The sequence below is a fragment of the Strigops habroptila genome, chromosome 1 (assembly GCF_004027225.2).
Source record: "Strigops habroptila isolate Jane chromosome 1, bStrHab1.2.pri, whole genome shotgun sequence".
In the NCBI taxonomy this organism is placed as follows: Eukaryota; Metazoa; Chordata; class Aves; order Psittaciformes; family Psittacidae; genus Strigops; species Strigops habroptila.
In genome coordinates, this window is record NC_044277.2 from 142,364,775 (window position 1) to 142,507,230 (window position 142,456).

General features: G+C 45.3%; 5 protein-coding genes across 10 annotated transcripts; 3 read left to right on the forward strand and 2 right to left on the reverse strand.

Moving 5' to 3' along the window:
- Window positions 1-6,475: 6,475 nt before the first annotated feature.
- Window positions 6,476-28,661, forward strand: TGM4 (transglutaminase 4). Its single transcript, XM_030485469.1, has 14 exons — window positions 6,476-6,534; window positions 17,779-18,044; window positions 18,156-18,262; window positions 18,590-18,719; window positions 19,727-19,845; window positions 21,243-21,350; window positions 21,833-22,007; window positions 22,742-22,880; window positions 23,123-23,226; window positions 24,090-24,341; window positions 25,484-25,831; window positions 26,825-26,994; window positions 27,354-27,490; window positions 28,318-28,661. The coding sequence occupies exons 1-14, from the start codon at window positions 6,476-6,478 to the stop codon at window positions 28,457-28,459; spliced, it is 2,256 nt and encodes a 751-aa protein (XP_030341329.1). The 3' UTR covers window positions 28,460-28,661.
- A 3,576-nt stretch (window positions 28,662-32,237) lies between these two features.
- ZDHHC3 (zinc finger DHHC-type palmitoyltransferase 3) lies at window positions 32,238-67,009 on the reverse strand. 5 transcript variants are annotated; one of them, XM_030475851.1, is made up of 7 exons: window positions 66,951-67,009; window positions 52,872-53,201; window positions 49,722-49,846; window positions 46,452-46,548; window positions 44,510-44,591; window positions 42,398-42,528; window positions 32,238-33,132 (listed from the first exon to the last, which is right to left on the reverse strand). In XM_030475851.1, the coding sequence occupies exons 2-7, from the start codon at window positions 53,175-53,177 to the stop codon at window positions 32,890-32,892; spliced, it is 984 nt and encodes a 327-aa protein (XP_030331711.1). In that variant the 5' UTR covers window positions 53,178-53,201; window positions 66,951-67,009; the 3' UTR covers window positions 32,238-32,889. The 5 variants fall into 5 exon arrangements, with proteins under 5 accessions (XP_030331711.1, XP_030331721.1, XP_030331704.1 ...); XM_030475861.1 differs by lacking the exon at window positions 66,951-67,009 and adding an exon at window positions 65,673-65,683; XM_030475844.1 differs by lacking the exon at window positions 66,951-67,009 and adding an exon at window positions 65,104-65,656.
- EXOSC7 (exosome component 7) lies at window positions 66,443-89,556 on the forward strand. The gene is made up of 8 exons (XM_030475882.1): window positions 66,443-67,350; window positions 68,586-68,687; window positions 69,355-69,449; window positions 74,691-74,856; window positions 79,362-79,432; window positions 84,043-84,166; window positions 85,124-85,279; window positions 88,942-89,556. Exons 1-8 carry the CDS (start codon window positions 67,294-67,296, stop codon window positions 89,044-89,046), a joined length of 876 nt encoding a protein of 291 aa, XP_030331742.1. The 5' UTR covers window positions 66,443-67,293; the 3' UTR covers window positions 89,047-89,556.
- Window positions 89,557-93,835: 4,279 nt separating this feature from the next.
- Window positions 93,836-105,811, forward strand: CLEC3B (C-type lectin domain family 3 member B). 2 transcript variants are annotated; one of them, XM_030475898.1, is made up of 3 exons: window positions 93,836-94,020; window positions 102,214-102,312; window positions 103,915-105,811. In XM_030475898.1, exons 1-3 carry the CDS (start codon window positions 93,858-93,860, stop codon window positions 104,313-104,315), a joined length of 663 nt encoding a protein of 220 aa, XP_030331758.1. In that variant the 5' UTR covers window positions 93,836-93,857; the 3' UTR covers window positions 104,316-105,811. The 2 variants fall into 2 exon arrangements, with proteins under 2 accessions (XP_030331758.1, XP_030331767.1); XM_030475907.1 differs by lacking the exon at window positions 93,836-94,020 and adding an exon at window positions 98,122-98,574.
- Window positions 105,812-112,680: 6,869 nt separating this feature from the next.
- Window positions 112,681-138,423, reverse strand: CDCP1 (CUB domain containing protein 1). The gene is made up of 9 exons (XM_030487312.1): window positions 138,254-138,423; window positions 125,873-126,076; window positions 124,196-124,549; window positions 122,511-122,879; window positions 119,872-120,099; window positions 118,752-119,132; window positions 117,740-118,105; window positions 116,427-116,508; window positions 112,681-115,216 (listed from the first exon to the last, which is right to left on the reverse strand). Exons 1-9 carry the CDS (start codon window positions 138,327-138,329, stop codon window positions 114,769-114,771), a joined length of 2,508 nt encoding a protein of 835 aa, XP_030343172.1. The 5' UTR covers window positions 138,330-138,423; the 3' UTR covers window positions 112,681-114,768.
- Between the last annotated feature and the right edge of the window lie 4,033 nt (window positions 138,424-142,456).

Genomic DNA, 142,456 nt, shown 5'->3' on the forward strand with positions numbered 1-142,456 from the left:
AGAGAAGCTGCATATGTGATGGGGAAGAGGGCAGAGTGCTTTAAGTACCTTTCCTCCTTACCAGCATGGGTCTTTGCACCTGGGAGCTCTTTGGGTAGCAGCAGTGATAGAGTGGGATATGTCTCTTCTCCCAAGGGACAAGTGGCAGGACAAGAGAAAACAGCCTCAAGCTGCACCAGGGGAGGTTTAGACTTGAGGAACAATTCCTTCCCCAGAGGGTGCTCAGGCATTGGAACAGGCTGCCCAGGGCAGTGCTGGAGTCACCGTCCCTGCAAGTGTTCACACAGGCTGTAGACGAGGCCTTCAGTGACATGGGTTAGTGATGGCCTTGGCAGTGCTGGGCAACAGTTGGACTTGATGATCTTAAAGGTCTTTTCCAACCCAGTTGATTCTATGTCTGGCTGCCTGGGAAGCTGAGACTTGATGTGGTGAGCCACCATCCCTCACAGGTCTGCAGGATGACAACCAGGAACTGTGCATTTCTAAGTACGTCAAGTCTCCTTAGACCTTTGTATATGATGGAGAAATAATGAAGGCTGCAAGCCTGATTTGTTCGCCCTTGTTATTAACTCTTAGCTGGCAGAAGCTGTGGTGCCTTCATGTGAACAGCAGGAAAATAATCCAGACTCTCTACTCTCTGGTTAATTTGGCTATTGCTCCTCCTCCTAACAAACCTTTTGGAAAGTTTTTTAACATGGACTTTCTCAACACTGGTATTTCTTTATTACAGTCATTGTCAGAGATCAGGGTCTCGGAGATGTTTGCACATGTGCAGGAAGCATTGGCAGTGGTTTACTTTGTGATGCTCACTTTTAAGGTGGAAGAACATACTCTAGGGCTGTAAATTCACTGTCGTAAATACTTGAAGGTGGGAATGGAATCGAGTTTTCCTCTAAGTCCTCTGAAGGAAAAGATTGCCAAGCAAGTGTTGTTTTTGGCAGAATCTCTCTTCTCTATGTACACAGGGTTTGAGCACATCTGCTGGTGTGGCTTGTTAGCAACAGGGCTGCAAGGAAGGCTGCAATTGCTGTATAGCTATGTGGTGTGCTTCATGTGTTCAGTGTGGTCATCCAAAATGCAGCTGAAGGTGATCTCAAGAAGGGGTGACAGCATTTCCAAATGAAAACAGTGTCCTATGCTCAGTGGCTGGATTTTGATATTTACAGATGTTTTAGAACATACACCAAAACCCAAGTGATGTGAGACTGATGAGCTGTGTTTGAAGAGTCAGCTATTCAAATGTAGTAGATCTTGTGAGGTGGTTGAAGATCATGGCCAGCCGTAAAACCCTGATGCACCAGGGCAGAAGGGGGGTTATCCTTAAGCAGGAACCACAGTAGTGGAGTTTTTGCACATTTGAGCCAAGGTCTTTTTAAAGAAGAGCCTTGGGCGCGTATTTCCACTCAAGTTCCAGACACTTTTGTCTGCACATCTCTCAGGTGTTGGCTGTAATGAACCTTTCCTGCACGTTCCCCTCATTCTGAAACACAACCCTAATTTCTCACCACCTTGTTCAGCCTGGAGAAGAGAAGCTGCGTGGAGACCTCAGAGCAGCTTCCAGTGTCTGAAGGGGGCTACAAGGATGCTGGAGAGGGACTCTTCGTCAGGGACTGTAGCGATAGGACAAGGGGTGATGGGTTCAAACTGAAACGGGAAGTTCAGGTTAGATCTTAGGCTGAAGTTCTTCCCTGTGAGGGTGCTGAGGTGCTGGCACAGGGTGCCCAGAGAAGCTGTGGCTGCCCATCCCTGGCAGTGTTCAAGGCCAGGTTGGACACAGGGGCTTGGAGCAAGCTGGTCTAGTGTGAGGTGTCCCTGTCCATGGCAGGGGCTTGGAACTGGATGATCTTAAGGTCCTTTCCAACCCAAACCATTCTATGGTTCTATGATTTTCCTCAAGCAGGGCTTTACCCTGTCACACTTCGAGCAGTACAAGAGGAACACTGTTCAGTACAGGTTAATAGCAAAGCTCACAATGTTACTCATAAAGATTTAAGTATTCTTGGATTAATGGTGGGAAACATTTGAAATATCTGTTGCATAAACAAGGTCCAAGAGTATTATACTCTAAGGTAAATAATACCTTGGATACCTTTACAAGGAACAAAGCCAAATGAAATGAGAGTTGCAGTTGAACCTTAAAGCTTAGTTTGATTAGATAAGGAACTATACATAAAACCTGAGAAATGTCCCTGTTGTCATTGACAAGGGGCAACTGAAACTTGGAGGATTTATACATCTTGGTCACAGGGGATATCAATATAGCTTGAAGGATGATATGTTTGCCTGGGTGTTAAGTAGTAGAAGTAGATGCAATCAATAAGATCAGTGGATTGCTCTGCCAAGCTTGGTATATTTGCAGTTTTCAAGGCATTTGATTCAGTGCCCTGCGTTGACCCTTCAGAGACCTTAAATACTGATCTCATTGCAAGGGTGTCACCCACTTAATTCCACTAAAATATTGCAAGCGGTAGGGTGTTTCTGAAGAAGGAAGTTGTTTGTGGTGACTCAACACACCAGAAGTGTAATGCCATGGCTCTGACCTTGGCTGGCACAGAGAAAACATGAAGTTATGAGCAAATGAACTAATCGTGATGTGTTCATGGTACCAGAGCTCCTTTTTACTCCATTTTCTCAGAGAAAAATCTGGGGTGAGCTCAAGTCAGTTGTAAATGCCTTCCCAGGAGAGCCACGAGTTTGCCTCTAAAAAACCCATCATATTTGAAAGGAAAGGGTTGCAAGAAAACAACATTTCTGAAAATGTGGTCCTGAGGAAGGAACAAAGTATTTTAGACTGTAAAGCTTCAGGCGGAAGATGGTTGTTGGGTTAGGTGTTTCCATGCCCGTTCTGAGATAAGGCTGCTTGTAGATACTTTAACACCCAAAAGAAGTTTAGTGACTTGCCTCTAGAATCTGAAATGGGGTCTTGGTCCATGGGAAGGGTGGAGGGCATGTTCACATGGGCTGGCAGGGGCAGTCAGTCCTGGTGATGTCCTCAGGGCCCTGATGTAGTCAATGGCTGTACCCGGGGTGTTTTTTCCAGTGCTGGACCCCACCTGCTGGTTCAGAAGGGGTGTTGGGAATGGTTACCAAGTAGGCGCATACAAGGAGAGGCTGAGGGATGTGGACTTGTTGGAGATGGAGAGGCTCAGGCTAACGTGATAGCAGTCCGGAAAGGAGGTTATAGTGAGGTGGGGTCAGTCTCTGCTCCCAAGGAACAAGTGACAGGACAAGAGGAAACGGCCTCAAGCTGCACCAGGGGAGGTTTAGACTGGAGCTGAGGAACAATTCCTTCCCCAGAGGGTGCTCAGGCATTGGAACAGGCTGCCCAGGGCAGTGCTGGAGTCACCGTCCCTGCAAGTGTTCACACCCCATGTAGACGAGGCCCTCAGTGCCATGGGTTAGTGGTGGCCTTGGCAGTGCTGGGCAACGGTTGGACTGGATGAGCTTAAAGGTCTTTTCCAACCTGGTTGATTCTATGATTCTATGTGCTTGGAGAGGATTTACAACAAAGCCAAACTCCACTCCATAGAAACAGCCAGTATAAGAAGTAACAGGCACAGGTTATGTCTTGGGAGTTTCAAGCTGGCCACCAAGGAAAAGAATAGCACCAGGAGGTTAGCTGCCCAGAGAGGCAGCAGAGCCCCCCATGGAGGTTTTCAAGGCTCAGCTAGAGAAGACCAAAACTGACCCAACCCAGTGTTGGTGACCATCACAGCTGGGCAGGAGGTTGAACAGATTTCATGGGCAGCACCACCTATAACTGAAAACAGTTTGCCCTTTTCCCTCCAGGTTTGATAATTCCCATTAAATGCTGCTGTGCCACAGAATGGATGTTCCTCCTTGAAGCACCATACACACTTAGGTCACCAGAGGCTTGTTGGCTAACTGCAGAAATCATACCAAACACTAATATACGCATTTGTAGCCTGAAAACAAATGCACTGGTATCAAAGGAGAAGAACCCCACCATACTCAGCTGCTGATAGTGAACTGTGTTTCATGAGGGTGCTGAGGCGCTGGCACAGGTTGCCCAGAGGAGCTGTGGCTGCCCCATCCCTGGCAGTGTTCAAGGCCAGGTTGGACACAGGGGCTTGGAGCAACCTGGTCTAGTGTGAAGTGTTCCTGCCCATGTTCCAGGGGTTGGAACTGGATGAGCTTTAAGGTCCCTTCTAACCCAAACCAGCCTGGGATTCTATGGTTCTACAAACTGATTTGGCCATTTGAACCTTTGCTGGTTGAGGAGGTTAACATAGACCAGCTGCAGCACTGACCAAAGCACCAGGAAACCTGGACCTTGCAGCACTCCATCCCATAGCTGCACGCAGCACTGAAGTAACCCATGTCCAGTAGCAGCACTTGGTATACACAGGACTCTTTTTGGCCTGCTGAGCAAACAACCAGCCACTCTGTTCACTCTCCAAGGCCACTTTTTGGCTCCTGACTGTTCAATAACCCTCTTACCTGTTTCAATTTCCCCTCAGGGTTTAAGGAAGAGTGGTTGTGAATGGCTGTACTAATTGCCAAGACTTCCTAAGCAGCTCCTGAGGCTACTGCATGCCCTTGGAGTCCTGAGGGCTTGCTGATGCTGGGATAGTGCCAGTGGAGCTCCTGGGTTGGGCCTTTTGCTCGCCATTTGCTGGAGGGAGATGATGCACACCCTGCTCAACCCTGCACGGGTCTTGCATGGTGCTGAAGGCTCCACTGCATGCTGCAGGGATAAAGCCACAACAACGGAAACAAGTGGGAGGGAAGGGTAGTAGTAGTAAGTGGGGTGGGGTAGATGGTGCCAGCACTTTTGGGAAGAGCATGATTTGAACTTGTCGCTTAACCTCGTTTGGCTCGGAGGTCACTATGAGCTGGGATTGGGGCTTGGCCATGGGAGCAGCTCATGTCCTCCCCTGACGCAGCGAGCGTAGACTCATAGAATAGTTTGGGTGGAGAAGGACCGTAACATCATATAGCTCCAACCCCCTGCCATCTCTGCCTTTGCAGTGAGAGTTAAGAGTCAAACAACACTGCCTGGCACCTGACCTGCTCTCCGTACACGTGCAGGGCCTGAACATCAGCCAGGGCTTTGAACCTAATGGTTTTCAGTAAGTTAAAGCAACACTTAGGGAGAAAGGAGCACTGCCTCAGGGAAGGATGAGGCATTACACATGCCACATCTGCGGCTGCCAAGCACTGTTTCCTCATCCAGAGAGCAGGTATGTTGAATGACTCTTCAGGACACTCCCGAGTTAGGCAGCTCACAAGCATGGCTCTGCTGGGAACCAGTGCTGCACAAAAATGCTTCCTACAACTACCCAAAAAAGAGGATGGAGCCAGGAAGTGGCTGGTCTCTTCTCTCAAGGAACAAGTGATAAGACAAGAGGAAATGGCCTCAAACTGCACCAGGGCAGGTTTAGAGTGAAGATGAGGAACAATTCCTTCCCCAGAGGGTGCTCAGGCATTGGAACAGGCTGCCCAGGGCAGTGCTGGAGTCACCGTCCCTGCAAGTGTTCACACAGCGTGTAGACGAGGCCCTCAGTGCCATGGCTTAGTGGTGGCCCTGGCAGTGCTGGGCAACAGTTGGACTGGATGAGCTTAAAGGTCTTTTCCAACCTGGCTGGTGCTATGATTCTGTGAAACACTGGTGGGCATGGAGCTGTCATGCTGCCCATCAAGGTGAGAGCATCTTGTGGACAATGGCCTCGATGCTGCCAAGAGGGGTGAGCAGGTCTATGCTGGCTTGGTTGCTTTTCATAGAATCCCAGACTGGTTTGTGTTGGAAAGGACCTTAAAGCTCATCCAGTTCCAACCCCCTGCCATGGGCAGGGACACCTACCACTAGACCAGGTTGCTCCAAGCCCCATCCAACCTGGCCTTGAACAGTTGGGGAATACCCCTTGAACACTTGAATACCAGGGATGGGGCAGCCACAGCTTCTCTGGGCACCCTGTGCCAGCGCCTCAGCACCCTCACAGGGAAGAACTTCTGCCTCAGATCTAATCTGAACTTCCCCTGTTTCAGTCTGAATCCATCACCCCTTGTCCTGTCCCTACCGGCCTTTGTCCAAAGTCTCTCTCCAGGTTTCTTGTAGCCCCTTCAGGTACTGGGAGCTGCTCTAACGTCTCCCCAGAGCCTTTTCTTCCCCAGGCTGAACAACCCCAGCTCTCTCAGCCCCCACGGATCCCTGCCCTCAGTTGGTCCCACCATACCAAGGAGACTACCAACCTACTGATGTGACATCCACATGTCCAGGGGTGGGCCGCCAAAGCCTTTGCACCCACTGTACCTTGGGTCTGGTCCCATATAGCGCAATGGCCGGATCCCCAGTGCTGTGTGGGACCAGCTCCTTCCTGCAAATCCTCCTGGTTCTCCCCACCACAGAGTCATTTCAGCCATGCTCTGGATGCTGGGATGTAACAAGGCATAGTCTGACCTGTTGTCTGTAAGCTGTGTGTATGTGTATGAACATGCAGACCCCCATGGGCAGATGGGTGAAGCTGTTGTACCACGCCTGCAGAACGAAGTCTTGCTGGAAGACACTGGCATGTGAGTTTCTGTTTTCTCACTTAGACATGTGCAACCAGACACATATCCTGTAGGTGGGAAAGTATTCTGTCAGTATTTTCCTTGTTCTTGGGGGCTGCTTTTTAATACATGGATAAACTGTTTTATCCCTGATTCAATATTTGCGCTATTGATTTCCTTGCCCTTACCATTTAGTTTTTTGCAGCTCTCTTCTGCTTTATTTTTCCTTGTACCTTTTCATATTGTTTGCTTTAGGTGTAGTCTATAGATATGTGTTCATGCTGCAGTCAGTGTGGTCAGACTTGCACACTCCAAGCTAGTTCATGGGTCAGTAGCAGGAGGGTGGATACAGCCCTGGAGTAACTGCACCCACTGGACCCTTTCCAAGCACACACTGCAGGCTATGGGATTGCACAGCGGGGAGAAGGTCCTTCTCCCCACCTTAGGTCTCTCAGAGGGGTAGGAGACTTCACACACAAGGGTGTGAAGAGTGAGTTAGCAGACTGGGACCATTCAGTGTAGAAAGGAGATGGTGGTGGTTTGTAATGGGAGCTGAGGAGACCATGAGATGCATGGAGGAAATTAAGCTGGCATAGCTGTTGGCTGCTTCAAAGCTAGAGGAGCTTCCTCCTCCGCACAGTGTGTCATTGAGCTGGGGCACTCCTGCCCGCAGGAAGCAGCAGAAGTTGTGTCTTGTTCGGGTTCAAAAAGGGAGCAATTGTATTTAAAAACCAAAGCTAATAACTGGAAGAAGTGACACAATGGAGATCTCTTTTTCGTCATTTCTTGCATGAAATTTGCTGAAAAGCAGAAGTACCTTATCCTGAGTCATAGAATCATAGAATAGTTCAGAAGGGACCTTCAAAGCTTGTCTAGTCCATCTCCCCTGCAATGAGCAGGGACATCTTCAACTAGATCAGTGTAGTCCAATACCTAACATTATCCTCTCAGCACTGAAACATGCTTATTTTGGTGTTTCCAGTGCCATAGTTGTACCAAAGTTGAGGGTCATAGTATCTGCTGATAGAATCCCAAGTTCAACCTCTACACATAGTTGCTCCCTACATTTAGACTGATTTTCCAATTTTTCCTCTTTTACCTCAGCCAGCAAGGGGGAAGGAATCTTGAAAAATAACCAGAAAAGATATTTTAACATTATAGTATTTTGGCTTACTGTTAAAAAGTGGTTAAAACCACTTTTTCCAAGGTAGTCTGGTCTAAAACCTCAATTTCCTCTGATGGCCAAAGGACTTCTCTTTCAGTGCTACACTAGAGTGTTTTGCCTGAGTAGCCATAAGCCTGCATGTGGTGTTTGTGTAGTTATGGTCTCTGTTTTTTCTCCATCTTTGCCTTCTTTGGGAGCAGACTGCCTGGGTGGCACTGGGTTGGGCACAGATTGATCCGGTATTCATTCCTTCTGGAGGTAAATGCCCAAATCTAGTCACCTAGATCCTTAACTTCAGATCCAAATCCCCTCTTTCAAGGTTCATTGAGAAGGAGACAATGGAATTTCCGTAATAATTTTGTTGGCATCAATCACGTCTCTGGTATTTGCTTGTGAGAAACTCATTACCAGGTTTTGGTCAGACGACACGGAATCAGTTAAGATCTGGGCTTGGCCATCTTGCACCAACCCCTGACGTCCAACTGCCTGCCACAAGTTGGCTCACGTAAGATTAGAAGAGAATCTGCCTGCTGGTAACATGGGATGCCCTCAGGGTGTAGCTGACGGGCTACTGTCATGGCCCATGGTTGGTGAACATGGGTGAGAAGTGATCGAATCAACTCTCCTTTCAGAGTAACAACAGCACGAGCATGTCAGGATCATTACGTGGATGAGATGTGTCTCACTACTAGGAAATTCCTAATGACTGAGATGCAAGCCTTGTTGGAGCAAGTCCAGAGGAGGCCACGAGGATGATCAGGGGCTGGAGCACCTCCTGTATGAAGACAGGCTGAGAACATTGGGGTTGTTCAGCCTGGAGAAGAGAAGCTGCGTGGAGACCTCAGAGCAGCTTCCAGTGTCTGAAGTGGGCTACAAGGCTGCTGGAGAGGGACTCTGCATCAGGGACTGTAGCGATAGGACAAGGGGTAATGGGTTCAGACTGAAACAGGGGAAGTTCAGGTTAGATCTAAGGCAGAAGTTCTTCCCTGTGAGGGTGTTGAGGCGCTGGCACAGGGTGCCCAGAGAAGCTGTGGCTGCCCCATCCCTGGCAGTGTTCAAGGCCAGGTTGGACACAGGGGCTTGGAGCAACCTGCTCTAATGTGAAGTGTTCCTGCCCATGGCAGGGGTTGGAACTGGATGAGCTTTGAGGTCCTTTCCAACCCAAACCAGTCTGGGATTCTGTGATTCTAAGCCTAAAGAAATGGGGAGGGGAGGACCATCATAGTACCTCAAATAAGGTCCAGCTCAAAAGAGAGGGACCAGATCCTCAGCTGTTCTCCATCTGTGTGGATTTTTGTTCTTTTTATGCCCTCAAGACTCCTCATCACTTATCATTTCCCAGGCTGTGACTCAGGAAGGACTTAACACATACTGGATGGGGGACACAGTCCTGCTGTGGTCAGTGGAAGGCACCTTCTTGCCGTGGTACCCCTAAGGATCCATTCATGGGCTGTATGCATGTATGTTGGCAGATGCACCTCAGCGCAACTCCATGGGGATGCTGAAAGGATGAGTTCACCTTTCCAGAATGCCAAAAAGGAAACCTGTGGCGCTTTTGATCTGTGTTTTACTTTGACTGTAAACTCTGACTGGACAAAGGGAAAAAAAGACAAAACAGAAGCAACCTGACACCCCAGATGGTGATAAAACATGTAGGTCCATACATGGCTATTATAAAAGGCAACTTCTGCATGACTAGACATGGGATTGCAAGTGAATAGAAACATAAAGCTAAGGATTGGATTACAATTAGTGTGCTTCCTACCTGGCATTGATACCTGTGGTCATGCTCTGGTAGTTTGACTTGTTCTTGTCATTTTTGATACACAGACTAAACAAAACCTGAGACAAAGGGCAAGCTTGTAAACAGGGGAGCAGCCACTGCGGAATCCTGATCTTATTTGTGTTTTAATACCAGCTAATGAGGTGACTTACCTTGCAGCAAATAGGTACAGATAAGGCTGATAGCCTCTGGTGTTTGATTTTGCAAGCTTGGAAGTGAGTTGCTAAAGTTACTGGTAATAGGCTGGAGATTTCTTGTGAAAAAGTTATCGTCTCCTGCTTGTGTTAATTGCAATAATATACTTTTACGAGACAGATGGAAGTGATTAACTGTTGTAACTGGGGGAAAAAATGCAAAAGGGCTGCTATTTCTCATAGCTTCACCAAGGAGGAGGAAACAAAGCCATGCTGCTGAACTACAGCCAGCCACTCTGACCAGCAAAGACGGAAAGAGATTTGCCTGTAGGAAGGACAGGCTGAGAACATGAAGCGAGCTGAAACCGTGGCTTTGAAAGATGTCCCTGCAGTTTCAGTTGATATCCTTTTTCTCAGACCTTGCCAACAACTGCCTTGGAGGGTATTACAGTTCAATGGCCTTTCTTGGCAGGGCAAGCTTGTACGAGCCAGGGGAGGAATCTCATGTAGGAGCATTGTACCATATGCCAAGTTTAATGCTGTTGCATTGAGATGCTACCAGTGTGTAGAAGAAGATAATGGGAGCAGGCAAGACCAGCAGCTGCACAAAGTGAAAGGAGAACTGAAAACTAGATGCTGTCCACTGGCATAACCCAAGAAGTCTTGTAGACGGTGAAAAGGTCAATCACTTTCCAAAATGGAGTAAGTTCATGGCAGGGCAGAACGCACATGCATTGCACTTCTACAATCTTTCTTCGAACTCTGAAGTTCAGATTGAGGGTCAGAACATACACGCTGTTGAAATCAGCCTTTTGCAATACCCTATAGTACTGGAAATGGGACTGTCCCAGGTGAATACATGCCCTGGCTACACCACTGACCCTCCAGCACACACCTAACAAAATGATCCCAGGAGCGAAGTGTTACCAACATTAACCAGTTCCTGTTTGCAGAAATCTGTAGGTTTTGCTGTAGGGCTACTGTGTCAACACTATTTAAGCTGCCTCCAACCAAGCATGGAATCATACAGAGAGATATATATATAAAACAGGTTGAGACTGGGTTAGAAAGCTACTGTCGGTGTTGAGATGAAGTGGATTACACTGTTGCTGCAATTAAGTGGAATTCAGTAATACACATCATAAACATTCGGATTACATGTACTACTGGTTATGTTATTGTACTGACATTCCACATATACTTTACCTCATCCCAAGCGGTTTCTAAACGAAACTCTTTCACCTTGCAGGAGGAAAGAAATGCAGAGTAAAAGCAATGCTGAAAGGTGAATTGGGGTTGTAGTGGGTATTTGCAATAGTGAAATATGTAATCGCCAGCACATTGCCTGGTGCTGAATGGTGAGTGATGCTCTGTCGCCTGAGAAGGCAGGTGGTTCAGATGTTCGTGGAGATGTCCAGTGAGATTATATCTGTGTACTGAACCCTGGGTGCCCTGTGATGCGCTAGTCATGCTCTCAAGTAAGGACACCCAACATACACCCAACGTACGCCCTCCAGCAAGCACTGACATGCTCCAAGGGTGGGATGTGCTAACTCAGCACCCAGCTTGCACTGACATCACGGCATCAAATGAAACAGTCGAAGTAAATACCTGAATTGATGGAGAAATGTCGGTGCCTTTGAAGGCTTCCACAGTGATAGGATCTTGTTTACGGAGATCCTCTGATGTGTGAGCCTCACAGACTGATCCTACCTTGGTGGACCAGACTGATGGTCTGCTGCCATGGAGGGAGGCGTCAGGGGACTGAGGCTGCTCCCGTGGCTGAGACACGTCTACACTTTTGTGTATTTGGGGTATTCGTATCTCTCTCTAGTCACTGTGCCCAGGTAGCTGTTGGCCTGTGTGCCACCAGCTCTCCCCTCCGTGGGCTAGACTCATCTCTCCATCATCCGTAACCCTGAGGACCATGGTGGCAGTGGGGCATGTGGAGTACAGCCACCTCCTGGGCAGAGACCTTTGGTGCAGCTGTCAGCAAAGAGCAGCCAGGAAACCGCTCCTGATCCACTGCATTTCTTGCTCCTCCTGGATATGGCCTGTTTCTGCTCTTTCCCACCCAGTGGGCAATCTGCCTTGGTGTCTGTTTGACCTCAGGAGGAGATGGTCAATGCCAGGATCCTTGGGCTTTCCAACTGACACATGTAAACACGGGCCTTCCAGTGTCTGAAGGAGGCTACAAGGATGCTGGAGAGGGACTCTTCATCAGGGACTGTAGCGATAGGACAAGGGGTGATGGGTTCAATCTGAAACAGGGGAAGTTCAGGTTAGATCTAAGGAAGAAGTTCTTCCCTGTGAGGGTGCTGAGGCGCTGGCACAGGGTGCCCAGAGAAGCTGTGGCTGCCCATCCCTGGCAGTGTTCAAGGCCAGGTTGGATGGGGCTTGGAGCAAGCTGGTCTAGTGGAAGGTGTCCCTGCCCATGGCAGGGGGTTGGAACTGAATGATCTTAAGGTCCTTTCCAACACAAACCATTCTATGATTTTAGCCCACAGCTTTAAGTGTTTCTGTCCCAAATGCAATGAAAAAAGTCTCATTATCTTCAAATAAAAATAGACTGGTCCTAATGGGGAACTCTCTTTTTCTATAGATTAAGTGTTTGTGCGCTGCCTTGTAAAGTTAGCCCTTGTGTTGCAGCCCCAGTAACCTGTATGTTGGAGCATAGGCGCATTCTTGTTAGTCATCTAGCCCATGATTTTACCATTTGTCAGGGAAGGGTCTGTCCACTTGTCATCTGATTGTGCAAATCCACCTTCCATGTGAGTCGGGATTTAGGTTTCGCTGTTTTCCAGGCTCTGACTATGTGCAGAGGGAGTTGCAGTCATGGTTTTTTTTCCACAGGCACTTCCTTTCTCTAAACACCTCCCCTTGGCAGTGGCCCTACTGACACCTCAGAGCAAGACACTGATAAAAGGGCAGCCTGCCTTCCTCCTCTATGCTCAGAAGCAAGTGGCAGAGGCTACTCAGGAGCTTGGGAGCTGCATCGTGGGCATCTCGGGTCGGAACGCTGACAGGAACCATGAGCAATAACGCTGGTGAGTTTTACTGCTCCATACTATAGCCTGTGTTAGATGTGCAGTTCGGCAGGTCCCCAGCGGGCAGTTCCAGTGGAGGTGGAGAGTTCTCACCCCGCTGACTGCCATGGCTGACACTATGGGGGAAGGTATTTCAGTACCACCGCTGCTCGGCGGGGTTAGGTTTGCTGTAGCTGTGCAAGTTCTGATTTTAGAATCATGGAATCAATTAGGTTGGAAAAGAGCTTTACATTCTGTCAGATCAGTAAGCCAACTGTAAAATGCAACTCACTTTTTATCAACATCTGGTTCTATCAGTGATAATGGGAAAGAAATGCAGCATTTTTAAACTTGTCCAGTTTCAAGGTGAAAGGAATTCCTTTTTTTCAGGCTACTTAATTGTGGAGATTATTACTCTTTAGTGATGGCTGATACCATCTGACAGATGTTTTAGAGTAATTGGAAAGGGAATTTGTTTGGATGTGAGCTCTGTCCCATGGCTGTCCTGCCTGGCCTATTGTCAGCAGATCCTGCACCTACCTGGAAAGGTGCCTGAATCACTCCTACAGCACTGCAGAGCCACCACCACTGGTTGTGCTCCTGCAGCCAGACCCAGGATGCCCAAAACCCCAGATTTGGGGAGCCAGGAGCAGGTGTCCACACTCCCCACATCAGTAGGGGAGTGGTGTCCTGACACTGCTCCCATCCACTCCAGTTCATACCTTAGTACTCTGGGTGTGGATGAGCTAAAGTTTCCCGGCAGTCTTGGACAGCAGCATCTCTGGGATGTCATCTCACATCACTGGGATTTGTGAGAGTGATTGCCTGGAGGTTGGGCAAGAATGGGGAGTAAATGCAAGTGTCCAGATTTTGCTCTCTCTTGCAAAACTACAGTTCTCCCACTTCCATCCTGTCCTCCCTTATTCCCACTGAATCCAGCTATAAATGCTCTGCTCCTCATTAATACACCTTTTTAAACCACATCACTTCATCCTCATGGAAAAAAGGCCCCAGGTCCTTACCAATGCAAAGTCCTCATGTCCCCGTTTTTGTCCTGGGTGATCGCTTTGGTCGCTCTAAGCTCTGAACATCTTCCCAGGCAGACAGCAATGCGATGGGGCCAGCAGGTTAGTGTAGAAAGGAGCTCCATAAGTGATAAATCATGGAATGAGGAAATAAAAATAAAAACACTACCTTGAAATTTCTTCTTAAAGAAAGGAAAAAAAATTATCTGAGAATGTTTGAGGTTTGGGTTTGCTTCTGGCTTGCCCTAGGAGTGAGAGCAGCCTCTTGCAACGTGAGCCTCTATACCAAGAACAGGCGTGTTCTCAGCGTGCTCCAGGCAGGAGGCAGGGCGGGAAGCTATAAGTGGCACACAGGGCACTTGGATGCAGCCCATCCCATCGGATCACCGGGTACCACGTGTGTGTTTGCACGGGAATCAGTGCAGTGCTAATGGACAGGTCTTTGGCACCGCACTCTGTGCTCTCACGGCATAGAATCATAGAATAGAATCATGGGATCAGCCAGGTTGGAAAAGACCTTTAAGATCAAGTCCAACCATTACCCCAGGGCTGCCAGCCCACCACTAAACCATTGAATCATAGAATGGTTAGGATTGGAAGGGACCTTAACGTGCCTTGTGTTCTAAGGTTCCAAGGCAGCTGTTTGTGTTTTTAATCTATGCATCCTCAACATTGGTAATGCCCAGAAACAGGGGATAGAAATGCAGTCCCTAAGTCAGGAAATGCTGTAAGGACAGATTCCCCAGAGCCCTTTCCCACAGCCATCCTATGCATTCAGCTCCCACATACCTCCATAGCCCTCTCCCATCACCAGAGCTGTTTTTGGTAGCTTCTCACCCCAGCAGCAGTATTTCCAGATGGAACCAGGTTGAGCAGCTTTGGTGGCTGGAGATTTGTTAATGCTGAGGAAGAGGCACTTCCCTTTCATCCTTCTCAAGAAGGTTAAGCAATTATTTCAGTTGAAGTTTTTTGACATAAACACAGATACACACACACACACACACCCCCCTCCATTGCACAAAACATCAGCCCGAGGTTGGCATCTGGCAGGCAGCAAGCAAGCAAAAAGCACTCAGAAATTAAATCACTTAAAAGGTGATGGCCAATTTTCAGTCTGTATTTGCTGTACCACTGATAACTGTTAAGTAATTAAGATAAATATGGTTTATAGTTACTAAGAAGGAATATATGGAGGTAGTAATCTGGTGAGAGTCCATCGTTTCTGTTTACTCAAGGCTGCTGCCTTCCAGGTCTCCGTGGGACACATGCCACTGATTTCAGCCTGCCCCATCTCTCATGCCACAGCAGCTACCAGCAGATTTCAGCCTTCTCAATGGATGGCTTTTGTTGGTTTCAGCCTAGCAGGGTTGCCTGATACCGTGCGAATCTGTCGTGACATTAGCTGAATTAATCCCTTCCACCATTATGCCTTTGACTTGCTAATTTATAAGTTAACGTAAGTGTTTTTGAATTTCCTGACTCTCCCAGATCTTCATCTGAATCACTTCTGAGCCAATTGCTTTTGAGGTATTGTTACTCCCTACTGTTTACACGGAATTTATCCTTTAAGGGTATTTAATGAGCAGGTACGAGACAGGTTAGACACTCCCAAAGAAATACAGTTCAGCCACGTTCCAGCATGCTCCGGCTTTCCCTGTCACACCTCCCAGGGCAGCCTCCCAAAGCCTGAGGCAGTGCCTGCAAATCCCATCTTCATTGAAAGCTGAGGGCTTTCTCTTTGCTTCTGTGTAGCACCAGGTTATGCCTCTCGGAGGCCCGCTCCTGTGCCACAGCCCTGAGCCATGAGCTGCTGGGCATGAGGTGTTGAGGCTTTTCCCAGCCCCGCTCCCATCCAGACCATCCAGTTCCAACCCCCTGCCACAGGCAGGAGCACATTCCACTAGAGCAGGTTGCTCCAAGCCCCTGTGTCCAACCTGGCCTTGAACACTGCCAAGGATGGGGCAGCCACAGCTTCTCTGGGCACCCAGTGCCAGCGCCTCAGCACCCTCACAGGGAAGAGCTTCTGCCTAAGAGCTCATCTCAATCTCCCCTCTGGCAGGTTAAAGCCCTTCCCCTTGTCCTGTCCCTACAGGCCCTTGTCCAAAGCCCCTCTCCAGGTTTCTTGTAGCCCCTTTAGGCACTGGGAGCTGCTCTAGGGTCTCCCAGGGCCTTCTCTTCTCCAGGTTGAACAAGCCCAGCTCTCTCAGCCTGTCTCCATAGGAGAGGTGCTCCATGCACCATACCGTACTATCCATATCATACCATACTATATTTTATAGTGCTCTGCCCCCCACAGTTAGCATCCCCCAGGCAGGTAGCATTTTCCTGCACACTGGCTCCCAGCCTCAGACCCTCCTTTGGTTACTTGGGTTGTAGGAGAAACCAAGTTGCAAAGATTCATGTATTCAGACTTCCATAAGAGGTTGGTCAATGACTGTTGTAATATTATTTGGGACTAATTTTTGAGGTGGAAATGTAAAAAAATCAGCTTCAGTGTCTTGAAGACACCCATTTTCCAGGCCTTTGGCATCCTGAGACAGTGGGGATCTCAGCAGTTGGGAGGAGCTGAATTTTGGAACATTGAGTTTACTCCCAGCTTGACTCTGTGCTGTGTTTTGTAAGGAGCAATTAAAGCTACTGTTAACTATTATTTGACAATCATGAATAATACGTTTGGTGCTAATATGAGGCTAATCTTTGACCAGAGGGGATTACACTGAGATTAAAGTCCCAGCGGTGAGGTTTAATTTTTAAGGTGCCCTGCGCTAGCTGGGGGCTGCTTGGGAGCATCACCTCTGAATGCGCATTGGCAAGCAGTGCTTTCTCCACCTGTCTCTAGTACTACTACCACTACTACTACTACTACTACTTGTTTTAGTATCTGCATAATAACAAAGAACCATTTGTAACACTCAGAGAGCCGATGCTCCATGCGTTCAGCACAGCACAGAGGTGCAGTAAACAGCAAACAGCAAACAGAAGTTGTTGTCACAGCCTTGGCTTTGACAGGGTGCCACCAGCAAAGCAGCTGAGTAGATGAAGGAGAGAGCTCAGGGACGTGGCAGGACCACAGACACTGCCCATGGAGATGTTGTGGTGGTCAGGACCTTTGGTGGGCTCCCATGTGAGATGCTGGGGGGATGCAGCTGCAGTGATGGGGTGCAGATGTGCTTTCCACCTCTGCTTTTGAGGGAGAAGCAAGACTTTGACAGAAGCAAGTATCACATCAAAACTTGCTGTCAAGCATCGTGCTGTCCTACGGAGCTGGCTGCTGGCAGTGTGCAAGGGTAGGCAGTGGGTCAGCAGACGTGGGCTGCCAAACTGGTAAGATCTCATCTCTGAGGAAGCATTTCCAGGGAGCACAGTGAGCAGCTGCCTGTGCACAGAAGTGCTGGGATGCCTGGCTGGATGCTTGGCTGTGGCAAGGGCGGAGATCCTCAGGATGCCTCCACCTCCCTCAGGTTACTCTTTCCCCACTTGCCCAAGGCCAGTGCAGAGGTCAGGCATGCCTCAATCTGGGCGGATTGCGCCAGCACGCTCACCACTGCCTGCTTCTGTAACCTGTCCCAGCAACACAACTGTCTCTGTAACTCTATATACATATATGAAGTAGTTGTGTTATGTTATGTTATGTTAAGTTATGTTATGTTATATGTTATGTTATCAATTATATTATACAAAATGATATGATCATAAGAGAATCATGGAATCATAGAATGGTTTGAGTTGGAAAGGATCTTAATTGTTATCTAGTTCTACCCCCGCCTGCCATGGACAGGGACACCTTCCACTAGGCCAGGCTGCTCAAAGCCTTTTATTATAATGTTGTATTACATTATATTACATCATATTATATTACATTATATTATATTACATTTACATTACATTACGTTTACATTTCATTATGTCATGTCATATCATATCACATTATATCCTATCACATTAGTACAGTGTAGCGTAGCGTGGTGTAGTGTAGATATAGTGTAGTATAGTACACTGTAGCATAGTACAGTACAGCATAGCATCTGATACTCTACTCTTTTTACATATATATGTATATATATAAACAGTTGTACTATTTAAGTGTCACTGGACACTTAGATGTTTTGGCGACTCGTGGGGCTCCATTAAGAAGAAGAAAACTGTCTTTGCTGTTCAACTTACCATCAATCTCTTTTCTTTCCTTTACTCTCTCCCTTCCTGCTGAATGTTTTCCAGGGAGCGATCTGAAGATCGCTGGGATTGACTTTCTCAAGAGCCAGAACTGCCGCCTGCACCACACGGACGCATACAACATCAGTAACCTGGTGGTGCGGCGCGGGCAGGCCTTCCAGCTGCAGCTCACCTTCAGCAGGGACCTGCAGGCTGCCGACAAACTCTCGCTGCGCTTCAGCATCGGTGAGTGCGTCCCTCCTCCATGGCCATCAGGAGATGCTCTCCTGGCAGCCACTGTCCGGTCACTGCAGACCCATGCAACCCTCCTGCATCCCGTGCTGGGTTTGTTTGCAGGTGAAAACCCAATGAGAAGCAGGGGCACCCTGATGTCACTGAACCCGAGGCGGGAGGACGATCTCAGCAGGTGGCAAATCTCCATCATCAAGAGCAGCGGCAAAGAGGTAGAGCCCATGGGAAGCATTTCCGCACGGAAGCAGCAATGCCAAGCCTGTTGGGAGCCACAGAGCTAATCCTCTTCCTCCCCCTGTCCTGCTTTCCCTTAGCCCTATCATTTTGGGTGGACAGCAGCCTTGCCCTGTTTAATCCTGTTTAATCCATTGCTCCCACACTGCACACGCAGGATGCACCCATCCCATCCTTCCCCTCTCTCCTTGCCCGGATGCCCTTTGCTGCCAGCTTTGCCACTTGCGCTGATCCTGCAGGAGCATGCTTGTGCTTGTGGCTGTGATGGAGGGTCCATTATGCTGTCTTTTTTGTTGCCTCCCCAGTGCCTACTGACTGTCACCAGCTCACCCACGGCTCCAGTGGGAAAATACACCCTGAATGTGAAGACTGGAACTAACACTTACAAGCCTGAAAATGGTGAAGTCTACCTCTTGTTCAATCCTTGGTGTGAAGGTGAGTAGTCCTGCAACCACGGGTGATAATCACCGCTCCTCGGGGAGCTTTTCCTCACATTTTTCCTGCTCTCTTTCCCAAATATGTTCCTTTTTCCCTATAAAACACCGCAAGCAGCATCCTTATTGAGCTAGCGGGAAGCTGGGTGATAGCAATGAGCCAGCTCCTCACTGGGGAGTCCTCGGTGCTGGATTAAGGGACATCTCTCTGTCACCTCTGTTTGCACTTCTGTGTCACCCCTCTCTCTTTCCCTGGGTCAGCACTAAGGTAAACTGAGATCCTTTGAGCCTGGAGAAGAGAAGGCTCCTTAAGGGGAGACCTTAGAGCAGCTCCAGTGCCTAAAGGGGCTGCAAGAAACCTGGAGAGGGGCTTTGGACAAGGGCCTGTAGGGACAGGACAAGAGGGAATGGCTTGAACCTCCCAGAGGAGAGATTGAGATGAGCTCTTAGGCAGAAGTTCTTCCCTGTGAGGGTGCTGAGGCGCTGGCACAGGGTGCCCAGAGAAGCTGTGGCTGCCCCATCCCTGGCAGTGTTCAAGGCCAGGTTGGACACAGGGGCTTGGAGCAACCTGCTCTAGTGTGAGGTGTCCCTGCCTGTGGCTGGGGGTTGGAACTGGATGAGCTTTAAGGTCACTTCAACCCAAACCAGTCTGAGATTCTATGGTTATATGACTGGATTGGATTAAAATCCAGATAAAAAAGTAATGGGTCAAAAAAGTGTGTTATTGGTTGGCATCAGTCCCCAAGATCTCTGCTGTCATCCTAGTCCACTAAACTGTTTGGAAGCTCTTTGCTAAAGTAAGACATTGGTCACATAGCAATAGACAGACAGGAGTAAATTAAAGGTTAGTCTTAGAGGAAATTTTTCCATTATAGGAAAAAGAAATGCGAGTGCTGCATGGTCATCATTTGGTATGAAAGTTACAGACCACCAGCTCTTCCAGTTTAGCTTTCCAAGGGAAACTTTGTGTGTGCAAACCACCTAATATTGAGGGTTCTTTTGCTCCAGATGATGCTGTCTTCCTGGCTGATGAGGCACAGAGAAAGGAGTATGTGCTCAATGACACAGGCTACATCTATGTTGGGTCTGCGGACAGCATTTACAATAGACCCTGGAATTTCGGGCAGGTAAAGCAGCACTTGTCGGTGTTATTTCCCTTATTTCTCTATCTATCTCATCTCCCTTAGGCATTTAGTACAATGAATCAGAGCTATAAACAGTTTAAGCCCATGAGTAGCTCAAAGTGCTTGAATAACCCTGCCAGCTTCACCTGCTTGGAGTAACCTGCGTGCTTCAGTGTTGTCCCCATCCACAGCTGGAGAACGGGGTTCAATGGCATGTTAATAGTCAGATCCCAAAACCCCTGGCAAAGGATGTGCAAACTGGGGACAGAGCATTTCTGGTTGAAAAGATTCCCAGAAGGAGTCCTCCCCTCTCTCATGCAGCACAGGAGCTGTCAGTAACCAGCTCATGGGACATGGAGAGGGGAAACAAACCTGATTATTTACCTGTTGCGTCATGATTGGGAAAAAAAAGGGGGAAAAGCAGTGGCAGAGGTTGTCATCGTTCAAGTGGTGCCTTCCCAGACCTCGAGGAGAGCTGTTGGATGCAGGACACAAGCATCCAGCCCTCCCAGGAAGGGTGTTCCTCACGCTGCCTCTGAGATAACTCCATTGAGTACAATGACAAACGCATGCGGGTAGAGATAAGAGATGCCAGAGCAGGTTTATTTGCACCCCATAGAAAGCACACAGGCACCCAAACAGAGCATCCTACACTCTATCCACACAGAATTCCCACCAAACAACTTTGGGATCTGTTTGTTTGAGGTTTCTTTATTTATTTTTAATTATTTTATATTATTTGTTTTATAAGTCTGTGATTTCAAGCTGCAGGATACAGAGAGCCCAGCAAAAGTGCTCACACTGATGCCTTTCCCACAAAGGGCCAAAGGGCATTGGCACAGTGCAGCTCCTATCCTAATATTTATTCTGCTGTTAAGCAATGGGAATTGATATTGATATTCTGCCAAGCTTCATTGGATCAGATGTTTGACATCCCTATGAATTGGACCCCAGGGAGCTTTATCAGCAATTGCTAATTAAGAATCTTTTGCTATAATAATCTGCATTTATGTGTCTTTTTCTCCCCTCCCCAGGGTTCATTTTTTACCTGTGTCAACAGACTGAATATCTGTAGTGCTCTTAAACTTTTATTACTCTTGTGAGTAATTCACAGGGCTGCAGGGAGATGACATTGGTGACACAGGACTACTCACAGGAGTAAAGATTGCTGGGTCAGGTTCCAACTGTGTTTGCAATACACGTGAGGCTTTTGTCTTCTTGGGGCTAGGAGGGTCATTTAAGCCCTTCTTTGGAGAGAGCACCTTTTGGAAGCCCTGTAGGCTTGAAAATTCCATATCATAAAGGAAGTTTAGAAGTTAGAACTAGTCTGACAGTCTCCTCCAAGTACTTGGGTCAACTTAGAGCAGCATATAAACGTCTCCACTTTCTCTCCAAAACAGTTTGAGGAATTCGTCTTGGACGCCTGCATGTATCTGCTGGACAAAAGCAAGCTCAAGCTGAGCAATAGAAGAGATCCTCTGTTTGTGTCCAGAGCCATGTCTGCTTTGGTACGCCTCTCTTGGAGAAGTGCTTTGCCCCTCCAGCTTTCCCTCCTACTTCTCCTACTGCTCTTCTTTCCCTGGGGCCTTGAACACCATTTCAGGACACATCTCAGATGGGTTCCTTTGGGAAACTGCAATGAAAAAGCCATTTTGGGTGGAGGGAAGAGGCGAGTGATATACAGCATCTCCCCATCTCCACAGCTTGCTGCTGCCCCAGTGGTTGTCCTTCCTCAGGGAGGGCCAACACAAAGGTTGTGTTTTGGGGGGTTACTGCTTTCTGCGGTGGGACCCTTCTTGGAGCCCGAGGGTTTCAGACACAAGACACAGAGTGCATTTTGGCTTCCCTGAGCAGTGGTGCCACCTCTCTCTAGATAATCCGGGTGGAGGGTTTTCAACCAGCCTTGCTGGGTGCCTCAGGGCTGTGGAGCAGGGACCCTGGGTTTAAGCCTCATTGAGCATCATTCTCCTTTGCATTTGTGTGGCCACAGGTTAATGCCAACGATGACAACGGTGTCCTGCTGGGGAACTGGTCAGGGAATTACAGCAATGGGACGTCCCCTATGGATTGGATCGGGAGCGTCTCTATTTTGCAGAACTATTACAAAACGAAGCAGCCGGTCCTTTATGGTCAATGTTGGGTCTTTGCAGGAGTCCTCACTACAGGTAAATGTTGAACTGTCTCCCTTGTCTAGTTACCGTGCTAATAAGCCAAATTTCTCTGCCTCTGAGCACTAGGGGTGCAAGAGTCATCATAGAATCACAGATTGGTTTGGGTTGGAAAGAACCTTAAGATCATCTAGTTCCAACCCCTGCCATGGGCAGGGACACCTCACACTAGAGCAGATTGCTCCAAGCCCCTGTGTCCAACCTGGCCTTGAACACTGCCAGGGATGGGGCAGCCACAGCTTCTCTGGGCACCCTGTGCCAGCACCTCAGCACCCTCACACAGGGAAGAACTTCCTAATGTCCATTCTTCCTAATGTTCCTAAAGTAAGGCTGAGGGAGCCAGGACTGAGCAGAAGAGAAGATTCAGGGGGTCTTACCCATGTATATAAATACCCAACAGGAGGGAGTGGGGCAAACAGAGCAAGGCTCTTCTCAGTGATGCCCAGTGGCAAGACCAGAGGTGATGAGCACAACCTGAAACACAGGAGGTTCTGTCTGAACATAGGAAAAAAGGGTTTTTTCCACAGTGAGGGTGACCAAGCACTGGCACAGGTTGCCCGGGGAGGTGGTGGAGTCTCCATCCTTGGAGATATTCAAGAGCCATCTGCACATGGACCTGGGCAACCAGCTCTAGAGGACTCTGGTTGGGCAGAGAGGTTGGAAGAGGTGATCCCCAGAGGCACACAACAACCTGAGTGATTTGGTGACCCTGTGTTTTGTCTGCGCTGCAGTGATGCGCTGCTTGGGGATCCCGTCCCGCTGCGTGAGTAACTTCAACTCAGCACACGATACGGAGGAGAACCTGAGAGTGGACATTTACCTGAATGAATTGGGAGAAAAGCTGAATGGGATATCCCTCGACTCTGTCTGGTACTGCCAAAGGGGGCTAATGCTTCCTACCCCCAAATGCCATCCCACAGCACCTCATTTCCCAGCCCCTTTGGGAATTTCCCTACTGCTTTGGGGTTGCTGCCTGGGAGAGGGAGAGAAAGCCTGGGGTTTCACAGGGTTACACACAAATCCCCATTAAACCTGCCCTTACTTAAGGATTAAGGGAGAAGATTGTGGTTCTTCCAGCTCACTCCTTTTCTTTCCAACCCAAATGTATGCAGGAACTTCCACGTGTGGAACGATGTCTGGATGAAGCGGACAGACCTGCCAGCGGGGTTTGATGGCTGGCAGGCAATCGACTCAACCCCTCAGGAGCAAAGTCAAGGTAAGATTTGCCTAGAAAGACTCTTCAGCAACTCCCAAGGGAGGCAGGGACATGAAAATTGTGGTCCCCAGTCAGCAAAGCATGTGCTCCCCATGCACATCTTCATGTACTTGGGCAGCAACATCCTAAAGCTGGAGGTCCCCCTCCTCTTGTCTCAGCCTGGCACAGGAGGAACAGCATCTCAGTAGGCAGAAAACCGACCTTGTAGGAAGCTGTGGAGAATGTAGGAGCTGTAGGAGAATGTTATTTCAGAGGTTAGAGCACACACACTCTGAGCTAACAGAGGGTAGCTGGAAAATCAGAGCTAATTTCTTTTTCCACCATCCTCTGATAGGTGAAGTTGAGGACTCAAAGCGATCTGTAGTAGGAGGTGACACAGCTTTCCCCACTAAAAATGCTTTCTGTGGAGCTTTCCTGTGGAAGTAATGAGTTAGTTCATTGCTAAATGAAAGGGGTCACTGCCAAAATTGGTGACTATCCTCCCTGCACAGATACAGGGAATTTGGAAGTGTGCAAGAAAACATGAATCCTCAAGGTTGTGCAGAAAGTGGGACATTGCCAGATCAAACACAAGCGGCTAGACTTGGGTGACTCATTGCCAAGCCATGACTTTCAAACCTTAAACTTATTCAAGTGGGGGGAAACACATAAAAGCTCTTACCAGACCTTGGTCGCCTATAAAAAAAGCCCAAACAGCTATGGGATACATGGGGGCTTTTGGAGTTCATGGCTGAATTGGAGGAGTATTTACTGCTAAGAGCCATGGCCACAGATTCCTTCTTGAGTGGGTCTGAGGGTTGGAACAAAAACTGGAGGCTTTGCTCATATTTGGAAAAGTAAGTGTTGTTGAATGCACTTTCTAGGTATTTTCCAGTGTGGTCCCTGCCCGCTGAAGGCTATCCGAGAAGGGGATGTGTATCTGCCCTTCGACAGCAAGTTTGTGTATGCAGAAGTTAATGCTGACAAAGTCTACTGGGTGGTCAAGAAGGTGGGCAGCAAGGATAAGTACATCAGGATTGGCACAGAGACACAGGGCATTGGCGTGAACATCAGCACAAAAGCCGTGGGGCAGGACGAGCGGGAAGACATCACCCAGCAGTACAAGTTCCCTGAAGGTAACTGCCCCATCATTTAAAATAGAGTCATAGAATCAACCGGGTGGGAAAAGACCTTCAAGATCATCCAGTCCAACCGTTCCCCAGCACTGCCAAGGCCACCACTAATCCATGTCACTGAGGGCCTCGTCTACACACTGTGTGAACACTTGCAGGGACGGTGACTCCAGCACTGCCCTGGGCAGCCTGTTCCAATGCCTGAGCACCCTCTGGGGAAGGAATTGTTCCTCAACTCCAGTCTAAAGCTCCCATATAGTGCCAAAGAGCTGACCTCTGGCATTTCTCCAGAAAAAACCACAGGGGCAGCTGCAATGGCAAGCCCTCTGTATAAGACCTGGAGAGAGGCAGCATTGCTCCTGAGTATCTTCATGCCTGCAGTGAACCTATAGGGAAGCTTGCAGGCAGTGAAAGAAATGGGCTGAGTAACCAACCTAGTGGCTGGAATCACTGTTGCTTCATTTCTTCATTCTTCTTCTTCTTGTCTTTCCATTCCCTAGTCCATACTGGAAACAAAAAATCCCACATTCCCTCCCCTTGGTTCTCAGATCCAGCCATGTTGGGCTAGACTGTTAAACCCTTCCTAGTGAGGAGCAGAAAAATCTTAGGCTGAAAAATTTAAGAGCATCCATCCTCTAGAAGTCTCCTTTAGGACACTCTTCCATTCCAAAATACTACAGTTATATCTGGTGGTAGCATAAACCAAGACAGTCCCCTGAGCTGGAGATGCCTTGACATCCTGCCTGCTCAGCAGCAGAAGCATAAATAAAGGGAAGGTGGTTCTGGGTTAGGAGACTGAGGTATAGAATCCCAGCATGGTTTGTGTTGGAAAGGACCTTAAGATCATCCAGTTCCAACCCCCTGCCATGGGCAGCGACACCTCACACTAGAGCAGGTTGCTCCGAGCCCCTGTGTCCAACCTGGTCTTGAGCACTGCCAGGGATGGGGCAGCCACAGCTTCTCTGGGCACCCTGGGCCAGCGCCTCTGCACCCTCACAAGGAAGAACTTCTTCCTTAGATCTAACCTGAACTTCCCCTGTTTCAGTCTGAATCCATCACTCCTTGTCCTATTGCTACAGTCCCTGATGAAAAGTCCCTCTTCGGCATCCAAACATAGCTGTTACTCATCTCTTTTCTTCATCCAGGCTCCAAAGAGGAGAGGAAATCCATGCAGAAAGCTTCCTCCTTCATCAGCCCTTCAGGAATTGTACCTCGTGCACGCTTCGCTTCGACTTTGCCCATGGGTCATGAGGACCTCAAGCCTATGGTCCAGCAAGAGACAGTCTCCAAGTCTGGGCTCCAGCTTGAGATAACCAGTAAAGATGCTCTGTATCCTGGCAATCCCTTTGAACTGGCCATCACCGTGAAGACCTCAACTCCCGGGAGCTGGACCATCAATCTCGCTAGCTCCTGCCAGCTGCAGTCCTATACTGGGAAGGTTGAGGCCAGCCTTGGACATGTCAAGGAGACTGTCAAGCTTGAAGGCAAATCTGGTAGGCACAGAAAGCTTGCTGTGTTCTATGGACTCTTTACTGTGGCAGGCTGGGGTTTCACTTGAGCTAGTTCATAATAGCTTCACTATAGGTTGGTGCATGGCTCTGTATGGCACAAGGAGCAGAAATTGCCACCTAGTTCTCCTGTTACTGCATTTAGGAGCCTCAGGTATAGCCTGGGATCCCATCATAGTAGGGACCAAACCACCAAGGTCCTGTCCCTGCTGCAGCTTCAACGCGATGGTTAGAAATACATCAGTGTGAGTGGGGTGTGCTGGAGCATCTACATCCCATTCTCACTGTGTGAGCATCAAAGATGCCACCAAGGCTTTGGGTGCATGTGTATGCATCAGATCCCTCACAGGATTTAGATGGCTGGAAAATTCAGCTTGTTCTTGTTCTTGTGCTTGCCACTCTAACATTGATGAGCTGGTGGTGATGCTGCTGAGTGTTACTGTCTGAATCCTTCGCCCAAGAGAACGTCAAACTCCTGGCTGATCCCAAGGGCTCTTTGCTGTTCCTTGCATGTGGATCTTTGAGTGACCTGTGTTGCATTCCTGACCCCTAGCAACGTGACTGAGATTTGCTAAACAGGAGACTAATGAGTGAGAATAATTAACAGCACTTGGTCATTCCAAGTGTGAGTCACTCATAAAAAGAAGTCTTTGCTGCTGCTGGTTGCTGAGTTTTCTCACACATACATAGGACAAGGAGTAATGGGTTTAAACTTAAACAGGGGAGATTTAGAATCATAGAATCAACTAGGTTGGAAAAGACTTTTAAGATCAAGTCCAACCATTACCCTAGGACTAGTGTGAGGCATCCCTGCCCATGGCAGGGGGTTGGAACTGGATGATCTTAAGATCCCTTCCAACCCAAACCAGCCTGTGATTCTATAAATACATCTCATTCCACACCTGCCACCGGAGCTGACTTTGCCACCCAATCCCTGGGCGTGTGATGAAGAACTGAGTTGTGTTTTCTCCTCTGCAGAGGTGCAGGTCCCTCTGAAAATTGCAGCTGACACATACATGAAGACACTGGCGTCGGTGGAAGATGAAGTGCTCATCCTCATCACTGCCCTTGCCGAGGTCCAAGGGACAGATGACAAACTCACCAAGGAGATGACGATGAGCTTTGAGTACCCCCCCATCACTGTCCAGGTGAGGCAGAATCCCAGAACCATTAGGGTTGGGAGGGATCTCTGGAGATCACTCAGGGTCCAACCCCCTACCAGGGCAGGTTACACAGGAATGTGTCCAGGTGGGTTTGGAATGTCTCCAGAGAGGAGCAGCCAGCAGCCAGGCTCCTCAGGGATGAGGGGTAAAGCTGGGCTCACTGTAACACCATGGTGATGTTAACATTCCCAGAGAACATGGTGCCTTGGGAGGGTAGAAAGGATATGGGAGATAGATAGTCCCCCACCATGCTGGTGGTGAGGAGCAATCCTACATCAGCTCCAGCATCCTTATCACCCCTCTCATCCCTCGTATTTGGGGTTGTTTCTTACCTCCTCTGCCAGATGCCAGAAACAGCCAAACTGAACAAGGAGTTCACCTGTGCCTTCATCTTCAAGAACAAGCTGAACGTGCCCTTGGACAACTGCAAGCTGCTGGTGGAGGGCTTGGGCATATTTAAGATGTCAACGTTTGATCAGGGGTAAGGAGATGAGCCCAGTATGAAATGAGCATGGCAGGACTCTGTTTCTTCTTTTTTAACTTCCTTCGAAGAAACAGTTGGGGGATTTGGAGTAACCAGCCCCTTTGCAACCTGCATTTGAATCTGTACCACATTTGGGTCCAGCAAAAAGACCCACACAGAGGTTGATGTGCTCAGAGCATTCGGGCATAACAGGACCCACCCTGTGTTCCTGCTGTGATGCTGAGTGCTGCCCGGCCACTGTGAACGCAGCTGCTTCCTTCAGAAGCCCTAAATTAGGTCTCTGGGAGGCCTGGGAAAGATCCCCAGGATCACTGGGACCACCAGCCAGCACCACTGTGCTGAGACCCTCTTGCTGCACATTGATGATGGGAGAAGGGAAACAGCCACCCTGAACACAGGCAGCGGCTGGTTCTTTAAGTGAAATGATTTGAAAGCAGCAAACAAGAACCATTAACTCATAGAATCACAGAATCCCAGACTGGTTTGGGTTGGAAGGGACCTCAAGATCATCCAGTTCCAATCCCCTGCCATGGGCAGCGACACCTCACACTAGAGCAGGTTGCTCCAAGCCCCTGTGTCCAACCTGGCCTTGAACACTGCCAGGGATGGGGCAGCCACAGCTTCTCTGGGCACCCTGTGCCAGCGCCTCAGCACCCTCACAGGGAAGAACTTCTGCCTTAGATCTAACCTGAACTTCCCCTGTTCCAGTTTGAACCCATCACCCCTTGTCCTATCGCTACAGTCCCTGATGAAGAGTCCCTCTCCAGCATCCTTGTAGCCCCCTTCAGACATGTTGGGACTACTTTTTTTTCCTTTGTCCTTAGGGATGTGAAGCCTGGCAGGATCATTAAGTCTGAAATAATCTGCACTCCAACCAGACTAGGAGAGAAGAAAATAGTAGCCAAGCTGACCTCGAACCAGATCAAAGGGATCTCCACAGAAAAGGCCATCACCATTGTCCAGTAGGATGGGTGCCTCGGTGGGGTGGCCTCACTAAAGGTCTTTTCTAACCGAGTTGCGTGTGTCAGACACTTCCTGCCTCCTTCCTTGCTGGATAGTACTCTCAAAGTAAAAAGCAAAACTCCCATGAAGTGAAGGGAACTAAACTGATTGAAAGGGCACAGTTGTGTTGATTGCAGTTGTGATTCAATAAAGATGTTAAAATCGATGGTGTGATTGGGTTGTATGGTTCCCACCTCAGGCCAGGGATTGGAGCTCATGGCGGTGCCAGCTTCAGCCATGGGGAGTACAAGCCCAGGGGTGTTCTGCAGCCAGTTGGCTGTGGTCCTACATGGGAGGCCACCAGGGACCTCACTGCACCATGGGCAGCTCAAGGATGCTTTAAGCAAATCCCTCCTGTGTGATTCCCTCTAGCTCCCAGCTGGGCATGCACTGGCATGCACCTTTTTTGGCTTTAGTTAACAAAAAGAGCAAACCTGGCACAGTCTCCCCAGACACCATTTCTCATTTATCCTCTTCCTGTCCCACCCAATTCTTTTGGGGGGTTTGGAGCATTTTTTGGAATCAGTACAATCTGCAGCAGCATCAGCAGTACTTCCGTAGAAATGTGTCATCAGGGAACCACAGAGTGAACCAGGCTGGGAAAGACCTTTAAGCTCATTCAGTCCAACCGTTGCCCAGCACTGCCAAGGCCACCACTAACTCATGTCACTGAGGGCCTTGTCTACACGGGGTGTGAACACTTGCAGGGATGGTCAATCATTTTATGTGCCAGCTCTTAAAAAGGGAGGAGGAAAAGAAAAAGGAGGAGGAAAAAGGCAAAAGAAGGGGTTTGACCCTCCCTTGTGTTTCAAAGATTTGGGAAGCCCCTGGAGGAGCTCCCAGGTAGCTGTTGGGCCCAAGAAGGGGGTCAGGCTGCCTCAGCCCCTCTGCCCATGGCATCCTGGGTCCCTGCAAGGCCACCTCCTGTGGTGGCATGCTGAGGAGTGGTGCAGGGTCCATGTGTGTGGTGCCTGTGTGAAAGGGAAGAGCAGGAGGTCCTTGGCAGTTGAAGTATTAGATCTTTAATCAGTACAAGATCGACCAGAGGCATAAAAAGAAGTTACAAACAGCAAAATATCTGTATTTTCAAGAGATGTAAATTCTTTTCTTGCATAGAACACCTCTGTAGAAGACACCACATAAAAAGTACAAGGTCTGCCACGACCTTGTCCATCACCTATTAACATCTCACACCAGAACAGCGATGGGCTCTCCAGCAGATGATGTCGCACTGAGCAGTGTGAGGAGCATCATCCTCTCCGGCTCCCCACGCTGGTGGCACCACCAGCATGATCTCGAGGAGCACCTTCCCCAGGGCCCATTGAGCTGGCCGGAACCACAGCAGCATGGCCTGGAGGTGAAGGCACGATTAACCAAGGGGCAAGGAGTGCATGGAGGGAAGGACAATGGTGGGGTTGGTTTCAATGTCATGAATACCACTTTTGGTCTCAAGCTACCAGGTAGTCATTAAAGAAGATTTACGCTAGAGCTGGGGATAAAACAGGTTCTTCCAGCTTGTGAAGACTTTGGCAATTTCCAATGGTTGCCACTATACCGAGACAGAGGAGAGGCACGAAGGGGTAACAGGGACTTGGTGAGGGAGAAAGAAGAGGGGGACAAGGGAGACTGACAGCCAAGAGGCACCAGAAGAACTGACTTGGTGGATGTAAGAAGTCACTCCCCCAGGTCTGGGGGGGCACCAGCGCCAGGGCTGCCCATGGATCTGCAATAAGGCACAGGGACGTCTCCATCTCATACTATAACTATGATGTTGGAAGAAGGGAAAAAGCTCTTGTGGCTTTCACCCTCCTCTTCACACTGCTTTTCTGAGCTATTAAAAAACCAAACCCAGAAATGCCAGCACCTGAGGAACAACATGAGAGGTGGGAAACAGAAGTGAAGGATGCCTGTTCTCCTGATGAGGTGCAGCAGGTTCGAAAGTGGAGGAGGAAATATGCCGCCTCCATCCATGTCTACCCAAAGCCACGTAAGTGGGATCTACATCCTGAGAAGCATCACCAAAACATGCACTCCAGCAAGACTAGGAGAGAAGGGAACAGTAGCCAAGCTGACCTTGAACCAGATCAAAGGGATCTCCACAGAGAAGGCCATCACCATCATCAAGCTGATGTCCCCATGCACCTGCCTCAAGGTGATCTTCAGCCATTCCCCAGTTTCTCTCCCCAGGACCCTGAGGCACCATTCCCACTGGAGACATGGCACTGGAGGCAGGGATGTTAACTGGATGCAAAGCCAGAATTAGAAAACATGAGCTAAAAAGGACACTCTTCCTTTTCCTCCTTCAACAGCCTTATTGCTTTGTGTAGGAAATCCCTTAAAGATCTAGGTCCTTGATGTCTCTTTCCTGTGAGATGCTGACAAGGAGGAATGTAGGCTAGTGCAGAAGTAGGAAAGCTTCTTCCCTCACTATCACGCTGCTGCACAGGGCAAAGACATCCAAGACCTCATGTCCAAACAGGAGAGGACACCTCAGTTCCCCCCCGATGCAGTGTTTCCCTTTATAAAGATTTTTATAAATACACAGTCCCTAATGTCTATTTTTCATTGACAAAGAGGAGACATTCAGAGAGGACAGGGAATGGCATGACTGGAAACACCCCCTGGGTTTCAGCCAAGCTGTGCTCCTAACAGTCACGGCATCCTGCTTGTTCCCAGTCCCTTTGCTAGAAGAAGGGATTGCTGTGGCAGAGGACAAGTCCAGGAATGAACCTCATCCCTGCACAGTAGCCCTGAGTGTTGTAGAACCACAGAATGGTTTGGGTTGGAAAGGACCTTAACATCATCCAGTTCCGACCCCCTGCCATGGGCAGGGACACCTCACACTAGACCATGTCACCCAAGGCTCTGCCCAACCTGTCCATTAATACATTTTAAGACGCTTTTTTGGAAAGGGAGAAAGGGGTTAGAAAAAAACTTGCACAAATTCCATTTGGTGTAGCTTCTGTAAGTAGTAAGACCTTCATACAGGTACCAAGCTTTCCCCCCCCCAAACTCCTTTCTCTTTGTTTCAAAAGGAAGAATTATCTTTGGTCCATGTTCCAGGGGAGGGGGAGATGGATGTCCTGTGGGGGGAAAACCAGGATCGCATTTCTAATATCCTGCAAAATGTACTGACAATCATGCTAAGGGAGACAGCAAACTAAGAGAGAAGAACAGTCTCAATTAAAGCTGCATTGACGTCTGGAGCACGCCAAGTGTTTGTAGCAGATCTGAATGCAGAGGCTGGTGCCACCTCTGCATGATTCTGCTGCAAATATCGCCACCTTCCTTGAGCAATACATGTTTCCTCCATGGGTTCACCAACGTTCACCAGGAGCTGGCTGCAAAATTAGTGTAAGGAAACCCTGCTGGCAAGTACCAACAGGACAAGGTTAAACCCCCATGAGGTTAAGAGATGATATTCAGTCTCAACTAACTAGCTACCAAGAAAAGAAACAAATTAAATTACACAAGTCAAATGGAGAGAGCCAGTACCTCCAGCAGCAGGATGCCCACGTCTCCCTCTTTTCTTTGACCACAGAAATAGTCCTGGTGCTTGGCCTAGACCATGTGCCTGCGTTCTGGACTGCAGTTTGGACAGGCAGCTCCCATTCCACATGTCCTATGTGCTAATGAACTGCAGCCCTGGGGTGGAAGCTTCCCCCCACCAGCAGCTTGATAATCCAGCCAATATTTGCCCACTCTTTGCTGCATGGGCCATGGGCAAACATTCCTGCTTGCCTGGACCACCACCACTGCTCAGGCAAGCACCACCAACCAGCCTTAGGCAGCCCACGAGCACAAAGGGTTAGAATTTACCCCTGGAGATATTCCAGAGCCCAAAGGAACTACACGCAGGGAGAGGTCACCCATCTCCTGCAACCATAACCCCATATCCCACCTCTGCTAAGACCTGAGCACCAGCAGTTTTCATAATCCAGTGGCAGCATCCATGGGATGACCTAAAAAGGATGTGTTTGTCAGGAAAACCTTTGGAGCTGGGCTAATCTGGCCACTGAGAATCTGGCTAATCTGGCTAATCTCTGGCTAATCTGCTAATAAGCAGAGTTTAACATTTAGCTCTCCAAAAGGCTGTAAGAACAAAAGATTAACCAGACTCCTGAGGACTGCACATTCCTGGGAGCTGGGACCAATCTATCCAACAATGACAAACTTGCCTTACAGGCCAAGTAAGAAAAGCTCAGTAAAGGAGTTGATGCAGGTCTGGGAAGGAGCCCACTGCGAGTGCTGTACCTGGCTTCCAGAGAAATACTCCTGAATTTTTTAATGCACCAGTCTGTTAAAAGCCCCAACCCTTTAAATCTCTGGCACAAGTAGTTACTGAAACAGAAACCACCCAGAAGCTGCTCCTGACACGGTGGAGGATGCTTTGCTTATTCATGTAACATTTGGACAGCAACGTCCCGAGCGAGAAACTGCTCAATTTCTTCTTGGGTCATTATTGCAGACGCAGGAGCTGCTGCCACCGCTTCAGCTGGTGCTGGGCTCTTGCAGTTCAGGTTTGAAAAGGGATTGAACCATCCCAAGGAGAAGGCACCACCGAATGCCAGTTTCATTCCTTCCCAGCCGCTGGTCCTCTCCCAGGTTGGCTTCTGATTCTTGAGACGCTCAATACCCTGCAAGAAGAGAAGAGTTTTGGGTTGTCTCATATTTATAGCAGGTATTTGGGCATCAGCTGCTGTAGCAGGTGATGCCTGTATCTGTGTATTCCTAACTATCCTATCTCTAGCCAGGATGTTATTCTAGTTTTAGCTAACAATAAAGACAGACATCCTGCGTAACTGAGAGTTTCATCATAGAATCCCAGACTAGTTTGGTTTAAGGGACCTTAAAGCTTACCCACTTCCAACCCCCTGCCACTTCCAACCCCCTGCCACAGGCAGGGGCACCTTCCACTAGAGCAGGTTGCTCCAAGCCCCTGTGTCCAACCTGGCCTTGAACACTGCCAGGGATGGGGCAGCCACAGCTTCTCTGGGCACCCTGTGCCAGCGCCTCAGCACCCTCACAGGGAAGAGCTTCTTCCTTGTATCTAACCTGAACTTCCCCTGTTTCAGTTTGAACCCATCACCCCTTGTCCTGTCGCTACAGTCCCTGATGAAGAGTCCCTCTCCAGCATCCTTGTAGGCCCCCAAATTTAACAACAAAACCCCAAACCAAGACCAAATCCATGGACAATCTGAATCTCGGTGACTTTGGTATCAGTTGCTATCGATTTTTATGGGAATCCCATTTTTATGGGATGGCTTCTTAAAAGCCATCCTTTTAGGAAACATGGACCGCTTCTCCCACTGCTTTTTGAATTCCTCCAAGGAGTAGTAAAATACAATTAGAACTTAAAATTTCACCTTCTTTGGGTATTTTTACAATAGTTCAGATGCAGGCAAAATACTGTGATATTTTCCAGTATTCAGGGATTTATCACAGCCATATATAGGCTTGTCACTAGAAGTTGACATAGGAACAAATTTATACTGTGCCAATTTAGAGCAAACATTTAAGAACACAATTTCCACTTAACAAATTGTCAAAGACAAATCACAACACAGGCTGGACACCCGCTGGGAGATGAGCAAGTCTGTACGGGTGGAAGTGGAGGCTTCAAACTGAGACCAGAGCCTTGGTCAGTCAATATACCGATTCATACTCCCTCAGAGAACATCATCTTCAGTACAGCAAACATTGTGATTGTATTTAAATTCATCAAGTTTGGGCAGTGACAGTTTTTCCTGGTTGTCTTCTCCACACAGAAACAAGGTACTAAGAAATTTTCTATATTTTTCTAAGGCTACTGCTATGGGCAGTATGCCCATCATCTGTATAATGTAAGAGAGGAGCCAGATCTACATAAGATATGCTCACGATGATATGCAAGTTACCACCCAGAAACCCTGATCTTAGAGAAGCAAGAACACTGGATCCAAGTCTTGAGACACTCAGGGAAAAGAAAAAATGATGAAATTTAGTTAAAACCATTTAAAGAAGCAGTTTTAGAAGAGCTAGATGAAAAATACACTTCCATGTTCTAATTCTGTCTACTTTCGCTAACAACCCACAGAACGTTCCAAAGCTTCGTAGAGAGGGGAAATGAATACAGGCAGCAGCTCAGTAGCATCAGAGCGAGCCTTAGAAATAACACAACATTTTAACAGAGCAGCAGCTTGGTTTTGCAAAAACATGGAGTCAGCATGAGCAGCCCCAGGAGAAAACACCATAAATCCAAGAATTACATGCAAAGCCTTTGTGAGCTTCGTTCGTGCCCCGTTTCTCGTGCTGAATTAGGAGAAATCATAGAACCACAGACTGGTTTAGGTTGGAAGGGACCTTAAAGCTCATCCAGTTCCAACCCCCTGCCATGGGCAGGGACACCTCACACTAGAGCAGGTTGCTCCAAGCCCCTGTGTCCAACCTGGCCTTGAACACTGCCAGGGATGGGGCAGCCACAGCTTCTCTGGGCACCCTGTGCCAGCGCCTCAGCACCCTCACAGGGAAGAGCTTCTGCCTTAGATCTAACCTGAACTTCCCCTGTTTCAGTTTGAACCCATCACCCCACAAAATCCAGCAGTGAATCTGCAGAAATAAATGTGGCAAGACCAAAACTGAAGCCTTCAGAATTGCAGGAAAAATTCCAATCCCAAAGGACAAACATGCATCTTGCACCACTAAGCATAGGAACATGTCCCTTGGCTCTGCTCCCAAGCTAGCAAACGTGCAGTTACCACTCGGAACATCTCTTGCTGCCTCTGGCCCCGTGGGATGCAACGCTTGGTGCACAGCACAGCAGAGCCTTGGCAAAGCGTTTTAGCACTACCATGTGCTTTTCCTTCAGGATACTCCATCTCCAGCACCCTGCAGCTTTGCAACCAGGAGGGAGATGCTTTTGCAGCTCAAAGCAGGAGACCACCTTTGGCTGTTGGCTGTTCCTTAGCGAACTGCAGAGGTTTCTAACGCGTTAGTAACAACCTGGCACGGTGGCTGCAGCATTTATTGTGTGAGTATCTAGAGAGAAGGAAAACAAGCAGCAAAGGGCAGGAGGAGAAACAGACACCACGTATTTAAACCGTTCCCCAGCAGCACAAGCTTTAACCCTGCTGTCAGTCATGCATGTAACCCATTTCAATCCATGCTAGCATCTAGATTGGGAATAAGGATTTTAAGGACTTCTGGGAAGCAATCCCGTTCTTCCCTCCCAAAACAACCATCACTCGCCTGCTCTGAAGAGCATTTACTAACCAAGGCAACAAGCAAGGTCAGGCTGAGGTTGTTCTAATGCTGGATTAGGCAGGGACATACTTTCTCTCTCCCAGCCTGATCTCACTAATCCCTTCACAGCACATATTAAAAATGAGCAGAAGTATTCAAAGTTGCATCCTGATCTAATTTTGGCTGCTTGCCCCACGGTCAGTAGGGCGTGAGGTTTTGCTTTAAATATAAACTAAAGGGGGGTGGAAGGAATGCACAACTGCTGAAGGCATTTCGTGACTGTTTAATGAAACCCTTTTTCCTTTTTTAAATATATTTACACAAAATCTCTCACCATTATTTTAGAAAGTGAGAATTTTGTATTTCAAATTAAAGCGACACCTGTTTCTGCCTTCCCATCATGCAGCTATTTCACTTAAAAAACCCCAAAAAGCTCAGAAAACATCACAGAATCCCAGACTGGTTTGGGCTGGAAGGGACCTTAAAGCTCATCCAGTCCCAACCCCCTGCCATGGGCAGGGACACCTCACACTAGACCATGTCACCCAAGGCTCTGTCCAACCTGGCCTTGAACACTGCCAGGGATGGGGCAGCCACAGCTTCTCTGGGCACCCTGTGCCAGCGCCTCAGCACCCTCACAGGGAAGAACTTCTGCCTTAGATCTAACCTGAACTTCCCCTGTTTCAGTTTGAACCCATCACCCCTTGTCCTATCATCTTTCACTCTTCCCAATTACATACTTTAGAACAAATATTGAAAACAGAAGACATAATCAAGAAATATAAAATACTAAACGCTCCCATTTCAGTAAGAGACACATTATTGCAACCACAGGGACAGTAGGACAAGGTTGACCTGTTACCACTGCGATGCTGTCGGATATACCCTGTTTCTCCCACTACTGCCCTCTGTATCAGCTCCTGCAGTGCCAGAGGAGGAAGCTGGGCTGCGTGGCCTGCCCCGAAGCGATCTGTAGAACAGCTCTTGCGTGTTAGAAGAAATGTGTTAATTTATTTTAAGATAGAAACCAACAGGAAAGAGCAAACAGAAAAGGCAAAGCACAGTAACAATTTGTCTGTTACGGGGAAGACACAAGCAGCGTTGCTAGCAGGAATCATGGTTAAGGCAGACTTTCCCTACAGCAGTTCCCTGCACTCTTTTCTGCTTGAAGCATGATTTAGCTTTGCAAAAGAAGTACCTTGCATCTGATTGAGTTTGTCCTTCAATTTTTTGCCATTTGGCTAGTTAAATCAGAACTAGCATCTGAAATTAGGGAGTCCTGCCCAAAGAAATGCCTTCCATGAGCAGATGGGTAAGTCTGCCTTGCTCATAGTAAGAAATGCATTCAGCATCATTCAAATTCCATCAAATTGTACCACCAACTCGTACAGTGCAAGTAAAACTGAGGACCCCCAGTTACTCACACACACACCAGATACCAATGGACATTTCTGCAAGCTGCGATGATGCTTCACTTAAAATGAAACCAGTTTGACTGAAAATATCCATACTATATAATGCTGTTTGAGAATCTGCAGCTGTTTGGAACAAGAAAAACTGAGTAATTGCATACTTTTTCACAACAGTCAAAATGCCAGAACAACCAACCTTCCTCCGGACTACACAGTGAATAAGGGTAATTAAAATAAACCAAAATTGGAATGTGCACCAGTGGAATTCATAATCAAGTTTTAAAGCAATGATCTGTACAGAGATGCATTCACTTGTAATGGTCTGGATGACTAAAGCCTTGATTTTGCGTCAAGACAGCTTTAGGGCTGGATTGTCTACCAGTTCAAGTTGCCGCCTGCACGTCTTTCAGTCTAGAAGATTAAACCTAAACTCTTCCTAAACTTCCCTTCGTGAAGGGAACATGTATGAAAGGCCACATTTCCTTCACAGACTCTTCCCATCAAGGCGCAAGTGCAGCCCGTGGCTCTCTGTGCAGTTCTGCAGCAGAGATCACAACCTACTCCTGATGACCCGCGCTGAGCAAGCAGGACTGTAGGAACAGCCCTCTTACGCAGCCGAGCAGTTACTAACAGCCTCTTCCAAGTGGTGAAATAAACCCACCGATTAATAGATCAATGTACTAGTGATTAACCCATTTTTAAACATAGAAGTTGACTACTCAGTTAACCTTCATGTGCCTGTTTCTGTACAGAAGTGAAAGCTCAGAAAACCACGACAGGCTTTTCCCAACATTTGAAGTGAAGAAAAAGTAAGAACAGCAAACAAGTTTTTGGAAAAGTTTTATTGCATTTGTTTTCCATATGGAAGCATTGACAGATTGAAAAGATGCAGCATTCACATTACTTCCAAAATGAGACATCCATTTGATTTCTCCTTCCCTGATTTCCCTCCCTTCCCCCATGGCTTTGAAGCAATCTAAACAAAAAAAAAAAAAATACCATTTTATTTTAAACCAAGGAAAGCAAAGATTCCTTGGAAGTCATGGACACAGCTGAGTTGTATTTTTCCTTTGTTTGCAATTCATTTGATGAGGCCACAGGAATCACCATCCAAAAATATAATAAAGCTCCTGCCTGAACACAAGCTGTCAGTTGTAGTTAAGAATGGGTTAGTTCTACCTGGTTTTGGAATGCCTTCTGTCCCTCCCACTTCCATCACCACACAGCTCATAAGGGTATGCATGCTCCTTACCAGAACTATTTCCCAATTTAAAACATTTACACATACATGTGTGTGTGTGTGTTTACACACCTGCACATGTATGCATAAGGATGAGAAAAGATTTACAAAGGTCTAAACCAGGGCAATGCTGAGAATATAGAATCCATCACCCCAGCACACCTACACATCCCATCAATATCAGTCTTTATAGTGATGTGGGCATTCAGGTCAGTTTTTCACGTTAACACTGTTTAGCAGGCATTGCTCTAACAAGTCATTACCAAGACAAACACACACAAACAAGATGATTCTGCTATTCTAAACACTTGAAAATTAGATTTCTTTCTTTCCTGCAAAGTGTAAGGCATTTAATAATCCAAAGAGTCTTCTAAATCTGCCACAGTTATCCTAAGAGGGCAACAATTTCCTGCACACCAGGGAGGGAACAGACAAAACAACGCAGAAAGATGGAATCAGTTCTGTGCCTGGAAGGAAAAAGGAGGGTGGGGTGGGAACTGGTGTTGGCAACATTTAAGTACTGAATGTGGTCACCAGGTCAACTGGCTCTCTTGCAGTGCTGTGTTCTTGTCTTGCACCTTTATAGTAAGTGAAGTGTCTGCTTCCCCGGTCAAGTTCACTTATGAAAGAGCAATGTGCTCCTTCAGGAAGTCCAAAGGTATCTGTGAAGGGCTGTTGGCACTCATATGTCTTCCAAAGAGCTCATCACAGTCAGGAGGACAGCATGAGAATCTACTCAGAAGAGGTGGGGCACAACAGAGAAAGAGGATCCCCTTCACATTAGTTATGCCATACAGAAAGCAGAGAGAAACAAATGCCAGGAAAGTTAACAAAATTAAAATACTAAAAAAAGAAGGGGGGGGGGGGGAAGTGGAAAAGAAAAAAGAAAAAAAGAGAAAGAAACAAAATAATAAGAAAAGCAGCAGCAGTTTCAGCCAGAGATCTTGAATTATCTGATATTGTGAAATACAGGGCCTTTTTCTTTTTTGACTCTGCAATTATCAGCCATTGAATAGACATAAAAAAAGTTTGTTTTGCTTTTTGTTTTAAACATTCATGGAAAATTTGTAACAGTAGTGCTGTAATATGTTTCTATTTTAGTGGAAATGCTGGTCAGGAATTCCTCAGACCACATACTGGTACGGGTCTGCTTTTCCTTGGTCTGGTGTTGCGAATGGGCTAAGCCATGCTATAGAGAACGGATGGCCAAATACTGCTTTCATGTTCATCCATTTTGTTTTTTTAGCCCATCTTCTCTCTTCCTTTTTCAACTGTTCTATTCCCTGAAAACAGAAATATCACATTTTCAGTCAAACACTCAGACTTTTGTAGTTCTGGATTTGGGGAAAGGTCTACTCTCAGTTACCCCTTATCCAAAGGCTGGAATAAGAAAATAAAAATGCATCTATCCTGCCTTTCCTTTTCTTCTCATTGTTTTATACTAAAAAAATAGTTAGGATAGAAAGTATTCCTCGGAAATCAAATTACTTTCATTTTGTTCAGGCCTAGCTATTTCATAAACCTTTCAAGACCTGCCATCCAATTGCCTCTCATGTAAATTTAAAAGACCCCACCACCTAAACTCAACCAAAAAGGATGTGCTTTAATGGCTGAACATTGTGTACTAACCAGATGGAAAAGTTTGAGAGGAAACCATTGTAAGCTTGCAGACAAAAAAACCCCAAACCACAAACCCAAAGATGATCTCTATAATGCTCCCAGGTTCACCAAGCAAGTTCAGGAAGTGCCCATGGCTCAGTATAGCTGAGTCTACCTGGTGCCTCTTCATGTTTCATTAGAATCACTGCTAAAACATGCATGGGCTGCCAGCAGGGAGAAAAGGTTAAATAAGACACTGATTTGAGAGAAATCATTGGCATTGTTTAGTAAAGGTTAGAGGTAGAACAAAAACAAGCCATCAAGCAGTCAGCTGAAACATTCCCTAGTCAATCATGAAGAAAAAATAAATCTGTATTGTGTCTAAAACCCACAAGTGAGTTTGGTCTTTCAGGGAAGCTATGCCTGGCTGCTACAGAAGCAGAATGAATGCAGTCACTGGAGGGCATTACTCTTCCACGGGCAGCAGCACCAGGCAGATCACCCTGTTCTTTAACTGCAGATCTTTTGCAAGGTAAGCTTCTCCTGACCTACATGTCTCTCCCCTACCACAGATTAATGCACTGTAATACATCTGTGTCTCTCAAATTACTGATTCTGGGAGCTCTGCAGAACACAACATGGGTCAACTGCAAGTTGTGCTGATCCCTGGTAAATGTCACCTCTCCTGTCTAGAGACAACAGGAAAATACGTGCTTCTGGGTCCCTTTGGGCAGAAAGGAACCATCCCTGTGGGAAAGCATACACAAGATGGGGAAAATAAAGGTGAGAAAGGGCAAGACACAGCGCTGGCTCTAAAATGTGAGGTAAAACACTGCAAGAGACCACACCAAAAAGAATTTCACCTAGGAATATTCCTCTGCTTCAAAATCAAAATGGATTGCTTGCCAGACACAGCTAGCTCAATGCTAGCAAATCAACAATAAGACATTCCACAGAGCAAAGTCGCTGGTATATATTAAAACCAAAAATGAAACCCCACAATCCAACAGGGGCAGACCATATTTCATTTTTATTTTAGAATGTGGTAGTGTTCCTTTAACCTCTGAGAGTTCCCAGAATTTGAGGGGAATGGGACAACCAGGGGACTTGCTGCCCAGCTGTAGGAAGCAGCTTCTGAAAGTTCTCAAGAGGTTTCAAAGATTGAGAAATTCCGATGATGGTTGCAGAGGCAGCATTGCTAATTTACACGCTTATTGATAAACTCAAGCTTGGCAGGATCTTGTTCTGTATGACACTATACTTCTTCCTGGGGCTCTCCCCAGCAGAAAGAACAAGTCTTTCTTGTTCTGAAGTCTTCCTCTGAACACACAAGAGCCACAGTGTGAACATCAGCCTCTTGCAGAAGCCAAGCATTAAGAAAAGCACTGCAAAAAAGATTTGGAAGTGATGGGTTCCTACAGTCTATAATGCCAGTCACATCTCTCCAATGGCAGCAAAAATACTTATTCTAGCTTCAACTGGCCATGGGCAATCAAGTGAAGGGGAAAGAAAACTGAAGGAGGCAGGGGAGGAAGAGTTGTCACTCCTTTCAGATTACCACTTCTCTTCAACCACTGCAGGTGTCTGAGCATGCTTGGTGAAGGTTGGCAGTATCCACAAGAGTGGGAACATCCCCAGGAGTCACCAGCTCCATCTTTACAGAAGCGAGCAAATGCTGGGATATACAATGGACGGCAACACTGCTATGTAACCTCTACTGTGCCATCTTAGGACTGGGGATGACAGCAGACTCTACCTACCAGGCTTCCATGAGCCCACTCCACTCCCTTTCTTCTTCACTCTGGCAAGTGTTTTCGAACTGCTTAACATGGAAAGAAATGGAACTCTTCTGGACTAAAAGAAGTGTGTGTATGGAGGGTGTGTGTATATATCTATATATCTCCCTCCCCCACCTACTTATCTTGGCTTTCCGGCACATAAAGCTGTAAATAGTGACACCAGGGGAAACACAGCTGAATTTCAGACACCACCAATGGAAAAGAACATAATTAAAGGAAAAAGGTTCTTGAATCCACAGGAACAAATATTTCCTACAGAGTAATCCCAGTTATGAGTGCCTACCTTGTCAGAGGTACCGTCAACATTGCATCCCAGCCAGTACACAGGTGTACACTACTTCTCACAGCAACCTTTAGAGAGCATGATCCAGCACTATGCCAGCTCACTTTATTACACTGGGTTTTTCCACAAAGGGTATATATACATGAACTCCTTGTGCAACATTCAACTAGAATCATAAAATCATCCAGGTTGGAAAAGACCTTTAAGATCATCAAGTCCAACCGTTCCCCAGCACTGCAAAGTCCACCACTAACCCATGTCACTGAGGGCCTCATCTACATGTTTTAAGCCCTTCACTGTTTCTACAAATGATGAGAGACAGGGTAAAGGAGTGTGTGAGACACCCACCGTTTCATCAGTGCAGATGGAGTGTACTTGGGTCCCAAACATAACCGAGGTGAAGATGAGGAATAGGAGAGCCTCAAAACACAAGAGGATGAGAAGAATCACTGTAGTTGGCGGAGAGAAGGAACTGCATTCTGTGAAGACAAAGCAACAGGGTTGGAAGGGAAGAAGTCAGGTAATGCAGCAGCTGCAAAACACATGCTAAACCATGAGTTTTCCACACTCAAATTGTCATAATAAAGGACATGACCGCTACTTTCAAAAAGGTGCACAGGGAAGCTCTGATATTCTTCAGGATATTCAACAATGAAATGATCACTCCTGGAAGTTTAGAAACAAAGCAAAACCAACGAAAAACAACCTTGCAACACTTCAAGAATGCAACACTTCAAGAATACAACTTCTTTTCCCTTTAAGTGTTTGCCCCAGCACACCGGCCAGGACTCCACCCTATTCCATTTCACATGTAGCTTCTCTTTTAAACCTTAATCTTCATGGATTTTCCACAGTGATAAAGGCCATTAGAACTTTCAAGCTGGTGGTCAGGACACAAGGGTGATTATGTCTGTAGCACAAACATAAAACCAGAGCACACTTCCTTTTGTGACTGCTCTGTCATAGCCTAAAGAAGGGCAGACTAAGCCAAATTCTTATTTTTCTTCATTCTCTATAGTGCAAACTAAAGTAAGAGCTGAAAAAATATCTGAGAAGGTAACTATGAAAGGGGAACAGAAGAGAGGAAGAGGAAGGAAAATGTTACCAGGCACAAAAATCACACTGTTGTGCGGAGTGTTGTAAATGTCAGAACATCTCTGAAATCCAAGAATGAGTATCACCAAACTCCCCTGTTTTTCTCATGAGATGTTAAGCTTTAACAGATACACCAGAATGAGGGGCCAATACCATCAGCACAAATCCAAGGCAGCTGGAACAGCAAACCCATCTCTCATAACAGCTCTATTCTGCTTGGACCAGGTGGCAAAGTGCTTCCCTCATAGATACAGGCTCTGGGAAAGCGGGCAAAGGAAATTATCCTTTGATATATTCTTTCTCTATGGCCACTGTAGTCAAATCCAGATGTTCTCAGTGACAGCTGGCAGCTGTTTTACCAAGTTCTGAACTGCAGAACCACCTTGTCAGATTCAGTTCATATATGCAAATGTACCCATCCTCTGCAGTATGATAAACTAAAAGCAGTCATTAGATTGAATGACACAACTGAAATTCCAAGAAAAACAAAGCTAATGCTTTTCCAAAACAATCCACAAGCAGCACATACAGCTGCACACATATTCTTTGACAGCCTCCTGTTTGATTCAGCATTACCTAAATGATTTCCTACATCCATTTGTGTTTTTCAAAACACATCTCAACTGGCTTTGTGAACATTTACTCACTGGCTACTCCAGAGAGAGGGTTGGGATTTTTGTTTGTTTGTGGCCTTTTTTGTTCAGTTGTTGTTTGGGTTTTTGGTTTGGTTTAATTCTCCTTTTTCTTGTGGAAAGGAATTGTTTGTTCTCATGAGCATGGATTTTTGGATCTGAGTTAGCATGTTTTCCTGGCAGTCTTGCAAGAATGATTCACATTCCCCTTGAAAAAAAGCAGGCACATTCTTCTTATCTTGTGCTGGCATTCAGGAAATCAGTGCTGAGTTCATGACACAGATGATTATTGCACAGAGTCAGGAACTGGCACAGGTTGCCCAAAGAAGTGGTAAATGCCTCATCCCTGGCAGTGTTCAAGGCCAGGCTGGATGGGGGTTGGAGTAATCTGCTCTAGTGGACGGTGTCCCTGCCCATGGCAGGGGGTTGGAACTGGATGATCTTAAGGTCCTTTCCAACCCAAACCAGTCTATGATTCTAGATACTCTCTAGCTGTGTTTGTATCTCACCTTCTTCCTAGATAGTATCGGGCTTAAGTTGAAACAGGACTTTTCAGGACAGACATCCCAGCATGTCATAAAGGACTGATCATAAAACAAGTTGCATAGCGGAGCCCTCATAGCATTCTTCTGAAACCAGCATAAAAAGGGGTTGCCTTACAAGCAAACTATGTTGTAAGGTCTTATTCACAGGCTAATCCAGTATTTTAATGAGGTTTTTAGTTAGTACTCACTTGTCCAGTCTTCTTCAAAGCAATACAAGAAGTGAAATCCCACCATGATTAGAGCATGCAGGGAAATCAGTGCTATATACATCTGAAAAAGAAAGGATGCAATATAGGCATCAGGTAAGTTTAAAGACTAAAATGCTAAATCTTCCAAACACTTTCAATAAAGCAAAAGTGTTAAGATTTAGAAAAACCTCAAACCAGCCCCAAACCCACAAAGCCCTCCCATCTCCCCTAAACAAGCACCCTGAAGCTGGCCAAGACTATACAGACTCATTCTGCCTTTATTAACAGCCTTACAACAGTGAACAGGAGGGAGACTGCTTAACTCTAAGCCAGTTGGACACAAACCCAGCTCCTGCACCCCAGCACAGCCTCCACACAGGTAACTTGTCTTCATCTCTGCTGAGCACAGCACAGCTTTCAGGGAAAAGCAACACTTGACATCAAGGCATCATGTTGTCAGAGCTTACATCTTTATCCTTGAAAGCACTACAGCTTCCCAGAGAAACAACAGCTAATCTGTTTTAACCACAAAATGCCACTTTAAGCACTTTATCTATTTTCCAGCATGAGTTTCAGAATTTTAGTATCTTTTTTTTTTTAAAATAAATATTTTCCCCTGAGGCAGACGCTGGCATGGAAAGTTTCTCTCAAGCTTTAATACTTTGTATTTAACACTTTCTGGTTTAAATTGGGTCTTAGCTTTGCAACAAAAAGATTTAAACTAAATGAAATGCTACACATACATACACTATAATTTACCAAGACAGGGCTAAAAAGGTGACTCTCCTGAACCTACAGACTCTGACAAAGGCCAGCAGATATTAGAAATGAGAGAGATCTTGCTACAAGAAACTCCTGGGGAAGCAGTAAAAGGTGCTAGGAGAGCATTTTGTTTTACCTTGCAGATTGAATGTGCTGCCATTCTTTCGCTTCCTCAGGTCTCAAAAATAACCAAGAACAAAACCAGCAACCTTAGTTTTGTTTCTCTCAACTACATGAAGTGTTTAATACAGCCTGCTTAAAAGTAGATGTCAGATTTAGCAGAAACAGAAATCCTTTTGATAGGATTAAAACACCTAGCTCATTCCTCATGGAAACTCCTCTTTCTCAAGGGAAAGAAACAGGATTTGTTTTGTTCAGCAATTCACACCCTAACAAACCACACCACAGAACAGTAAACCTCTCCATTTAACTGAAAAATCTCCCCCTCGTACTTGGTAATATAAGAACATTCCTCCTCAAACCTACAGATGTCTCAAAAGATTTATTAATAAAGCAGAGCATCACTGAAACCCAGACTTGTAATGTTCACACTACACCCACGAGGTATCTGCAGTTCACTTTGATGAAACAGATTTCAACCCCTCCAGAAATATGTAGTACTCAAGCCTGCACTCCTCTTTTCTTACTCGTGATGCCGCAGATATAGTACAAAAAGTCAAACACGTCCTTGGTTTTCAAGGATGAAAATAAACCACTTGCAAATAAAAGGCGGATAATTCTTGCTGAAGAGACTGCAGACTTCCCACTCCTCACTTAAGATGTGGCAACAGCTCTTACTGTATGATCCCACACAGGTACTCATACAACTACAACAGTTAGGAACCCTACGTATGGCCTGGGACCCTACCAACCACAGCACGTTTTAAAAGCAGAGCCCACGCCTCAAAGAGCTCAATGCCACAATAAACTACTCGCATTCAAAATAGGTGCTGAGCAACTATCAACACAAACCTCGCAACACCCTGGCGAGTATTTCCTGTGATGCTTTTTTCCCCTTGTTGTGTACGTTCCCTAGTAAGTGAAACCAAAGTCTGCAGCAGTTCCCTGTAAATCCAACCTTGGGGGAAGAAATCCAGCCTTGAGAGCTGTTTCAGAGACTACACACAGCCTTTCAGCGCTGCCCACTGGCCAACCCAAACACCACCGGCAAAATACTTACTGTAAACAGTACAAAGTACTTCTGGTTATTCTCTCCTACACAGTTATTGACCCACGGGCAGTGATGGTCCATTTTCCGAATACACCTCTTGCAAACACTGAAAGAATACAGGTCTTTATTTATAGCACACTTCATTCCAAGAACACAAGATTTCACAGGGGTTTGGGGCACACAGAGATTAAAGGAAAGAATCAGAGGCGAAATCTGAACTTAAATAAATGTACTGGTCACCACGTTCAGCTTTTTGGTTTGCTCACTTGACTATGTCTGTTCAAAATGAACCATATAATACCAAATCACCATTGTAATACATTAATGCCAAGTAAGACACCTTAGCATAATATTCACATCAGTGCTTCTGCCACAATATGCTTTGAACAATGCATTCAGGCAGAAGGAAGAAAAAAATATCTGTGATTTAGTTTAGTTTTAACCTATTTGGTCTGTGAATACGTCCATAGATTAAAACCAAACAAAGCCCAGAAAGATAGGACAAGCTACAATGAACAAAGATCTTTTTCAGAATTGCTAATACCACACTAAGGTTTATTTACCAACGTTAGCCCTTTGCAGGAACTTGCCAAAAAGAAAGTTAAATAAAGCATTAGGAAAGATTCTTGACATCAAGGTAAGCCACATACTAGCAGCGAACAGCTGCGGCAGCCAGTCAGGAAGCCAGTACCACAATATACATTCAAGGTAAAATGAGATGTTAAAGCACTTGACAAAACCAGATTAGTAACATCTAAATTCAAACTCTTGCCAGAATGCACATTGTGCCTCCAAGTCAAAGAATTCAAAGGTTACGACTCTGTGTGAACATCATCCTCCTGCTTAGTCAGTAACTGCTTTAACTCCTATAATAAAGGAAGTCTTTTTCTCTGCTGCTTTCTCATATGATAGGAGACAAAAGGCAGTGTCCTGATACCACACTGCACAAACAAGCACAGAAATCAAATATGAAGACACCACAAAACCCCAAACCAAACCCAGAAAGGAAACAGCCATTCCAGAACAATTCTGGCAGCGCTCAAACAGTCTCAACATTAGGCTCTGCTAGTGTTGGTTTTCTTCTTATAACAAACAATATTTTGATCTTAATATAACCAATAAACTTCAACAGCCAAAAGCTTAAGGGAAACTCAGACAAAAACATGTTCTTATGAGTGCATATGAATAAATAATAAAACCCTCTCTGTCAGAACAGCCTTGCACTTGCTCTGAGACAGGAGGGGGTAATCCCCAAGGATACAGCCATGCCTGACAAACAAATGAGTTGCTATAGCCCTGATCCTAAATGAAAGGTTAGAGAGGCAGATCCCAGCCTCCCAGTGTAGGGCCAGATCAGGAGCTGCTTCTCCTCAGGCAGACTGGGTAACGCATTACCTTCCAGCCCCACGTGAGGTGGGAAACAGGAAAAGCCTGATTTTGCTAGGATAAGCAGCTTGGAATTATTTTCAAGCTACATGGGGACTGAAATCAGCTGGCACAGCAAAAACATTCATCTGTCAGATAATGTCATACATCATATGACAAATATCAATTCCTGGTTTAAAAACATAAAAAGGTGGAAGGACGGGGCAGGTGGTATAAAGCAGGAGGATGCAGAAGGAAGCAGAAGGATGCCTCCCTGTGGTCTAATTACTGTGTGCAGATGCGCACACACTTCCCCTGGGCTTTGAACCATGGAGATACCCAAGCAACCCCTCCAATTGCTCCTAGTTTCCCAGGGGGACAACCTGAAGCAGTGGAGCCAAAGGCAACCTTCATGAAGGGAGGCAGCTAAGGCTGAGAGGAGAGGTTTTATTCCATGTGTCCATACCAACAGCAGTTGGGTGACAGGCATAAATATGAAAGGAGTTGGTGGAAAAGGAAACACAGACACTAAGACTGAAAACTATAAGCAGCAGGGATGCTCTCCCCGCCTCGCAACCAGCCAGCTTCCAAATGCTGTCAGGAGTAGTTTGCTGTACATGGGGGACTCAAAACAGCACAAGGATCAAAAAGCACCCTAGCCCCTGAGGCATACAGCCAGCAGGATCTCCTGCTGAAGCATATGCACAACTCTGATGTGTGAAAAACCAATAAATTCCCCTACTCTACAAAGAAAATGTTTGATTCTCAACAGCATCAGTGCTCAGTGGATCAGTTTCCCAAATCTTAATGTCTACAAAGTTTTCTTAAAGCATATTAAAAAGGTCCATGGAGATGAGGTTTCGTGTTTGTGTTAGGCTACGAGTTGTCAGCAAGCCAGCATTTTAGATGGAAAGTTTCATTCATAATTGAAGAAGTGGCAGAGGGGATTTTACAGTAGCATTAATAAGTGATAGCCACGATCGCATTGCTCCTGCTGAAGAACCAACTCCTGATTTTGATTAAAAAATAACCATCAAAAAAATCCCATTTGCAAACTAAAGCTCTGAAAACAAACATGAAAAATGCAAACAGTGGAACATGTTTGTTCAGCTCAGTACCACACATTCCCCTCCTCAGAAGACCACTGCATGAATGAGCAGTAAGCCTGATATGAGCTCTCTCAGCATGTATTGGTTTTGGAGGAGGGAAGGAGCAGTGCAAACTCATTGACTGCTTACTGGAAAACAGGTTCACTTGCTTTAAAAGCAGAAGAGAATTTCAGGAAGTAGTTAATTCTTTTTCTTCACTGCCTTTAGTAGTAAAAAGCTTACTATCAGTTACTCTCTTCAGGGAAGTTTATCCTACCAGAGAAAGAAAGGACATGACAGATCAGTAGCTACTGATCTATCACAAAGCACAAAGTCACAGCACTTAATAGAAATGTGTAAGTCAGAACTCTTAAAAGATATACAGTTATCTGAACGTTAGTTTTAACTTACACCTCACTTCTAAGTAGAATCTACAGTTAAACAGGTGAATAAAAAAAAACATAGCAAGGACAGTGACCTTTGAGAGACATTACAGTTTATGGGTTTCTATGCATTTTGGTATAAAATGTCTCTTTTTAAGTCACCTTTACATTGAAATGTATGGAATGTCAATTACAGGTCTGGAGTCAGGCAATATTTGAGTGCTTCTCACTGTGCAAGTAGTGACCCCAGGCTGCTCTAGATGAAAACTTGTCAGAGAAGCCTGACAATTTTTCCAGTGTCTGGCACTATTGGCAACAGAATCTGGATGCCAATCTCTCAATTCAACCACTCCAGTCTCAGACTCCAAAACCAATTAAGATCAAGGCCCACTGGGTAATTCCTGAGGTCTTGATAAAAGAGCAGTCCTCAGAAAAGGCTTTACCTGCAGTGATGTGCTCTGTCAGGTTTGATGCTACAACACTTTGGGCACTTGTAAACCACCTGTCCTGGCTTTAGCTGTAAACTCTCGATGAACTCCTTTGTGGCATTACCTTTGGGTACAGCACCCTGCAGAAAGAAAAGAAACAGAACAAACCAGAAGATTAACCTGTGGACATTTTAAGTGCTAAGAACAAAAGGATGACTTAAAACTATGGGAGGAGAGGGAAGAGAAAGAATAAAAACTTCCCTAAGATCAACAGAGTTTCAAGAAGAGCAAGAAGATTCAGAAAAGAAATTAAAATGAGGTCCTAATCCATGAAACCACATACTTAAACATAGTTTTGGTTTAAACATCTGTAAATCCTCACTTAAGCAATTAGTCTTTTGTAATCCTATAGTAACCTTAAAATATTTAAGAATCTTCATCCCTCTCTTCACATCCATCAATAAATCCATCATGCCAGTGTCTCATATCACAAACTGGAAGCCACAGATGTTTTATTCCAGTAGAAACAACTACTTCTGAAGTATCATTGTGTACACCAAGAGTTGCTGGTAAACACCTCATGTATTTATAGCTATGCTTCCATGGTGTATTTGTTATTTAAATTAGGGTTTAACATTCAAGCAGTGAACATTAAGAATCCTCCCACCTGAGTAAGACTAGGTAAAACATTCTCAGGCTGTGCAATTCCCACTTTAAAATGTGTGTCTTTAAACAGGTTATGTGTTGCTGTTGCAGGAGTCTGGGTTTAAGAGTTTCCAGATTTTCTAGGGCTGTATATCTGCTAAAGAAAATCCCAAAACCACACACACACCCACCCCCAAAGCCACAAACACCCCCCCAAAAGTCATGAAATGTGCTGTATGAAATCAATGCTGGTACACTGGCACAAATGCACCTCTGTGGATGCAAGGCTTTTATACTGAAATAAAAGCAGGGATCTAATATTTTAACAGGTTTCTGATGGAAGTGTCTCTTTTTGACACATCTGTACAATCTCCTAACAGCAACAACAGGAATAATACCCAGCAATGAAAGAACTGCACATTAAACCAGTACCGTAAGGCTTTCTTGAACAGTCTTTGGGTTTTGCAACAAAAACCTCGCAGACAGGCCTGACCAATTTAAAAATTACCAACACCCGTTTCCACAAAATGCTACAACTCAGATTCTCTGTCTTTAGTATAGAACCATAGAATGAACTAGGTTGGAAAAGACCTTTAAGATCAATTTCAACTGTTCCCCAGCACTGCCAAGGCCACCACTAACCCATGGCACTGAGGGCCTCGGCTACACGGGGTGTGAACACTTGCAGGGACGGTGACTCCAGCACTGCCCTGGGCAGCCTGTTCCAATGCCTGAGCACCCTCTGGGGAAGGAATTGTTCCTCAGCTCCAGTCTAAACCTCCCCTGGCGCAGCTTGAGGCCACTTCCTCTTGTCCTATTGCTTGTTCCTTGGGAGATCAGCCACCTCCTCTCTCCATCCTACCTGTCAGGTAGTTGTATGCAGCAAAGCTCAAAACCTTAGGAATGTTTTAGCAAGAACCCACAGGAAGCGGTTCCTGAAAAGCATGCCACAGGCTGTCAATTGTGCAGGATTCAGGCGTTCATTTATTTATAATTAGAATTGTATTTGTTTGCCTCAGCAGTGCTTTCTGTTTCACTCTGATCCTAGACATGCCCCTAGGTTCCCCATGTCCCTTCAGCTTCCTTCATCCCTGACTCACACAGTCTGCCAGATGTTGCTGCATCCCCTCACTTTATCTTCCCTCCTCCATATTTTTTAGCTGATTTCCTCATTAAAAAATAAGAATCCCACTGCTTCTCACCATCCACACACATAAATTCCACCACACACTAGGAATTCACATATCTTTTCCCAATTACTCTGCATAGAGATTGTATCTGCTGCTCCAACACTGCTTGCCCAGCCTGCTTCAGAATATAGCTTTTGTTTCAGCAGAGTTCCTGCTAACTCTGCAGAATAATTCCAGTGACCTGAAGGTCCCCAGGAGTTAAAGCTACACAATATATAATCCTTAACAACAAGAAAGAACCTCCAGGATACAAACTATATAACAAATTGCTGCAACCCTCTATGCCAGAGTCTGATGACCAGCACTTTCAGAGCTTCAACTACTGCTTACAGTTCTGCCCAGCAGCAGTAACGTGCAAGTCATCCGTCTTTACCATAAACTGTGAAATTACCCCAAAGCAAGCCATTTGTGAAGTGCTGTGGCTTCTGGGATTGCTGGAAACTAAGAAACAATGACACTGAAGTTTTAATGGCACCTAACAAGGTTTCAAGTAGGAAATGATGTTTGGAAGGAATAATTAGAGTATCAGAGGCACACGCCATTCCCAACAGTATCAAGAACACTCAGGAGGAAGGGGCCAGAGTAGTCTAAGCTGGGTTTTCTTTCCACTGACTAGTGGAGATGGGGTTTTGAGCTGAACCTACTCTCCAGTGGTTATTAAGCAACTACATTATCACAGGCCAGTCAGAGTAAGTGTTGCGGTACTAAACTCTATCTTCTCACTAGCTGAAAGACAAGAAAGGAGCAGAACAGCTGTCTCACAGAACAGTGTCCTACAGAGACATCCGAGAGGATCTTAGAACTCGGATGCTTCCCACTCACCTAGAACTGTCAGCTCTTTAGCATGCTCACATAGCATTTACTTCAGCATGGTCCAATACACTCAACTAAATCACTAGTATGAGAGATGGTAACACGGCTTTTCGAACCAATACACATCCTGCTCCACTCTGGTGAAGCAATATGTGCCAAGGCAGACAACCAAAACCAGCTTTTCCAGCTTGCCTGTTTGTCAAGACAGGACAAGCCACACACACACACCAGATCTGCTACTGGGTAAAAACCAGTGTCAGAGCGAAACACTCTCCTTCCCAGGGCAAAAAGAGAGGAGCTGCTCACACAATGAGAATCTAAAGCTGAGTCCTTTGCATCTGACTAGAGTGGGAGGAGAAATTACCATACCACATCAGCAGCCTCACTCTGTAGGGTGACATACAAAAGTTATTTAAATCTGCCACTCACTCAGCAACTGAGTTCCCCAACATGTAGCAGACAAGAAAAACACTGCCTGCTTTTTTTCCTGAGACATTACAGAGAGAGATATACTTACTGGATCTGTCAGCATAGCACGAAAATGTGAAGCCAAAGCGAGGAAAGCCAAGGTGTTGAACAGTGTGCCATTGATGACACTATAAACATAATCTCTCGATGGAACTAGCATGACGAGGAGGACTACAAAGTCGGCATAAAACACCAGCATCCAGGTAACGACAGCACATGCAATACCACAGCCATCTCGAATAAACCACATTGTTCCCAGGGAAGCGTGGCTAGGAGGTGGGACACACTTTTCTGGCTGGAGGTATTCAGGTTTCCTTTCAATATCTCGGAAGCGGTGGACTGGAGTAAGCATCATAGGCTATTATGTCCATACTTGCATCTGAAAGAGAGTCAGAAAGAGCGGTCACTGCTTTGCAAGACATGAAGACCTCTGTTCTCATAATGGCACGGGGATCACGTGGGAAATTCCACATTGCAGAAAGGGAGTTGAAAAAGCAGCAAAGGTAAATAAATCAAGCACAAAATAAGGGATTTGGAAACCAGACTCCTGTGCTTATCAGAACACTTCTCACTCGGAAGACTCTCTAAGTGCTTTTAAGACTTGCTTAATCACACATGAAGTCCACCCATGTGCCACCTCCACCCTCCCAGAGGAAACAAAACAAGTGTTTTAATGAAGAGAAAATGATCAGGTAGGTGCTGACAGGAGCTGCCGCTGCAGGAACTGAAGCAAGACCTCGACATTTCATGTGAGGAAAAAAGGAAAGACCTAGCACAGCTGGCAGGGTCCCTTTGCTGCCTCAGACCTGGGGAAGAGAAGAGTCTCTCCTACAGATACTGGGAAGCTTAGCAAGTGGAAGAAGTTTCCCTTCTCCTTATGCATAGACCCACAGCTTTGTGGTAAAAGTGCAAAACCAAACCACTGCAAAGCCACAGTGGCAGGAACTGCTGAAGAAGCAATGCAAGCAAAGATCCTGACATGAATTTCTAGCCTTGGCTGGAGGATGCTCTTCCCAAACAACAGCTATCTCCCACTCTCACCTTCTCTTTTGAACTTATGTCCCTTGTAAGTTTTCTGCTTTGCCATGCTTCTCGCGCCACCTTTGCTCCATCATGGAATCATAGAATGGTTTGAGTGGGAGGGATCTTAAACATCATCCAGTTCCAACTCACTGTCATGGGCAGGGACACCTTCCACCAGACTGGGTTGCTCCAAGCCCCGTCCAACTTGGCCTTGAATAGCATTCCCTAACAGCACTTGTTTTACCTCCCATTTAGCACTTCTAGCTAACCCCACTGTAATGAAGGCATTAAAATAACATTTGCTGCCATTGCTCTGTCCTTTCCGTCTCTGCAAGAGGATTTGTCGATCCAGAGGGTAAGGTCCAAACTAGTTGATTCTATGAGCTTGGAGCCAGAAACTGCACTACTCCAGGTATGCATGTCTCTTTCAATGCAGTTCCCACCAAAAGTAGGCATTTGAGAAAACAAGAAAGGTGCTTGTAAGACTTCGGCAGGGGATCAATCAAGCTGCCCTGTGAATGTACACCACTCAATGTAACAGCACACCCAGAACGCACGGCCTTGAAAGCGGCTCTTTATACACCCAGCAAGTTCTTCCAAAGAAGAGTATTTGCACAGCGCTCTAAACCACTACAACCTCTACATATAGACACACCTTCTACACAAATGGCTACAATAACTTTACTACCAAATACACCAAGTTATATATACGTGAACAGAAGGGCTCAGCCTCCTCCCATTTCAACCCATAAGGATTATTCTGCTTTGCAAAAAAGAGTGCGCATTTTCTCTGTTTTACTTCAGAGAAAGGGAAACAGTGTTCACTATTAATTATGTTTTCTGCCCCAAAAGTTCTACTGAAGCTATTTTTACGTTCAATTGTTAAAAAAGTGACACTGTTGCCTATAGAAAATGGGTAAATTTTGCAGAAAACATAGTGAAAGTACCCATGACCTTAAACATCTCCCAATCTCTTTTTATGGCAAAGTTCTGTCAAGTACAGGGAGAAAGCTCTATTCGGCATAACACCAACCTAAACAGAGGTGCTATTGCCCCTGCCTAGACAGGGAAGATCATAGACTAGTTTAGGTTGGAAGAGACTTTCAAAAGGTCATCTAGTCCAACACCCTGCAATGTGCAGGGACATCTTCAACATATTTGCCTTCTAGTTGTTATTTCAAGAGGACCAAATTCATAAGAGGACAATTAGTCTTTCACAGCCAAAGATGAAGGTTATGAATGAGCAGGATGATTAATTACATCAAAGCACAGAAGTGATGAGCTCAGGAGTGTTAGTGCGAGTGGCATGGAATAGAGGTGACTGGAGCTGCTGTTGGCACAGTGAGAGGCAAAAGCCAGGAACGCAAAGTTTCTAGGTGCACAGAAGTGGATGAGCCAGACCATTTGTAGCATTTGTTTTCTAGCTAAAACTAGAAGAGTTAGGCAGTTTCTTGTATTTCGGCTCCGAGAATTTAGTATGCTGCCAAGTGACAGAGTTTCAGATATTTTATGAATGTGAAGAAAGTCGCAGGATTAACGTTGAAGCACAGTCATATGTATAAATACATCACACAGAACAGAAAAATAAAGATGAAAATGAGCACACAAGGAGCTCATTTACTTTGGTGAGAAAACCAAAACAAATTCAAAAGTCACCCAACCCCTCCTCCTCATTCACAAAATTCATATACCACATAGCAATTACTTTGTATTTTAACCATAGCTATAATTTAGCCTCATGACTCCTGATATTTGGGGAGAAACAGTGATGACCCAAACAATCTGGTGGTCTAAGTTCAGATAAATCTATCCCTACTAGTAAATCCATACTTTTTCCCCAGTTTCTCACAACTTCTGTGAGGACACTTACATATTCATATATTCACAGAGTATTTTAAAGCCTCAATCCCTCCCCCACAGAAACAGGTTAACCTTCCCTGCATAATTCAATAATCATATTAAAATTGTCATAGTAAAAGTCATATTAAAATGCTGGTTTGCCAACTCAAAATAAAGCTGACTTAATTAAAGAATCATAGAATCACAGAACGGTTTGGGTTGGAAAGGACCTTAAGATCACCCAGTTCCAACCCCCTGCCATGGGCAGGGACACCTCACACTAGACCATGTTGCCCAAGGCTCTGTCCAACCGGCCCTGAACACTCCCAGGGATGGGGCATTCGCCACTTCTTTGGGCAACTTGTGCCAGTGCCTCAGCACCCACCTGACAATAATGTTTAGTTGTCAGTAACATCCTACTGCATTAAAAAATAAGAAAACAGTAATTTAGGTGGTTGGTTTTCCAACAAAAGTCTTAGACTTGACACATCAGGCGCAGTAACAACTTGGCCGGTCCTAAACACAGACCTTCAGGACTTTTTGCCTAGACTCTTAGCCTTCTTCTTCCCCCACACCCTGAGGTTCTGTTTCCCAAAGTAAAGTAATGAAACGGTCACAGGAAAAGCAAACTGCTATTTAACAGAGGGATTAGTTTGACAAGTTACCTTAAAGTCAGTATTAGTAGAGACTGACTGAAAGCTACACAAATATATAGTGATTAAAACTGTGGGTTTAGTCCTGAACAGCACACTTCAGCAGTCAAATAAAAATCTACCACTCTTGCAAATGAATGCAGGAAGTGATTTCACTCCAGCAAGAGTTTTACAGCTCTCTCTCAGAAATAGCATCAAGCTGAACTGGGGGACAGGGAGAAGCTATTGCTGTGTAACTAAGGAGAAACTGGAAGGAGCCTTGAGGCACCTCAGTGTGAAAGTCTGGGGACTTGTTTCTGCAGTGCACTAAGGAAGCAGTTAAGAGGATAGAGCACAGGTCTCCAATTCTGCCTTCTGGCTGGAGGACAAATTTGTTATTTAATGTTCTTCTGTTATTTAATGCTTGCTTTAGAGGCATCATCAGGCTTCAAAACAAAAAAAATCACTGATCAGTACGTAAACACCATGCATTAGTTAAGAAATACATGTGCATTCTAGTGTACATTATCTTAAGAGTCAAGTTATAGGAGCTTAGAGTCTCAGCTTCTCTTCTACATGACCCAGTTGTGTTTTCTTCTTACACACACAAACATCTGTTTGTTTTTACGTTGGCAACCTGGTATTTTCATATAAATAATAATAATTAAAACAAAGATGGGGGTGGGGAGAGGAAAAAGCAGCAACTTGCCCTAATCATGCTGCATATGAACTTAATTCATAACACAGATGGAATATGTCAGTCCCTCCTGCTCTGGAGCAAACAACATGTTAACAATGAAGGCAAAGGGCTTAAAGACTGAATCATGGTGTCAGGCTACAAGAGGGGCCACAAGATAAGCGTGAGATACAGTGACAACGCACACATCAATTTAGCTTAGGGACATGTCAGAGGAAAGACCTTTTCTTCTTTTTTATCTGGAAGGCATTTGGCATTATGGGAATCATCAAGAAACCACGTAATATACAAATGAGAAATGTAAATGAAACAAATTAAAATCCACTTCCTGCTACAAAAACACTTAAAATATGCTATTACACCCTATGTAAATTAAGTAACTGTCTTTTAACATAAGCGATGTCAAAAATCTGTTTTTTAATGGGCTGTGACTGCCAAAGCATGTGTTCGGAATGAACTAAGGAATGATGTGGGCCTTCACCCAACCTGTATCTGAAAGCTACCTGAGGTTCTGATGTTCTAAAACTTACACCAAGCTTAACGCCATCATTATCATCATCCCGCTGACTTTCATAGAATTACTCACGCTAGTGAAGTCAAGCACATGGATGTGACTTGCAAAACTACAGTATTACTCTGTACCTTGGAATCACTTCCACTATTAGAATCAGAGACGTATAGCACAGTTCAGGTTGGAAGGGACCTCAAAGGTCATCTATGACACACACAGAGTTCACTGAGAGTATGTTGAGAGCTGACAAATAACACTAAAGTTAACCTTTTCTTGCCATCAAAAGGAATCATACATACATAACCAGTCATGTTATATTCATGACAGATGAACTAAGTGATCTAGATCCACAGGATAGGATGTCCCTTTAAACAAACCCAATAAACTCCAGCTAGAAACTGCAAGAGAGGTCATCTTGGAGTGTATTCCATTTTTATGCACATAAAACTGCATCGATTAGAACACTGGATATTTAATCTTCCTCTGCAACAGAAAGCAGAGAAAGCATGTTTTCTAACTAACAGGATGTTTACCTTCTCATGCCACACTTTCAAATAGCCCAAATCTAACAAGAAGCCTGTCAAAACTTGCCAGGGCAATTTCTAGCAGGGGTAATAAGGAAATATCAGTATTCATATATGAATAAGGCCTAAAAAGCTTTAACTGATCCACAGGAGTGGAACAAGCAGCCCAGCTATGCTGAGAATTTTTGGCTGGCTGCAGATTCATCCAGATATCCATCAGCATGGCAGTTTCCAACCCCCGGTTTACAAAACCCTGGAGGGGCAATGGGACATATCTAACAGGTTTGTGAAAGGCAGCTAAAAAAAGCAAGCCTATTATTAGCAGGCTTAAATTTGCCATTGAGAGCTGTACTTCCATTGGAAGTACACGTGTCGAACTCCAACCAAGCAGCAAAATAAACCCAACCTCAATCCAAAACCCCAAACAGGCCAAAAACTACTCCTTTCGGTTTAAAATGGCAAAAGCAATGGGGAAGGATCAGGCCCGGAGCTTAACACTGCGCTGACAGGACACCGGATGACTTGGATCAAAATGTTCCAGGGCAGAGCCAGCACTGCTAGTCCTACTCCAGCCACCCCAGGAGCAGGTAATGGAGTTACGCCTAGCACAGCTAATTTGTCATTTTTCCTCTGGAATTTCAGGCCATATTATAAGGAGTAGAGTTTCGGCCTAAGTACTACATTACCAGCTATGTGTTTGCTTTTAGCAAGAGGCTCACAAACATCTCTGATTCCCCTGAAGCCTCTGGCTACTGAAGTCATGCCATTTCAACAGTTTCAGTTCTCATACTGAAGACAAATGGCATAAAGACATCAGAACGTGAATTATAGTAAATCCATTAAAAATAATCTGAAAAAATTACAAGGTTTAAAACAAATCTGTGTTTTCTGAGGCTAATTACACAGGCTTGGATTACTTTGCCTTGGAAAGGGGGAAAGAGAGCATACAAAACCAGATGGTAACCCAGTTATAACATTTTTCTATACATAAAGGGAGGAAATGGCTATATTTCAATGCTGCTTTATAGTCACAGTTTAGAAACTGTTTATATCACTATTTTGATGAATCTTACTATTTTTTATTTAGGAATGATTTTGAAGAGGCCATGTGTGAACCAGACCGTAGTAAAAATGGATGACACTAAAATCATACTTTCATTATATTTATTAGAAGCATTTCATTAGAGAGAAAGATTTAACTGAAGTCACGCATTTTTGAAGAATACATCTGAACAGGAGTATGAAAACATAGAGGGAACGTCTCCCTGAGAAAGAAGGGGAAGGAATTACCTTGAAGACATCTGTCAGATCTAGAAACTCCATCCTGAGGACCAGGATCAGTCTGGGAGTGACAGGCTCAAACGAGACACAGCCACATAAGGCACAAACCTCACAGTTTTGCTCTCATTTACATCAGTGTAAACAAGAACAGTGCCAGAGGAATTCCATTAGTAGAAGCGTAAGGAAAATAAGACCACGTTTTCTCATCTAAAAACATGGGGGTTTTCCTATCCTAATGTTTGTGGTATGCAATCTCTCAGGACAGATGGTAACAGCTTCCTGGTTAATGTCTATATCATTTCTGTTTAACTAATGGATATGTATCGTATAAATAAATTATAACATGATAAAGATTGACCTAAGAGTCTGAGTTATCCTGTAAATGACTGCACCCCCACCAATAGGGCCTGTCAGCTGCTGGTCTGAGCCAAGGAAAGGAGACCAAGACAATGTAGTTACTGTCCAAGGTACGTCAACACTGCAGTACTGTGGAGAAGTGACAAAATTGGGGCAACATCTAGGAACAGGACACAAGTCCCAAGGGCAACAGAGACTAAATTCAGGCTTAATCTGATGGCAACGTTAGTGTTCTTGGTAAGCTTTTCATCAGAAATGGAAGGTGCTTTATAAAACTGGCACTAAGTATGGGCCATTACAAAGTAACTTATGATAACTTTTAAACTGACAGAGCTGCAACAGCGAAATTCCGCCACTTCCATCTTACAGTTTCCCCACAGGCTGAATACACACGAGCTACCTAACCTATGTAAAAAGAGAAGTATTCATCCTGAACGCACAAATACAAATCACTTTTGTGGCATTGCCACCTATCTGGAGCAAGTATAGGAAGGAAAGAGCCGTCTTGCAGAAGGGTCTGTGCTGAGAAACACAACACAACAAATGGGGGTGTCCTGCTTTCCCACAGCACTGCAGTTATCCTGAATAGACAGCCTTATGACAGACACAACAGGAGATGCTGTCCTGGTCTTCTAGACAGCTTTGGAACTTTGATGCTGACTCAGGACTCAAAACAACAAGCCACTGGATTGCGGGAATTCAAATTCCCAATTTGCCTATGTCAACTTTTAAAAAAAGAAAAACAAAAAGGAAAGACAAAAGATTAAAGAGGGAAGGTTTGTCTATACAACTGGTACTCTTTGTAGCACCTATTTTTAAAACCACACTGCTTTCACAGCATAAGGAATACATTTTCCACAGCAGCAGGAGAGAGTTTCAGCTTTAAAGTTTGAATCATAGTAAGAAGCTGGCAGAACCATCCTAGTCTAAAAAAATATTCTGAATATTATCTTTCCAGGCAGAAAGAGCACTTTACCAGACATACCCTTCCACTCAGACTGCCTAACCCAGGATTTGGCTCTCACCTGCTTCTGCTACAACCCCCTTCACAAGCATGAACAAGTCACTCAGTCTCTCTGTATTTTATTCCCCCACTTTTAATCTACACTTCTTCCCTACCATATAGGGTAGAGAAGACACCGGTATGAAGGCTGTAAGGCATTTAGATTTTAAATCTAAATACTACACCTAAGCAGGTAACTAAACCAAACACAGAAAACACACAGGGCATACATTAAAATAGCAAATTAATAAAACAGGGACCAAAGAATTACCACCTCTATCTTGAAAGGGCCTGAAGTTAAAGTCACAACTGTTATGATCCACCTTTGTGATGTTAAGAGTTGGCCTAGAAGAAACCTATGCTGCTACCTCAGATAACTGGAAAAACCTGCAGGTTCCAAGTGGCTGTAGATTAAAGCTGTTGAAATGTAGTAAAGACCTCCTGAGTTGGCAAACTGAGTGTTTCTTGTTTTGCTCACTCATGCTTTCACACCCACAAGGGATCCCTATCTCCATAGAAAAAACCCATACAATTTTTGCATGGAAACATTAATTTTGTTGTCCTTTGAAACACTGAGAGTTGGAGCCCAGGTGACACACAGTACATTGCTTATATATTCCATGCTGCATTGGACATCAGTAATTCAAGTAGTCAGTGTAAAGAACGAAGATGTACATCACATTACTATCTCCCTTTATCACTTGCTACAGCCCTCTCTGTATCTATGCTATGGTACTGCTGCCTTCCCACCAGGCCTGTAGATGTTTCATAGTCATTTTTTTTATCTGTTTGGTTTTAATATCATAGTTCTTCATGCTAGCTTCATTCAGTCTTAGTGTTTCAGCTTGACCCTGTTTGGTTTAACTTCTGCATGCTGCACCATGTTTAAGATTGGTCACCCCTGTCAGTCGTGTAGTATTGCAAAACTCCCAGCTGAACTTCACAAACATGCCATCCACACCAGCCTGGCAGCATACACATCAACATGGGCCTTGCATTTCCTCCCATTCAACATTCCTCTGTTGTCCAAGGGTATTAACACTGAGTTTTCTGTGTCCTTGTTTTACTTGCTATTATAGCTCCTGGAACAGTGATTCCCAACATTTTTCCAGCTGAACTCCACTGCTGTAGCCTTCCTTCTCATTTCCTTACTTTCCCATCCCTGTCATCTGCTTTTACTCCCCGCCCCCCCACACACCCCCCCTTCCTCCTTGCACTCTACTCCTTCTCTCATAACAGCATTAGCTCTCTATGGTCTCCTTGTACCCTGGTGGGGTGAAGAGATACGAGGCGATAAACCCAGACAGATCTCTCTCCAGTTTCCAGCAGCATTCCCAAGCAACCCTCTCCCTGGAGGCACAGCCAGAAGCAAGCAAAAGAAGTTAACACACCAGTGCTCCTGCAGAGTAACAGCCAGTACCTAGCTGCACCTTGCCTGTAACACGTTGCACCTCACTTGCTGGGAACTGCTGTATGAGGAGGTGTTTGGCACCCACAGTCTGCAGAGGCAAGCTGGCTCGCTCTTTTGGATTCCCTCTCTAAAGGACAACGTATAAAGTGTTACTGGCAGCCTTGCTGCACTGCAGTTCCAGTCAAGTTACAGGCCATCTTTTTTTTCTTTTCATTGCCTGCACAACCCAGGAAATACACAGCTCTAATAAGGAAAGCTTTAACTTCTCATTTTCTCTCTAATGCAACCTTAAGATTCAGATTAGCTACATGCACAAGTCAAATACGATGTTCTGGGTACCATCATTCACATCCGGTCTGCTCCAACCAGCACAGAGAATATTCAAACTGACAACAAGCCTCTCTACCTTGTCATATTGTACATTGCCTGCTGTCTTCTCTCAGGAAGGCAGAAAAACTGTATTCCAAGGTATTACCCTAAGAAAAAGGTCATGTCTACACTGCAGAGGGAGCAGAGGAAGTCAAAAGTTTAGTCGGTATCTGTAGAGACCGGCTAAGCTACAGCAAGCCATTTTCACTGTTGTGGATGCCCATCACCTACACTATAAGTCTCCTCTACATGAGAGATATCCCATTATAGATATATGGGAACTGTCTGCGCAAGCTTCATGGCTCCACAAGCAAGTTTTCCTGAAATAATGCAACACATGGGCTTAACCTGCATTGACTGTACACGCTGCCAGCTCCTGTTCTGTTGGAGGTACACACCATCCCGCCCATCAAGAAATGTAAATTCATATTAAATAAGGAAAAAAGAGATTCACCAGAGTTGCCATTGCGCAGGTTACACACACACTGCTCTCCTTTGCAGACACAAAGGAAACCACTCCAAAAAGACATATAAATACTTGGGCACAGCAGACCATCATCTGCTGAAGAATTAAGAATTCATTTTCTTGCAACCTGCTCCAAATAGTTGAATTACATTTTTGTCTACTACTAAACAAGAAATTTCAAACCAAAACACACACTCTGTAACTACACCACCCCAAACGAAAACTAACAAGGAAGCAGAAACATACAGCAAAATACCCAATAGGTGTTAAATGTTGCAATAAATACTTCAGTTTTTAGGCAGACCTTACATTTGTCCTTTTATAAACCTACAACTGCACTGAGCTGTTGGGTCGCACCTTCTAATTCTCAATGAGCATTCAGTCAGACACAACTTACTACCATGAGCAGCTCCCACTGGCATGACAAATACTGTTTTGCGTCAGTGAGACAGCACTAAGAGCGACGCTGACAGAGTCCTAATGTTTGCAGGACTGGATCTTTATTGTACATGGGACTGCATTTTTAAAGGCATATGAATTAATATGTGGCTCACCTTATAATGACTCTTATCACCAAAACACCCTGCAACATGATGCAAAAGACTTACTTGTTGGTCTCACTAAGTGAAGAACCACGGTACTTGCTCAAGCCTTGCTATCTATACCACCAGGCACTGAAGGCAGTCACCCAGTGCACCCCACCCCACTCAGTGCACCCCACCCCACTTCTCTGCGATTCCACTGTATCAGAGCAATCATCTGAATTTGGGCTCCTTTCCTACCCATTTGACACTGTGGACCTTTGCTATGTCCAGAGACTGTCACACAGTCTCTCTTTTGCATGCTGGAAAAACATAGGTTCTCTCTTTGGAATTGGGACCAAAGGGAAGAAACCTAAATGAGCTCTGGTGTCCAGAGCATCCCTCACTGGCACCCAGGCAGCAGGAGAGCTCAGCAGAGACCAGACCGCTGCCTCCTCCTCACCTGAGCCCATGTTTTCTTGAAGATTGCTTCCTAATGAGCCATCATGAGTTCTTGCCGCTTCTTAAAAATTACTTTTCAGAAGTACTCCAGTAATACTTAGAAGCTGCTGCTTAAAAACAGCCCAGATTACTTCCTATTAACACGTAACCCACCACCCACCTCAACTAACCCCACCACAGCACTGCACCATGGTCTCAACAGAGATTACTCCTGTCCCTGAAGTCACAACTGCCCTACGGTCCCCTCAGACAGCCGTAGCCAGACACCGAGTGACCATGGCCACCTCTGAAGGAACACGATCAGCAACGCTGTCCAGCTGCTCACCAGCGGGCCCGTTTCATCACTGCAACGCACTGACAGGTTACCGGACCCCATTCCGCCACTGCACCCCAGTAACAGACCACAGGGCCCCGACGAAATTGCTGGAGGCTCCCAGTTTAAATTTCAGGCCATGGAGACGCTACGCTGCTCTGAGGGCCCCCGGAGCACACCAGCCCAGCATTATTTAACGCATTCAGCCTCGCAGTATTTAAAGCCCAGCGCTGGAAGCCGGCGGACCAGAGGGGTGAGCAGGAGCCCACCTCCCCTCTTCCAACCGATGCCAAAAGCTCCAGGAGACGCCGCTGCGGGGCAGGACGCGACCCCCCCGTGCCCGGGGGCCCCGCCGGAGGGAAGAGGGTGCACCGAGCGGCCCTTAGACGGGCTCCCGCACGGCGCGGGGAGCGGGCGGAGGGCCGGGGGGTGCTCCCTGGTTGCGGTGCAGGCGGCTGGCGCGGCGCCCGCCTCAGCCCCGGGAGCAGGATGGCCGCTCCGCTCCGGCGGGCGACCCGATCCCGCTCTCCCCCCGCTCCCTTCCCTCTGTCACCTACCCCACAGGCCGCCGCCAACGCCGCCGCGCAGCGCCGCGCCCCATCCGCCCCGCGGAGCACCGGCACGGCCCCGCCGCCGCCGCCCCTTACGCTGTGCTCGGCGGGGAGGTGGGGCCGACAGGAACCAGGAAGTGAGCGGCGGCGGGGCCCCGTGCGGCCGGGGCGTGTTTACGTGCGGGGGGTGGTGGTGGAATGCGGGTTCTGCGAGGAGAAAATAAGCTTTTGGAGGGATTTGTTTTCCATAGGGAACGGCTCCCGGCCCCGGGCAGGTTGGATACCTGGTTGGCAGGTATCCGCTCACAAGCGGTGGCTCACCTTTGCTTGAGGCTCCCGCTGTCGAGCCACCGCTTCCAGCCTGGACATCCTCGGCAGGCGTTAGTTAATGACGCAGTGGGAATTCTGACATTCCAGGTGGTTCCCCGAGGCTGGCTTTACTTCAGCAGGTCATCCGTTTACAAGGTTAGAGGAAAACGCATTGCTTTGCCCTTGTAGAAACAAACACAAGGGACATCCTTTTTGCCTGATAACCTCCACTGGTGCAGCACCTTGAAGGGAACGCCAGTGTCCTTGGAAGTGCTCTTCAGGGCAAGAGGATGCCTTCCGCCCTCCCAGAGAAAAAACGAGCCAGGCTTGGGCTTTTCCCACCTCTGGAAAACAGCTGTCTGCAGCTGTGAGATGTGCTAGCTGAGCCTCTGGGCCGTGCAAGAATTCCACTTGCATTAGATAGGCTCCAGGCTGGAATGGCAGAAGGGGGAATACCAATATAACGATAAATAATAAATCATTTATTCCTTGCAGTTGGAACCACCAGCTAAGCCATGAGACAGGCAGGACTGGGAGGGAGACCCTTTCCCCGTGCTCTCAGTGGGAATCACAGGGTGCACCTGCATGGATGCTTTATTTTGGATCGGTTCACTCCTGCAAGGGAGTTCCTAATTTCTCCTTGCAGTAGTTTGGTTTATGCTGGGGAACATGAAGATGCAAGAACTGCTCTGTGCAGCAGACGAAGGGTCCAGCACGGATGCAGCACTGGCAGATGCTGTTCAAGGAGGACACACAAACCAGGCCCCTTTCCCACGGGGCACTGTCTTTGCGTAGTGCTCCCCAGGCTTTCCAAGGAGCAGTATGAGCAACCCAAGCCTCAGACCCCAGCTTGGTCAGGTTCCACTGCTGCTCTCCCCACTGAGCAGCTGTGAGCAGTCCCCAAACAACCCCAGTGTTCAGAAACTTGACTCCTTTTACTTGCAGGTAAACCATGGAATGCATCCCAGAAAGCACCCGCTCTGCTCTGACTGCTAACAGATGCGCAGCTTGCTAACAGGACCAGAGCTAAACCAAACTAAAACCTCCAAAACTTCTTGTTCCAGGCTTGTTCAGCCTGGAGAAGAGGAGGCTCCAGGGATACCTTATAGCAGCTCCAGTGTCTGAAGGGGCTACAAGAAACCTGGACAGGGGCTTTGGACAAGTGCCTGTAGGGACAGGACAAGACGGAACGGCTTTAACCTGCCAGAGGGTTAGATCTTAGGCAGTTCTTCCCTGTGAGGGTGCTGAGGTGCTGGCACAGGGCGCCCAGAGAAGCTGTGGCTGCCCCATCCCTGGCAGTGTTCAAGGCCAGGTTGGACAGGGCTTGGAGCAACCTGCTCTAGTGCGAGGTGTCCCTGCCTGTGCTCCTGTATGCTTGATTAAGGAGTCTCAGAGAGCTAGAAATGCCTGGATGAAATCCAGCAACACCCAGTGCAATCCTCATGAGCCGTGGGTCATTCTCACCCAAGCAAACACCAGCATCAAGTCAGACAGCAACTTTTAAAATTATACACGAGCCATGCAAAAAAAGGCGTTAAACTTACATTAACCACTCACTGCTCTGAAACTTCCAATTAAGGCTGTCAAAAAAAAACCAGCCTTAATTATTGTTTTAATATACGTGTTGTTAATTACACTTCCCATGCTCCTTTCCCAGGAATATACGGCACAGGACCAACAGCGCTCTCCTAAACCAAAGCACTTGGTCTCTTCCCTGCTCCTGCACCATCCTGCCTCGCTCGGTCCTTCCCCCGAGCTAAAAACCTCCCCGTTTCCTCTCTTTTCTCGCGGGGTTTATCCCAACGGGAGCCCTTCCCCAGCAGCGAGGTACTTCCGCAGCCTCCTTCAGCAGATTTTACCTCAGCACAGGGCAGGCAGCGAGCGGGCGCTGCCCCTTGGGTTTAACCACGAGTGTCAGCTCCTCGGAGGAGGCGTTTTGCGGGGACGCGGGCTAGCTCTGCGGGCACCACGTCCAAGACCGCTTCGCCCGCTCCCTATGGAAGCCTTACTGAAGGGAATATATGGGCTGCAGGCTCCGCTTTGCCCATAAGAAGAGGAGATGCCCAGCTGTGCGGGATAAGGGGCGGTAATGGGCGGTAATGGCGACTCGTTGCTTTCCCGCCCCTCAGCGCGGCGGCTGTTACCGTAGAGCGGCGGAAGCGGAAGGGTGTGAGCGCGGCGCGGCGGGAGGAGGCAGGCGGCATGGCGGCCGTGGTGCTGAGCGAGCCGGAGAAGCTCTACATCGTGCATGGCGTACAGGTACCGCCGGCGGCAGCCTGCGCCCCGCGGAGTGTGATGTCCTTCGGGTTGTGCCTGTGGTGGTGTTGCCCTGGGAGGCGTGGGGCAGGGCCCGTCCCCACCCCGCGCTTGCTCCCTGTGTGGAATGGGGAGCAAGGAGGGAGCCCTCCTGGTGTCTGAGGAGGGGGGAATATTTAGGGTGATAATTATGGAATGATTTGGGTTGGAAGGGACCTTAAAGCTCATCCGGTTCCAACCTCCTGCCACTGGCAGGGACACCTCACACTAGAGCAGGTTGCTCCAAGCCCCTGTGTCCAGCCTGGCCTTGAACACTGCCAGGGATGGGGCAGCCACAGCTTCTCTGGGCACCCTGTGCCAGCGCCTCAGCACCCTCACAGGGAATAAAAAACTTTCTAATGTCTAATCTAAATCTATCCACTTTCAGTTTAAAGCCGTTCCCCCTTGTCCTGACACTACAGGCCTTGTAAAAAGGTGTAGGATTACCCAAGCACACTGGGAACAGAGCATCGAGACAGAAAGCGGGCTGGGAACAGGGCGGGGGTTTGTTTTTTCATGTGTTGTCCTCCACTTCTCCCCCGCTTCCTGTGCTCTTTCTCAAGTTTTTGCTGTTGTGTAGAGTTTTAGCCTGTCACTGAACTAAGGAGCAGTGTGTGGGCTGAGGAGGAGAAGTGAAGGACACGTGGGGAGCAGTACTAAAGATAAAAGGACTGTACGTTCTGCAAAGGACAGAAACTGTAATTTACTGCAAGTAAAACTGTTTTAATGGTAATGAGCTGTATAGTTTCTGAGGGTGCATAATACCTGTTTTTGAAATACAAACAAGTGAAAACATTTGGAAGGCTGGTCGGTTATTTTTGTTTGCTGGGTCCTAATTACAGATATAAAAGAACTTGAGTGTCCTGGGAAAAACACAAGTGGTATTAGGTAAAGTGTGTTTTAAAGCCAAGACCTTTACAGTTTTGCAGTCTGAAGCCTTCTTTTGGTATTAAAGTGACTTAGTGCAGGAGTTCGTGTCTGTCTGCAGAGAGCTTGTTGCAAGCTCTGGATAAATGAGAGTTAAATGGAAACATGCAGTTGGTTCCGTTGTATTCCTAAGTGAGAAGCTAGAGCTGTTGGTATTATATCCTTTTTACTGCTGTGTTTGGCCTAGGAAAAAGGAACTTTAAAAGCACAATTTCTTTTTTTCTTTTCATTACTGATTCCCTTAAGCACAATGTATTGATTGTCATACTTAGGAGGATCTTCGTGTAGATGGTCGTGGCTGTGAAGACTACAGATGTGCAGAAGTAGAAACAGATGTTGTATCAAACACAAGCGGATCTGCAAGAGTAAGGCTGGTAGGTAAAATTCCTTATGGATTTTGTACTTTGCTGATGAAATTTCTGGTTTATGTGACTTGGTTTAAGATAAGATGAGGCTATTTGTAGGTGGGTGGATGTATGTATGTGTAATAATGTGTGTGTGTGTAGCACTAACTGAAACTCTTGGGTTAAGGAAATAATGCCAGGCTATATAATTCACTTGGGCTGGCTTAACCTGCTTGAGCTACATTTACTAAGTAGCAGCTGGACAGCCTTCAGTCTGAACTAATCTAACATTTAATCTTGAAAACTGGAATCGCTGTTGTGCCTTATCCCTGGAAAAAAAAAGATAATTCTATTCATTTAGAGTGAAGCAAAACTACTTCTGGCATGTGTTGACTGTGAAGAAGATAAATACACTGTGCAGTATTATAAAGGTTCTGCAGAAATAGCTGTTGCCAGAACAAGTAAGAGTGTCTTTTTAACCTAGAGAAAGCTAATATTTGAAGAATCTTCTTAGGCTTAACATTGTCCTTCTAAAGCCTCTTGTTTTTTCAAAACCTAAACTTATTTTTAGTTCATTCTGATAGAATTATCAGTGTAGGTAACTAAAAGGTATCAGTTTACTGTAGGCATTTAAATTGAGTAGTTCTGTGACTGTAATTCCAGTTGTGCAATGTGTTGTGGTTTTTTTTTTTAACAGGGAAACACAGATATCTTGGTAGGAGTAAAAGCTGAAATGGGGACACCAAAGATAGAGAAACCAGATGAAGGCTACCTGGAATTCTGTGTTGACTGGTTAGTATACTAGAAAAGAAGGAAATAGATCTAATATTTGGAATAAATGAGTAATTCCATTCTTCCGAAGCTTATACCTTCACTCCACTAACCTTCTGTAAGGATCTGAGTAATAGAAACAAGTTATTTTAATGTTTCAACAGTGGTGAATGTTCAGAAACTTTCTGTTGGTTCTGCAGACCCAAAGTAAGCAAAGCAGTAGGAGTTAAAGAGTAAAAAAAAGGTTAAAGAAAAAAAACACATTGCAAAGCATCACTGCAGCTGGAAAGGAGTAATGGTTCAATTACACATGCATTTAACATGACTTCATGACTACAGTGGCAGTTGTCTTTTTACAGTGATAGAATACAGAAAATCTCCTTCAAAAGTAAAGTATTTCAGAAGGAAAGAATTGACTGATACAGACTGTTCTTTAACTGTACTCACAGGTGTGTTTTTTCTGTGAAAGCAGCAGAAAAACTTTGAAGTGTGTTTTTTACAAATCCATTTGTTTTAAAAGAAGAAAAATTCTCACTGTAAACTTCAGATAAAAAATGAATTAGAACATTTAGATATCTCATTTATTGGTGAATCAGTATTTCATTAACTAAAATTGAATTAGTTTTAAATCATATTCCTGGCTTTGTGCTACAAATGGACTGTTGTTTAGCCTTACAGTCTTCATAGTGCTCGAATCATAAAGGAAGCTAGAAGAAAACTGAGAGTTCTTGTTTTTAGGTTGCTCTGAGGTAGCATAGTGACATCTCAGTGTTACTCCAGGCTGTCTGCTGTCTGAAACTACAGTATGCACGTCTTGCAGACTTCCTAAAACTGTTTTTTATGAAACAAGGTGCTTTGGGAACGTCTCATAAAAGCCTTGGTCCTGTCAGGTTAGCCCTGTTGCATGTGATGTTTTTATTTTTATTAAAACCAAGAAATGTTGCTACTCTGACACTAAACCAATACACCATTAGTAAAGCTAAGGTATGAGAGCTACTAAGTAAGTGTATATCTGGTAATCTCTCTGACCTAACTAGCTATATCTGCCTTGACATTTGTATCCCTCACATTGTGCAGCCTTACCTAAGACTGCTTCTGTACATCACGAGGTCCTAGCTAAGAGTGGAAACTTGTAGAGGGAAGGACTCACCTATGAGTTAATGGTTTGTCTGTGATTACTGTTTTAAAAATATCAGCCAGGAAGGTGATCTTCTCAAATGTAGTTCTGCTGTTAGAGATCTGAGCTTGACTGCTTTATAACACTCATGTATGAAATGTCCTAAGCAGCACTGGCTTTGTTCTGGTGGTTTCTACATGAAGAAAGTCCACTGACAGCAGGGACATCTCCTTACTGAAACAAGTGATCTGTGGGGATGTTGCAATTCTGTGACACTTTTCATACATAAATAAATGTTAGAAAAGCTTTAACTCATTAGATTAATGTTAGGTTGTATTTTCTAACTGTTATTCTCTGCTCCATGAGAAGATGGGATGGAGATGTGCAGCAATATTGTGCAAGATGGATCTTGTCAGTTCTAGAAATAGGTAATCCTTACTTCTTGTGACAACACAGACCAAAAGCCTACATTTTAGAGAAGGGTAGTCACTTCTTTCATACTTGTCTTGTCAGGGAAAGGTGACCTCTAACCTCCAGAAAGATCCAAAAGACAAAATGTGAAGTGGAAGCAGCTTGTTCTCTGTAAAGGGAAATGAGATGCTGTCGGTACTCTGATGATTTTCCAGGCTGCCACTGGGTGGTAGTAACTGAGCACAATTTGATACACTGCATCTCCTGGTGAAGTTCCTCTGTGTTCTGCTTGGCTTTTATATTGTTGGAATTAATAATAAAAACTTGGACTGCAGTGTCCAAGTGGACTTGCTGGATCATGTATATAATTCTCTGCCCCAAAATTCCATTTCTCTTCATTCTGCTCTGAGTCCTTAAGCTAGAATCACATTTAGTCCCATTTTGAGACAGATTTTAATGCAAGTCTCTGGAAGAGATGATTTTTGGGGCACTGATTTGTGATACTAGAAACTAATTGTCATAGAACAAGTAGTCCATGTCCTATGAGATGTCCTTACTGCCCATCAGCGCTGGAGAAGACAGTCATCCTGGCCATTGATGTCGAAAGACTCCTGTGCCCACTTTTCTCACGTTAGAGTTTTGGGGCTCTTCTAATACTGACTTTTTTTGACTGAGGCAAAGATTTGTCATTTTCAAAGTGTGAGGAATACCAACAACAGAAATAAAAAGCAGACCTCAGAATTCCTTGAGTATATTAGATGTTGTTTGTGGAATCAGGAAAACAAGGAATTTATTTGTCCAAGTGTGGCCATCTGTTCCTCCACTCTGAAGGCCAGAAATGCTTTTGTTCCAGCTGGGAGAGTGGGCCTATTTGGGATGCTTGCATGGGAACATGGTTCAGATAAGGATAGCTGGGAAATGGTTCTCCAAATCATAAGAGGTGACAGTATTGCAAAACAACCACATCAGCATGCTCTTAGGTGATCCTCAGATACTGTTCCATTGTGTTTTGTGGGGGAAATGTCAAATTTCAGAGCAGTCACTGAAGGTACCACTTGAATGGTGGCTGTAGAAAAGGAACGTTTCCTCCCCTTCTCCCTCCTACCATAAACCCATTATCATGGCAACTGTTCTGTGTACAGGCAAATGAATGAGTTTTGAAAGAATTGTCTTTACAGTTTTTTAGGATAATTTGTCCACTAAATATGTATTGTCTACTGAATGGGATTTAGACCTGAATCAGTACATCCATATTGGTAGAGTTAACAGTTTGACTAGACTAAATCCAAACCCTTGTTAGCCTGGTTCTTTGTAGGATCATGAGCTTGAATATCCTCATAATCATATCCACACCATTAGACATCCCACATTCTGTGGGAGTAGAAATTCTGTGCTCTACCCGGCCACTACTAAGTTCTTTCTGTGCTCCATAAAACAAGTTTTTTGTCTTTTTGTCTTACTAGCGTGCTAGACAACTCTTTTTTTCAACTGTTATCCAGTGCAAATTACTGCAAGTCTGTCAGCATTAGGTGTCAGTATTTACTATATAGTTAATATAATAGTACCCTGCTAACTTCCCTTCTTTATTTCACTTGGATTGCAAGGAACTGAAGTGTTAAAATGATAATGGAATTAAGATGCATTTGCAGTGATATTCCAGTTGAATCTTATGTTCTTCCTTGTAACTGTCAAAGAAAGTATCACTTTATAATTAAAAAATACAACATTTGATAAAACTTTGTTTAGAAATAATAATAATGTATAGACTAAGGTTTGTGTAATTCTTTTCAACTTGTAGGAATCATAGTGCTTGTGTAACTGTACTTTAAACAGAATGCTTAAACGAAAGAACTTGCATAAAAGCTGATTCTATGGGTAAGTGCTTGTGTAATACAACCTGAAGACCTGATTGGGCATGTTTCCAGAATTAAGTTATACTTAGATATGGTCCTATCCTATAAAATTGGTGTCTGATATTGTGTGTCACATTTGTAGTGCCTATTTGTGTGGCACATGTAGTCTGGAAGCACAGGTCAGTGGTTGATTGGCAGTAATTTATCTGTTTAAAAAGCATGGATAGTGCTGTCTGTTTATAGTAGCAGTAAATAACTTCTGTAAAATCCAGTAGCTCTTCTTGGCATTCTGAGTTTTCATCAGTTCTTCAAAAGAACAAGTTGAGAGAAATACTCTGGGGTAATTCTTGGAGGTAAGAATAATAATAGGCAATTATATATATAAGCTTATAGGCTCTGCAGACATAGACTCATAGAATGGTTTGGGTTGGAAAGGACCTTAAGGTCATCCGGTTCCAACCACCTGCCAAGGGCAGGGACGCCTCACACTAGAGCAGGTTGCTCCAAGCCCCTGTGTCCAACCTGGCCTTGAACACTGCCAGGGATGGGGCAGCCGCAGCTTCTCTGGGCACCCTGTGCCAGCACCTCAGCACCCTCACAGGGAAGAACTTCTTCCTTATATTTAACCTGAACTTCCCTCTGTTTAAGTTTAAACCCAGTCTTGTTGATACAGTTCACTTGATGGTTTAAGTCATACCTAGGTAATGTGGATCTTTAGTTGTGGGGTTTTTTTAAGGGATTATATTCTAAGACTTTGTTTTATGCTGTATGTGTGTGTTCCTGCAGCGTGCCTACTGGAAGAGCTAAAATTGTGTATCATCATATATACAGAAAACATACATGAGAAACTGGCACTGGGAGGTGCCTAGCCAGGAGAATACAAGGCTTTGCTGTTCTAGATTTTGACTGTATCATAACTACTCCTATGGAATAACCACCTTTCCTGTGTTCTGTGATGAGAAGTTGATTTGGGGAGGTTTGACCAGTTAGTTTAAAACCAAGATCTGCCATGTGTGCCATGGGTCCACTGCTTGAGGATGCTTTTGCCCTCACTATAAACCAGAAGTTTGGATCAGAATATTTGTTAATTTGCTATATATGCATCTCTGCACATTTCTGCTCTATTTCACTGTGACTTGGAGATGGAAACTTTGTTTTATAGGCCTGTTATCTTTTATTGTTAATTGTTCTATTTTGCTCTTAGCTGTGTACAAGGCCCCAGCACTGAAGGACTTTCTTGCATGACTGCTTATAAACAAAGTTTGTTATTATGTTGGAATCAGGGAAGTGAAAATCACTCACTTTTGCCAGATTCCTTCTGGAAAAAATGGTATTTAGTTGCTGCTCTCCCTAAGCCACAGTTGCTGAAAATAATGGGCTTGATAGCAGAGAGTACACAGTTACCAATTAAGGTCAGGCAGTTGTGGAGCTTGGAAAATAAAGCATATCCTACTTGTCACATCATCACATCTTTCTCCTCTTAGCCACCCTCTTATTAATTTAGCATTCAACTCTAACAGGCTGTCTTGTTAGCTGTTCTGAACTTCATACAGATTTTCTCACTTCTTTATTTTTGAAAGGGCTGAGGTGATAAAAGACGACAGTGCTTAAGAAATAATCCCTGAGAGAATTCACTAACTTCAATATTGTAACTTAAGCTGAAGATAGTGGAATTTAATTAGCATCAGAGTTTGTAGCAAAATGTAGGTATATTATCTGCATCAAGACATTTTCTTATGCAAAATAGAAACAATTTCTTCACAGATAGGATGCTTATTGTACAAAGAAATCCTTAGATATTTCTAATGCTTTATATTTAAGACATGTTCTTTGCGTATTGGCTGCTTCAGAAGTGAAAGTATGTTTTCTTTCTTTATCTAGTTCTGCAAATGCTACTCCTGAATTTGAAGGCCGGGGAGGAGAAGAACTTGGCACAGAGATAGCAAGTACATTCTACACAGTATTTAGCAGCGGGAACAGTGTAGACTTGAAATCGCTTTGTATTAATCCCAGAGAGCACTGCTGGGTTCTCTATGTTGATGTGTTGGTAAGTAAGGAAATGAAAACTAAGATTCAAGGAGGTTTCTCAAGACACTGATTGACTTAGCATAACCATGTATATTTTCATATAAAAAGTCATACTATGATATAATGCTTCACAGCACGGATGGCCATTTTCTTATGATTCTAGATATAATCACTACTTCCAGCTTGCTCTTTTTTCTGTTCTTAATGCTGCTGCTCCAGTGCAGAGCTAATAAACTACTGAATACTCCAAATCTGTCTCAGATAAAAATCAGTGATCTTATACTGACAAGGAAATTGCCACTAAAGAGAGCTAAACTATTTTCCAAGCTAGATAGAACAGCAAATGTATTGTTCCAACGGATGTAATTTAGCATGAGTGTATGTTAGCCCTAACATAATTGCCCATCCTCTCTACCTCCTTGCACTACTATCAGTACTAATTCCATGAAGTGCAATAGAAACTTCTCTGGCAAAAGTTAGCGTTTGGCCTAGGCACTTTTTGATGGAAGTTGTATACATGTATTGAATGTAGAAGAGAAATTGAGTGTTTGTTCTCATTTAAAAAATGGAACCTGAATGTTACACATATAAATCTTGTGCATGCAGCAGCTTAATTTCCAAACTGTGCTGTATCTAAAGCACTCTGTCACAGGAATTTAATAGAAGTCTGCAAATCAGACTCTCCTGAGCATTATTGCCAAGTCTTACTGGTCCAAAGTTGAGTTTCTGTCTGTCAAATTTGTAACTTAAAATATGTTGGGGGATTTTATTCACAAGAATCCATTAACATCTGTGAAATGATTTGCTGAATACTAAGCTGTGTTGGAAAAACAAATTAAATACCGGGCTTTGTTTAACAAAACAGGAACATTTAGACTAAGACCTAAATAAATGTGAAAACTAGTCCATTAGGTGTTTAAAAAGCAGTAATATTAGCCTAATTATAGTAGATATGGTGCAGACCACCATGTGTGACTTAGTGCACATACAGAATGATCAAATGTGTACCACTGCTGAGTGCTTTAACAGTCCTAGTCACTGGCCTATTGGGAGCTTGGCATAGTTTAATAGAGAATGTAGTGTTAGTTCTGGGAAATCACACTGGGGCCTTTAGTTACTAGGTAATTACAAGCAGAGGTACAGAATATTAAATGCTGTGCTTATTTAAGCAACACATTGCTTAACATTGCATAAACCCTGCATAAACAAAGACTTCCATAAAGCTTACTGCTGCAGAAGTAGTTCTGTATAGCTTTTGTATGAGGTATAACTGGTCAGTATTTGATTCTTCCTGGACAAATTTGTTGATTATCCACTGCTACAGAGAAAATCAGTCTTGGTATTTTTATGCCATTAGTTGTATCGGAGAATGGTTAGGGTTGGAAAGGACCTTACGATCATCCAGTTCCAACCCCCTGCCATGGGCAGGGACACCTCACACTAGGCCATGGGCAGGGACACCTCACACTAGACCATGTCGACCAAGGCTCTGTCCAGCCTGGCCATGAATGTCAAGAACTAAGTTATGTGATGAATTTTACATTTAGCTTTGTTGACAGTGCCAATAAAGAAACTTTGTAGGTTCATAATTAGGACTCTAAACACTGAGTCTTTTTAATGTCTTATTCTGCAGGGATTTTATGTGTGAGCCATCAAGGAGCTGCTGGTACAGTTAGAAGGAGATACTGTTAACATTTGTCTCTTACTCTTTGTGGTGTCCCCTTCCCTCTTCTATTTTTTTCTACCCTAGGCCTCTGTATTTTCACATTTTTGAGGTTTCTGTACTATCTCATTTTCTAAAGGAATGTATATCACATGTGATAGCTTGTACTTGATGTAAGTGCTTGATACCTACAGAGAGAAGCTGCCATTGCTGAATCATTCCTATAGAATTCTATTTTAATAGTACATGATGAAAGTATGACACTTATGCTGATAGAAGATACAAGTCATATTATTCAGCATTTAAGGAAGGCAGATTCTAAATGTAACAATGCTTATTGAGTCCTTTGAATGATGTTCTCCCTCAGAATTCCTTGAAATTCTTCATATTGGTGTTTGTGTTGCATAGTTGAGTTGGAGTTTAAGGAGTTTAAGCCTTACATCTGTCATAAGCCTAAAAATCCTGGTCCTTTGTGGTCAGGTGGGAAGGTACTTGCTTTCCAGTCTCTTATTCCAAAGAGCAAAAACCCAGAAAGAATGTAACTTGAGATATGCAACCTCAGAAAAGAGTGTCTTTTGCATAGTCTAATCAATTAAAAACATTTCTCAAATACTGTCTGGCAGTCAGTGTACTTAGGAGGTGCTATGACTGTGTACAGTCAAACTGGAAAGAAAATAACTTCAACTGTAGACACCCCAAAGATGCAGATATAAGGACACACATGTCAAAGGTCAAGAATATATACGTTGACCTTTCAAAATACATCCATTCTTAATAATAGAAAGCATTCCACTTCCAAAGAATAGCTCATGAATGTGGAGATACACAGTACTGCAAAACTCTTAAGCGTGTTCTCCCCCTCTCTGTCTTCCCCTCAATTTCTTTTCCCTTCTGTGTCACTGATGTCAGAGATAAGCTTTTAGGCATTTTTGAGGGTGTGAGATACATATATATAAATATATATTTCTTTATATATATATAAAGATATTTTTTATATGTATATCCTTCTCCACATAATTTGCCCCAGCAGCTTTCTGTGCTGCACAAGGAAAATCAAAGTGTGCAATCTCTCCAATCTCTTTTCACTCCATAGCCAATCACAGTACATTGTGTGTTGAGGGGGTGCATTAGGTTTAGTTGAAATTTTAGCAGTTCACTATGGAGCATCCCTTAGAGGATTTCCTCATCTTTTCTATTTCCCCCCAGCTGGGAAAAAAAGACATTAGAAATCTGTCCTTTTGGAGGAAAAACTTCTTTGAATAAGGCAAGGTCTACAATGTTTCCTCTTTTTCCCATCCCAAATAATGCTTTCATTTGCATATCAGTAAATTAAAAACAATCTTTTCTAAAGACTCCTTTGCTTCCCATAACTCACAGTTGTGCAGATTTTCTTGGTTCTTAAAAAGAATAAATTAAAGAAGTGTGAGCTCTCAGTACAAGATGCTTCAGCTGAGAAGAGGGTGTTCACTTCTTGGAGGAATGGTCATACCGTGCTTGATACAGTCTGTGTTCTTAGCCTGTAGGTGCCACTGTAATACAAATGAGGCTTTGGAACAGCAGCCTGAACATAAGCCTAGCAACAGTGCAGGCACATTCCATGATTGTGTTTTAATAAGAAAGATACTGTGGGGCTTATTGTGTTAGCCAGTAAAATCTAATAATAACTGAAAGTGGCAAGTTAACCTCTCTGTATCCAGCAGCTGTTTGCAGAGAAATAATCTGATCACCTTTGTATTAGTTTTCTATCCCAACTTTTTGTCATTCTTTTTACACAATTCAGTCTGTTTTCATAAAAATAAACTGTCTTTCCAGAACATCTGATTTATGATTTGCTCCCAGGATGGGAGCTTATCTCATTCTTAAATAGATTTTGAAGATCAATCAATGCAATCAATGTTGCAAAATTGGTTTTGCTCTTATGCAACATAGCTTGATGTAATGTAGAAGCACCGATATGTTCTTGCTGAAGTAGTTTCAAATGCTTGGTGAGGATGTGTGTGTTTGTAGAATAGTACTGGCAGCTGAGAGCAGAGCTTTGCAGAGATCTAACACTAGGCTATGGCCAAATACATCTTTGAGGTATCTGTCAGCCTAGAGGTGGTTTTAGTGGTTATGGGAGCCCTGCATTCTTACTTGGTGTGCAGAGCTGCTGTTCTCTTTGTTCTTTTCCTGATCTTCATAGGAAGAAGCTGGCCTCCACACACTTTGATTCAAATGACAGTGTTATCAACAAGTAGACTTGACATCAGGATTTCCTTAGATCTTTTTCAGCTGCAAGGCAAACCTGCTGATGACTCCATTTCCATAAAGAACAGAGGATGAATCATGATGTGCCTTCCTAGCTAGACCTTCCATAACTAGTTTTTTATGCCATGTTGTGGGTGACAATTTGCGTTGCTTCTTCAGAAACAATTCTACCAATTGAGTTTGTCCAGCTGATATTTTAAAACTATTCCTCTCTGTAATAAAGGACAGAAAATGGATTGGCTTAATTTACCATTCAAGAATGAATGTGGTGAGTTGATAACAAGTATTCTGGTCACAGTCTAGTTCAGAGCCTTAGCACAAGAAGAGTAAGAACAGCAGCAGTTTCATTTCAGCTTCTATTATTAAATTTTATCATGAATTTTATTATGAAGTGCATTAACTCTTCTATTTTGCATGTGTAATACAGTTAGCTGAAATCTTAATTTCCTATCTGTTTCTTTTCATAGACAGGCTTTAAAGACAACTTTGTGTTCTAAAAATCTGTTCTGGTTCTTAATTTTGTGCCTTTTCAAGTAGGTTTAAGTAAAATAAAGACTTGGTGTAAAGGCACTAGCCTGATTTTCTTTTAAAGAGATTCTTTTTTTCCTCCCCAGTTATTGGTATGTGGTGGGAACCTCTTTGATGCAATCTCTATCGCAGTGAAGGCAGCTCTCTTTAACACAAGGTAAAGCACATATCTCCTTTCGTATGAGTGGAAGTGTCATGAGAAGGGGAAGAGAAATACTCTGTGAGCTAAGCATTTTTAATGCATAAGTATTTAAATAAGAAATACACAAGGCAACTTGCATTCAGATACAAGGCAGTCCATTTGCATGCAAGTAACAGGAACTAATGTTATTAGAAACTGAATCAAGTGTTATAATATGTTATATGCACAATTAGGCTTACAATATAACTATATATCTGTAGCGAGATCCAGAAAAAATTGTTTTTGACCATATGGTTTAATTGCAAAGTCGTTGGAGGCCTTTGTGTGGATGCCTTGTAGGTTTAAAACCAGAAGGATTTACTGATATATGATGCTCCTGAGTAAGAAGCCCTCTGTCAGTGTGACTACTGATTTGTAACTAAAAAAAAAAAAGTGTTATTCATAACTATAAGAAGTGTGATTTCTCATTTCTAATGTTCTTTCTCATTAACTGTTAGTCTAGAGTTCTTTCTAAAACTAAGAGGAAAAAATGGTAGTGCGAGATTGTGAGGAGAGGGAAATGATTTGTCTTTAAAAGAACTTTACCCCATGCATTTTAATTCCGAGAATCAAAGAACAAAATCTGGTAGAATGAATGATGCAAGTGCTCTCTGTGTGTTTTAATGAAAACATTCAATAACATTTTTAATATATATGTATTGAAAACATTCAATAATATTTATAATATTCAAGAATATATATTGTTTTGAAAGTGTTTACAAATTGTTCTTCAGCTGTAAATTAGAGATGTGCTAAAGTCACTGGTATAGTTCTGGCTTATTCATCAGGGAATCAGCACACAGTACTAGAGCTGGAAAAGTACATGCAAGAAGAGGAAAATACACTTTTGAAGGCAGGCAGTATATCAGGTTAGAAACACTTTAAAAGGGAATAGGGGAGAATCCATCTGAGACTACAGCTTGTGTATATTGCTGAGAAATTTCCCATGTTAGTCAAGTTCTCAACAGTAACTTTTCACTGTCAACAACATGGTTGACAGTGCACTGAAAGGAAGAAATGCCTGCGTCTCTGTGTGAGCTGCCAGGATGCAAAAGTCATACAGTAAAAATAGTTGCTCCCATGGGAGTTGTTTTGCAGATCCAAGGCATGTGCTTTATTTACAAGATAAATAGGTCTGTTTTCCTTATGTCAGCCAGAATCCTAGTTCTGAGTGAAGAAAGGGTATCATATAAAAATAATTAAAATAAAGAAAGAAAATCTGTTGCCTTGGGAACATGGGCAATGTGGAGGGTGTAATTATTTTCATGATTCTCCTCTATTTTCATTCTTCTGACAACTGTAGCCTTCATATAATCCAATCTGTGGGCAAGCATCCAGTGTCTTGTGGAAGGTATCAAATCAGAATGTGGTACAATATGACATAATGCAGAGCCTGTTGATTTTTTACATATGTAAACCCTGTCTGTTGATGTGAGCAGGGAATGCTAGTACATCTGATCTCATATGACCTCAGAAAGTCAAGAGGTGAAATTCAAAGTGAAAACCTGTTGTCCTCATTCACCGTCCTGCTCCTTTTCCCTTAGTACCTCCTAAGTTTTCTTTGGATTGACACAAGGTGGTTTAAAGTAGCTGCCCACTCTCCATGGAGTATTATTGTCCAAGCAAGACAAGATGTCAGTTTGAAGATCACTTTGGATTAAGTGTTCTGGACTTCACTTGACATGTGTTTCCTTATGAGTCCTACTTGCCTTTCATAATCTGTCTGCAACAGATATGTTTTAGGGGGAACATTTACTCCTCAAAGTTTTATATCGTTCATTATGTTCTAAAAAAAATGTACCAGGATCACATGCAAGAGATAGCAGATATCGAACTTTCTTCTTTTCTGTGTCTCCACAGTGCTCGAGACTAGATTTATCTAACAGATACTGCAAAATGTACAAGTGGCTAAGTCAGGACTTAGCATTAATCTTGATCCTGTGGAATGTGCCTACTTGCAACCAAGGCAACAGAAAGTAGGCAAGTTACAAAAGCTAGAGTTTCTAACACAATAGCCTCGCAGATGTCATGTTTTTTTGCCAGGCAGCATGGTAGGGGCAGAACTGAGGCCTGCTTCCAAGAGGAGAACTGGTTTTGTAGTCGTGAAACCTGGGTCTCCATTGCTCAGGTTCGGTATAATATGTTACTTATGTCCTGCTGTACAGATTTCTGCCCTGATTAGCTGCAGGAATCTAAACAGAAAAGTAAACAGAATCATAGAATCAGCTGGTTTAGAAAAGACCTTTAACCTCATCAGGTCCAACTGTTGCTCAGCACTGCCAAGGCCACCACTAACCCATGGCACTGAGGGCCTCGGCTACACAGCGTGTGAACACTTGCAGGGACGGTGACTCCAGCACTGCCCTGGGCAGCCTGTTCCAATGCCTGAGCACCCTCTGGGGAAGGAATTGTTCCTCATCTCCATCTAAACCTCCCCTGGTGCAGCTTGAGGCCGTTTCCTCTTGTCCTGTCACTTGTTCCTTGGGAGCAGAGACCGACCCCCCCTCACTGCAACCTCCTGTCAGGCAGTTGTAGAGAGCGATAAGGTCCCCCCTGAGCCTTCTCTTCTCCAGACTAAACCCCCCAGGTCCCTCAGCCGTTCCTCATCACACTTGTGCTCCAGGCCCTGCACCAGCTCCGTTGCTGTCGTTTGCATAGTAAACATGTACAGCTGGTTCTTAAGAGAAATCTTCACAAGCTAGGAGAGAAAATCTCCTGGTTTATGCAAATGTTTTGTACTACACTCTCTATGCCTAGTTTTTGTGTGTATATGTACCCCCTTTTTATGCAGCTGTGATCTTTGTGTCTGATCAGTTGTCTTTTTGCCTCTGTAGTAGTTAGAATTTGTACTTCTCTCATCTGTTCTTGACCAAGCAGCTCTTTGCAGGCTTTTTTCAGGTATTAATTCTGGCAACTTTTTCTTGCACACCAAACGTTGCTCTGGTTTCTCAGCTATTTTAGGATGGAGTTAAAAATTGCTCGATCTCACAGGTTTTCCTGAAATATTCCTTCTTTTTTAAACACTGCTCTGGCATATCCATTTCTTGTCTAGGCTGTTGTCCAATGTTGTCCAATGTTGTCCATTGTCCTGAGCAGCTTGAGGGTTAGTCACCTTGTGACTTTATTCCATCAGGTTTTAATGGGATATTTTAAACTTGAAAATAGGCTTTGATGCATTTCCAGTGAGCTTCAAAGCATTTTGAGTTCATTTCAGGAAAAAGAACATATTACAATTGTTCTGCTTACTGAAAGTTTTAGTTTTAGCTTGGCTCAGGCTTGTAGGCAATTTGTTCTCACAGAAGCAGGGTTAGCTGTTGTGAAGTACTTGCCTCTAGGACTTTGAGCAACAAATAACTAAAATACTCTTCCAGGGAACAACAAAAATCACTTTGTGTTGGTGGGGGGAATGTTCACTAAATCAGTCCCTACCTTCTTCCTCCTTTAAAAGAGATTTGATACGGAATGCGTAAAACAATGTAACCTCCAGAGTGTAGTTATAAAACACAACACGACTGTAAAAGTACTAATATGAAACCAGATTGTGGTTACATTCCACATGGTTACTGAAGTTAGCTTCCTAGGGATGGCTTGAAATACATTATGTTTTCAAGTGCAAATGTGTAAGAGTGAGAGTATTATGGTGTGTAGGTTTTACTGGCTAGTACAGCCAAGTCTCTCAGTCCGTACGCCATCCTTGTGGGCACCTGGATAAATGAGGGTATATGAGATGCTGACATTCTTGATGATACCATCTTGTGGTAAATTGTTCTAAATTATTTTATTCATTATGCTAAGAAAGCTGCATTAAATCATCCTATAAAACTCCATTAAATGGCTATCACCAATACAGTGTATGTACCACTCGTAAGGAGCCTGACATTTTTGCACAAGAGCTCATCACTCACAACTGAAAAGAAAGCATCTCTTGGATTTCTGCCTGGGTTTTTAGCCCTGGTTATTGCCTTTGTGTATCTGTCCTTAGAACAGTAGAGTCTATGCCTCTTAAAGAATGAGAATATCTTGCCAGTCTTCCCATCTCACTAAAGAGAAAGGATATTACTATTGTCATCTTTTCCCTTTAGCCCAAGTCTCCTTAGTTAGTGTCATTCTTTCCTGACAGCTTCACTACTTGTATTTGCTACTCATGTCACAGCTTTGGCAAGCAGGGCAATTGCTGTAATTCTGACAATTTACTGCTGTCTGCAAGGTTGGGAACCACAGTATAAAAGGATTCAGTCTTGGTAATTTCTCTCTTGTACATCCAGGTAGATGGATAAGGAATTGTTCAGAATTGATTTGTGCAAATTCCAGAAGAACCTTTCCCCACATATTAATGTAAAAGCCACTTCATATTCCAAAGGTTTGACTGGTCTAAATCTGGTGATCTTATCCTAGATATCTTCCCACTTCCAATGCTTTCTTCCTTGTCTCAGGGTGTGAGTTGCTAATACTTTGATAACTTTCTGGATTTTTTTCCTAAACATGTAGCCTCATTTAGAGGAAAGGGCACTTCCTGAAGTTGAGATGTGCGACAACCATATTCCTTACCTGTTTTGGCAATGATTTTGCACATTTTGTTTCCACAGAATACCCAAAGTGCGTGTTCTGGAGGACGAAGAAGGCTCTAAAGAGATTGAGCTGTCTGATGACCCTTACGATTGCATTCGACTTAATGTGGAGAATGTGCCCTTAATTGTCACATTAAGCAAAGTAAGCCTGACAAATTCCTGACCTACAGTTTCTATTAACTTCACCTGCTATTTATTTTTGTCTCTGAAGATAAAACTTGTGTTACAGATATAGTCGGCGGCCACTGCGTATGTATTTGTTCATCTCGAGCTTCCTAATTAAGAAGAACCGACTAAGGTTTTATTTTTCCCCATCTTTGACGTGTAGTCAGAGATTTGCCATTTCTACTTGATGCATTCTTAAAATGCGTCTTCTTGCATGCAGAAGAATTACTTATTATTTTTCATCTGATTCTTGCTCAATATCCAGAGCAGCAGATCCTTTAGTATGGTAAAACAAATGGTCATTGTTGTGGGGGGCAGAGGTTGTGTGATCTGCCTGGAGTTACACGATGAGTATTTGTTTCTGGGGACAGAACTCCGTTTTCATGGGTGCAATACTGGCCTTTCAAATGGATTTTTGTTTGCCTTCATACATAGCACACAGCTAATACAGTTGGTTTGCTGGACGCTGCATTTTCCATTGCAAGAGTGAGCCATTTGCTTAGTTACCTGAAAGTTTGTCTGACATTTCTTTTAAGCAAGCTGCATAAATAGTAGAAAAGCCATTACTGAAGTGAGGGCTCACCTGAGTGTTGGGATGTACAGTTTTCACTTAAAGGAGAGGAAAGTCTGTGCTTGGAGTTGGGGGAGAAAAGGAATAGATGAAAGGATGTTCAGATTGATAACCAGTATGAAATAGTGACGTTATAACCAGTATGAAATTATCTCGCCTCTGTTGTGTACATGCACGCAATTTGGGGTCAGAGGCTGTTTAAATACTCTGCTGTCAAGTCAGTCTCTGACCGCTACTAGAGGCCACATGATATTAGGATGGGAGGCTATAGATAACTAACAGAGGTACCACTCACAGTTTAGCATCTTAATAAAGAGCTTAGACAATTGCAAACTAATATGTCATTTTGTCACTAACTTACAGATTGGCTATAGGCATGTGGTGGATGCTACCCTTGAGGAAGAAGCCTGTTCTTTGGCCAGCCTGCTTATTTCTGTGACCAGTAAAGGTGCCCTGACTTCTATGAAGAAAGTGGGGAAGGGTAGCCTGGATCCTGAGAGTATCTTTGAAATGATGGAGGTAAGTTTTGAGCAGTTACTGTCTTGGGTGAACTGGAACTTGGGTATATGAAAAGCTGCAGTAAGGACTTGAAGAGCAGAGATCGTTGTGCTTTGATTAAGTGCACAAGGGACTTGCTGAAGGTCACAGACCCTCTGAAACAGAATCTACTATGAATGGGTGTTAGCCAGAACTTTTAGATACCTGAAATGTATGGTGCTCACATTTGTTTCAGCAAGTAAGCCAAGTACTTCACAGCTGTAAGACTGTAAAGCTTAAATTGGTAAACTTGGAGAGTATTTTTAAAGAACATGTTCCCTCTCTCACTGTTTCCCTTAAAAGACAGAAAAAGCAAAACTTCTAACATGGTGAAGTCTCTATAGAAGTAGAGCTGGTATTTTGAATTGCCAGTGCATGGTATTCTCTTCTAGCACAACTCATTATTTTTTGTGATAAACTTGCTGTTCTCATGTTACTGTTTTCCTTCCTCCTTTACTGGGTTTCTGATCTGCCCCCACTCCATGAAAATACTAGTACCTGGATGTTGTTCACATCCACATAAGAATTCCATTTGAAACCTTTTTTCAGACTCTTTTTAAATCTGTTCTCCAGTATAAATTCTCATGTTTGGCCTTGAGCATGAGACAGAAATGGGGTTTGAACTTGGAGTAAGAATGAAAATTAAATACTTCAAACTGGCTCTGTTTCCTAGAGATCCAGAACTAGTTTCAGCATGGCTGTATTGAGGAATGCAGAAACTGGAGCCAACTTTGAAAACAGTTGGTCTCAAGTGGAATTACATGCTGAGTATATATGCACTTCAACTGTTTCATGTGCTCAGAGTGCTAATCTTGGTAGTACCAGTGGGCTTTTTATTTGCATTCAGAGATGTCACCCTCTTCGCTTGGTAGAGTTGTTACCACTAATCTGGCATCCTAAAGAAACCAAACTTCCCATGAACATCTGATTTCTCTTCCTTGATGGATTTTGAGTCCAGTTGTAACTTATTGTCATAGAAGACTTGAGGTTTTGGTTTTAGGGCTGTTACAAAGAGATGGCTGCTTTGATCAGAGCCAACTGATTACTAATGTCACTCTGTATTGAGCCCTAAATAGGAAACAAACTTCTGCAGTTCCCTCCTATAGCCTGCCCCCAAAGGCAGGGATTCTGTAATGCTCATCTAAACACTAATCAGATGTGCACAGAAGGTAACCATGGGAAATCTTGAAACTGCTGTACTCTGCTGAAGAGCTTTAGTGAACTTGTCCCTACTTGTGGTGCAAGGAGTTAGAAGCTTAAGCTGAGTTGTGGTGTCTCTCACTTGCTTTGGAAGAAGTCTTCCCTCCTGGGTAGTGAGCAGCTTGAAGGAGTGAGGGATGAAGCTGATCAGAAGAAAACAAGATGCTTTCTGGGAAGTCAAAGATTATCTGTTTGGCCCTGCCTCAAACTCAGCAGCCTGGTTAGGATACCAAGAAAAACAAAAAGGCCTGGGAATGTCCAGTGGAGGAGCTGTGTAACCCTTGCTTGACACCTCCATTCCGTAAGGATTTGGCTGCAGGTCAGAGGGTGTTCAGCTCTCCCTGCCTGGTGGAGAACAGATGTTCTAGGACGAATCTCTTAGGAAGGCAGCTTCATGGGAAAGTTTGGGAAGCTGTCAGCATTACTGAGTTCATGATCCAAGCCATAAGAGAGGCAAGCAGGAAAAAGATGACAACAGTATTGTCAATACCAAAGCTCCGCACAGTTCCCATTCACTTTAACCTGGTGTGAGCGGTGTTGTCCTGCATTTGAGGAGAAGAATGCACAAAGTGTATCACCTCTCAGGACTCCAGACTGCTGTTGTGATCATTGTCCCAGTGCAGAGCTGTAGCAGTGCTTTCATGTTGTCCCCCTGATTTAGCATGGCTCAGTGTCTAGGATATGCAGCTACCCAGCTGCATCAAAGCTCTTCCCATATTTCCTTTGGCCATAATCTGGCCAAAGTCTGGGCTATGTTCTGGGCCATATTCTGTCAGCTGGTTCTTCGATGAGAAATATACCTTACTTTAAGGTCTGTGTGCCCATGGTGTTAGCAGTTGTCATCAAGAGATCACAGAGAGCTTTGTGGTCAGCTGTATGGCAGGCATAGGCTTTGTTGCATACATCAGGAGCTAATAAACTCAGTTTAGGTTAATCTGTGGCTCTTTAGGGAGAGGTGGGCTCTCTTCATCTCTGTATAGATTCAGTATTCCAGGTTGTCCAGGGAAACCCTTGGAAAGGTCTAATAGGCACTGCCATAAGATCTTTATTTCAGCATTGCCCAATGGTTCCTTATCCTGTAGCTTCCACAGTACATGCATGTGGGAAGAGGCTGGTATTAGAGCTAATCCTGGTAGGTTTCCACCGCCAAAGATTATTTCTGTAAAGAAAACCTTCTGTTAACTCCTTAAAAGTCCTTGGACAGTATAGAATTGCATGTCATAATGAAGGATCTGCCCACACACTGATTTGGTGAATGCAGCCAGGGTGCATTTTGGGCTTCTCTCGCCACAGAACAGGGTGTTGAGCTGGTTTAAATTCACTCTGCTGATACTGAGCACGTTCAAAAGAGTTTACTGAAGTTTGTACTAGTAGGCTGCTTTGCTGGTCAGGTATCTCTTGTCCTCTGGCAGCTGGCATACAGTTTCATATGACATAGAATCATAGAATGATTTGGGTTGGAAAGGACCTCAAGATCATCCAGTTCCAACTCCCTGCCACAGGCAGGGACACCTCACACTAGAGCTGGTTGCTCCAAGCCCCTGTGTCCAGCCTGGCCTTGAACACTGCCAGGGATGGGGCAGCCACAGCTTCTCTGGGCACCCTGTGCCAGCACCTCAGCACCCTCACAGGGAAGAACTTCTGCCTTAGATCCAACCTGAACTTCCCGTTTCAGTTTGAACCCATCACCCCTTGTCCTATCGCTACAGTCCCTGATGAAGAGTCCCTCTCCAGCATCCTTGTAGCCCCCTTCAGACACTGGAAGCTGCTCTGAGGTCTCCACGCAGCTTCTCTTCTCCAGGCTGAACAGCCCCAATGTTCTCAGCCTGTCTTCATACAGGAGGTGCTCCAGCCCCTGATCATCCTCGTGGCCTCCTCTGGACTTGCTCCAACAGCTCCATGTCCTTCTTATGTTTCAGAACTGCACACAGTGCTCCAAGTGGGGTCTCAGGAGAGCAGAGGGGCAGGATCACCTCCCTTGACCTGCTGCTCACGCTGCTTTTGATGCAGCCCAGCACACGGGGGGTTTCTGGGCTCAAGTGCACACTGAAGCGGCTCATGTTCAGTTTCTCATCAGCCAACACCCCCAAGTCCTTCTCTACATATGCTGCCTAATTTGAATGTGTGCTTGTGCTTGATGTGAGTTTAATTTGTATTCCTGAGTGATCCAGCACTGCACAGATCTGGTATTAATGATCATGGAACGCTTTTCTGATCAGTGTGAGCACTGCCTTTATGTGTAGATTTTTCTAAAACTGAGTCAAATTAAAATGAAACTTCCACTGCCATTATTTTTCTTAATTAAAAGCATATTTTTATTACACCAGCTGGTGCGTATGAATCATTAAAGGGAAAATATTTGTCAAAAGGAAGTGTTCTCTGAGGGTTGTCTTCCTGTTAATAAGCATATGTCTCAGATTCGGTTTGCTTCCTTTGCATTGCAGACGGGGAAAAAAGTAGGCAAGGCATTGCACGTGGCGCTTCAGAAGATTCTGGATGAAGAAGAGAGTTTGGGGACGTCACGGCAGAAAGTTGGATTTCTAGGATGAGTTTTTATTAAATGTTCAAAACTGGTTTTAACTGATGGTCCAATCTTGTCACTTTGTGTCTAGAAAAAGGCGATTTTTTTGCTCCAGTACCTTTATCCTTCTGGCTAAGAGGCTTTTAAAATGTTCCTAAACAAAGAAAGCCACAGTTCAATGTGAATAAGCAAATCTGAGATGCTTTTCGTATGGGTAACTGTTTGCACAGTTACCCATACAGTTACCCAGAAAATGCACTGCCAGCAATTGATGCAATTGCCTGGGAAGTGCTTGAGTCTGTTTTCAAGAGTGGCTGGTGTAAGTTCCACTTAATTCTGTTTCCATGTGTTCCACCTCTGCAGACCAGCTCCTGTCTTCTAGAGTGTGTATAGGGTTGTCCTTGGTACAGCACAAGCCAGGTTTTGGGCCTCTTGAGTTTGGTTTTTTGTTTACCAGCCAGATGAGAACAGCATTTGGTGGAATTCTTTCATCAAATTATCTTACTTTGAATAAAAAGTGGCTAGATTTTACTATAAATACAACATGTTTCGAAGTTTCCAATTCATATTTTAAACCAAGATTTCTTTACTCACTAGAGCTCTGCCTATCCCTTTTGCCAACAGGTGCAACAGTAACCTAGCCAAAAGCTCTCATGGTGGCTAAGGAGAAGGGAAAGTAAGTTCATTTTGAGTTTGATAATTCAGCTGGAAAAGCATAGTGGCTGTCGGTAATAATGGTTTCCAAGGAAAGACAGAAGATGACAAATAAGGTATGCAATCAAGTTGCATCACCAGGTCTTCAGAGCAGTGCATTCTCTCTCTACATCAATTGGCTGGCCCAGGAAAGAGTAAGAATTGTTTATTTGGCGGGATAGAAAGAGACAACAGATGGAAGAAGTCAAAGGAAGAAGTTGGTTTTCAAGAAGTTGGTATTTTAGCTGTGAGTGTTAGAAGGATCGTTTTGAACAACATTATGGTAAAATTTACTACAATAACCCAGGAATCATTTAGATCTTACTCAAGCAGTGTTTTCTGTTTTAATTTCCTAACATCAGATTAAGAATATTCCCTTGACTGGAACATGTCTAGTGGGAAGAAGGGGAAGGCTTTTGTGAGGAAGAGCTGTAGATACAGGGCAAAACTCGGGCAAATAGTCATGATCACACTAAAATATATAGTGTACTTAAGGTCCCCAGCTGTCTTCAGCCCTTTGCCTGGAGCTCACTCACATAACCATTCGAGGTACAGTAAGTACTACTGTGTATTTCAGGTATGTGTAGCTACCACTACAAGGAGCAGGCAGGTTAAAATAAATAAATGCATTAAAAAGGTCCCACAAAATTTGCCCAAGATGTCTATTTTGAAGAGGTGGGATTTTTTTCAGTACCTTAAGTAAGGGGTTAGGTAGGTTGTGATAGTGCTGTGTAGTAATACAGCCAAGAAGTGACAATCATTATACATAGTTTTATGTACATATCTTTAATCACTCCAGTAGTTATTCTGTGTGAGGCAAAGACTAACCTGAAATCAGCTTGCAGCAGCTGTGATCCATTCCTTGCCACACAGAGCTAGGTGAAAGAATGTAGAAAAAAAACTGGAGGGAAAATAAACATTTATACTATCTTAGACTTAACCACAGGCAGTATTTGTTTGGTCATGTATTGTTTAACATTTCAGAAAATGCTTAATCCAAATGAGGATTGCAAGTCAAACCACAACTGACTAGTTGTTGCTTGTTTTATTACAGATTAGTGGTTGGATACCAAAAGGCTGCCCAGAATTACTTCCAGGGTGAATGTTATAACATGGTAATAATAGTGTATGTCTACGTAGCCTTCCAGCTGAAGGATCTCCGAGTGTTTTGCAAGTTACATCATTTAAGATGCTGCTTGTCCCCTTTCCAGAGCCTTTTCGTTTTAAATTGGTTGCTATGAGAGCTGGCAGTGGGGGAGCAACTTGTGTTGCAAGTGTGTTAACTGACTCCTTTGTGGAGGTGAATGTGTGTGCATTCCCTCTCCACCTCTTACTAAGGATAGAAGATATTTAGCCCATCTGAGATCTAGGCTATGTGCTCAAGATACCTAAAAAGCAAACTCTTGGTACCTGAGCATCTGTGTGTACAAAATCAGCTGCCTTGGCCACAAAATACTTGACTCCAAGGACTTTGAGAGCATCACTGTAAATTAATATAGTGCAAGTATCTGCAGTGCCTCTAACCATGCATGTCGTCCCCCCTGGTCTTCTGTAGCTATGTAACTAGGCATGGAATGGATTGGGGGTCTTCAAGGGGTCCTATTCCTTCCACACTTGCTACCTCCCATCTGTTGGCATGGCAAAGTAGTGGGGTGGAGTGTGGCCCCGGTTCTGACTGGCTCTGCTTCTAGCCTTGAAATACAAATAATGAGCCTGGCCAGAAGTATTGTACAGCTGCTAGTTGGTCTCAGCTGCCTCTAGAGGCTTGCTGCTACCAGCTCATGTCCCAGATGGATAAGCAAAGCTCTGAGAGGGGTAAAAGGCCCTGCAGCTCTCCCAGCTGATACAGCATCTGCTGAGGAATCTTTGAGATCTGTGGTTCTCAGGCATGCTAAGGGCTATGCTGCCTGTTTCTGTTTTCTTAACTCTCTTTAACCCCTCCCTTCCATTCCAAGCAAAAATAGCAGTTAGATTTTTAATAGAGGCTTCAACTGAGCCTGCTCCTGTTCCCATCTGGGCTGGTGGAAAGTTCCATGTGTTGCTGTGCAGATATTGCCACGTTTTCATTGACTCGAGTCCAGTGGAACTAAGAGGAAACATCTGCGGAGCAGGATAGCTCTCTGTTTGTCCCAGAAATTAATTGCTTCTGCTGGGAGTGTCGAGAGGCTGAAAGCTGTGTACTAGAGATGAGGAATCTAGCAGCTCCTGCTAGGCTTCTGCTTGTGTTGCCTAAAAAGCACCCAGCTGCTATTTACCTGTTTGGGTTTTTTGTCTTCCCCTGTGTATCCCAGCTTAAAGGTCTGTTTGACAGGGGCAGGTCCCTTGGAGCAGGAGTGGACCTGGCTGGTTTGTACGCAGGTTCCTCCAGATCTGTGTTTACACTCGGAGTGATGCAGAGCAGATTTACTAAGCCCAAGGATCCCATCAGCCAACGTTTTGCAACTGCAGTAGTGGTTCAACCTTGTAGTTGTGTGGTTTAGGGAGGAGAGGGGAGCTTGTTCTGCCCTGGGGGTGGGAATGGAGGCAATGGGGAGGAGAGGGGCTGTGCCACCTGCAGTCAGGCTTTATGAAAACCTGCTTCAGCACAGCGCACTGTAAAGACAAGTTAGTTTGAGCCAGAGCTTGCTCATAGAATCATAGAATGGTTTGGGTTGGAAAGGACCTTAAGTTCATCTGGTTCCAGCCCCCTGCCATGGGCAGGGACACCTCCCACTAGAGCAGGTTGCTCCAAGCCCGTGTCCAACCTGGCCTTGAACACTGCCAGGGGTGGGGCAGCCACAGCTTCTCTGGGCACCCTGTGCCAGTGCCTCAGCACCCTCACAGGGAAGAACTTCTGCCTTAGATCCAACCTGAACTTCCCCTGTTTAAGTTTGAACCCATTGAGAGTGTGCAAGTCTTCAAGAGACTCAGCACCTTGGTTTGACATAGGTAATATGGAATTTCTGCATTTTCTCTCTAAACAGGAATTAACTGGGACTTGCCACCTTCTGCTAGGACTGCTTCCAGCTTTTTTAAACTCCAGCAGATGCCACTTCCCTCCTCAGCAGCAGGATGTTTTCCAGCCCTGCTGTAGCACTGGTTTACTTTGCCTGTAGTAAGCAGGCACTGACACCCAGAGAGGGAGGAAGAAGTGACAGTGACTGGTGAGACCTGAGTGCTCCAGTCCTTACCCCAGAGCTTTGTTCCCTCCTTCCACATGCTTGAGCAAAGTGCAAGAGCAGTTCCGCAACTGGGACTGAAGCTCTTCAGCCTCTGTGCTATTCCCCCCTGCTCTCCAACCCCTTGTCTCCTAGCACGCTGCTGCCTGTTTGCACTCCCTGCAGCTATTCCTTCCAAGGACAAACGTGGATACAGCTGCCAGGGGCTGGTTTCAGCCTGGCACTGGAAATGCCTAGTCCTCACTCCTTTCCCTTTGGTGGAGTCACTGGCTCCCAGTGGTAGTGCTTGGCCATAGCAGGGCACTTTGGTACCCATCTTCCCACAGAGAGACTGTGGTGCCTCTGTTACTGCATAGCCAGAAATGCAGCTGATCCAAGGGAAAACTGAGACCTTTTTAGGATCTCAAACATGCTGCCGTTAATGACTCCTTGATGATGGCTTCAACCTCAAGTTCATCGACCGGAACACTTTAATAAGGCTGTGGTTATCTTCTAGGCTCTGTGAACATCTCTTGCTCTCCTATTCTCAAGATGAGGATAAGAGCAGCAGCACGGGCACACCTGAGTTTTCACGTCATGCCATTTGTAGATGAGATTTGATCTCCCTGATTGTCGTGGTTTAAGCTACCGCTGAACCCAGAACACTGATTCAGACTGAGAAGATCATAGTTACTGTGGCCCCAAGCTAATACCTTCAGAGAGGAAAAAGGAAATGAAAGTTCAGCTGTTTGCTGATGTACAGAGGTGATGTACACCCAGACAGCACGGAGGAGACCGCAGCCAAGCCAGTGGTGCTTGGGTGTTGGAGCCACCAGCCTGCATGTCCTCCCTTCCAGAGGAGCATTCTCACTGCATGTTCTCACTGTGTTTTGGTAAGTTTTGGTATTTCCATAGAAACCTATGGGTTCAAAAGTCATGATTTAAGCCCTACCTCTCTTCTTGCCCTACCTCTCTTCTTTCCCTCCAGAGAGAGACCAGCTTTAGTCAGATGAGGCTTTTCAAGTCATGGATTGCTTGCTTTCTGCTGTCTGATCATGCAGATGTTTCTCTAAATTCAAAAAATGAAGGAATTCATGAGGCTGACATTGAAATTCTTTTACAATCCCAATTCAGCATCCACAGCCCTGTGAAAGCAAACCAGTCGCTCAAAGGTGAGAACAACATGTAACAAGATTGTAAGCTGGCAAAACCACCATCTGCTTGTCTAAAGTACTGACTTTAATTTCAACCATGACTTCACTTGAGCTGATGCCAAGATGGATTTTGTGCAGCCTGCTCAACGAACCTGCACAATTAGGATTTTCTCCAGAGTTTTGGTGTTAGATTTAGACACTTTGACTCCTGTTTTCCTTTGGCTGGTTGAGCTTTGGGACATGGATGATGGGCAGAAAAGCAAAGCAGTGAAGACAGATGGATTTGCCTCTAACCCACATGCATGCTCCAAACAGAAGGGAGGGGTGAGTCCTTCAGTGCAGCTCCTTTTGGAAACGGGAGGATTTTGAGCAGCTGATAGCACTTGAACTCAGGTTCTCTACTTTTTGGTCAGGTTTAAGGCCTGAGGGTCTTTGTTAGCACAGATCCTTCTGTGCTGTGACCCTTGGTGAATGCAGGGTGGGGATGTGAGCTGTGCTTGCCATGGGATGTGATGGGAAGGCTCCTTCCTTAGGCTCAGAGCCAGTTTCCTAGTGTTGGTTCTGAGGATAACGTTTTGGCAAAGTGCTGACTCTTTGGTTTTCCCTATCGTCGTGCTTAGGAAAACCACCCTTTCCTGAACTATTATTGCATTTCTTCTCCATTGGTCTCAAAAACAATGATCCACAGATTTGCCTCTTTCCATTTTAACCTGTTGTGATGTTATATATGCTGGTGGAAAGCAGGTACGATGCCGGCATGAGTTTGGGCAGCAGCTAATTAATATCAGAGGTTTTCTTCTGCTCACCCTACTTCCTCACAGCATGTTTTTTATTGTCCACCCCATTTCTCTCCTATTCTTCTTTGAGGTTACTGTGATGTGGCTGAGACACAGATCCTCCTCCTGCAGAGCAGATTTGGTCAAGGCAGCAGAGGAATGAAACCCAGAATGCTGCCCCAGCCATGGGTCAAACCACCAAGCTGCACAGCCCCACATGGAAAGAGGTTTAGACTGGAGATGAGGAACAATTCCTTCCCCAGAGGGTGCTCAGGCATTGGAACAGGCTGCCCAGGGCAGTGCTGGAGTCACCGTCCCTGCAAGTGTTCACACCCCGTGTAGCCGAGGCCCTCAGTGCCATGGGTTAGTGGTGGCCTTGGCAGTGCTGGGCAACGGTTGGACTGGATGATCTTAAAGGTCTTTTCCAACCTGGCTGATTCTATGGTTCTATGCATCTATGATTCTATGAGTTTGGATCTCCCCTTTGCTCTCCTGCTGTTGATACTAGTGAGGAAGGCTGGAGCCTCCCTAGAGGAGGAGGGGGGCTGCAGGCAAAGAGCAAGCACCATTCACCATTGTGGTGGCTTGCCTTTGAACTGGTAACTGAGCCTTGAAAAGCCAGCTCTCGTAACTGCTGATCTTGATAATAACTGTGTGAATACTGTTTTCTAGCCCACCCTTCCACTTTCCAGCCATTGTGCGGCGGCACTGCCTCATTTCTTGGCTTGGCGATACCTGCTCATTTCCTAGGAGCTGAATCAAAACAGCCTCTGATCTCCCTGCCCATTTCCTTGCCTAGCTGGGCATGAAATCACAGGTCTGCGTTAGTGCCAGGAGCATCCAGCTTCCTTTTGTGGGCTTATTCCAGCCACTGTTTTGCTAGCTGAAAGCCTTCCAAATTCAGCATCACAGCCTACTTATGGGTTTCCCAAAGCCACGTAAACTTTTCTGACTGCGGCCCTGGGGCAGTTTCCATAAGCATAGGTTCTTCTGCCCTCTTCTTTTCATCTTGAACTAGTTTCTTTACAGCTAGCAGGAGCTACTCTTTATCTAAGCAGGAGACCAGGCTTGAAACCAGGGAGTAAAGTGCTTTTACTGGGAAGTAGAATCTGTAATTGGCCAGATTTAAAAAAATCATGGACAAACCCCTGGTTTCTTGGTGTAATTACAGCCTTTCTACTTCCCGTTAACCCTTCCATGAGTTAGCTATTGCTCTCTTTCCCCCTGTGCCTGCTGTTTCTCTCTGATGGGCTGTATGTGCCTAATGAGCCTCCAGCTGTGAATCAAGAAGCGTGAATCATCAGGATCTCAAAAGCATGATGTCTGCTCAAAGAGCCACATTACAGAGGACCTTTGAGACGCCATCATTTAACTGGAACTGCAGCCTCAGGCTTCAGCAGGAGCCCGGGCAGGGGATGGGCTGGGTATGAATAATGTGTTCAAACTGCAACAGGGCAAGTTCATGTTAGATCTAAGGCAGAAGTTCTTCCCTGTGAGGGTGCTGAGGCGCTGGCACAGGGTGCCCAGAGAAGCTGTGGCTGCCCCATCCCTGGCAGTGTTCAAGGCCAGGCTGGACACAGGGGCTTGGAGCAACCTGGTCTAGTGGAAGGTGTCCCTGCCCATGGCAGGGGGTTGGAACTGGATGAGCCTTAAGGTCCCTTCCAACACAACCCAGTCAGGGATTCTATGGCCGTGGGCCTTCCTGCTTTTAGGTGGCCATTCCCTGTAGCATCTCTGTTCAGGACCCATTGCATCAACACTTCAGCTTGCTCCTGTTGGGTGCATTTGCAGGGGTTTATGAACTTTTATAATGTGAAGGATTTATTATTTTCAATCTACATAGGGCAGAACTGGAGCAAAGCCCCCTGTGAATAGGGGTTACAGCCAGAGACAGGTTTTTTGAGTCTACTTTCCATTTTTCTCCTTTTCAAGAAAAATGATGGTGGTGTTTAGCACAGGACCTGCTGGCTGGCACAGGGAGAGGCCCCTTGGTTGCAGACCTGTCCTAAGATGTTAATGGAAAGCTGCCCTGCTGTTCTCATTTAAGCTGGGGAACTGGAGAAATGCAACATTCCAGAGAATCCCAGCCACCCAGAAACCTGTGGTTAGGGTCTGCTTTCAGACTTCAGAGACATCCATTTCGCACACAGCAGCAAAAGGAGCATTTTGGTTTTGTCCCCAGTGTGGCAGGACATGAATCAAAGCAAAGGCAGGCGAGCAAATCTGGAGCCAAGGAAAACTGGGAGGTGCTGAGTTCCCAAAAGTGCCTTGGGTAGGTAAATGCTACTTAAATGTCAGGAGAAGGGAACATGTATGTAGGTGTCTGGCATCTCTTTGAGCTCCATTCCATTTGGGGATAGTCCAGGCAGGAGAACAGTAAATCCCCAAAATATATATCCTCTGGCCTAAATCTGAGTGGTTTGGGTGTGTGTGGTAAAGGGGAGTGAAAATCAAACCCGTTCCTCCTTGGCTTCAAAAGTTTGGACTCCGAATGCGAGGGAGCTCTACTCAGGTAGGATATAAGGGCAAAGTTTTCCTTATTCAGCAGAAGTGCAAGGCAGGGTAACGCAGTTGTGGCCAAACTAAATCAACAGCAGCTCTTTTTCTAGCTACACCCCTGTTTATCTCAGACCTTTTATGCTCCTACGACTTCAGCGGTTCACATTGTGCTGGGTGGCATCTTGCCTTAATTCTTCAGGAAAGATTTAAGGTTAAAGCCCAATATCCGGAGCACTTTGTTCTCCCAAATGCCCGTTCCCCCTCCTCTCCTTTCTCTGCATGAATTTCCTCCACTTGCTCAGATTGTTCCTGTTCCTCCTGCAGGAAAGACTCACCTGCTTGTGCTGCAGCACCCAAAACCATCAGGCAGTGGTCTTGGTTTAGGCTGCCAGGCTGCTCAGCACAGCCCAACTGCTTCAAGAAGTCACGCTGGGACCCTGCAAGGTGGCCTCAGGGACAACAGCATTTTGTGGAACACATTTTCCTCAGTCTGCCCTCCCCGTGGCTGCACACAGGCTGGGGGGACCACAGCAGCCCTTGCAGTGGGGATAAACCAGGAATCTCCATGCAGGGCCTTGCATCCTCCCATGTGCTGCCTCTGCTCCTGTCACACTGGCAGCATCTGTGCAGGCAGCATCCCTACAGGCAGCATCCCTTGCAGGGCTGCTTGGGCCCCTCTCTGCTCACTCGGCCACCCAAACACCATTTCACACTTCATGTTGTGACACACAGAATCATAGAATCAACCAGGTCAGAAAAGACCATTAAGATCATCAAGTCCAACTGTTCTCCAGCACTGCCAAGGCCACCACTAACCCATGGCACTGAGGGCCTCATCTACACCGTGTGTGAACACTTGCAGGGATGGTGACTCCGCCAATTCCCAAACTCCTGCTATTTTACTAAAAAGCCATAGGAAACCATTCCAGCTCTACTCCCAGCCTTTCTTTATGTTTAGCTTAGCAGACTCTCAGCACATTCATTCCCTTTTATTTCTAAGCAAACCCAAGCAGTGTGCTAAGAAACACAACCCCTCTGGGATGTTCCCAGCCTTGGCTGGAGCCGCTGAGCCCCCCCGGGGCCGGGAGGCTGCCTCTGGCCGGAGCTCAGCGGGCGGCTCTCTAGGACAGTGCTTTGGGATCCAAGCCGGCTGTGTGAGGGCAGAGCAGAGCCACTGCAGCCCTGCTCGGCATGGCGCTGCGGGGAGCCTGCCTGCTCCTCTGCCTCCTCTCCCTCGCCCACATCTCCAGCCAGCAAAACGGGAAAGCCCGGCAGAAACCAGCAGCTTCCAAGAAAGGTAAAGGAGCTTTGGCATGTTCCCTGTGGGAAACCTTGCGGGGTTTGGGGGGATGCAGTTGGCTCCGATATTCGGGGATTTAACAGTGCTTTAATGAAACTTTTAAATAAGCAGCTAAAACCCTAATGAAGTGTTATTTTTTCCCCCTGTGGGAATGATCATGGAGCCCTTCTTTAGCACAGTGAAATGTTTTGAGTGGGTTCCTACCTTAAATAAGTTTGGTGGGATGGCTTGGTCTGAATTTCAGAGGGCAACACGTTTTCCATGTTATCTAAGCTTCTCCCCAAACTTTTCCTTTATTAAACTCTCCATTTCTACACCCCCCACCCCTCCTCATTCATTTGTTTTCAGAAACAAGTGGCAGATGACAAAAAACTTTTGTAGATTTGGAGACAGGAGTAGGCAGATAATATATAATCCCTTAAATGGGAACATGGATCTTGGTTTTAAAACACTTGCCCCTGGTGCATGTTGAGCTGTACACAAGCTCCAACCTCTCAAGCTTAGCAGAGGGCAAGAGACATGAAAAGATGCTGAAGTTTTCTTTTCCCTTGTGTGTTTGGTTTTTCCTTCTCTTCTCCTTTTTTGCCACTGTCCCACCCTTCCTCTCTCTGACTCAATGCATATTAATCCTAGAAGGCAGGTAAGGAAGCAGCAGCTTGCTTCCATCCCGGTGGCGTGAGAACCTGCCTGATGTGTCTGACTTGGACCACTTCTGGCAAGCTATTTCCTGCTTGGAATGAAGCAGGGAGCAAGGGAGAAGCATCCCAGGAATTTGCTTGGCCGGGCTGCTCTCTGCTCACCCAGTGGCTGTTTTCATCAGATCTCATCCTTGAGAAGTTTTTCCTTTCTCTCCCATTAGATCTCTCTACGGAATCGTGGCATAGCTGCTTATTCTACATCTTCAGTCTGTGGTTGTTCTCTAGAGCAAAAAATACCCCCTTGGGTTCATATTGGGCACAAAAGTGCATGGAACTCCCTGGAGGTACCAGGAGAGAGAGACAGATTACTTAGAGAAATCCTGTTTTTCTCCCCATATCACTGCAACTGCGGTTTGTAACTCATTGGTGACAAGAAGGTGGGAGAAAAATCACCTTTTTGACAGGAAAATCAGGCTCTGATTTAAAACCATTTGCGGGGGCTGTCCCGAAAATCCAGTCATCTGCTGGCAGCTTTTACTGAGAGCTTCAGAGTTCCTTTTCAAAGTCAGGTTTTCTGTGGGGAAAAGGAAAACACCCAACAACTTGGCATGTTTTGGGCAGCCACATCAGCTGCACTGCCTTTACTGGAAACTTCCAGCGTCCCTTGGTTGACATTCTTCTGACTTTTGCCCATGCCAGTGGGTGGGAAAAGAGGGAGGAAAGGGCTAAAACTCCCCTGTGAGGCTCCTCTTTGTCCCCAACCCCTTGCCACATCCAAGCCTGCTGATGCCCACCCGCTGCAGGGGCCCGAAAGGCCCCATCCCATCCCCATCCCAGGCCTCCAGCGCCCCATCTCTGCTCACCCCTTACTCTTTTCCAGGGAGGGTCAGGCAGGGTCGTGGTGTTTGGCTGGTTTTATTTCTTTTTCATCTGTGCAGCCAAACCACAAATGTTAGAAAAGAAAACGCTGATTCGAGCCAAGCTTTTTATTTATTTATCTGCATTTTTTCATTTTCTTTTTTGCTTCTTTTCTTTTTGTAATTATTGCTTACATTTGGATCTGCTTCAAAACAAAAATGCTGCTGTTTCAACATGAAAAAGCCAAACCATAGCATGTAGAAAACGCTGAGATAGCACATTCACTTGGCCTGCTTTTGCGGGGGGGTCTCCCTCAAATTGTTCCCCAGTGATTTTTATAGGCGCAGTGATTCAGGAAACAATCCCTGAACCCCAGTGTCCTGGGGGGCAAGTGGGACTTGCCCACAAGGGTGCCCAGCAGAGGTGGGCAATGGCACCCCTCAACGTGGGGACAAGCCCTTGGTCAGACTCTCAGTGCAGTGAGGGCACAAGGAGGGAACATCTCTGTGTAGCTCTCACATGTGTTTTGAAGGTAAATGGAGATGGAAATTGGAGTCTGGATGCTTAAATCAGTGGATAGGGACTGATTTGGGCTCTACTCCTGATGCTGCCCAGAATTTTGGTGTAACCTTGAAGCCTGGGTGCTCTTCCCTGAAAATCATGGAATCCCAGACTGGTTTGGGTTGGAAGGGACCTTAAAGCTCATCCAGTTCCAAACCCCTGCCACGGGCAGGGACACCTTCCACAGACCCAAGCTATAAATAGCCTTGCTTCAGGGAGGAGAGCCTCGAGGAAATGACAGCGCAGAGAGCAAAACCCTCTGGCAATAAAATAGGGAACTCTGTGTCTGTTGATGTAGCCACAGTGCTCCCTTTGTAGCTGGAGTGCAAATTCACCAGTCTCGGTTCTCCCTGTGATGTCCTGCTGAATGCACTGCTTGTAGAAGCATCTTGTGGCCCAGGATTTGGACACAAGGTGGTATAAAGGGACAGAGTGCTTAGGTAGTTATCAAGGAGATGTGTCACCTTGATGGGAACCCACCAGCAAACCTGGCTGGAACAATGTAAAGAGCAAGATTCCTTGGCAGTGTCCTGCTGTGGCCCTTGGATGTTACTTAAACCTAAAAGTGACATTTGTTCTGCTGCAAGACAGGTTTGCATGAGAAAAAAACCACAACAAATGGCATTAATCAGCTGTTTCCCACAGTGTTTTCATCAAAGGCAGTAAAATAATAACCAGTGCCTCAGTGGTAAGTGAACCTATTAAAGTTAATAGAGCAATAAATAAAGCAGCTTAATGCCCTCCTCTTGTTGTGTCTGGCTTTTCATATCCATGGCACCATGTAATCTTTGAGCTGGTGGGTTTGGTCACCGTCCAAGCTGCTTCCCCACTTGCCTGGCTTGGTGCCTCTGCTCCCCATCTCCTTGACCCTCGAGGAAGCCCGTCCTACTGTGCTGGGGACAAATTGTCCCTCTTCCTTTCACGCTGTGAGGACTACCAGCTGCTTACACCAGGTGAGGTCAAGCAATAGGAGCAGCAGAGATAGTGTCATGACTACAAATGCCTCAACATCTGATCTCCCACCACCTTTTGCTCCTAGATAGGGGAAATCCAAGTATTGATTAATAGCTGCTTAGAGCCATTGCAGAGGCAACATACCTAGCAAGACATGGGATTTAGCAGGCTGCAGCTGGCCAAGGAGCTGTTCATCATCAGCTTTATGTGGCAGCACCATCAGATGGTGTCCTCCTGCGTTTTGGCCTCTTGACCCCCATGCAGCACCACCCCAGGTGAGTGCCACACACAGGAGCTCCAGAGATGAGCCTGCACCTTGTGATGCTTGTGTGTGTGACCCCCCCACCCCAGCACTGCAGCAGCAGCCCAAGGAACACCCCTGTGGTAGGAAGCTCCATGGAGTGCAAAGCCCCAAAACCTAAACTGGGAAAACTGGGTTGATGGTGGAAACAGGCTAGCGAGCACGAGGATCCCTCTGAGGGATGTGCAAGGGGACCTGGGTGTTGACATTTCCTTTTGTTTGTCTTTCTCTGCAGGCAGAGAAAGTGTTGATGATAGGAACAGCTTTGGTTCTCCCCTGGGCATGCAGCCAATATTTATGCTCCTCCCTTGATTTCCCCACCAGATGGTGTGAGCCTCAAAATGATTGAAGACCTGAAGGCCATGATTGACAACATCTCTCAGGAGGTTGCTCTACTGAAGGAAAAGCAAGCTCTCCAGACAGGTAAAGGACTTGCTGAAGAAGGCATGGTGTTTGCTTTGAGCGAGGAGCTGCTTATAAAGCGGCTACAATTGCTCCACTCATTTTGACAAGAGATGCCCAAGCACCCAAGATGCCAAGATAGACATGGAGTCCATCACAGGGAGATGTTGGGGTATCAAAGTGCAGTTCCTCCAGGCAGATGAAACCCCTCAGGCAGTTAATGGCATGTAGTCGCCCTCTTGATGTGCTAGAGCTTCCCATTTGTAAAGCTGTGGTACTCCTATGACACTAAGCCAGATGTTCATGTTCCTGTATGAGTTAGAGGGATGGGTAATGGATTAGTCTGTGCTTTAGTCAAATGTAGCTTGCTTTTTTGTCTGACCCCAGTGAAATAGTGACCTGGTTTCTTATGTATACCATGGTATTGCTCGCTGGAGGTCAATCCCACTGTGCTTCATTGAACACGTACAGAGGGCAGTCCCAAAATGTCCATCTTCCAGCCATTGCTCCACAGTTACTTTCTACAAACTCCACCGACATCAACAGGAGAAGAATTTGCAGAACATGAAGCAGAAATGAGATGAAAATGCAAGTTAAGGAGAATTTTCTCCTTCAAAGAAAAGCAACACAAGCAAAATCAAGGCTTTAGTTCCAAGCTCATATTCATTAAGATGAAATTGGTTTGGATATTAATATGTGGCTCTGATTAGTTCTTGTTTGGCCACAGAACCCTGTACTGCCAAGGTTTAGAGCTTGAAAGAAAAGCAAAACAAATTGCTATCCCTACCAATAAAATCAGAGGCAAGTAGAAATTTCCTCTGAAGGCCTCAAGTGATGCAGGCACAATGCTTCTGAGCAAAGCTTGTTAAAAAAGACACTTTCTTCATCTTGCCTACTTAAGGTGATGTAACTGGCATTGCAGACTTCTTCCCCAAACCCTCGGCAGCACCCATCACACACCATGCCTCCAACAAGCGCATCAGAGAAAGCTGGGGAAGAGCATGGCCAGGGCAGAAGGACCAGGCTGTGCCTCTGCTCTGGCAGAGCCCAGGAGGGGCACCCCGAAGCCTATTTATCCCAGTGGTTTGCAGGCAGGGAGAGCACATCCCCACGGTTCATAGAATCATAGAATCCCAGACTGGTTTGGGTTGGAAAGGACCTTAAAGCTCATCCAGTTCCAACCCCCTGCCATGGGCAGGAACACCTCACACTAGAGCAGGTTGCTCCAAGCCCCTGTGTCCAACCTGGCCTTGAACACTGCCAGGGATGGGGCAGCCACAGCTTCTCTGGGCACCCTGTGCCAGCGCCTCAGCACCCTCACAGGGAAGAACTTCTGCCTTAGATCCAACCTGAACTTCCCCTGTTTCAGTTTGAACCCATCACCCCTTGTCCTATTGCTACAGTCCCTGTTAAAGAGTCCCATCTCTGGTAGCTGTGTTCTGCAAAGGAGCGACAGGGCCCCTGGGACTCCTGTGCTGCTGAGGGTCACTGTGCAGCCTAAGAAATGAGCTCTGTAGCTTGGCCACTGTGTTTGTTGCTGCTACCTCTTCCCATGCACCGTTTTTAACCCCAGTTCTCTTTTCTGTCTTCTTTTTTTGTTCTGTTTGTGCCGTGACCTCTCAGTTTGCCTGAAAGGCACCAAAATCCACCTAAAATGCTTCCTTGCGTTTCCGGAGACCAAGACATACCACGAGGCCAGTGAGAACTGCATCTCGCAGGGCGGCACGCTCAGCACCCCACAGGGCGGCGAGGAGAACGATGCGCTCTACGACTACATGCGCAAGAGCATCGGCTCCGAGGCGGAGATCTGGCTGGGCCTCAACGACATGGCTGTGGAGGGCAAGTGGGTCGACATGACGGGGGGCCCCATCCGCTACAAGAACTGGGAGACTGAAATCACCACCCAGCCCGATGGCGGCAAGCTGGAAAACTGCGCGGCCTTGTCGGGAGCTGCCATCGGGAAGTGGTTTGACAAGAGGTGCAAAGAGCAGCTGCCCTATGTCTGCCAGTTCATGATCGTGTAGTGGCGGGGGTCCCCCCTGCATCCCAGGTCTTCACCCTGGGATTATAAAGCTGTAGGTATGTGTGTGTGTGTACATGTATGTTTGCGCGCACACACGTTCGAGTAGAGCCACTCTTTGCCAAGAGAGTTGTCACGGCTCCGTGTGGAAGTAGAGAGCGTTAGAGCATTTCATTTGGCCACATCCAGCCCCGTTAGCAGCTGCAGCGTTCTTCCTAAGGCACAATCTATAGATATATTTTTTTACACAGGGAATTTATTAGGGCTATATAGGCTCGGTTGTTTTGGCAAAGAACCAGTGCAGCAGTCCAGCAACCAGCCAAGGCTGTCACTCTGCAATGTCCTTTCCCATCTTGCTGAGCTTTGCTGGGACACCAGCATAGCTAGTTCCTGCATTCTTCTCTTGTTTTGCTTCCCCATAAGCCCTGGCAGAAATCCATGGGAGCTCCGTGTTCCTCACAGTGCCCCGATTCAGGCTCCTGGGGATGGAGGTCCTGTCTCAGCAAGCAGAGGGAGTTACTCCTGCTTTGCATTGAGAGATACAATTGGGCTTATTGGCTGAGTACCAGCTGCTCAATGGGTTGTCCAACTAGTCCAGTTATGTGCATGAATGAAATAGCAAGTACCAGGCATGGTACTTACTAATTCATTCCTTACCAGGCATTGACTTACTGAGAAGGCGGGTGTCCTTTCCGGAAGCATTCCCTGCTTTCCTGGTCCTTTTCTCATCAGCCAGATGCCAGTTTCACTGATTCCTGTGAGAGAGCGAGACCCACTGCCAAATCCTTTACAAAATCCCATTGGAAGCTTTATTTGTGCTCCAGCATCATGGGGGAAGCAGTGATGACTTGCAGCATAGTCAATCAAATATATTATTGGAAATAGAAGATGAAAGCATTACGTAAATAACAGAAACTTAATGCTATTAGGGAATACTCTGCCATATGAAAAACAACTGTGTATTGAAAACAAACTCCAGGACAACTGACTTTACCAGCTTTAGGAATCATCTGACCTCTTTAAGTGATGTAAACCCGGGTGAAATATTCCAGTCCCATCCACGGTCCTCAGCAAAAATAAATCTGAAGGTAATTTTTTGCTGATAAAAGGCTTAAAGACAGTAAAAACTAAATAAACAGCAATGATGGGAAAGAAGTGAAGGCTACCCCTGCAGCTTTGCTAGCTGTTGGCTGGAAGGTAGCAGTGGTTCTTTCTTTGCAGTCCAGTGCTTGGTAGTAACCCTCAAGTCCAGGTTGGGGGTGTTGAGACATGATGCTTTTGGGGAGCCCATGGGAGAGGTATTTCCATTTGCTGCTTTGTTTAAAAGCAGCTCAACGGTGGGTCTTCCACGATATCAAGTGGAAGCCAAGCTGGAGGGATCAAAACACACACAAATGCAGAGTGCACACTTCCAAGGCTGTCACTATTGCCAAACTCTCCGCTGTTTAAATTACTATAAAATAAAGATATATATAGAGCTTGCTGAAGGAATGGAGTTGAGTCAGTGTGGTTGGAGTGCTTTTTTCTCCTTGCATTTCCCTTCAGAGCAGCTCCAGGGATGTGTCAGGAGGTCAGAGAGATCAAAGGCAGAGGGGGAAAGCAGAAAGTGAGAGCCTGCTGCCCTGTGATATGGTTTGTAAGATAACCCCGCTTCTCTATTATCATCCCCATCACATGCCATACATGTGGGATATGCATAGGAAAATAAGATTTCCTTCCTCCCCTTGCCTTGCTGTTGGGGAATTTCATACTGAAATACAAGCCACCCCATAAGTGCTGGGGGAGGTGGCATCTTGGGCCCCAGCGTGGAGCCAGCACTTCCCAGGCTGCCTCCCACCTCCTCCACAACGAGTGGAGCATCCTGCTCCTTCCCTCACTGAGGTGGTGACGACTTCCCCATCCTCCTCATCCTCCTTCTCAGCATCCTGCAAAGCAGAGGAGACCGTACATGAAGAAGACAGTGCTCTACACCAGGCTGGGAGCGTTCAAGTGCTGCAGAACCGCACGTGGAATTAGGTTTCTCTTGCACAAGAGGACAGCCCTTTGCCAAGCTTTACTCTGGACCCTGATCCAGAAGGTTTCCAAGGCTCTCAGCTGTAGGTCATGGTTACACCCTACAAGCCAGCTTGTCTCAATATAAACCCCCCAGTTCCCTTGGCAGACGATCCCTCCATGTTTTGAGAAGCTGGAAGTGTTGCTGGCTTTGATCCTGCCTGGTCATAAACCACAAAATCTTAAAACACAAATGTGTGGTCAGAGAAATAGAAGGCTTTTATGGGAGCCCAAGAACTAAAAAGGGGTGATGTGAAAGCCACGGTCCCTAGTGATGCTGAGCTTTGGGGAAGATGTGGGTGCTGTAGCAGGACCGTCCCTACATGGAATGTGAACCTGGAAAACAGCCGTGGAGATGGATGCCAAAGGATATTCCCAGAGAGGACATTAAAGAGTCAATCTGTCAAAATCTAGAGAATAACAAGCTGCTCTCAGCAGACTTCTTACTTGTATCGCTCTTGCTCTCTATTTTCACACAGCCGCCCTCCTGCCAGCGCCACCCTTCATAGATGCTTTGCTCTTCTGAAGCTGGGAGGAGCACAGGGAAAGGGTGGCTTTGCTCCTGCTGTAGTTGTTGGATCCAGGATACCAAAACTGACCTTGCATTTTCATGGTTGCATTTACGAGTTTAGTACTATTCAACATGCTGCTTCTTTCTGTATGTTATGAACTACAAACTCTCTTTTAAAAGCCAAAGAAGAAGAAGCTTTAGAAGATCCCTCATCCTTGCTTACCACAGCACTCTTCTTTGTTTGTCTGTGGCTGCCCCCACTCCAGAGGGAACTGTGCTCCATCCAACTGTGAGATGTGGTCCGTCTGCTGGGGGCTGGCACAAGCATCACTTTTTAGATCCTCCATTAAATCTTTATGGCACTCAAGCCGCAGAGGAACATCTCCTGCCCACATAGCGCGGTCCCAACCGAAGGCACGCAGGTAATGGAAAGAAACCTCAGCTTTTCCCCCCCAAAAGAAGAAATGTGGAAGTGATCATGCCTGAACCAACGTATTGCGACACCTGCAATCGCAAATGAACCTCGCGCTGTTAAAATAGGAGATACTGTGTAAGACCCTGTGCCACTGCTGGTGCTGCTCAGCTGCCTGTGGCTCCGTAACACAGCAGAGGAAAGGTGAAGCATGAAATGTGCATCTATTTATATAAATGAAAGAAGGAACGTTACTGGGTGAGCCCACAGAAGGAGTTATCCCAGCACTACACCATCCATAGCTGGCTTCAGTAGAGCTAGGCCAATGTACTCAACTCTCAGTCCACCAAGGTGCTGAGGTACAGACCAAGTGGCTAGAAGTAAAGTGGTTTACCATAAATAATACCTTTCTGAAGCATCCCTCTGAGCAAGGGCCACAGCAGCACACTGTTAACACACCTCAGCCCCCAGCCAGCAGCCAGGTTGCTTTGGGCTTCAGTCAGTAAAAGGGCCAGGTAGGCAAAAGTGGGTGAGAATTTGGGAGTCATGAGCCAAAAGCTTGTTTTGAGTCTTGACCACTGTTATGGGACTTGGCCCTTCACAGTCCTGGGTGAATTCAGAGTTTGGTGACATGGGAAAAGGACTCCAAGCAGAGAGAGGGCAAAGATTCACACTCAGAACAAGCAACTGAACCCCACGGCTCGGCTCCTTGTGCCTGTCAAGGATTACTTAGGCCCAAGCCTCTCACCACAGCTTTACCCTGTTCCCATCATCTTTCACAAGGAACAGCCCCCAAACATGCCTGCTCCTGCTGCCACAAGGGGACGGTGCTTGTCGCGGGCTGAGACCATCAGTGGGATGCACCTCAAGAGGGAAGGAGCAAAGGAGCACCTCCATTCATCCCCGCACTGCTGAGCCTTGTTATCCCTATAGGCTCTACTGTTTGGTCCCACTCCTGAGGGAGTGCTCCATAGGCACTGAACCCCACTTCAATACCCAACCTGTCAGCATCTCCTTTTGCAAATAAACTAAAGTTACATTTCTCCAGCTCAGAAGCTGCCACAAGTGGGGAAGAAACAGACGTGTGAGGATCAGCAAACCAGGGTGAGCCATGCAAGTGCTGGGAGCAGAAATACACAACACTGGGGGGGTTTGTTACTACACTGATAGAGAGAATAATCTCCTTGGGGGTAGAAGATCGTCTCCCTGCAACCTCCTGGACACACGCTTGTGCTAGAGGCAGCAACAAGAAGCTGTGTTCAGGAAACACTGCTTGGGAAGCACCATGTTTTGTAAAGCAAATACAAGGGGAGAAATAAAACCTACACCACAAACTGCTTTGCAGGAATGCCCTGGGGCCAGCCTAGTTTCCCACTGCAGAAACAGTAACTTCTTATTCCTTTCCCTGCCCCATGCACACGGATCGCAAAAGCCAGGTCTGTGGTGGTCAGTATTTGTGTTTCTCAGGACCGGTGAGGCCAGCTCCAGTTTTGGGCTTCCCAGTACAGGGGGGACATGGACTTACCGGAGTGAGCGGAGGGAAGGGCCACAAAGAAGATGAAGGGAGTGGGGCAGCCGCTGTGTGAGGAGAGTGAGAGCTGAGACTGCTCAGCCTGGAGAAGGCTCACGGGGGCCTTATCCATGTGTTTAAATGCCTGATGGAGGCAGGTAGAGAAGACCGAGAACGCTTTGTCTGTGTGAGGATGGTCAGACCCTGGCACAGGGTGCCCAGGGAGCTGGTGGAGTCTCCATCCTTGGAGATACTCAAAACCTGACCAGACATGGCTCTGGACAACCTGCTCCCGGGGACCTTGCTCTGCACAGGAGGTAGAACAGGCAAACCCCAGAAGGCATCCTACCTACACAACTGGTTCTGCTACAGTCACAGGCATTTCAGGGGGAGACTGATGACTTTGGATACCTGATGGATGGGCTGTCATGTAAAAGCCTTCCCACAGAGAAAAGTTATCAAGAAAGCCAGTAAAGCAATCTCTTGTGGGATGTGATTTCTACACTGTAATGTTGCCAGAGCTCTAGATACTAGGTCTTGCTGCTCTGCCAAGTGTGATCAGAAGACAAGAGCTGAAACTTTATATTTCATATTCATGTTCAACCAAAAGGAAACTGAAAAAGAAAAAAAAAAAACCCATAAAAAATCCTCCACCAAAGCACCAAAAAGCAAATTAAATGTATTTTTATATTAAATTATCAGTCCAAACACACAATTCACAGGGGGTAGGTGCAGTTGTGAATCAGCTCAACCACTCTGATAGGTTTGCTTTACTGTTAGAGGAGGATAGTGCACAGGGGCAGCTTGAATTTCATAGAATCCCAGACTGGTTTGGGTTGGAAGGGACCTTAAACCTCATTTGGTTCCAACCCCCTGCCATGGGCAGGGACACCTTCCACTAGAGAAGGTTGGTCCAAGCCCCGTCCAGCCTGGCAGGACTCCTGGTACCCAGGCACCCTGTGCACGAGCGATGCCTGTGCTAGGGCTGTGATCATGATGCAGAGGACACCTGAGTGCTACAGACAGTGCAGTTATGAGACTTCAGGTTTGAATCCTGCACAGTGAAAGACAACACACACACAAAGTGAGGGCATTAAGGCTGTAAAGCTCTGGACCTTAAAAAAGATACCAGGAAATAGCGACAATGAAGGTCACCTGGAAACCTTGGTTCAACACCCTTCTTCCATTACAGCATCATGCATTAGCTGCATTGGTAATTTCAGTGCAGGGTTAGTACATTAACTGCAAGCATAACAGCAGCACTAATGGCAGCAAATGCTACTACAAGAATAGATTTGGTCAAAAGCATGACATGAAGCACCCAGGCAGAAACGTGCCCTGCTGCTCCCTCCCTCCTTCCCCTGGCTGTGAGCTAGGTATGACCAATTTCTTGGCCAACCCCCAAAGGGTGGGTCAGGGGCCCCAGTTAGTGTCCACTATCAATGTTGACAAAAGTAATCTCTCATGTTCCTACTGTTTAACTAAAGCTATGTTCAGCTCTGGGGCAACAACACAAGAGGGAGCTGTTGGAGCGAGTCCAGAGGAGGTCACCTATGGAGCTGCTGCGAGGGCTGGAGCAGCTCTGCTCTGGAGCCAGGCTGGGAGAGCTGGGCTGGTTCAGCCTGGAGAAGAGAAGGCTCCTTAAGGGGAGACCTTAGAGCAGCTCCAGCGCCTAAAGGGGCTACAGGAAACCTGAAGAGGGGCTTTGGACAAGGGCTTGTAGGGACAGGACAAGGGGGAATGGCTTTAACCTGCCAGAGGGGAGATTGAGGTGAGCTCTTAGGCAGAAGCTCTTCCCTGTGAGGGTGCTGAGGCGCTGGCACAGGGTGCCCAGAGAAGCTGTGGCTGCCCCATCCCTGGCAGTGTTCAAGGCCAGGTTGGACACAGGGGCTTGGAGCAACCTGCTCTAGTGAAAGGTGTCTCTGCCCATGGCAGGGGGTTGGAACTGGATGAGCTTTAAGGTCCCCCTCAATCCAAACCAGTCTGGGATTCTATGATATTCTGCTGACAAAGATGAAGACAGAATAGTGATTTAACTAAACATCACATGTAGGAGTGAAGACTCAATAGCCAGAGGGGTACCAACTTCAACTAACACCACCAAAAGCAACTGCTAGCTCAGGAATGCCCAGGGGCAGCACAATTGGTCCTCACCATCCCCAAAAGCCCAGCACACCCTGCCTATCTGCTGGCAGGAAAGAGAGGTGGTTGTGATTTTTCCAGGAACAGAGAAAATTTCATTCACAGCTCCCACCACAGCAAATAGGGTGCTCTTCTTGTGTCTGCATCCTCACAATTGAGTGGTGAGACAGTGCAAAATTTGACATACATTATTGTTAACAGTAAGAAATACCAGAATGAGGCAAAATTACTCCCAAATGAAACATACAGGAAAATATCTATGCTCAGAATAAGTCTCACCTTAATGATTAAAGTTAGAATTGGTGTCTGAGCCTTCAAAAGCAAAAAGAGGCATTATTCTCAACATGTTTTCCTACTTCAAGGCAGCAGGAAGGGGAACAGCTCCTCTGTTTTGTCCCTCAGTGACACAAAGCCATGGAGTCATCACCTAAAACAAAGTGTGAACTGGTGGAGACATTTTTCCTATGGTAAATGTTAGTGAAGCCATTACAGATTTTGGGAAGCATAGCTTGGAAAGGAGGTTGCTGGTAGCAACATGATTCATTGCACTGCTGGTGGACCTGGCTTCCAGAAGGGTGGCCACAAAAACCTAAGGAGAACGTGTAGCAGTTTGATCTGCAGAACTGAGCAGCCCATAATCAAGTGTCAGAATACACAAGTATTTAGTAAATTGCCCATTTTCCTCGGATCTTTCACTGGGAAGGAAAAACACTGAATTGTCTTCAGCGATATCAGACATAGGCATGAACTCATCTGTGTTGCCAGGTTTAAGAATATTTGGAAACTTATTCTCTGTTAATCCAAAGAAAAGAAATTAGGGAAGAAGATCTAATGGCTTGCTGCCTTTTTTTTGCTCCGCAGGAGTGAGCTATAAAATGTTCACCAAACAATCATACTAGAAGATTCCATTATGCCTTTGCTTACTTTTTAGGGTTTAACACTTATTAAATAAACTCTCATTAACTTAAGGAAACGAGTGAAGGGAAAACATACTTTTGTGGTTTAACTCCAGCTGGTAACTAAGTACCATGCAGCCACTGCCTTATATGCATCTTCACACCCCCCCTGGTGGGACAAGGAGAATTGGAAAAGATAAAACCCATGGGTTGAGATAAGAACAGTTTAATAACTGAAATATAATAATAATTATTATTATTATAGAAGGAAAGCTAGAGGGAGGAATAAAACCCAAGACAGACAAGTGATGCACAACACAACTGCTCACCACCCACTGACTGATACTCAGCCTGTCCCAAGCAGCCATCGGTGGCTCCTGGACAACCCTCCCCAGTTTCTATACTGGGCATGACATGCTGTGGTATGAACAAAAAAGGACTTCACATACTTTCATAAGGGTCTCTCTTGGGCTGAAGGACTGATCATAAAATACACCTTTATGCTATTATCCCTGAAAAGAAATTAATTTGGGCTTCAATTGTATGTGTCAGTTGAATGAACGACCAGCATCGTGACCCTGCCAAGAAGCCGCTGAAGCATTTATCTTTAAATGAAAGCTTCAACTATCTTAAAACCCCTCTCCCCAGTGATCTAAACACGTGCCTCTAAAAATGTCAATTCATAGCAGGTCACTGGCCATGGGAGAAAAAGGACACACACAGTCAGCAGTATCTTATCTCAGCAAACAACCCCATTTCTATCGTCGATGGTGTAGCTACCAACAGTCAGACATCAAAATATTCGAGGCTGAGTTTACACACACACACAAGACATGCACTAGTTACTCCAGCTGGTAGTATCGTTGTGTTTTATTTATTAAAAATAAACCTAACTCACAACTTAATGAAAAGCAAACTGGGATTTGTGCCTGAACTCTTGCTCTAAACATACCAAAAATAAGCACAGTGAAAGTCAACCTTAGACTGGAAACAACTGTAAACTAAGGTTCATACTGCCATACCGGATGATGAGTTAAAATAGAACAAATAAAACCACCAGTCAACAAGCATCATGTTCTTCCTTCAAAGATGAAGATGTTGTGAACCCAAGCCTGACCTCCATTATGTTTTCTTCTGTTGGTTAGAAGGAACGTGTCCATCTAAGCAACTGCAGAAACCGAGCCAAAGGGATGAGACAGCCCTGAATTTCTCTTATAGACTTAGTCCTTTTCAATAAAAGTGAGAAACATTGAGCAGACGAATGCACAACTGGACTACTCTGATCAAAATGCACTGTGGCAATTCAGTTACCTGAGAAAAACAGACACCAATATTGCAGAAATCTCTTTTTCAGTTCTCAAATGACATTAAAATGACCCAGTACACTTTGAAATACGTGATTCCCAGTGACTAGCCAGAGATTTAGGAATACATATTTCTCTATTTAAAATGATAAACATAAGCATGAAAATACATGAAACAATTAAAAGGCACTTTTAGCTGGCACATGGTTTCCTATATGCTACAGAAAACTGAGCCAGATACAACATTATACTGAATGTTACAGTGGTCCAAGCAGTCTAACAGTATACATGTAAAATACACACATTGACCAAATAAATAGGCAATTTGCAATGCCAGCATAGTTAACACAGGAAGAAATCCACATTGTAAAACATGTAAACAGTAAGGTATCTAGTAAGGACGTTTTCATTTTAGACATTATTATATGTTTAACATTACTGCATGCAACACTAAAAGTTTTATGGCACCTCTGTGTATCACTAGGCAAGAAACAGTCACAAGAAGACATCTGGAGAGAAATTCTCAGGTTGGGTCTAGTGCTGTATGCAGAATGGCAAACATCCTCAGGAACTGCACAGCTGGACAAGCCAGGTGCCTCTATGTAAAAGGCAACTTTATCCACGTACCCGTAATCCTCTGCACAAAGATGTGACCCTCAAGTTTTAAAAGGCACAGAAACATGAGTGGCATGCCAAGTACAGCAGTTACAAATGAGACCTGTGGTTTACCTGAGTTCAAGAGGTTCTTGTCAAAGGCAGCTAGACAACCTAAGTGTAAGTCCCACAAGAAATCAAGAGCTGTTCCCACCATCATTTCAACATAGTTGTTAAATCCAGACTGATTAAAAAATCCCTAATTAAACAATCTAGGCTTTCCTTACGGCTTCACTCCCATTCTTTGCATTTCAGAGAAACCACCTGCTGGAAACACGCTTTGGTGTAGGCTAAACAAGTATAACAAAATCAGCTGGAAATGAGAGAAAATCCATAACTGTACTTCTGAACTAGAAGAGCCCAAGCTCAACATTCACACTTACTTACACACACGGAGCTCTTCCAGGTGGCATACACAGTCTTTCACTACACGTACATAGCCACCTGCACACTAAACATGATGAATTTTCAAGCAGCAAGAGGTGCAAATGACAGTGTCACCTCCTTTGCTTAGATGCGTGCAACCTGGAGCTGCCTTGAGACAGTGATGTAGCCTATGTCTTCCAAGAGTCACTAACCAACACGCAGGAACAAATGACGTGTGAGAGAGGGAAAATACTGGACAAAACACTCTCCCCACTTTATTAATTGCCACAGTTTTAAGCTGGCAGTTAGGGATTCATTTTCTTTGTAATAAAAAGCAGGAGCGTACCTTTGCCACCCGTTTCACAACCAGAAGCGCATGCAGTCCTGGAGTGTCTCGACTGGTCTGGAGTTTGATAGATGTTCACCCTAAAACTGAAAGCTATCAACAGCTGAAGTTTAAAAACAAACAACAACAACCGAATACACACACACAAAAAACAAAACAACATCAACACACTTTTAAAAACAACACTCCTCTTCAGTTTTTCTTCCCTAGACCCCTGCGCTTACACCTGGATTTCCACAGGAAACTGCTATACCTAGTGTAAAATTACTCCACTGAACCATCCTGTTCCTTATCTTCCAGCAAGTATGTGCTGGTTTCTCCATTCTTCTCTTCATTTGTATCTCCATTGTCCTCTGATTGCCCTGATTTCTGATGAGTGAACATGTAAGTGTCATGGTCCGTGCATGTCAGAGGTGGAGGGTCCTCGGTGTTAGAAGAGCATTTAGTGTCTTTTCTGAAGGAGAATGGAGGTGGAGAAGGTGGCAAGCTACCAATGGGTCCATCAAAAGGCCGGTACACATCAACTTCTGGACTGACTGAGCCATTGGATTCCTTCAGCAAGTGCCCATAGACCATAGCATCATCAATAACTGCATAGACATGAGATTCGTTGTTTTTCCTCCCTTTTGTGAATAAGCCTTGTTTTGCTGGCATCTGGGTATTCACGTTAGGATTGTACACTCCCACCATGGGATCCTGGCTTTTCTTCTTCCTGTTAGAGAGTTGAAATCGTTAACATGTCATGAACAACACATGGATGGTGAGTGTGAAATCAGTGAATTACAAAGCTTCTGTTTACTCATCCCAGCTGCCCAGTCTACCTGGATTGAAGGCTTTACTTGAAATCTTAGGAAGAATAATCCTTGAGTCTAGACATGCTTTTTTAACAGAGCAGAAAATAACTTTACTGTTAATAATAGTTATTATTGTATTTAATAACTTACACTGTTTGGTTACCTAACTGCTGCTTTGCTGACCCTGACAGTTGTAAGATGAACTCCAATGGCCTTCCAAGCATGGCGGTCCTAGTTGTGCCATGTAAAGAGTCTCCCAATGTCCACAGACAGGATCTAGAGGCCATCAGATCCTCACAAAACAAGACTGAGCATTACTGAAGATGAGTAAGACAGTGGGTCCTCTAAGAAAGTTGCATTAACTCTTCTTGGTTTCACTTTCTGGAGTGATTGTTCCCAAAGTGGAAAGACCAAAGGCTGAACCAAAGATCTTCAAGCCTGTATTTGCAAAGTCTTTTCTGTGTGGCAGAGAAGTGTCCTTATAACTGGTCTAGTCATCATACTGCACAAATTCATTCCAGGTCTATAGCTTCAGGACCCCATCACGCTGCCAGCACTAAGCATACGTGTACCAGAAACCCCAAGCTATCAATGACTTCAGGCTCTGCTTGCATGAGTAATGCTACACGTTTGCTTTGCACAACCTAGTTCTCTCCCCAAGGGCTCATCTCATAGAAAAATGTTCTCACTTGACGTGCAAACTCCAGAAGTTGCTGGAGGTTGTGTAGATGAAAGATAGCTCCTAGTTTATCACAGCTTGTTTGAAGTCTTGCCTAGAGTCACATGTACAGCAGCCACATTCACCGCAACTTCATTTCACAGGAACGGCTGATGAAGCCTAACCAATGCCTTACTTACAGTGCAGCCAGAAGCCTGTGCTAAGGCCAAGATAGGCAATGCACTGGGCGTTGAAGTAAATGTGACTCCAGGATTGCTGCTCTACTCAAAGTCAGTCAATTTAGAGTAAAGCAGCATTCCTGGAGTTGCACCACTTCCACCACTCTTGTCTACATTACTCTTCAGACCCTTGTTCAAGGGTTATGTACAACATGTGGAACAGATGGCCCAGCAGCTCTCCCAAAATGCCTCTGGAACTGCTGAGTGACACATGCCAAATTATGAACTTACTTCTTCTTAACACAGCACACAGTCAGTCCAATAGCTGTGAGAACTCCAGCCCCGGCCACCACAGCAAGTATCACTCCTAGGTCTGCAAACAGACAAGGTACAAGGACACTGAGAAAGAGAGGGAAAACATTCAGCTTTCTCCTAAAAGCTGTCTGCGTTGGAACCTCCTCAGGAGTTCAACTGGAAGCAGAGCAGGAGTTTCACAGCCGTGCTCACCATGGGGCAACACAAGCTATTTCCAAGAGGTTGGAGGCTAAACAATGACAAAACTCCTGCTGCAAGCAGCAGAGCACGAATAAAAACCCCAACCAACCCACCCCAACTCCAAGAGTTCAACACAGCTCATGTGCTGCTAAACTTACCTCACATGCCTCTAGCTGAATAAGGGAAGAGAAGAAAGCGCAGAGAGACAGAGGGATTCAACAGAGGAAAGAGCGACATTTCACCAAGCTCCCCTCAATGCCATCCTTTCCTCTGAAACGCACAAGTTGTGTTGACCTGGGGTGTTCCAGGAGTCATAAAATTGATCAGGAAAGTCCATGTGCGAGCAAAGAAAAATGCTGTGTGTTTTACAGGTAGTATACATTACCAAAGAGGGAAAATAATATACATTAATTCTGTTTCAGTTCTAGCCTGTGTAGCCAATACTTCGACAGATAGCAGTCTCCCATAGGTGAAGAGGAAATACACGTGAAGAAAATTTACACAAGCAAAGCCTACCCTAAAAATGCAGCTAACCCCCCCTTTTTATAAAACTATTGATGCTTCAGGGACATGAAAGACATCAAGAATGCAGATTTTGCTGACAGTAGTCAGGATACTCTCCACTAAATGGTCAGACCTGACCCAGGGCTGATTTCTTGCTCATGTGAACACTGAGATTAATTGAACTGCTACCATGAAGACCACTTGCACGAGTAAGTTTGCATAAGCAAATCCCAAGTTATTAGTCAGGTCTGTGATGCTGGGAGAGAAAAATATCATTTGATCTTACACATTTTGACTGTGATCTCCGATTAAAAAAGCTAAATTAAATAAAAATAAAATAAAATCTAGTCTTACTCCCCCAAGCCCTGCAATACCCCAGCTCCTAAAAACAAAACCAAACGCCACAGAAAGAAACATAAAACTCTTCCTTCCTCCCCAGCTTCTAGAAGTACCCAGCTGTAACTCAGGTTTCTCAGGGACAGGGATCTCCAAAGGCAGAGCTCTCATGAACCTCACACCCAAGGAGGACCAGCATCCATTACTTTCCCCAAGGGAAAGCCGGGAAACAAGCAGAAAGCAAACCACCACAGCCTCCGAGGACTCACCTATCTGCTTGTCAGCAGAAGTCACTTGGAACTGCAAGATCAGCTGCGTCCTCTCCACAGGTTTACAGTTGGAGACGTTGACCCAGAAGTTGTGATACATATTTCGGGGCTGGGGCAGTAGCTCATCCTCACGGCGCACGGTCTCCTCTGCCCCTGGTGTCTCTTCCTTTATGTTGACATAGGCACGGCCCGTCTCACACACAATGCCCATGCGGTCCTTGGCGAACCCAAGGCGGGCAACTTGCTTGCTGGGCACAAGGACGTACCAGGATATGGAAACATAAGGAGGGAGACCATAAGGCCAGTTGGGAGTCTGCAAGTAAACTTTGGCTTTTGGATCTGGACTCACAGTGAAAGTGCACTCATCTGTAGTAAAGGAAAAGAATAAAGGAATGAAAACTTAGTTCTGGTGTCCTCAACAGAAGAAAGACATGGAGCAATAGGACAAGGGGTGACGGGTTCAAACTGAAACGAGAAGTTCAGGTTAGATCTAAGGCAGAAGTTCTTCCCTGTGAGGGTGGTGAAGTGCTGGCACAGGGTGCCCAGAGAAGTGGTGAATGCTCCATCCCTGGCAGTGTTTAGTGTCAGACAGAGCCTTAGGTGACATGGTTTAGTGTGAGGTGTCCCTGCCCATGGCAGAGGGTTGGAACTGGATGATCTTAAGGTCCTTTCCAACACAAACCAGTCTGTGATTCTATACAATCAATTGCACCTCAGTACCAGCAATACAACTCACTTATTGCCCCCTCCCACATCAGTAATTACCACAATTAGCACAGCTATATCCAGAGAATTTCCTACAACCAACTATCCACCACCTGGAGTACAAAGTTCCTTCCGCCTTCCAGGAATAAACCACCTCACTGATTCAGATAAAGGTTGATCCCAGCAATGGCTCCAGGACTCAACTCTAAAGAATTAAACTCTTATTTCTATTTACCCATATGTGCTCTAATAAGCGTATTGAGACATCCAACACTGTGCAGCCAAGTAGTCCAAAACACTACCTTACCTTTAATATGAGGCACAAAAGACATTTTCAGATCCTGATGGTTAGACTCATTGAGGAATTCTTTACCAAATGTTTTTAAAGATATGGTGATATTATTCCTCATCTGAATCTTTTCAATGGATCCACCAGGACAGAATACACCAACATTCAACTCGGTCTCTGGGGTGGCACTGACAATGCTGTAACTGTAGCTCCTGTTGCACCTCTGCTCTGGGACGTGTTGCTGAAGTTTCAAGGACGGAGATGTAATTTCTATGTTGATCAGATCAGGAGCCAAGAGCTTCCAAATAAACTTATACAGTCGAATTGGCAGCTGGGTGATAGCCTTGGGCACCGAAAGGGAATAGATCTTCCTCTGACACCATTGAAGATTGACACAGCCTGCAACCACAAAAACAAGTCCCAGGGGTTGTATTTTTCTTGCATAGGAAATATCTGGAAAAAGCAAGATTTCCTGTGTACCAGAGTACACACACACTGAAAGTACTGTCAGTTTTGTGTTAGAAACACAGATAAGCATCTACCTGAGAAAATATTACCCAAACATGTATCATTTGTATTAAAGAGCTTTCCTTCAAAGCGTGCAGGACACCAAACAACTCAACAGACACACACTCAAAATCCCTCACTCAAGATGCTACTTTTGCTGTATCACTTGCTGACTGGGACACTGTTGCAGTCGAACCAAAGTCCAGACATATATTAGAAAACTCTTTCCCTAATGGTAGTTGAAAGCATTTGGGAAGTTCTACATAAAGCGGACATGCAAGCAGCACAAGATGCATTCCGGATGGCCACCTTGGTCCTGCATTTTCATGGGCAGAGTTATGGCTCTGCTTCTCTGTTTCCATATTTTGCAGTTTCCTAAGAAAATTCTTAGGTGACTTCTGTCCTTTTCCATCTAGGAATGGCCATGCAGTTTCTATTTTTAAAGGCAGAATGATGTAGTGAACAACAAGATCATCTCTAGATTCATTATATTCATCTCCCAGCTGGCCAACGCCTGGTTTCCAACCACACTCTTATTTAAAATCCAAATGAGAGAGGTCTGGGCAACCCTTGGGGAAAAGCATGCAAAAATACTTCTCTAGGAAACAACATTAAGCCACTTCTGTCATACTTATGCCTTTTTCAGCTGTGATCCTCAGCTGGGACAAGTCCTTGCACAGAAAGGAGATCTTGTAGATGGCACCAGACACTAATGTCAATGTGCGGTCACAGGTGCGAGAATCCTTACAGATGAGGCATATTGGTTCAGACATGAGTGGAGTCCGGATGGGCCACCCTTCAAAGTGTATTGTCACAGTCGTGTTCCACTCCTTGCTCAGGTCGACCAAATGGGTGACATCTGCAAAGAAAAACATCCCAGAACTATTACTGGCAAGAAGCGTGGCACAGAGCAGAACGTCCTCCAGCTCTTCTCCCTGCATTAGACAAGCGGCTGTTTCTATATCAGCTAAGAAAACATTACTAACTTCTTTCCATCAGTGTCGTATGAACTCAGGCAGCATCATATAGCTCTTCAAATTAAAGGCCTTTCCACACACAAACCCCATTTTCCTATGACCTTCCAGCTACAAAAGAGTAAGACATATGCTATCTCCTTTTGAATCATAGAACCGTTTGGATTGGAAAAGACCTTAAAGCTCATCCAGTTCCAACCCCCTGCCATGGACAGGGACACCTCACACTAGGACAGGTTGCTCCAAGCCCTGTCCAGCCTGGCGTTGAACACTGCCAGGGACGGGGCAGCCACAGCTTCTCTGGGCACCCTGTGCCAGCGCCTCAGCACCCTCACAGGGAAGAACTTCTTCCTTATACCTAATCTAAATCTACCCTCTTTTGAAGGGTTAGGCAAGAGGTCAGACTGAATTCTCCAAGTCACTGGCACATGCAAGCACAGAACCTAGGATTTCTACCACAAGGTTTCTGATTCTTCAGTACATTTCATAGCAGCTAAACACAGAGAGGGTTAGATCAAGAAGTTATTTCAACTGGAGAGAGCTGTATTTTCGCCCATTTAATGACAAGCACCACAGACAGCTGTGTAATACTCAAATGTTTGGGAAGCTTTGAGAATATGCAGATACCAATGCATTTTTAATAAGAGCCATGTTTAACTCGCACACTGCAGATGGCTTATTTTAATCAAAATTTCAATACTGTCCTGAGGGCTGAACGTGAATCTTTGTGACTACCAAATCAGAGATGAAATCCTACAAAATCCCTAGAGAAACCACTGTTGTCTCTTAAATACAAGAAATTTATTACTTGCATTTCCAATTTGTCATTTCTATAAATGACAACCTGATTTTCATTTTTTAGGTTATTATAATCTTGTCTGCTGGCCATAAGCATATTAAAATTCATCTTTGCTTTCCAAAAGTAGAAGGGAGATAAAGCTGATTAACTGAATACAATGTTTTCACTCTGCCTAGCTTCCAAGCTGCAGCACACAATAAATGTGAGTAAACATGATCTGGTTAACAACAATTTTAGGAGTACTTGCTGTTCATGAGTGCAGCCAGACCTGACAGAGACAGAGTGGAGGATTACAGTGGTGAGATGCTATAGACCCTTTCTGGATCTGTGACTTCAACATACAGGCCATTTAAACTGTATTCCCTTTAAAATTCCCTAGAAAGCCTCTGAGTAGCTCCTGCTGCAGTGAGTCCAGAGTGTGGGCTTTCCTTTACCTGCTCCTCTGCAGTGAGTGTGCCTTGATTGTTAACCTCCACTATGAGCTGAGGTCAGAGCTAAGAAGCCAGATGATAAATCACTAACTCCATAGTTCACTACCTAGCCAGGCCTTTTATTTCAGTTTTTAGGTAAATGCTCTGGTATTACAAGTCATTGTGTTAAGCCAGTCTGAATTTGGAGCAAGAAAACAGGAAAAAAGTAAAATTTTAATGTAGGAACAAGCAGCAAAAACCTAAAGAACATCCAGATATGTAGGAGATACTATTAGTGGAGTATCTTACAACTTCCATGTCCAGTGTGATTTGGAGAAAGGAAGGAAAGGAAGGAAAGGAAAGGAAGGAAGGAAGGAAACACATATTGATGCCATTAGTATTATGGAGACAATTTTGCATTTCTCTTTTCACCAGTTCGTGCTACAGATCTTCCTACCTACCATGACATCAGGTTTCCCCTTGCTGAGTACAACTGCTTATGTCCAGAACAGAAATCTGGGCTCACATTATAAGTATGGTCTTTAAAATGTTGAATCTTATGTCTGAAAATAAAACTGTTGAATAAGCTTGAATTTGGTTTCTCTACTGGAGAACAGGCAGCGACATGTGAGCCTGGAAAACTCCTATCAAGCACTTATGGTCGTTGCCCAATAGCTAGATCAGGCCCTCAGAGGGAACACGGTCACAAGGAAAAGCTAGCCAGTGCTTAGCTCTGTCTATACAACGTGCAAGACCTGATACCCCAGGTGTTATAGGCATTTTTCAGTTGCACGATGCAGGTGCTGGAAAAGGAATCTCCTTTGCAAGTTACAGTGTAAAATCTACAGTGGAGCTTTATACTCCATTGCAAATCTCAGCATCACTGTTTGCCTTGCTGTAACCATGGCCAGTGGTACCCAGAGTGGTAAAACACTTCAGCATCGCTTGGCAACCCACCTCCTTAAACTCAAGGAGGGTTCAAAGTTCAAGAAACATTACCCAAAAACACCAGTATTTCTCTTTCTTGTGGTGCTCAGCCCAGCTGTCTGTAGGCAAAAGCAATGGAAGAGGCAGGCCAGGTACTTACTCTCATTGACCTGTGGGTGCTGAATGACGACTTGGAAGAGCAAGTGGAGGATGCCTGGGTTCTGAGCATCCTGATCACAGCCCTGCAGGGACAGGTTGAAGCTGCCAGCGATATTGGCAGGCTGGCTGTCGCTCAGCTTGAACACCTCTGGGTTGCTGGGGGAGCCAGGGATGTAATACTCCACCCTCTCCTCTTTCCTTTCGCAGTTGGAGAGGCTATAGTTGTGGAAAAACACGCTTGCTCTCATGTTCGAAGGAAGCATGAACTGCCATGTCATGAGTTCATCTTCTGGAAAGCCCCGTGGGTAGTTTGGGGACATCAGGGTGATTGAAGACTCCTCCTTCAAAATGGATTCAATAATGCATAACCCTAAAATGGGGTGAGGGAAACCATACAAAACAAGTTCCAATTAATGAAGACACACTGGCATATCTAGCAGCCCAGCAGCAGAGTATTTTGACAGTGAGATCATCCACTTCAGCTACAGGTTAGGTTATTACAAAACCTTCAGACTAAAACATATACTCCAGTTAATGCTTTTGTCTTTAATTACAGGAAAGGTAAGGGATATATTAATGCTCTGTTTTCAGTTTAGTGGGTTCACCTTTCAAGCACGTGGACAGACAAGCCTTTATTCTTTGGAAAGACCCCAGTTCCTACTTCTGCTCCTGGCTTTGCAAGATCAAACATGCCACCTGACAACTGCTTCTGCTTCACTGGGTTTTAGGAAACAAAAGATGTGAGCTTTTATACCAGCACAGAGCTCTCTGTCCAAAAGCCTCCCAGATCTAACAAGAGCACACCAGTGAAGAGCCTCAAATACGCATGATGAAACACAAATGTGAACCATGAAGGCTGTGTAAGACACTTTATGCTTGGATGACTTTTTGGCAGTGTGAAGTTGGGTACACAGAGATTACAGTCCTGCTCTAGGACTCCAGCAATGATGTGCAACTGTGAGCAATGCCAGGAGTTACAAAAACTCATGTTCTGCAAGCTCGAACCTGGACCAGGTTCCTTTTGTAACTGATAGCAAGAACTGCATAATTCAAGTACAGAGCAAGAACACCTCCCAGAGAGGGTTTGTCATGAGATCAGAAAGTAACCCAGTGATTGATCGCTATATAATATTCTAGGTATTTTAAGAAGATTGTTACACAATATTTTATGTTGCTGTGCAGGTTGAAACAGATAGTTGTATTTAAGCAGCCTCGTGTGTCTTCCAGGCACTGCTTCCCCTTTTCCCACCTTCCTCTCCTGAAGAAAGGCATTGGTTTGAAGCTCAAGAAGTTATATAGCTTTATTTAAACATAATCAAACCCAATTACACACTGCAACTAGCAGATAACTCTGTTGGCTCATTCTAATTATGCTATCTAGTCTCACCTAGCTGCAAACACAAAACCAACAGAGCAGGTACATTTAAGTTTTAGGAAGTTTAAAGAGATCAATAATTAATAATATGCGCCAAAAGCAGCAATGTGACAGTTTTAATACTTATCAACTGATCAAACTAAGATATTTTGACCCCAGAAGAGCACCAGCTACTGAACTAAAACCCATACAACAACAGCTTTCAGAAAAAGATGAAGTGGGAGTTATAGATAGCGGCACCAAAAAGTTACCTGAGAAGAAAAGTTTAAAGAATTGTGCTGCAATGTGCACAGTGAGGAAACATTACTTACGTTTTATGGATGCCCTGTTAGCTATGTTGAAGCCCGAGGTGGTGAGAGGTGAGTCCCATGGGAGGTGCAGAGACATGATAACTCCTCCCAGCAGCTTGACGCGAGACACGGAGCCATTCCTGCAGAAGGTGCCAATGTTGACCGTGGCCTTATCGATACAGCTGTTGATGTTGTAGCTGTGGAAATCCGGACACGTCTCTCCTGGCTCAATCTGCTTCAGCCACGGGGTAAATTTCAGTTCAAGTCCAGCCTTTGTGCTCGCCTTCACATCCCAGATGAAAGTCCTGTTAAGCCGAGGTAGTCCCGGTGGGTAAAGGTGAACATCTCCAAAGGGACACGGGCCTGACACACAGTCTAAATGCAGAGAGAGAACAGCCATGATACATGCTGGAAAGCATTCAAGTAAATAGGAATTTTAGTTTCCCTTTCATTGCTATTTTTGTAAGTTTAGGTTGCTCTTCTCTTTGACACGCACTAAAAGACACTCCTATATTCTGTGATTCTACGGTCACATGCTGTCTCTAAATAGGAGTCCTAGAGTAGACAGGATAAACCTGCTTTACTCAGGCTGACTAATCGAAGGGATTCATTGTCTCTAGTACTCCTGCCTTGTTTGCTGAAGAATTTAGAAGGTATTTAGTGAACAGGGTAGAGTGCCGAATGGGCAAAAGAGAAAAACACAATGTCAGGAGAGCTGGAAATCATGGATCTAGAGAAACAATTTTATCCCATCTCTCCCTGGCAAATCATTCATCTTTAAATTTTCCACTGCTTGCTATGAGCTGTATCTTCATTTCCTTGGTGCCCTGATGAACAACCTGGGCCTCAGATTTTGCAGAGGTGATGAATGACAATGGCCACTGCAGGATTCTGGGGAGAACTTAGAAAACTTGTCTCTGAAAAATCCAAATTATTGGTATTTCAAGCTGGACACTAAAAATAAGTACACTTCAACCTATGTCTAGGTGCTAAGTTAAAAGAAGAAATACCACAAGTGCATCTTTCAAATACATCATGAAATATTGTGAATATTATTATTTGCATTAATCATATGAATAAAACTCCAAAATGTGAAGAGAACTATCCCTGAACACCTCCCCAGAAACAAAAAAGATGTTACCAAAGACTGAATGCCCAATGAAGTTTGGGACCTCGTTGAGAAATAGCACGTGTTCATGCTATTAAAAAGTACATTAACACGCATACACCAGGGATGACATTCAGCACAAAGGAAGCTTTAGTTACAACACTTCCAGTTTTTCAGTTTCTTGACTTCAATAATGTTCATTAAATATAAGGAAACACGTGCATGTCTTCAATGCTTCTGCTGCCCCTATAGGCACAATCAAGCTGTTCAACAAATAATGTGGGTAATATATCATTAGAAGTGCTCAGAGGCTTTTGAGAAGAAAAAAAGATTCTTTAATGGGTTTACAAATTGCGGGAAAAGGGAAGGCAGCAGGAACGGATGCAACAATCATGTAACAGTTCCTGAAACAGTCAAGTTAACATTAATGCTGCCAGCTGTAAGGTTGTTTATCAGTGTTCAGAGGTTTCTTCTTTCCAAGGTTACAGGGGATACCTTAATACAGTAACAGGAAACAAAGGTATGTGGTTTTACTGGAAGAAAATTACCATGGGGGGGGGGGTGGTGGGAATTAAAAACCTGGATCTTACCAATATTCTTCTCAATTTCCATGACAAAATACTTCTCTGGAGTACTACAAGTGAAGGTAAAAGTCATGTTGTCCCCAGGCTTTATCTTGAGTTCAGACCTGATGACTTTTTTAACACGAATCTGACAGCTTTTTGAAACACTGGGTCTCGGTTTAATCGTAACCGTGACATTGTCCTCTGTACGAAGAGAGATCGTAAAGGATGCTAGGAAGGAAAAACAAATAGAGGTGTTTTGTTACTGGCACATATGGGTATCACCAGCCTCTCCACACACCCCCACAGATGTCACACTATCAGAAGGAATAGTTGCATCCGTGTTCTCAGAACTCTCTGGTGCTCGACTGACAGAAAATGCCTCACCTCTTCCAGTTCAGCACGCTTCATGCACCCAGAGAAGTATACACGGAATTTGTGTAGGACCAGTTCTGCTCCACTTTACCTTCACCAAGGTTATTTATTTCACATTTATAAAGTAGTTCAGCTACTCCTTTCAAATTTCTGTTGTCTTGATTTTGGTTTTCAGTCTATTATGCCCATCATAGAGCCGGCTTCATTTCTGAAGGCACCCATGAAGTCATGACTCAGTTCAGGAAGTTTATCAGCAGCCAAACGATAATGCAAGCCTCAGCTTCAATTGCACATGATGGCACAGGTGAATCTCTGGGTATACCTCAACAATTACAGTTGACCAGATGAGGTATCCCAGCAATACCAAAAGCACATCCCAACAGACATTTATACATGTGGTTACGGCCCTCTCCCATCTCCCCACCTTTTATAGCTCATTCCCTAAAGGTACAAGATGTCCATGCAATGCCCCGTGGAAGGTATCTGTGGCCTGGGATGGACCATGTGTGCTTGGATACCTCCTCTCCATCCCTGACATGACCATTGCCTTTTGGGGAATACATTGAATCCTCAGCAGTCTTCACAGATTTCAACCCATCCCCAAGCACTACCAAACGCAGGAGAAGCTCTCACAGGAAATACTGGAGCCACAGAATCAACTGCATGTTGAATAATCTTCTTTTATGGGTAGTGATTTATCAACAAATGGACCAATTCTGTCTGTCTTCTAAAAATATACACATGATAGAAGACACAAAGGAGCACTGACTGCACATTCAAGATGGCTAGAAAAGTTACTAGCATCAGTTTGATGCTTAGCAAAGATTAAGCCCAGCCCTGGCTGAAGCAAGTAAAGTTTGCATTGAAGTCAACCATACCCCAGCCCCAGGTCAAAGTCTGTCTACAGCACTTGTGCTTTTAGTGTTTATGGTAAAAAAAAAATTACATATATATATATGTAATATTTTTTATATATATATATATATATAAAAAGATATCAAGAAATAAGGGTACCCCAAGTTCTGCTCATAAAGGTCTATTCCTTGAGCAGAACATCACACAGGGCTGCATGACCAAGGTCTGCCCATACACCAGGTTGGGAATCCTCTTGTTCATTAACCCAAATAAAAAGATATTTACCTTAGAAAATGCAGCAGTGCAGCACCCCTGAAGCCATTCCCATTGCCAGGAAGGCACAGAACAGCTGGATTGGAAATACACATCTGCAGGGTGCCCCAGGCTCTGCCTGACTGTTCCGCACCCTTTCAGCACCTAAACATCCAGCCTGGTCCAAGCTGCTACAGCTACAGTGGTGGTAAGGATGCTGGCCAAAGACTTGGGGTTTCACCTAGTGAGAGCTGTGAGCAGCAGGGCTGAGCACACAGAGGAACCCTTGATCAGCAGAACTCTTGCATGAGCACACCAGAGACCCGCAGCCACCCCACCATCCTTCCCAGTGTGCCACTGGGAACACTGCAGCTTCAGGTTTGCAAACACCAGGCATCAAAAACCTCCCCAGTAGGGGGAGTAGGGCAGGAGAGAGTTACCCCATCGTGCGTTTAGTTGAGTTTTGTTGGTCTTGAGCATTTTTCCAACCTTTCTGGCTTTTCTATACAATCTTGGAGTTGAAAGACTTAGCAAGTCGTCGAAACTGCCTTACGTATTTGTCTCTAGTATCAAAGGCTTTAAATGAAACACCTCACACGCCATGAGGCTTGCCAAATTTCTATACATACTTGTTAACAATGAATTTACTAACCCTCTAATACCATTAGTGAGAACCTGATCACCAAGTAAGTTTCCTCCAGCTTTTAAGTGACAGGAAAGTCCTCTGACCTGAGAGCCTAACACTGAATTCTCTTTCCTTTTCCAATGCTGGCACTACCCAGCATCTATGTTTCTGCCTTATGAATGCTTGGGCAGAGATTTCCAATATGGGGTTTCCCTGAGGAAAAATAAACAACAGAAGAAGATGACCATACAGGCCAGGACCTGCCTTGTGCAATGGCCTTCTAAGCACACAAGGGGATAATTGCAGGGACAACATCTGCAGGGTGGTGAAAAGAAGAGAGCAAAGCGAAGCCAGGGCTGCTCCTCTCCTCCTTTGGGAGGAAGAAGTTTCCTGAAGAGCAAGTGAAACAACTGCTCCTAGCCTAGCCCAGAGTTTGGTTTTCCATACCACTTGTCATTTGTGGGGTTCTTTCAGGCTTTTTATTTATCATACTTAGTGCACAAAATACCCTTTGACCACAATGGTTGTAATTTTTCTGATGTTAGTGTCATGAAGTGTTCTGAAGCCTAATACCAATAATTAATAACTACACACAAAAGAGACTTCTTTCTTGCATAAAGTAATTGCTATACTCGTCTACAGTTTGTAAGTATTGCTGAAAAGTCTGCTCCTTGCTTTCTCGTCAAACAGTTATCACTATTCCTTGTCCCATCCCCGAGATAGCACAACCATATGGCCAAATTGGCAGGACAGAGAAACACAAATAACAGTCAGTGCTTCTGAAGCAAATCACAGACTGGTTTGGGTTGGAAAGGAACTTAAAGCTCATCCAGCTCCAACCCCCTGCCATGGGCAGGGACACCTCACACTAGAGCAGGTTGCTCCAAGCCCCTCTGTCCAACCTGGCCTTGAACACTGCCAGGGATGGGGCAGCCACAACTGCTCGCGCATGGCTCCGATACCATTTTTAGTCATGAGGATTAAGTTTAAGCATAACCTTAAGCACGTGACTAGCTTTAGACCAAAACAAATACACGCCCTGAGCTGAAACCAAGGAGCAGAGATTTTCCGTGTTTTGAATGGCGTTTTGAAAGAAGCAAAGCCTCCCTACAATGGAAAAAACAAAGCATCATCTTCCTCAGCTCTTGAAACACCTTACTTCTGCTGCCTGGGTTTTTTGCTACCCCTTCCTCCTCCCGACTTCATAACCACGTAGCCATTTGCTTCCCTGCAGGAAGATCAAATCCTTGTCAGCTCAGTATTACTGATTACTACTGGCCTCATGCCTCAGCTTTCCAAAACAGGACCTGCCTGTTCAATCAGGCAGTCCTCTTCATCAGGGACTGTAGCAATAGGACAATGGGTGATGGGGTCAAACTGAAAGAGGGGAAGTTCAGGTTGGATATAAGGAAGAAGTTCTTCCCTGGGAGGGTGCTGAGGCGCTGGCACAGGGTGCCCAGAGAAGCTGTGGCTGCCCCATCCCTGGCAGTGTTCAAGGCCAGGTTGGACACAGGGGCTTGGAGCAACCTGCTCTAGTGTGAGGTGTCCCTGCCCATGGCAGGGGATTGGAACTGGATGAGCTTTAAGGTCCTTCCCAGTCTGGGATTCTAAAATCACAGAACTACTTCAATGATCAATGTATCAGCATCCCAGTAGGCAACAAGGGTGCAGATACACACCAAATTAAGCTCATCAAAGCTATCTGTCAGAAGCCCCGACCAGGACAGACACCAAGCTAGATTACTGCATAAAGAAACAGCTTGCTAAGATGAAACTACATAGAGAGTAATTTTGGCCAAGAAATAAGAGCACAGTGCTGTAATGTCAACAGCAACCAGCTGCTGGGGATGTGCTAAACTACATTAGACTATCAAATCCCATCTGCATAGGAAAAATAGAAAAGAATGCAGAAAGTATATCCAGTGATCCCAAAGTCACTAAAAGTAAATGGCTAAATGGGCTAAACCCCCCAAACTACAGACACACAGAGCATACTTTAAAAGCACCGCTATTGCAGAACTTTTATAAACATGAGTGAGTCTTTGTGACTCACACTAATGTGCCTTTGTCTGTGATTCCCACTGCCTGCCTTTTTATTAGGATTACCAGTAACTGCACACGTTTCTTGTAAAGGAGGCATTTCCATGCCTCATCAATGCTGCACAGGGATGACACACAGGATATCCAAACCAGCAAGAGGAAGAATTGCCAAGCCGGATCTAGTCTCTGTCTACACAATGGAATCATTGGACCAGAAGATGTCAGAGGTGAAGCCTCCAGTCCTGAGCTGGTTCACGAGCTGGCATAGGCATCTCATCTCACCCTAATTTTTTTCCTCTAAGCAATTGGAGTTTTGCAGTCTCCCATGGCTATTTCTTCAACTGCCCTCATCTCGGGCTGCATTTTCTTTGCTGCAACTGGATTTCACTACTGCTCATTCTTATTTCAGACTGCCTTCACGGCAGCTGTCTCACCACAGCATCCCTTTATCACTAGAGTAACACACCTCTCTCTGCAAACACACCTTGGCTAGCTTTTTCTCAGTTGTATGATGTTTTTCCTCCAAACCTAACATCAATTTCATGGCTCAGAGCTCTCCAACTTGAGTTAGAAACAAACTGCATAGCGCAAAACAAGTAGCATTACCCCGGAGAGCTGAGTCTAAATTTATCTACTGTTGTTGCACCTGACACTAATCTCCTGATATTTTTTAATATGTATATATAAATGTCAAAGAGACATTTTTTCCTGTACAAAAGAAGGGTGCAATGTAGAAGAGTAGTAGAGCAAGTGGCACTCATACAGCATGTGCATATGTACATACAAGGGAAGGACTTAGCAGGACAGCAATTTTTATAGCTATGTACAGTGCCTTGCTAAACAGAGCAGGAGTTAGAATGGCGTCCAACTAGTTTTAGCTAGAGGGTTGCATTTTATTGCAGCAATTTATCCATAAGGATCTATGGATTGTTTCATGTGACTTCACTGGACAGCCCGAGGAACCAAAGCCCACAAGAGCCACCAACAGGAAAATCCCAGATGTTACCTTTCCCAAAATAACTGTTGTTTTGCTCAGTCCGGTTCAATCGTGGGCTTGTTCCACTTGAGCCATTTTTAATGCAAACCAGTTGGATGAGGCTGACTCAGGCACCACTCACAAGCCAGAGGAGCTGGAGGAGACGGGTTTGCTGCAGAGGACGAGTAGTGGCAACACTCACTCCGGATATGAAGTACCTGGATCCAAACCCCTGTTCTGCCCGAGGGGGATCTGAACCCATACAACCAACACACCTCTCCAGAGAACAGGCTTGGCCACCACAGTGCTTCATGCCATCGCCTTGGTACCGGGATTGCACTGCGGTGCTGTTTGCTCTACAGCTTGGTAGGCTCTCCTGGAAAGCTCAGCAGCCCTTCTGCACCCTTTGCAGGGATGCTGGCCCACATGCATGCTCGTAGCCTGCTGAGGTTGTTCCACCACACATAATCTACTGCAAGGGTCATGGCAAGGTGTTGGGAAGCAAGGGGTTCAACTTAGCTAGAGGGGTGATGGTTTTAAACTAAAAGAGGGAGATTCAGGCTGGGTGTGAGGAAGAAATTCTGTATAGTGAGGGTGGTTAAACACTGGCACAGGTTGCCCACAGAGGTGGTGGATGCCCCATCCCTGGAGACATTCCAGGCCAGGCTGGATGTGGGTCTGGGCAACCTGATCTAGCTGAAGATGTCCCTGCTCATTGCAGGGGGTTGGACTGGATGAGCTTTGAAGGTCCCTTCCAACCCAAACTGCTCTATGGTTCTATAGCCACACAGTAACCAAGGCATAAGTTAACTGATTTCCATTTCAAGCCACACCAATTCCTCTCTCTGATCTAATGGATGGTCTAGGTACAGGAGACGCCAGCATTAGCAGGACACATTCAGAGCAATTAATCCAAAACACCCTTTGCCTAGTGAGGGGACCTCAAGGCAGTCTCCTGCATGATGGGAATCGTGGGCTCCAGCTCCCACATCCCAGTGTCTCAGCCCCAATGGCTCAGCTAAGAGACCTGCTCCTTATCAACCATTTCCCCACCACCTCCAACACAATTCACTGCACAGCTGACTTAAATTTGCCAACAGGTCAAAGAATACTTAAATGAGTAAACATCTACCTGCTTTGCTGCCTCAAGCTGTTTGTACCTGCCTTACTGCATTTTTATTTATCACATTGAGTCCAACTCTACAGTTTCTCTACAGCACCTGATTGCCCAAGCATCATCCCCTCCACCACTTCCACCTACAAGGCCCATCCAGGTAACTGCCTTAGCCCTTAGCAAAGTCAGTCAGGGACCTATACACCATTCATACTTTCCCCTACTAAACGGTGCTGTGAGCAGCAGAGATCACAAGCACAACCACAAATTACAGCCAGCCCTGCTTGCTGCAAGCTGCTGAAATCCTGTTGGACCCTACAAAGCAAACATGTTTTCTGTTTACATTTAAAATGTAAACTAACTACTCTCTGCATTGCTCAGTGACGCCCTTATGCTTGGACTTGGTCTTCCAGTACCACGCTTGCTTGGGATGTGAGGTCTGTGTTTTGCAAAAGGATTGTTTCAGGGAATCACCCGGAAAATTAAAGCTTCAAAGCTTGTAAACACTTAGAGGTAGATGCTGCCAATGATATGATATGGCAGTGATATGCCAGGGTTAGCACCCACATCTCAAGAGAGGGCACCTGGGGGAGAACATCCATTCCTCAGCCACCACAGTACAACCCACTAATCTTCACTGATGGGATAAGGGATGGGGATGTGGAGCAGGTGAGATGTCACACATCCCATTCTCCTCCTCATCAGGGAGGAAGGGTGGACGCTGCTGGGGTAGTGATGTTACAAGCCATCCCAGCACAATTCACCAGAGAAGGTGTCTCAGTACTCCAGGCCAACAAGGATGCTCACTCAAAAGCTGTTCATTCATGAATTTGCAATGCCTGACAGGAATAAAGTACCTTCCGATTTTAAAAAACTTCAGAAAAAATGAGTACTTTAGAACCTTTTTTGAAGATTATCAAGACACACACTTGTGTAAAAGAGATTTTTAAAAGAAGCTTTTTCACCAAGAGTGGGAAAACCAGACACGGCGATTTGGCAAGCTTAGCTGTAATTACCGAAAGGAGGATGTTGCCTCTGAGCTGCCTTTTCTTAATTATTATTTTACAGATATGAAGTTCTGCTGCTTCTGTGGCAGTGAGATGCAGAACTCAGCGAATGCTGTCTGCAAGCTGTGTTTGCTTGCCCAGTTTATCCCTACCTTGATGTAAGCCAGTGAGAAGCCATCATCTTAGAGCATGTCTGAGCAGCTCTTCAGTTTTGGCTCTGGTTAACCTAGGTGGAAAAGCGCATTTCACAATCAGGGGTCCCTCCCATGCTAAACATCCTGCCCACAGCTCTTTGTTTCTCACTCCTGAGGAACTTCAGATCGTCTCTCACTCCTGAGGAACTCCAGATCATCCCTTTTCACCCCTCTGCCTGCTGTCCCCATACACTAATCTCTCAGCTTTGTCCACAGACCCAGAAAATCCAGGAACAACTCCAAAATGCCGTCATTATCATACCTCTCAACATAATAGTTTGCTCTGACAGTGAGTAACTACGTTCACCTTGTTCCCCAAGAAACCAGGCACAGCTCGAAGTAGGCTCTCCCATGGCACGCTTGAGGGTGGATGGTTGTTAAAGGGTGTCCAACAAAACAGGCAAAGGTGAGACTTCTCCCCATTATAGGAGATAGGTTAAAAAAAACCGAAACAAAACAGAAATCTGTTTTCCAACAGCACTGGCAGCCTGAGCACTCAGAAGCAAGGCTAGACTGTACTAACACATGCAAAATTCACATCTCCTAGACATTACAGCACAATTCTTCAGCTGGCTCTGCCTGAAGGTCTTCCAGATCACATCAATGCTATCTGCACTGGACAGGTTCAGCTACAGGCAGCAAACCCTCACCTCTGTCACCAGCAAACCCACCAGATTTCACTCTGAAAAAACAGCCAGCAACCAACAGTTTACTAAGCACAGCACAACCCACATCCTTTCCTTCATGCCCTGTCCTTCACAAGCAGATGTTGAGCAAGAGGAATCTGTGTAGTCATATCACCCACAGATTACAGAAGTTTTCGAGTTGAGGGATGGTGACCAGGCTCTATCGCCTGAATCCTACTAAGAGAGTACCAAAAGTCACCAAGTGCTCTATGGGAACTGGTTAATGGTTTGGCTCCAACAAATCAACCCCTGCTGCAGTGGGTTATCTACTCCAGGGCTGAGGTTTGACAGAGATACTGGAGCAGCATCAGTGAGACAGCCGATGTCTCAGAAACTGCTGGAAGTGCTTTGTTAAAGTAACATCTTCAGACTTCTCCCAGTTGGGCAAAGGTTTATAAATTATAAAAATTATTAAAAATGTGGCCTTCACATTACCTCTACATCCTTTAGACTTATTAAAGACAGACCAACAAATGAAAAACACGCACAAATCTCATCTGTTACAAACAAACATCTCAAACCCACAAAAACCTGGCATTGAGGAAAAAAGTGTATTTTATGGTGGAAAATGTAAGGTAGTAGCACCGGAACTGAGACAGAGTAAGTCATTTACTATAAACACAGTATTTTCTAGAGAGTAAAAACTGGGCACTCCAGACTGATAATGGCATGAGGCAAGCAAAAAAAAAAAAAAGTACAATAAAATACTCATGCACATTAGTTGTGGTCTTAAAAGGAGACGTCTCCATCGAGTGAGCAAACGGCAATCCAAAATGGAAATAATCGAGCTTCCACCGACTGTCAGAGGAGCACAAACAAGACGGTTATTTATATTCTGTCAGAACAGCAGAAAGACCCTGCTAACAGCTTAGGGTTTTTTATTTTATTAAAAGAAGCATCTTTATGTGTGGACACTGACTCAAATCAGTCAGTTGCCAAGAAAAGGTTAACTGGAGGGTAAAGCAAGAAGGAACGTAGCATTATCTGCAGATTCATTTATTATAACAATGACATTTTAAAGACAAACCCCCAAAAAACACATGCAGATTTTATCACATAAGGATATTTTAAATCTGAAGTATTTATGTTGCATAGACATCATAAAAATCTGAATAACTTAATTATCAGTGCTTCAACAAAACATGATTTAGTTGGGAAACATATTTTCAAAGGTCAGATATGCAATACTTCATTCACACATCCATGCACAGCTATCACACCAAATACTTCTGTAGTTTTCCACCTATAAATTAACCAGGGTTTCATTTGATAAGTTATGCATACAGTTGCATCTGAAGTAAACCCTCTGAAGACAGTGTGACCAGCCATGCTTGACCCACACATCCCTACAGGACAAAGAACACCACCATAATACTGTACCTGCTGGGAAAAGGTGGAGGGAGACAGTGAGAGAAGAAATTACTTCGTGAAGATGACAAGAGACAGCTTTAAAGATAGGATCATCAAGATTTGTACCTGTCTCACCAGAGCATCACCAGACCCCAAGAAGAGGCATCTGTGACTTATACCCACCTTGTGTGTGGTTCTGCACACCTAAACCTGGCCTCACTGACAGGCGGATGGCTTCAACCTGCAGTCAAATGGCAGCAACAGCAGAGCCAGCACCAACATCAGCACCAGGCAAAGGAAACTCCTTAAAAACTACTACCTTGGGTTTTCAGGACAAACCTTTGCCCAGGGAAGTGTTCCAACGACAGTTTTGGTTGTGCAATAACAAAAGCAACTCCCACTGAGAGGAAGCACACGCCAGGCACATGAGATCTGCCAGCAAACACTCCCCGGTCCCACTAACACCATCACAACCTTCAGCCTACCAACTCATGTCACTAAACCAGCCGAGATTGAGCCATCTTTTTTTTGTGGGGCTAGGAGTCCACGAAAAGGAGGAAAGGCACTGAGTTTGATAGGATGATAGAGGACCCAGCACACAGGAGTAGTGGTGCTTGTGCAGGAGATGTGCTTGTGCAGTGAGCAGAAGCATGCAGCTGGAAAGGAACGGACTGAAGGAGGGACCACCATCAGTGACAGCAAACCACTGGGTCCACCAGTGGCACTTTGTGCAACTCCACTGTTACTAACTTTGCTTTACAGACCAACTTCATGGTTTGCCTCAGGGCAAGGTCAGTAGTTGGGGAGCTCCCTGCTTCCTCTAGATTAAGCTGAGAAAGCCCCAGACCACAGACATCTCATTTGTTGGGATGATTTGCACAATAAGGATAGACTAACGTAAGTTTTTTGTCAGACTCACCATTTTTCTTCCATTTCCTGCACCTTCCCATCAAGAGCTATTACAATCACACGCAAAGGAGACTTGCTCAGCTCTCAAAGGACACAACCTGCACCCACCACCACCACGCAGCTGGCACCCCGCTCAGCACTGCACCCAACCAAACCAATGGTGCGGGCTCAACCTTGCATAAAGCAGGTATAAACTTTTATTTTTTACACCAACATGAACGTATAATTTGTTTGGATGTTTTAAACAAGAGAGAGGGGGAAAAAGAAATAGGAGCAGATGATAACAATAAGCAAAAATCAAAGGCATGGGCTCATAAGTAACAAGTTCCCAAGGAACAAGTGACAGCACAAGAGGAAATGGCCTCAAGCTGCACCAGGGGAGGTTTAGACTGGAGATGAGGAACAATTCCTTCCCCAGAGGGTGCTCAGGCATTGGAACAGGCTGCCCAGGGCAGTGCTGGAGTCACCGTCCCTGCAAGTGTTCACACCCCGTGTAGCCGAGGCCCTCAGTGCCATGGGTTAGTGGTGGCCTTGGCAGTGCTGGGAAACGGTTGGACTGGATGAGCTTAAAGGTCTTTTCTAAACCAGTTGATTCTATGATTCTATGTATGAAAAATTATGCAGCTGATGGTTTTTTCACTTGCTGCTTCAACACCACAAGACCTTTGGAAAGCATAGCTCCTCTCCTTCTAGCGCTGACCCATCTAGGGTTTGTTTTCTTTGAAAGCAACACACAATTAACTACAGCATAATAGTCTTTCTTCTTCCTTTGAAGTGGCTTAGAGAAGCAAATAACTGCCGTTCACTCTACTCACAGGCAATACATTAAAAGCAAATAAGACTACACAGCCTTAAACTTAAACCTCATCACTGTCTAATTTTACAGTCAACGTTTAGGCTGTATTATTTACAATAACAATGGCTGTGAGCCATACTTCAGCATAAACGGTGCAGTTAAAGGTAACAGCAGCGCTAAAAAGGCACGAGTTTCACATCAGGTTATTCATAGTCACTGCTAATGACTTGGTAGTTATTTGGATAGAAGAACTCATACTTCAAGAGAGCTTAACAGAACTAATAGCTACAGACCCTTGGGTGACATGGTCTAGTGTGAGGTGTCCCTGCCCATGGCAGGGGGCTGGAACTGGATGATCTTAAGGTCTTTTCCAACCCAAACCATTCTGTGATTCTAATATTCTAAACCAAACTGTTTAGATTTGAGGATGAGCCCTTTTTTTTGCAATCAAGCCACTTCGGAAATCAAGGCAAACCCCACGCACTGTCTCTGTGTTCATAACTGGAATTCTTTTGGGGTCGCAGACAGGATTTAAGGAAATTATTCATAGGTTACATACATGGGATTGCATCAAGCATCCCGGAACTTCAAGAAACATGGAGCTGGTAGTGAGCAGCAGCCTCCCATTGAACTACGTGACCCAGCTGGGCAGACAAGCCATTCTGTGTCCCTGCACGTACAAATCATCCATTGCTCTATGTAAGTACTATAGAAAGAACAGTATTCTATTCGCTTAACAGCTTATGTGACTGCATGGTTCAGCACAGAGCATGATCCTGCAAGCTCCCGTTCCTTACAGAGAATTAAAGCATCCAGGGAAAAGGACTTTGTGAAGTTTACTTCCATAATTAATCCTCCACCACGAGAGAATGTAGACATCAAACCACTCGTCCTGTTAGAGTTTATCTCAAGGCCAAAGTGGCCGGAATGCCCAAACGAAAGGTGCTGGGACCGGGTGTCCCTATACCGACGATGTTTGGGGGATGCCGGAGCGCCCGGCCCGACGCTTCCTGGAACCGGGACCGTCAACTTCCACCGCGGGCAGGACACGGGGTGTCCGGGGCCACCCCGCCCGCCTGCACCGGAGAGACACGACCCGCTCCCACCGGGGGCTACATGTGAGCATCACGGAGCCGACTGTCCCGCTTCCCCTCCCTTAGCCCCCCCCTGCCCGGGCAGCCCCGCCGGGCTCGCGGGGGTGAGGGGTGCCCCCGCCGCCCCATGCCTACCTTCCCGCTGCAGGAGCTGCGCCGAGGCGGCGAGCAGCGCGGCCAGGAGCGCGGCCAGCGCCCGGCCCGCCGCCATCTCCCCGCATGGGCCCGGCGCCGAGGCGGGCGCGGGTCCCTCGGGCGCCGCCGCCGCTTCCTGCTCCACCTCGCACCTGGCGCGGGGCGGGACGGGCAGGTGAAGCCCCTCCTCTTCCTCCCGGGCGGCGGCGCTTGGCTCGGCTCGGCTCGGCTCGGCTCCCGCTTCCGGCTCGTCCCGTCCCGTCCCGTCCCGTCCCGTCCCGTCCCGTCCCGTCCCGGCCGCTGCCTCCGCCCCGGCGGGAGGATGGACCCGGCTTGGCGGGGTGCGGGCAGCAGTCAATGGGAGAGCTGCTGTCGCTGCTGCGGAGTGTTGTTTCTGCTTTACACCTCAGTCTAACGTTTTCCCCTGCCCATTTCCAATGTTATTAACTCCCAACAAAAGGGGGTTGAAGTTTTGGGCAGCGAGGTCCCCTCGCACCCTGCTGAGTGTCCCATCTGTTACCGATGTTGGGTAAGGCGCACCTTGCCTGCAAAAGCATCTCTGAGCTGATGTGCAGGCTCATCTAGCCATGCATAGGTGGTGAGGAGACCTTATTGTGGCCTTTCAGTACTTAAAAGGGCTTATAATAAAGATGGGGACAGGCTTTTTAGTACATTCTGTAGCAGTAGGACAAGGACTAATGGTTTAAACTAAATGAGAGGAGATTCAGATTAGATATAGTAAGAACGTTTCTATAAGTGGGGTGCTGAGGCGCTGGCACAGGGTGCCCAGAGAAGCTGTGGCTGCTCCACCCCTGGCAGTGCTCAAGGCCAGGTTGGACGGGGCTTGGAGCAACCTGCTCTAGTGTGAGGTGTCCCTGCCCATGGCAGGGGGTTGGAACTGGATGATCTTAAGGTCCTTTCCAACCCAAACCAGTCTGGGATTCTCTGAAAGCGCCACGTTTCACACAGAAGTAGGTTCCTCCCAGTGAACAGCATTTTGTATCCTGCTTGTTGAATGTTTGGGAACTTTGCAATGAAAACCTGAACAGAAACCATTGTGACATAGTCAGGAGCAGGTGTTTGCCAGGTGAGCAAATGCCTTTCTAACATCAGACAGCTCATTTTCTAGTAATTCAATGGAGTTGCTTTGAAGCATTTGTTTCTCTGGCAATATCCTGATAAAACCCAGTACTGTTACACTAGCCCACAACAGCACATGGCTATTACAGAAATGTACACAGGAATATTCACGTTCAAAGAAGGAGAAAAGTCAAAATGATGTCAAGAAGTGCAAGACCTTTTACTGATTTAAAACCAAGCTTTAAGGAAGACTGAAGACCCTTTGCTCTTGCTGATTTAAGGTGGTGACGAGGACACTCAGCTCTCCTGGGTGATTGAGTGGTTGTTGAGTGGTCTTCTGCACACTGCAGCTTTTTACTCATCTTACTGAAGAACGTGCAATTAAAAGAAAACATGTACAGCAAAAAAACAAAACAAAACAAAACAAAACCAGTCTTTAGCTATCTTTATACCTTTAGATGATGTTAAGGTCCTTCCCAACCCTAACCATGCTATGATTCTATATGGCCAATGTTCATAAGAAAGTAATGAATATATCACTGCAGAGAAATGAAAGGGTGGGAGTTTTACAGCAATATGGGGAGGAACAGGATGATTTCTTAGGGGTTCAAATAAATTCTGATGCCATTTCATTGACATAAGGAACTAAGGAAGAGTGTGGGGTTTTATTTTCTCCTACAGGAGAAATAGGAAGGCTTTTGTCCAACTCACAGCTTTTAGTTTATGTTAGTTGTGTCTTACTTCATGAAGTTCAGTACTTTCCCACTTATGTCAGCTTTATATTACCTTATAGTTCCTTTTTTTTCCAGATCAAAACATGGAAACAGCGTGTTAGACTTCCTAAAATGGACGTGGGTTTATGTCCACTGCAATTCTTTATTCTGTTGTTTGTCATTCTGATGTAGGTCTGGCTGCTCTTAGGTTCTCCCCAGCCACTCCTCTGGTCGCCAGCATTTCCAAAGGAGCACAATGTCATCTAATTCCCTTTGTAAGCTGTGTAAGCATTCATTAGCCAGGCTAACATCTCCTGTGAGACAGCTCTGTTCTGTTCCCTCTGACTTGGAGATGATGGACAGAGAGACAGTCTGTACGACATGCCCAGTGTGACAGGAGAGTGAGTGCTCTTCCATAGGGTTGAGAGGGCTGTGTAGTGACAGACTGGCTAGTCATGAGAGTCCCTTCCTAGTGGATTTGGACATCTACTGTTGCGTAAACAGTGTAGATAGCTGGATTAAGATGCTTAAAATATTTGGCATGGGAAAGCATGCAGAAACGACCACTTCAGGTCAAAAACATTGACTGTCCGTACACATAACTCTATGGGGAAAAAACCACACCAACACAAAGCGAGTGCATTTTGCATTGACTTGTTTTTCGCATGAGCCCGCCAAAACTTCTCTATCACTCCTCAAATTGGGCAGGGGAGAGAAAAGAGAATGAAAGGCTCCTGGGTTGAGATAAGGGTGGGAAGAGATCACTCTGCAATTACCATCATGGGCAAAACAGACTCGACTTGGGGGAGTATTTGGTCCTAATGCAGGATAAATGTGGAAGTGTTTGTAAGCAGACCTGTTAACTCAGGCTGGAGGTGAGCTAGAGCAGCAGATATCATTTTACATTCCTCCTCCCTCTTCTACAGTCATTTTCTTAGAAAAGGACAAGAGTTGGGCACACCAGATTTGCAGGCCAGCCTTACTGGGTCAGCTTCATATGGTATGTGAGTCTATGGATTGAAGCTTGCACAGATTGAGAAGTAATTGCCTCTGCAGTCAGTGTGCAATGAAAGCTCCATCAAACCCGACTAATTTGGCTTTTACCTCTCATTAGCTTAATGTGCAGTGCCCTGGTCCAGCTGGAAATGGTGTAGAAAATCATAAGGCTTAATCCTTGTTAACATTGTTTGTTGTTTTTATTGTATTCTTCTTACGCAAGACTTGAAATGCTTTTAGCAGCCACTTTACATGAGCTAGGTATCGTTGTTCAGTGGTGAGCTTCACTGACCACAGTGATGTTGATACATTGCTCAGGGAGAGCTGGGGTTAATTTCTCCTATTTTTGAGGAGCAAATCTCCAACTTCTTTACCCCCACATTCAGTGTGTGTAGCATAGCTAAATGAAAACCTCAAAGACTGAGTCAGTGTTGTTCCTACCAGTAGTTGTCAATGAGACATTCAGTTCCCTACTTTTTTTCCACCTAAAATGAAATCATTAAAGGAATAACCCCATACAGGCAGCTGTATGGGCACAGACCCCCATGGTCAGCCTAGGGACAATGTCCAATAACCTCATACTGAGAAACACACATAAATGTGCTCTTTGTCCCAAGGAGAGAAAGTTCACTAGAGTAATTCTTAGGTTGGTTGTTTCTACCCTGTGCTGTCAATGGCAAAAAAAGCTCAGCTAATCCTGAAATGACAGAGTGTGTATTTAGTGCAGATGTCCATGAGGCAGGTGGTACAAGAGCTGATGCAGGCTCGAAGAGAGTAATCGAGATGCAGTTCATGGTGCTTGAAACACAGCTGCTGTATAAGACAGCATTTGCTCTCACTGTGTAAACCAGAGCAGCTTTCAGCCAGCTGTGTGACACTCATCCAGCTGCCCAAAGAGCACCAGATGAGTACCCTGTGCTGGGGAGAAGCAGGGCACTCACTGGATATTCCAGCTGAATTTCCAAGTATTTCATCTCCTCTGTTGTTAAAAAGATCAGGTCAAGCAGCTGCTTTATATACTGTGGTCATGCCTAAAGACCGTATCTAACATGGACAGCTTCACCCTCGGCCAACACTGACAGCCAGCCTTGATCCACAGAGCTTGCAAATCCATAAGCAAAAGGTGGCAGAAGACTGGAATGGAGAAGAGGATCTGTTAGAGGCAAGAGAACCTGGGGCTGTTGGTGTCTGTACACACCAGACAGGGGTGAGCATAGCTGTGCTTTATTGAGATCTGACATACTGGGGTAACTGGTGTGCACTGGCACTCTGGTTCTGCTGCAGTTGAGAATACCAATCATAGAATCACAGAATCCCAGACTGCTTTGGGTTGGAAAGGACCTTAAAGATCATCCAGTTCCAACCCCCCGCCATGGGCAGGGACACCTCACACTAGCTCAGGTTGCTCCAAGCC

Coding starts and splice junctions, on each gene's coding strand:
- EXOSC7 (XM_030475882.1), top strand. CDS start 67,294: ATGGCGGCCGTGGTGCTGAGCGAGCCGGAGAAGCTCTACATCGTGCAT. Junction 67,351..68,585: donor ACATCGTGCATGGCGTACAG/GTACCGCCGGCG, acceptor TGTCATACTTAG/GAGGATCTTCGTGTAGATGG. Junction 84,167..85,123: donor TAATTGTCACATTAAGCAAA/GTAAGCCTGACA, acceptor ACTAACTTACAG/ATTGGCTATAGGCATGTGGT.
- CDCP1 (XM_030487312.1), bottom strand. CDS start 138,329: ATGGCGGCGGGCCGGGCGCTGGCCGCGCTCCTGGCCGCGCTGCTCGCC. Junction 126,077..138,253: donor GCAGCTCCTGCAGCGGGAAG/GTAGGCATGGGG, acceptor TTTCCTTCCTAG/CATCCTTTACGATCTCTCTT. Junction 122,880..124,195: donor TAACAGGGCATCCATAAAAC/GTAAGTAATGTT, acceptor ACCCCATTTTAG/GGTTATGCATTATTGAATCC.
- TGM4 (XM_030485469.1), top strand. CDS start 6,476: ATGGGTGAAGCTGTTGTACCACGCCTGCAGAACGAAGTCTTGCTGGAA. Junction 25,832..26,824: donor CAAGCTTGAAGGCAAATCTG/GTAGGCACAGAA, acceptor TCTCCTCTGCAG/AGGTGCAGGTCCCTCTGAAA. Junction 26,995..27,353: donor ACCCCCCCATCACTGTCCAG/GTGAGGCAGAAT, acceptor CTCCTCTGCCAG/ATGCCAGAAACAGCCAAACT.
- CLEC3B (XM_030475898.1), top strand. CDS start 93,858: ATGAGGCTTTTCAAGTCATGGATTGCTTGCTTTCTGCTGTCTGATCAT. Junction 94,021..102,213: donor AGCAAACCAGTCGCTCAAAG/GTGAGAACAACA, acceptor TTTCCCCACCAG/ATGGTGTGAGCCTCAAAATG. Junction 102,313..103,914: donor AAAGCAAGCTCTCCAGACAG/GTAAAGGACTTG, acceptor GTGACCTCTCAG/TTTGCCTGAAAGGCACCAAA.
- ZDHHC3 (XM_030475851.1), bottom strand. CDS start 53,177: ATGATGCTTACTCCAGTCCACCGCTTCCGAGATATTGAAAGGAAACCT. Junction 49,847..52,871: donor GTGCTATGCTGACAGATCCA/GTAAGTATATCT, acceptor TTCTTTCTGCAG/GGTGCTGTACCCAAAGGTAA. Junction 33,133..42,397: donor CCATCTGCACTGATGAAACG/GTGGGTGTCTCA, acceptor CTCTTCTTGCAG/GGTATTGAGCGTCTCAAGAA.